The 125,745-nt window shown below is 44.4% G+C and overlaps 1 protein-coding gene and 1 non-coding gene across 2 annotated transcripts; both read right to left on the reverse strand.

Annotated features, from left to right (window-relative positions):
- Positions 1–14,754: 14,754 nt before the first annotated feature.
- Positions 14,755–90,188, reverse strand: Gpr156 (G protein-coupled receptor 156). The gene is made up of 10 exons (XM_005071500.4): positions 89,997–90,188; positions 63,164–63,584; positions 62,689–62,825; positions 36,671–36,800; positions 36,347–36,457; positions 31,091–31,216; positions 30,145–30,240; positions 27,155–27,391; positions 21,864–22,022; positions 14,755–17,471 (listed from the first exon to the last, which is right to left on the reverse strand). The coding sequence occupies exons 2-10, from the start codon at positions 63,257–63,259 to the stop codon at positions 16,197–16,199; spliced, it is 2,367 nt and encodes a 788-aa protein (XP_005071557.1). The 5' UTR covers positions 63,260–63,584; positions 89,997–90,188; the 3' UTR covers positions 14,755–16,196.
- LOC121142088 lies at positions 35,155–35,318 on the reverse strand. Its single transcript, XR_005879101.1, has one exon. It is a non-coding gene; the product is annotated as a U1 spliceosomal RNA (small nuclear RNA).
- Positions 90,189–125,745: the final 35,557 nt, after the last annotated feature.

The raw sequence follows: 125,745 nt of genomic DNA on the forward strand, positions 1-125,745 counted from the left end.
AAATGGAAATGGAAACAGTTGTTTGGAAGATCTAAAAGAGCTAAGGAATTTGGAGGAGGTACAGGGTGTAAGGCAGAATCTGGCATTGGCTCGAGCCACTTCAGGGCCAGCCTCCAAATCCTTTTTGGACATTCGGTTTCCTCCCTCCCTGCCTCAGTCTCCCTTGTTCTGAGGTGCTCCTCTGCTGGAGGCATGGCTTCTCATCTGTGGTGGCAGAAAACCACAGTGAAGATGTAGTAACAACCCTGAAGCTTCCGCGGGTAGAGAGATGCCTAACGTTTGTGCTTTCCCGGGGACGGCTCTCTTCCTTCCTTTAGCCCCTCACCTCTGGGATCACTTCCTTCCCCATAGCAGGGGGAGTGGACGGTTGTGGCTCAGAGTCCGGGAGAGAAGTGTGTTTCCCCGAAGTCAGTTCTCTGCTTCCCCTTCCCTAAGGGCTTCTTTTTACCTTAGGAGTTAAAACTTCACAGGTTCGAGTCTAGCCACAGGGGGAAGTGCTCTGGGCTGTCAGCTGTTCTCTCTCTCTCTCTCTCTCTCTCTCTCTCTCTCTCTCTCTCTCTCTCTCTCTCTCTCTCTCTCTCTCTCTCTCTCTCTCTCTCTCTCTCTCTCTCTCTCTCTCTCTTCTCTGTGGTTTTTCGAGACAGGGTGTCTTCTCTGTATTGTTTTGGAGGCTGTCCTGGAACTCGCTCTGTAGACCAGGCTGCCCTTGAACTTACAGAGATCCACCTACCTCTGCTTCCTGAGTGCTGAGATCTAAGGAGTGCACCACCACTGCCCGGTGAGATTTTCTTGTGGAGGAATATTTTAAAGGAAGAAGTTATGTTACTGACTAGCTATACTGAGTTTCCTGATGTCTCCTCTCTCGCTCTCTCTCTCACATACACACAAGCAAACACACACATATAAAAACCTGAGCTCACAGCTCTAGTCACAGCTTATACAATTATAAAAACAATTTATCACACTAACCCAGACCCCCCTCAAAATCTCATACAATTTAATGTGAGAGATGAAGCATTGCTAAACTCAACCTCAATGTTGTTTAATAACAGAAATAGCCTTAGTTCTGGGTCTATATTTAATCTGTGTTTGCATTTTCACTTCACTTGTGTTAATGCAGAGAGTGCATGTGTGTGTTACAGAAGGTGTCACTAGCAGCATCGACTCACAGTTGTGTCTGATAGTGCAGAATAATCAGTCGTCTCACTTAACTATAACCCCGCTGGCAAACAGTTATGGTGGGGAGGCCAGAGTTAGTGAGGTGTTACTAGCTAATAGCATGAAATTATCTTTTTTTTTGGCAATAAAACTAATGCAATAACTAACGGCGTTGTGGAAGAACTGGGAACATTTAAGCCAATTCCCCTTGGGACTGAGAGCAGAAAACACCTGAGTTGTGAATGCCTACTGTATTTGCTGCTAATTAATTTCTGCATGTTGATATTTACAGAGACAAGCCCAGAGCAACAGAATTTCAGCACAGAATTACCAGCGAGGGTAAGGTTCTCCTGAGTTTAGCCTAGCCGAAAAAGAATTCTGATTTGTTACTATGAAATAAGCATCTCAAAACTTAGTAGCTTGAAGCAATATTTGGCTCACAAATCTAAGACAGAGACTGGTAGGGACAGCTTCCCTTTGCTCCACTAGACCTTAGTTGGGTGGCTCACAGAGCAGGGGCTGGAATAATCTAAGACAGGTGTGCTATCATTTTTGCCACTGTCCTTCAAAGGCAGCTATAAAATTTATTTATTTAAAATAGGCAATAGGCTAAATTTGCACCACAAATTAAAATCTGCAGTTCTGCAGGATGGTGATGGCACATGCCTTTAATCCCAGCACTCGGGAAGCAGAGGCAGGTGGATCTCTGTGAGTTCAAGGCCAGCCTGGTCTGCATAGTGAGTTTCAGGCCACACAGAGACATATAGTGAGATCCTGACTCAAAATAAATAAATAGTAATACTAAAGGTAAATAAAAAAATCTACAGCCCTGATCTAAAAGTTTGCTTACTAACACATCTGAACATTGATGGCTGGAACTTGGCTTGAGCCTCTCTATGGGATTTCTCTGTTGAGAAACATAGAGCTGTGTTCCAAGGTCAAGTGTTCAGAAAGAGCCAGGCAGACAGACATTCCATTATTTTTAAAATAACCTTGCCTGAAAAGTCAGCAAGTATCACTTATACTGTATTCCTTTTTTGTTTATGTATTTGTTTGTTTTGTTTTTCTAGATAGCATCTCACTATGTAGCTCTGGCTGTGCTGGAACTCACTATGTAGACCAGGTGGCCTAGAACTCACAGAGATCTGCCTAACTCTGCCTCCTGAATGTTGGGATTAAAGGCATGCAACACTGCCACCTGGCTAATTTTTTATTTTATTTCTTTCTTTATTACGCATTTGGTGTGTGTGTGTGTGTGTGTACTTGCTGAAACTGGAAGACAACTTTCTGAAGTTGGTTCTCTCCTTCCACCACATAGGACCCAGGGATTGATCTTTATTCACTGTGTATCATCTTGGAAGCCATCACACCCTTTGTTGAGGCCTTCAGAAAGGCCCACTGATGCTGAGGGGAGGAGATGGGGCATCTCTTTCTGATAGGACAGTGGCAAAGTTCTTGGAATATAGTTGAGATCATTTACGAAAAAGACAACTGTCTTGTGATATTTTGTTTGTGTTCTGACAAATAAAGCTTGCTTAGAGTCAGAGGGCGGAGCTAGCCACAAGTTAAACTAGAGATCTGGAGATCTGTACAGAGGAGACAGGAAGTGATATGGTGGAGCAGAGAGAGGATCTAGGCACTTTTGGTCAGAGGAACCGTAGAGATAGCAAGTCACTGATGGCTGCCCTTTCCTTCTCTGATCTCTCAGGTTTTCACCCTGATTTCTGATCCCTGAATTTATTGATAAGATTAATTAGATTTGTGCTTCATACAGTCTTCCTCACTAACCCTGTGCTGTGGGGGGTGATTCAGTTTCATAAACTCTGGTCTCAGATTCAGGACACACATGCACACCACATCTTTTTAGCTCTTTGTATAAAACCTGTTCCTAGAGCAAAAGATCAAAGTCCCATTACCACAGGCTGCCCTGGCTGCAAGAGTCTCTCCCTGGAACTTCCCCGGGAAGCTGTAGCGTGAGGATTCAATTGAAGCCTTTCCCGGGAGACTCCACTAAAAGCCGAGGGTTTTTCTGAGCCCAAGGGTTTTTCTGAGCCATTTTCAGCGGCACGGCAGTGGTCAGCAGCCTTTTCATAGCAGTGTGAGAGAAAAGTTCTCTGCTTGCTATGTGTGGTTCTGGGTGATATGCCTCAGGTTTGTGGAGCATCTTCTAAAAGTTGTTCTTGGGCTGTTGATCGGTACCCAGTTTGATACTGGGCCAGGCTGAGGTGGGTAGGAAAGGAGTGTGAGAACCTTGCCCTTACTGCAAGGGCTCTTCACTCTGATTATCCGAACCACTGGCTCTCACGACTGCTGCTTCCTGTGACCAAGCCCCTGTGGGGATCTTTATGTGTGTAAGTTTGTGTGTGTGTGTACATGCCACAGCACACTTGTGGAGATCTGAGAATGACTGGGGGTCGGGGGAATTGACTCTTTCCTTTCACCAAGTGGCTCCCAGAAATCAAATAAAGGTCTCCAGTCTTGGTGGCAAAGGCCTTTACCCAGTGAGTCGCCTCTACCTGTGTCTGTGGAGACCCAGGTTAGTCATGGAAGACAACAAAGCAAGCATGTTCAAGGGTCTTTGAATGCCCCATTTAGAGACTGCTGGCTAGATGAAGCAGTCCTGTCTATGTCTCTAGGGGATCATCTAAGCACACAGTAGAACCGCAACATGTGAATGAAGGTGAAACCACATTGTGCTACCTGCCTGCCCCCTTACCTCTCATACCCATGGGAGACCTCCCTTTGGGCTGTCGGGTCCTGAGTTTTTATTGTTGGTTTAGTCAGGAGAAGTAATGTTTCCAGTTGGTGTAGGACTTTGGGTGCCTTTGCTGAAGGGGAATAGGTATCTTGAATGTGGAGATACTTGCTTATTCCTACTTCATTTGGCAGCTGAGAGGCTGAGCTGCACCCTGATGTGGGGTCTCAAGCTAAAGATACATTCCCTGCTTCCTCCGTTCATCCACCTCCTGAGAGCCAAACCCTCTTTCTATGACTCATGTGGTTGCTGTAGAGATAATTCATAGGTCAGAAGCAGTGGGCCATTGATTTGGGAGGAGTAGAGCAATGACTATTCAGAAACAAGTCTCCTCTCATCATGCAAATACCCCTAATTAAGAGATCCAGAGTCAGACTCTGTGTCATGGAAACATAATTTCCTTTGACTCAGAGAGTTCCAGGAACTGCTGCAGGCTGTGAACCTTTGGTAGCTTCCTGGGTTAAACAGTGTCACCTTCTGTGTTGCATTTTCTTGGATAAACGTGAATTCAGCCTAACATTTGCGAAACCTCTCCAAGTGTCATACATGGCCCCCATGATTCATTCTTGATAGGAAAGGTGTGTGAAGAGGTGTAGGGAAAAGATGGCTATCTATCACCCAAGGAGACAGGTCTCCTCACAGCCCCGATTTCTAATCATTTGGAACCCTGAGAAAATAAATTTTGCTTGTTGAATCCACCTAGTCCGTCATATTATATTGTAATACCATAACAAACTAATAGAACATTTATTGGCTCCTATTAGTTTGCTATGTACAATCTAGTGGAGAAAATCCTAGGTGTACATAAGTTAAGCTTTATTTGTGTGGCTTTCATTTGATAAAAATTTGATACACTTATTTATCTATCTGCTCATCTACTCTCTAGCTCTTTAACTTGCTTTATTATTATTTTATATTGTTCTTGTCACTCTTGGAATTAATATTTCTCTTTTGTTCACTTCTTCATTGTTACTCTGCTAGCTTCATGATAGATGTGTAGGAAGTAATTGTCCACTACGCATTCAACCTTCCTTGTTTATCTCCCTCTCTAGCCAGTGTTTTAAGCACCTGTCGACTGAGTACACAGCTTCCCACACTTGGTTCTGTCATGGCAGAAGGTACGGGGAAAGACTGTTAGAAACCATTCTCTCACTGTATCATACACCTGAGATAGTCAGTTCAGAAAGCCAGACATGCTGGAACACGCACACTGAAATTCCACACATCTGTAATTCCAATACTTGGGAAGTGCAGACAAGAAGGTCAGGAGTAAAAAGTCATCTTTGACTATACAGCGAATCTGAGGCCAGCATTGGCTACATAAGCCCCAACCCAACCCAAGCCACAAACAAAGCGAAAAGAAGAGCTAGAGAGATGGTTCAGGAGTTAACAGCACTTGGTGCTTTTTCAGAGAACCCAAGTTCAGTTCCCAGCACCCATGTCAGGGGTCTCACAGTTGTCTGTAACTCCAGCTCCAGGAGATCCAATGGCCTCTTGTGTATTTTGCAGGTACCAGCAATCACACACACACACACACACACACACACACACACAAATAAAAATAATGAAAAATAAACATCATAGCACAAAGTTTACTTTGGCTCATGTTTTGGATGTTCTGGTTCATGACTGATTGGTTCCACTGCTACTTGGCATTTGGTGGGGGTGCCACGTGGTAATAGTGGGGATCACAAAACAAAGCAAAACCTATTGCCGCAGTCAAGAAGCAAGGAAAGAAAGTTGAAGAGGTAGTGACAAGAGTCCCATTGTTGCTTTCAATGACATGTCACCAAGGCCTAACTTCCTTCTGGCGTTACCTCCTAAAGGTACCCCCAGCTTCCATACATCTCTAGCAAGCTGCATTCTACTACCAGGCAGCTGGTGAGTGCTTCCTGGCCAGGAACTTGGCTGGGGATGAGCCGAGATGCAAGATGAGCTCATATGGAGGGAGCTGGAGGTGGATTTGAGGTGCAGAATGGAACTAGGACATGGAGATATGTCTGCATAACCCATTGCCTTCCCCACCACTTGGAAGCTATGCAAAGACAAGAGTAGGATGGCCTCAAGCCAAGATTTGGCAAAGTCTAGAGCTGAAGATGACAGACAGAGCCCCAGAGATCTGAGCCAAGACTCAGGATCTCATTACCTCTGCCTTTAAAACTTGAAGTATATGATGCCAGGACTCAGGGCATCCCAGCAACTACAACTGTGACTGGAAGGAAGAAATCATTTTAGTGCATGATTGACAGCATTAGCTTGTGATTGGAATCAGGCCATGATAGTTAAGCTCCAGGTAACAACATAATCACAAGAAATAAAACATCTGGCTGCATTCTACTGGTATGAGCGCCCTTTCCTTAGTAAAAGTGTCTGCTTGTGACATCACAGATGGCGCCAATGGACATGTATCCTGTTTTTAGTTTTTACTATATCTACCGCAGGAGAAGCCTCAGAATTGACCATGATATTCACCAGCAGTCAGGTTCCTCACCTCTGCACTATCTCTCCAGTCTCTTATATAGTTTTTTAAATCTTCAGCTTCCTGGAGCTGATCATATATAGAAGCCCATCTGGGCAGGTGTTTAGTTGTTATTTGAGTATGTTTTAAGAAATTGGGTCTAGGATTTTAGGGACTGCTATGGCTTAAATGTGTCCCCTCCCAAACTGGGATAATGGGAGTGTGACAATATAAGAGGTGATTAACTATGAGGGCTTCTCAGAAGCACCATTAAAACTTGAATCAAAGTGGCTTCGCGTCGGTCAAGATGGCTGCTCTTATAATTCCAACACTTGGGAGGCAGGAGAATTGCTGTAAGTTCAAGGTTATTCTCAGATACATAGGATGTGTGAGTTCAGCCTGGGGTGCACAGAGCTGGAGAGACGGCTGAGTAGTTTAAGAGTACTTGCTGTTCTTGCAGAGAACCCAGATTCAGTTTCCAGCACCCACATGGTGGCTCATACCCATTTGTAACTCTAGCTATAGGTGATCTGACACCTTCTTGACACCCTCTTCTGACCTCTGTGGGCACCAAGCATGCATGTAGTACACATACATTCACGCAGGCAAAACTTTCATATACATTAAAAAAAAAAAAGACCCTGCTGTGGAATATTATTTTAAGATGTGGTACATTTGCTAATGTTGTGGAACATTTGTTTAATGATGTGTTGCATTCTTTTATGTTGCATTTGTTTAACTCTGTGATGCTGTGTTGTATAAAAGACCCAGAGACAGATATTGGGTTCAAACTGAAGATCAGCAAAGCAAAGCAGCCAGTCACTAGCTTTCACTTCTAGCTCAGGCTGAAAGGGCTGATCCCAGCATGAGCTCTTCACCAAATCTCAAACTGCTGCCTCTCCTCAGTGTGGCTGGAGAATGAATAACTCATACTGTCCTGATAATGACTTATATACCTCTCATGATTCCTGGGATTAAAGGTGTGAGCTATAATTCTCTTTTAGACTGATTCACTCTTGTGTAGATCTGGGTGGCCTTGGACTCACAGAGATCTGTCTACCTCGTAATCCTGAGTCCTAGGGTTAAAGGTGTATACCACTACCTCCTGGCTTCTGGCTGCTGGGATTAAAGGTGTGTGCCTGGCTTCTATAGCTTGTGGCTAGCTTTGCTTTCTGAATCCTTAGGCAAGTTTTAATAAATCATAAATGATATATCAACACACTGCATTATTTTGCCTGTCTAAAACACCTGATTGGTCTAATAAAGAACTGATTGGCCAATAGCTATGCAGGAGAAATGATAGGCAGAAGAATAAATAGAAGGAGAAATCTGGGAGGAGAAGATTGAGGAGTAAGGAAAGGAGGAGAGGAGGACATTAGGGGTCAGCTACGCAACTACAACACAGCCAGCATCTGAGTAAGAAAGAAAGAAAGGTCTATAGAATAGAGAAAGATAAAAGCCCAGAGATAAAAGGTAGATGGGATAATTTATGTTAAAAAAAAAAACAAAACTAGCTAGAAACAAGCCAAGCTAAGGCCAGGTATTCATAAGAAAGAATAAGACTTCATGTGATTTATTTGGGAGCTGGGTGGCAGCACTTCAGAAAGTAAAAAGCAAGACAACAACAAGACTCTGTGTCAAAAAAGGAAAAAAGTAAGGGGGTGGGGAGGGAAGGAGAAGGAGGAAGAAGATGAGGAGAGGAAGGCGGAAGAGAAGTATAAAACTAAAACCAAAATCCCAGAAGGGGGCTAGAGAGATGGTGCTGTGGTTGGCGAAGATCACTAGGGTTCCAGAGGAACCACACTGGGCAGCTCACACCAGCCTTTAATCAGAGATATTAAATGCCCTCTTCTAGCCTCGATGGCACCTGTACTCACCTTGACATACTCACACAGGCATAGATAATTACACATAACGTTAAAAAGCAGACCTCACGGCTGTTTGGCTTCCTTGCCCTGCTGCCTTTGGCCATCTCAGGACCAACATTCCTTCTGTGCAGAAACTACATCTCTCACCACCATGCTGGTATTTTGACTTCTGATTCCTCAGCCTCTAGAAACATATACTATACCATAATATAACCAAAATATAGAAATATATTTTGTGAGCCCCAGTTGATATACAGTAACTTCCAGCAAGTGTGTATTCCTCTCCAGTTCGAGAAGACAGCCAGTCAAGATTGTCTGAAATGCTAAATTTCAGATACGGTTTGAGAGAAAAAAAGCCAATGAATTCCTTGTCTGCTCGGGATATTCTCCTTATAGACAGGTAGTAGCAGAGAGTTGGTCCATCTGCAGAATAAACCTTGAAGTTTTGATCAATGTCTACTGGGCATCCAGCACTGGGAACGATACTTTGGGAATGCAATGAGAAGTTAAACAGTTTGCTGTGGAGCCTCTGATAACATTTGAAGAGACAAGCTATGAGCAGCCGAAAAGTTAACAATGAAGGATTTATAAAATAGCCCAACATCAACAATAAAGCTGCTTTCGGGATTGTATCAGGGGTGTAAGATTTTATTACCTAATAAATCAGACCAGCTGGTACTAGTCGGAAGGCTCTTCAGGCTAGGGTATTTCCACGAAGGAGAGAGGAGCAAAAGGCCTCAGCCAGGTGGGATATGCTGTGGAAATAGCAAAGCCATTTCATAAGAGCAAGGAGAATTTTAGTAAGCCGAGATTTGTGGTGCTCAATCAGGAGCGCCACAGACTCCAGGTTAGTGAGACTTTGTCCTATTGGAAATGGAGAGCAAGGAGGCTTCTCTGCCTGCTAGAGGTGTGCGCTGGCAATGATCTGAGGGGCACATTGCATCTCCATGCCGTGGGGTCTTTTTGTTTGTTTCAGACAGGGTTTCTCTATGAAGCCTTGGCTGCCCTGGAACTCGCTCTGCAGACCAGATTGGACTCAAACTAAGAGATCCTCCTGTCTCTGCATCCTGAATGCTGGAATTAAAGGCTTGCGCCACCACCCGTGGGGCTGTGCTGTGAGGTTCTATTTTGTGCTAATGGACTAATGCTCAAGGGGATTGGGGGTGGGAACCAGTTTGAGGTGGCTCATTTGCTTTCAGTATAACCTGTGTTCAGAATTTAACTTCCTGAAAGGGCTGGAGTGACCCGGCAGGGAGCTTCAGAAAGCAGCAGCCTTCCAGCCTCAGGGACTGCTCAATGACTCAGCATGAAAGATTTTGCAACAGACTGACAGAACCAGACTGGCTGGCCTTTTCTCGGGATACCTCAGGCGTGGCCCTGGCCTGCTGCGCTGAAATTCCACTCAGTTCTGGAAGCATACTTGTAGCGTGTGCTCTAGAAGCAGCGTTGGGGGAGTCCAAGAATTACTTAGGAATTTCCAGTTCGACACCAGAGCACACCGGGGTTCTGTCTCTAATCGGTCACAGGGCTTTCTCTTACCTAACCTCTCCCAGGGAGAGTTTCTTCATCGCCACCAAGATACCTGCTTTGTGGATAGTAATAAGTATTAAAGGAGAAAGGGATTAAATGGCGCGAAGTAACTATATATGGGAGTATACGCATTGACGTGCCTATTTCTGTTGCAAAGTATATGTTTCTTCTACAAAGGAAATTACTCATATGTCTTGGTTACCCTTAGACAAATCCCATGTCCTGGCTTTCCCACATCTTTTCCTTTGGCCCCAGCCTGGTATCTATTCTTCCCATGGGAAGTATCTTGGCCCAAAAAAGCCCCCAAAGCGGGCTGAACCAAAGGCCAGGAGCAGCTGAAGACAATGACAGGTAGGTGTTACTATTCCAGCTTATAGTTGGGGAAACTGAGCCACAAAGAGGTTGTGCATCTTGCTGAAAGTCACAGACACTATTCTAGGCACTGCAGCAAGGACTTTTTTTTTGTCTGAAACTTAATGGAGAAGAAGGCCATTTAAAATGCCATCTCTTTTTCCTTTTTATTTATTTTTATTTTTATTTATTTATTTTTTTGGTTTTTCGAGACAGGGTTTCTCTGTGGCTTTGGAGGCTGTCCTGGAACTCACTTTGTAGACCAGGCTGGCCTCGAACTCACAGAGATCCGCCTGCCTCTGTCCCCCGAGTGCTGGGATTGAAGGCGTGCGCCACCAACGTCTGGCTTCTTTTTATTTTTTTGGAATATTTTACTTAATTTTTTTAAATGTACATTGGCGTGAGGGCATCAGATCACCTAGAACTAGAGTTACAGATAGTTACAAACTGCCATGTGGAGACTGGGAATTGAACCTGGGCCCTCTGGAAGATCAGCCAGTTATTTTAACCCCTGAACCATCTTTCTAGCGCCTTCTTTGTTTTTTAACATAGCACTCAGTTCTGGAAGCATACTTGTATTTTTAAAAAATTGTATTTTGGTTTTTCAAGACAGGGTTTCTCTGTATTGTTTTAGAGCCTGTCCTGGAACTTTTTCTGTAGACCAGGCTGGCTTCGAATTCACAGAGATCTGCCTGCCTCTGCTTCCCGGGTGCTGGGATTAAAGGTGTGTGCCACCAACGCCCAACAGTATTTGAATTCTTGTGTGGTCCAGGCAGATGACTGGATATAAAATTAAGAAACAAACAAGGCATGGCTATTCATATCCTAACTTTGTTGGAATTCCAACTAAAAAGGATCTTTTTTTTTTTTCCCGGACATCCCCTACTGCAATGTTACAAATTGCAGAGCAGATTACATTATGATAGTCTGGAAGGAGATGTGTCCACTTTAAATTGTTTTTACTATTTGCTTGTGTATATGTTTATGTTTGTATATGTGTATATTTGTGTATGTATATCTTTGTGTGTGTGTTTGTATATGTATGTGTGCATGTTTGTGTGCGTTTGTGTGTGTGCCTGTGTGTGTGTTTGTATGTGTGTGTGTGCCTGTGTGTGTGTGTGTGTATGTGTGTGTGTGTGTGTGTGTGTATGCCTGCCACAGCACTTGTGTGGGGTCACAGGAGAAAACCTGAGTCCGTTGCTTCTCTTCCTCACCAGGTAGACTTTAAGGACTGAACTCAGGTCACACTTGGTTGCAGTGTCTTTTCCTATTGAGCCATCTCACCAGCACAATTACCTTCTTTTAATAAAGCACGTGGTCAGATACTACGGGAGATAAGACTGAGTTCAGTGACACTGTGTCCCTTCCATGAACAGGCGGGGCGTCTGAGTCCTATCTCCCAGGTGACCTCTCTGAGCTGCCTTGCTGGTGTCACAGTTCTGTGTCAAGTTCCTTCCTTGATCCATTTCTTTTGGCAAATCTTTGCAGAGCAGCAACCCTGTGGAAGAAACGGTGCTGAGCCTGGGAGCCACAGAGACAACTGCGCCATGCTCCAGCCTTAAGATGCTCATAGTCTGGAGGCGGAAATGGAGAAGTAAACAGATGATTACATACTCCCTGGCTGAAGAAAGGACAGAACAAGGGCACTTCAGCCTTGCTTCCCAAAGATCAGCCTCCTGCGTCTCCGCTGGGAGCTGGAGCCAGCATACTTGTTTAGAGATGGAGTGATTGCCAGGAGCTATCTACCAAGCAAGCCAAGCCCAGAGCCTCCCTCCTTTGCTCTTTTCCCCCTTTACCGTGTCTCCCTCTCGCCTCTCTCTGTTCTTTGGACTTCTTTTCTTTTTTATCTGCTGCTTCCCTACAGTCCTCCACAGGGTCTTCCCCAAGCACTCCCTCCAAGCCACATACATGCCTCAGGAAACCCTGGCCCAGATTTGAGAAACAGTTATTGTCTTATGACGTTGGTATTTCCTGTTCTCTGCCACTTCAGTAGTGACGTGGTCATATCTCAGGATTTTTCCCTCTTCAAGTGCACTTGTCTGAGGAGGATGCTGAGATCAGGGACATCCAGAGAAATCAGAGTAAGTGCAGTGCCAGAGGCTAGGGAAAGCAGGCCTGTGGCAAGGGAGTGCTGTCTGGAGGAGCTCCACATAGGTGCCCATAACCTCCTCAGGTCAACAGATGTCGTGCAAACACTGCCTGGTTCCACGAACAACTCTAGGAAGCAAGACTCTCCAAGAGATTTTGCTCAAAAGAGCTTTCTTGCTTCTTTCCCAGTAACTCCATTATCCTCTCCCACCCCTCCCTAAGAGCCTTAAAGTCTATCATTTTCAGAATTGAGTTACTTCTGTGCCTGGGAGTGATGTTATTTTATGCTCTTAATGTGTTGGGAGGCAGCAAAGCCAGATGGCTGTCTCCCGTTCTGACTCTGCTCTTTGGCTCAGAGCAAGATCTTTATTCACCTTTGCTACCTTGCTGCCCCTTGTTTTCTCCATCTGCCCCCTCACAAAGCTGCTCCTCAGCCATTTTTTGGGTTCTCCCCTGGGCAAAGCTCTCTGAGGTCTACTGTCAAGATGGGACAAACAGGAGAAAGATATGCTCAGTGCTTTGGGGGCGCTTGTAATCCATGGAGGGAACACATGTACATGGATGGGGCTTTGTGCCACTTAGAAAGAGATGCAGTTCTTTTAAAAACCATTCCTTGGGTCTGGAGAGATGGCTCAGTGGTTAACAGCTCTTGTAGGGAACTAGGGTTCAATACTTAGCACCCCACCTCATGGATCACAACTGTCTGTAACTCCAGTTACAGGGGTTCTAATGCCCTCTTCTGGCCTCTGTGTGCACTGCATGTATGTAGTACATAAACACACCTGCAGGCCAAAAACTCATACACATAAACAATTCTTCAAAAAAGTTTTTTTTTAAGTTCTAAAAAGCCATGCCTCCTACATGGGATAGCTTCCCTTGAGCTCAGAGGAGTCCAAGTTGATCCTTTGAGGAATGGGGAGGCTTGGGAGATAAGGGCAGATTTTTGTTGTGAAGAAAGACACCTTCTGTCTCAAAATTTTCAATCAGCAGAAACCATATTGTGGGGGCAGAGTTGGGCCTGGCACTACGCCTGGCCTTAGGAACAGCATTATACATAGTGTAATGATATCAGCAGGGCGATAGTGGTGTCTAAAGGATTCCTCTGCACAATTACTGCCTCTTCTTCAAGCAAGTGACCAAGAGCTTGCCAAGAGCAGCAACAGCACATGCAGCCCTCTACAGATCCCATTACCAATTGGCTACTCTAGGATAGAAACTTCAGGGACTCTGTGGGTGAGGAAAAGAGTTTGTGGTACACAGGGTGAATGGCGGATCTGGAGGCAGTATTTTTAAATAGACTGTCATGGTGCTTTGCATATAGTATTTGAACCGAATTATAAACAGGGAACATTTAGCATTGACATTTCACCTTTTCAGTCAGATCTAGTATAGTTTACAAAGTTATTCTAGGCAAAATGCTTAATTGAAGCCTCTGTAACTAAGACCAAAACACAGACTGGAAAACTCTCTTACTGTTCAAGCAGAGAACCAGTCAGTTCCCTTTGGGCATGCTCAGGAAAAGCCAAAGAAAGAATGCATTTCACCTAAGCCTTGAAAGGCAAACTATTCACACAGCACGTATAGTGGGATGTGGGGAGGTCTTTAGGAAAGGATGGGACTGTGGAAGGGCTGAAATAGCAGGATTCAGGCTCTAGAAGCAGAGTGAGAAGGCCGGGGAGCTTGGCTATGGATCCTCAGGTCCAACATAAGGAACAGAAGGCTGCTAGTGGTTGCATATTGGGAGGAGAGGAGCTAAGGAGAAGCTCAGCCAGAGATCCCACCATTGGGAGGAGTCTCTGAGCGTCTTCACTGTTTCCTCCACCCACTCAAGGGGGTGTTTTTGGGATAAGGACCTGTACAGGGCGATCATCAGAGAGTCTATTACAAATAGAAGTTTGCAAGAAGTTGTGCATGGAACCTGTCAGAACCCAACAGCAGTTCTGTATTTTACCTTCTTCCAGTGGCTTGGTCTTCCCCAGGCTCATCTGCCCCAATGCAAGACTACAACTTTAGAAAAGAATTATTTTGAGGGTCATTTCTCTTTTATTAAAGTACGCTTGGTCATCATACAAACAACACACACAGAAACTACAATCCCCTACTCAGAATAAATTATGAAATTGTTATTGAACAGTAGATGGCAGAAAATGCTGTCCTGCCAGCAGGGCCTCCATGGCTAAGCGCCTGGAGGTTCACAAGGTGTCAGCAGACCCTGAGAGACTGTGGTAAATCTGTGAGATGTTTGGTGTCAAATGCCCCCTCTGAAACCCAAACTAACTCCTTCACAAAACCTACATGCAGTGTAGATGCAGTATGGCAGCACAGACAGGAGATGACCCGTTAAGCAACGCTCAAAGTCAGCTCACTTGCCTTCCCTGCAGCTTTAGTGGCAGGTGGGTTTCTGGAGCTCACTCTTTTTTTCCCCCTCAATATATGTTTTTATTTAAATTAGAAACATGAATGCTTCACATGTCAATACCAGCTCCTTCTCCCACCCCTCCTCCCTTGTCCCTCCACCAGTCCCTCTCCAGTCCCCCACCCAATCCCCATATCATTCCCCAGGGAGGGTGAGGCCCTCCTTGCAGCGATTGGGGCTCATTCTTTACCAACTCCATGGCTCCCCTGGAACTGCAGGTGTGCCCCAGCAGTGGGAAGAGGGGAGTGAAGACCTTGGTTTGTCCTCTGGGACTGTAGGGTGAGCAGATCTTCGAAGCTCACTCTGCCTTTGTTTAGCTTTCTCCTAGGTCTTGTCTGCTACTTCTAGAAGAATGGACAGTGATTCATCCCCGGGAAACCCATCAACCTGGAGTTTCAGCAGGGTATGCAAACTCTCCACTAGTCACTTACCAGCACTATGCTGCTGGTCTAGTCATCTCAGTTCTCCGTGCCCCATGGCCCCTGGCTGCAGGAATAAGAGCGTCTATTTTAAAGGGTTATCATTAGGAACTACTAAAATTTGGTATTGTCAAGTACCAAACCAGACTTGGGCGAAATGTTCACAGTCTGTTTGCTTCCTTTCTTTCCTTTCCCTTTTTATTTTTAGACAGGGTCTCTCTACATATTCCCGGTTGTCTTGGAACTCACTCTGTAGACCAAGTTGGCTTCAAACTCACAGAGATCCACCTGCCTCTTCCTCCTGAGTGCTGGGATTAAACACCATGCTTGGCCCTTCATTTCTTCTTTTCCATTTCCCCATTTTGTTTCTAGTTTTATGTATCTTTAGTGGTCATGTCATCTCAATAGCACTAAAACTATCTTTGACCGGTAAATCTCCCAATACAGACTGCTGCTATGTGTTCAAGCAGAACACTGTGCCGCTGGGAGAGAGCAAGAGACAGGTACTGTTGAGCCTGGGAAAGCAGTCTGAGAAGCCTGTGGGTGCATGTTTACAAACTGTTGGGGGTCACGATGAATGAGATGCCAGGTTAGTGGGTGGACAAGAGGAAGTGGAGTAGGAAATGCTGAACTGACTTGAACTGGAAGATGGAAGCCTGAAATAGTGATACTTATGGGCTTCAGCAGGCAGCAAGTCACCCTCCCTGTGAGTTGGAGGGATAATGGTGTAGGCTTATCTACCTGTCTGTTCACCGGAAGTCTAGTTTGGTAGGTCACAGTGGTTCTGCAGAAATCTCCCAACCTACTCCCATCTTACTGTCCAGCTAGCCAGCTAGCCACTTGGTATACACCCACAGTCTCATAGAATCCAGGCTGAGCTGAATGGACAGCTTTATGTGATCATTTAGCACCTACAGTTTAAGGACTTCTACAGTCCCTCCCCAAAGTTCCTCACAGTAATGCTGAGGTAGTAGCCGGTCGGGCAGTGCCCTTCTGCTCAGAGATCAAAGTAAGAATGAACACAGCAGAAACAGAGCCGAGGCTGGTCAAGGCACGGTGCTGGTCAAAGACAGCTATCTGGCTCTCCCCCCATGATCCCTGTTTCTGTGTACGCCAGACTGGACCTCTCTGGCCAGCCCCACATTGCTGCTTCTCACACTAGTGTGGGCTTCAAGTCATCTTTGAAGTTCACAACAGGCTTGGAGCGGGCCCACAGCCTTTCCCAGGAAGCTAGTTCTGAAGTTTGCTCAAGGTCACTGTCTGATGTGTCACTGTCACTGGAGTCCAAAGAACTCTGGAAGCAGATTTCACAGTAGGGCCGATGGCAGCGGCAGAAAAATTCATCTGAACTGCTAGACCCACTGTCAAGGTTGTAGCACCCAGAAGACAAGGAAGGACAGTCAGGGGACACGAAGGGTTGAGGCTGACGCTGCTTGGGCAGACCTGGTGAAGACGGTAGGCATGGGGCAGTGAGACTTTGTGCCAGGGCAGAAGCAGAAGGTTGGCAAGGACCGCTTACATCGCATCCTCCGGCCCCCTGAGGTTCTGTCTGGCATCGTTTGTTGCCCTCTAGTGTACTCGGTCTCCGGTGAGGATCTGAGAGTGCTAATGGTTTTACAGAAGACGACCTTGGTACCTTGGACCTTGCATTTTGGTGGTCCAGCTTGGGGCTGTTCCGGCTCTGCACAGCCAGCCCGCTTTGCGCACCAGAAACAGTCCTATTTGCCTGATGCCGGGTATTGAGGGCCACAGAGGCAGGGAAGTGGGAGCGAGCCCGCTGGGCTGCCCGTCTTCTCACCACAAATGGGCTGAAACCCAGTTTAGATGGGGACAGCTTCTGGGGACTGCGGAAAGTGGCGCTCTTCCAAAGCTGTGGGGAACAAGGTAGTGGGGAAAGGGGAGCCTCGGGGCCCAGGTTCAGCTCTTGTAGGACTTCCTGAAGCTTCTCTCTGACCACTGAAGTGACCCGAGGTGGCCTCTCTGGAAGTTCATCTGAGATCTTCTTGGGCCTATGCGGTTCACAGCCTACTCCATCTGGCATGAAACTCTGGTTGGTGGCCATGGGTCCCTGGTCTCCTCTTTCTGAACCCTCACTTTGTTCAACCCATGGCTTCCGGCTGCAACCCATGTCCAAATGGTCACAAAACTGTTTCCTTTTGTTGTCCTTTTGGTCTGGGGAGGGACTAGTGTCCCTTTTAGATGCCCCAGGGTTTTGCATGTGTTGGGAGGCTACTGAGGCATGTAGGGAGTCCTGGGCAGCTGCATCAATAGAATTTTCAGAAGCAGCAGGGTGTTCCGAAGGTCCCTGAGCTGCCAGCCCATGCGCAGAGGCTGCAGCTGGGACAGCCCACTCGGAAGACATCAGCTTCACTAGCTTCTCCTTGGCGTTGTTGACTTGTTCCTGCAGGCTTTCAATTACTGCATTTTTCTGTGGAATAAAAACAAGACCATCAATGAAAGATGCTTCTAAAGGTCTTCCGTGGTGGAAAATGTGACACTGGTGACCCTGCACAAATCCCAATTTTTCCAGCATACTGGCAGGTGGCCTTAAGCTTGGAGGTGGGACTTACACTGGGTGAAATAATGCATGCCAAGCGTTTAGCACAGTAATGGATATGTGGTGCCCAGGAAAGACTGTAAGAGGTATTGTCACTATGGGCTCCCTTCCCAGCCATAGGCTGCGGACTGCTGTCTGTGAGGATGAAGAGGGCCTAGCCTCAAGGCTTGCTGGTAGCTGCACCATTATCTCATTTTCTCCAGCCCCTAGAGGGTCAGGTTGCTCTGTAGACACCAGACAGAGTAGTGTTTGGGGTCGTGTTAAGTAAAATAAGCCAGACCCAGTCAAATATTTCATGTTTTTTCCTAATGACCTAAAAGCAGAAAATGGGCTATTAGGACTGAGAAGGAAATGGGATAGAATGGGAAGAGAAGTGAGGTGAAGGAGAGGGTATGGACGGCCATGAACAATGCATCCTATATGCATGCCCAGAAATGTCACAGTGACATTAATTTCCAGGTTAATATGTGATAATATAAGAAAAGGATTATTATGCTTGGAGGTGGCACTTACTTGATTAAGTAGCTCTAGAGTGCAGCCCAGAAGATGGAGGAGGGTAGGGCAGCTCTGCCATCAAGACCATGAAGATACTGTCCTCCTGTGCAGATGTTAGTGAATAAACAGGCTGTGCCCCAGAGGGCAGACAGGTGACAGCTGCAGAAGTGTGCCCATCCTAACTGCAACTGTGAGGCAGGAAGTAGATGTGGGTGTGTGCTGGTGTGGGTGTCTGGGAATGCCTGCACTCTCGCCTTTGTGGAGTGTCAGTGAGCCGTCTAGTTCAGGCTGTATGTTCTCCTTTGGAGCGTTCTATGCTCAAGGCAGAGGGGCAGTGAAGGAATGGATGGTCTGGGGTGGATGAAGTGTGGGGAAGACAGTACAGCAAGTATTGGGTTCCAGCAAGATCTGTCTGGGTAACACAGTGTTGCCCTTGTGGCTGCCTTCCTTTTCAGGAGCCAAGGACAAGTGTTGGGACATCCCTTTATCATGCCCTAGAAACAAAAGAATGGACTGTCTTACAAAAATAGACAACCCAACCTGCCCATGGACTGAGCCTAGGCTTGCCTATCAAATTACATGGAAAAGTTGTCCAGAAATGATTCTTTTGGCTGGCCTAAAACTCACTATGTAGCCCAAACTGACGTCAGATTCATGGTAATCCCTCTGCTTTGATATCCCAAGCATGAAGATTAGGGGCATATGACACCACACTTGGCCAGCATTGACCACTTAAGGGAACAGTGCATTGAGTAAACCCTTCCAATAAGCTCACAGTGGCCCTATAAGGCCCCTGTCCCTGGCTCTCCTGGTTTCCTGATGGTTTGGTCAGATTTCTCAGTAACTGAAGAGGCACCAAGCCCAGTGAGAGACTGGGGAGCATCACCTGCCAGGACTCCCTCCCCCTTCTGAAGAGTGGTAGGGCCGGCTGTGGTTGGTGAGTAGAGACCACCTAGAACAGAGCCCATGAGTGACAGGGCTCCTTGTGCTATACGGGAGGTGTCAGATGACTCTAAGAACCTCCCAAGGTAATATGGTGGCTGCTCCGTAGGGGCTTGATCCCCTTCTTCCTCCCCTAGCACCTCATTCCCGAAACCCACCCCACAAGTTCTCATGCCAGCCTCAGCAGGCAGGAAGAAGCCATAGCTGATGACCACACTCGAGGGATAAAACACGACTTCTGTTTCCTTGTGCCTTATCTACAAATGACTTTGAGTATTGGAAACTCCTATGAGCCTCCAGATGGGAAGAGAGGGCCCTCCTCCAAGCTAACCAAATGACTGAAGCTGGCTGACTACAGATTTAGAAACATCAGTGTAAACAGTCAATTTCCCTTCTTCCACAAAAGGAAGCAAATCTCCGTTTTCACCATGGCTCTGTGTTAATTAGAGGCATGGTGTGAGGTCCTGCCACATCGAGTCCAAAATCTGACCTCCTGTGGCAGCGACTTTTAAATTCATTTTTGAGTCATTATTTTGGTCCATGGCAGGAAGCAAAATGTCAAAGGTATATGGAAGAGGGCACAGGCCCTAGGAGCCCACATTTCACCTCTCTCGGACCAGGAAGAAAAGGGAGGGTCACCAGAATATGGGGACAGTCTGTCCGCTGCTGTCGTGCACACTGGTACAAGAGAAGTGAGATGTGGCGACAGGTCAAGATTGAGGTGAGCTGGTTGTGATGTACATGCCTGGAATCCCAGTACTTGGGGAGCTGAGGCAGGAGGATCACAGTTTGATGGCCACCTGGGTTACATAGACACTATCTCAAAAGCGAAAACAATTAAAGACACAAGGCACAAATGAGAAGCTGGGCTGTCAGATCACGGGAACTGCAAAGCGGGTCCAGTGAGCTCAGCCCAAACCCTGGTGTGGTCCGATGTAAAGAAGGGGCAGGGCTGGCACCCAGGATGCAGAGCAAACCATCCTGGCTTCCAGGTCTCCAGGACTGGCTGTTGGCTCTCCGGCCTGTTCTACAGAAGATGCTTACGCATAGCCACTACAGCAGAGGCAGCTTTTTTTGCTACTTATGTACTTGAGCTTGCTAAGGGCTCTTGCCCTGCAGGCTCAAGGTTTCTTTTGGAAAGAGCACATTCAGCCACTTCGTGGGAAACAGGATAGCATGGCAGAAGTACAATAAGCTGCTCGAGAAATTACCATAAGGCTAAAGAGTCCGTTCCAGTCCACTTGGTTGTTTCCGTGTTGGTTGATTGTAAAAGGAAACCATCCTACTGGTAGCCAAGTTTCAGACCCTCCATTTATCAGGGGAAAACGTTTCTTTAAAGACTTTACAGAGCACCAGGGGCAGGGCTCCTGCTTTGCCAGGTGGAAAGAAATCTGGCTGTGAAATAATGTCCAGAATGTTTAATAAATAGTAAAGAAAGGGAGTGGTTTCTCTGAGGGATAAAGAAGAACCAGAGAGGAGGGTATATTGCAGGAGGCCAGAGAAGCAGGGCCAAGAGGTGCCAGCCAGGCTTGGCCCTTCATCTGGTGTGTCTAAGGTCCTTCTCACACTGTCTTCTCATAAGATCATAGGGTTGTTCATGTTCAGGACACAGTCCCTCTACCAAAAAACAAGTTTGGTTTCCCTAATACCACAAACTCAGGAATGGGGTGTGTGTGTGTGTGTGTGTGTGTGTGTGTGTGTGTGTGTGTGTGTGAAAATACTTACTAATTCATTCACCTGGGCCCTGTGCTGTCTTCTTATGGAGCACAGCCCTCGGGCTTTTCAAGCCCACGTTATGCTTGCCTGAGAGAGGGGCCAATTCTGGTTCAAGTACATAATAAAGAAAGGCTGGGGCACCCAAGCTGCCTTGATGCTTTGGTGACATCCAGAGACCCTCATTCACGTGTAGACACACTTGAGAATGCTGGGCACTGAAAGGCTGAGGTATTGCAGAGAGACCTTATCAGGTCCTGGACACAACGGCAAGGCTCTATGTAAAGAATGTTCACAGGAGTCCTAATGTCTCCTAGAGCTCAGGGTCTTTCCAATGCTGTTCCCTCTGCATGGTTTTTTTTTTTTTACTCTATCCCTGGCCACTTGTTCTCCATCATTAGTCTTTATTCAGAGTCTTTTCTGACTATTCTGCTACGTTCTTTTTTCTCCTTCCACAACCCATTATTCTCATTTATCATCCTGATTGCTTCTTTCAGGATTATCATCACAATTTCAAACTTTTCCTTTTTGGTTCTGGAGCTCAACTGGCTTTGAGCTCCCTAAATAAAATGAGGATGACCTTGAACTTCTGATTCTCTTGCCTTCACCCCCAGAGTGCTGAAACTCTAGGCAGATGCCAACACACCCCGTTCAGTAGACATGGGATGAAAGCCAGGCCTTTATGTGTGCTAGATAAGCATTCTATCAGTTGTACTTCATCTCCAGTCTTTCCTATCACAGTTTATGATTAAATGTTTACTTAACCAATATCCATTTGTTCCGCTTGACTGTGAACTCCATAAGAACCAAGTTTGTCCTGTTCGTCAACATGTAGCACAATGACTCAGTCTACACCTATCTGAGAGAGATACATGAGAGACATGGATGAGGGTCATTGGGGTGACGGTGAGGTTTTGCTTGGTGTTGGGGAGAGTAGAAGAACGTCCGAGACAGAGAATGTTGGCGATGAGAACATGGGGGGCCATGAAAATATGCATGGGTCATGAGAACATGAGGGGCCCTGAGGGCATGCGGGACCATGAGGGCATGCCGGGTTGCTCCCACATGGCTGGAGTTTCTCACAGGGAACCTGCAGGGCAAGGTGGGGCTTACTTCTGTGAGGAGCCTCTCCATGCAGCTCTTCTCGTTCCTCAAGTGGCAGCTCTGGTCCTCATCAAACTGGCTGTGGAAGCTTTTGCTAGGGGTGCTGAAATATTTGGCCATGCGTCTGACTGTTTGGTTTTCTCCTTCAAATGCCTTCCATTGCTTCAGCTGTTAGTCAAAAGAACACATGTTATTTATTTAATTACACACCCAGAAATACTTCCCTTGCTCTTTCTCATAAATACCAAGGAACGAGAGACACTGTTACCAGTACACATATGCACAAGCTATTTACTCCTCACACTGCCTTTTGCTCTGCAGTATTCATAGACAGTAATGACAGAAAACATGGAGGATGCTAAGGTTTTGTGCTTTAAAAATGCCTGAGAATAAGACAGAACATGGTACAGAACAGCCTCTCTGTTGTCAAAGCATCACAGGAAATTAGTGCAGAGACATGTCTCGAGCAGTGTTCTAAAGCTCTTGGTTGGGAGCAGTCTAAACAAGAATGTGTCTATGAAGCTATTTCTGTTTGTATATAGTTATTCCTTGCCATCTTTCAGTTACTAAGGAGCAATGTGTTTCCAGCTGTTGAGAGCCCAGTCCCTTGTTGGAGGCTTTCTAACCCAAATTAATGACCAAAGAGCAAATAAAAACCAACAGATCTCAATAAAAACCACAGAATGTCAGGTCTGACACATGGTCATATTTTCCGACAGGGAAAGTGGTTAGGAGTGTAACTTTTCCAAGGTGGCACATCACTTTTGACAGCTATAATCAGAACCATCATACCTTGGATTCTAATGAAGAAACAGAATGTTGGGGGTCCCAAAACTGTCCTCTGGGAGCAATCGGTAGAGGCATGAGCTGGCCAACATTTTGTTTGTTTGTTTGTTTTGTTTTTCGAGACAGAGTTTCTCTATTGTTTTGGAGGCTGTCCTGGAACTCACTCTGTAGACCAGGAAGGCCTTGAATTCACAGAGATCCACCTGATTCTGCCTCCTGGGTCCTGGGATTAAAGGTGTCGCCACCACCACCAGTAGGCAAATGAAAATTTGTGATGATGATGTTAAGGTTTGGGCATGGAAGGGTTATTCTGGATTATTCAGGTAGGTCCGTTGTCATTACAAGAGTCCATATCAGAGAGGAGGCGAGCCAGAGAAGAGGACAGAGTAAAGAGAGAGGGGAGGGATGGCCATTGAGGTGCCCCTCTGCTGGATCAGAAAGGGGAGGGAGAAGCATGAGCTAAAGAAGGCAAGGGGGCTTGTAGAAGCAGGAAAATCCAAGAAATGGATTCTTTCCTTATCTGCAGAAGAATAAATGCAGATCTAAGGATATTTGGTTGCAGTCAAATAAGACCCATTTCAGATATCTACTCTACAGAACGGCAAGACTATGGTGGTTTGAAAGAAAATGGCCCTAAAGGGAGTGGCCTTGTGCGGCGGGGGAGAGGGGCAGGCTTTGAGGTCTCTTTTCTCAAGCTTTACTCAGTATGACAGTCAGTCAACTTCCTATTGCCTCTGAGTTAAGATGTAAAACTCTCAGCTCCAGCACCGCTTCTGCCTGCACACTGCCATACGTCCTATCATGATGATAATGGACTGAACCTCTGAAACTGTAAAGGAGCCACCCCAATTAAATACTTTCTTTATAAGAGTTGCTGTGGTCATGGTGTCTTTTCACAGCTATAAAAACCCCAACTAAGACAAAGACAATACATTTGTTTGGTTCAAAGCCATTGACACGTATTTCAGCAGTCACAGGAAACTAGTACCAGTGGGAATCTATGTGGCATCAGGTCACACGGTGCTTCTAGAAGCCACAGAGTTGCCTCTCTAGCCTCTGACTTCTCACCTTATTTCTATTTCAAGAATAGCAGAGAGGCTGGAGATATGGCTCACCAGTCTAGAGGAACCCGGTTTGGTTCTCAGCACCCGCAAGCTGGCTTACAACTGTCTGTAACTCCAGTTCCAGGGGACCTGGTACCTTCTTTTGGCCTCTGTGGGCACCAAGAATGCACATGGTGCAATGGCATTCATGCAGGAAAACATTCGTACACATCAAAAAATAATAAAAATAAAATTAATTTAAAAACAAGATGGCATCGTGGGTAAGGGTGCTTGCCACTAAGCCTGGTGACCTGAATTCAATCCCAGGAACCTCTATAGTGAAAGGAGAGAACCATTTCCTCCTTCAAGTTGTCATCTGACCTCTATCTGTGCACCATGGTATACACATATGCACACGCAGACACAAATAAAAGTATTCTTAAATGTAGTAAGTGAAAAGAGTAAAATCTGGCTATTCCTTCTTTGGAATTCTTCCCAGTCTTGGGAGTTCATTCTCATTTTCTGTCTTATTTCTCTCTGTTTCCTTGCTGTATTTGTCTCAAGACTGACCTCCAACGCCCATTTGTTGTGAAGGTGCTCCAAGCTCTAGGAAAGTCTGGGGCAGCTTCCAAAGCACACACATTTTAATTCCTCTTATGTCGGCTTCCCTCAGACTTAAAGAAGGGAAGGACCCTGTGCGTCCCTGCCAGCTAAGATGTGACCAGAGGACACCTGAATAAATGAAGGATGCTTTTCTTTACAGTTCTCCAGTCTGTGGGCATGAGGTAAAGGGGGCAAGTCCTAAGTGTGTCATGGACACGGGGCTGAAAGAGAAAATGTCCTCGGAATTTTGCCTTTCAGAATGGAATAGAAGGGTGGGGGGATGGGTCACACTCAGGTCACAAAAGCTGGAGGGCTGGCTGGAGGCTGGCGATGACCTCAGCGCTTGGCATCAGATACACCCATGCATTTCCTGATGTGTACAAGTTTCTTGGTTCCCTTGCCTACAGTCGCTTCACCATGCTCTCCAGCGCCGCCTAGAGACCCTTCCGGGTCACAGCAGCCTGAAGGCTCTGGCTAGCCCAGGACTCACCTCTCTGCAGCCACCATCCACCCGATCCTCCCCCCTAAGCTCCCCTAAGACTCCTTCTGTAACGTGCTCAGCCGTCTGGCCCTGGCGACACAGCGCGAGTCTCACAGGGAAAGCCGTGCTTCTACCAAATACCTCTGAGCCCAGAGGAGAAATAAATTTTAGGAACAGACTTCAGTTATTTCTCTCTGATGAAAAACAACTTAGCCCCTAAAACTAAAATACTGTAAAATGCAGTTTAGTCTCATATCACGGTCAGTTCAAGAGAAAAAAGCTCGAGAGAGAAGAGAGAAACAGAAGATGAGAGGTAAAGAGAAAGGAAGGCCAAGAAAACCAGGAGGCAAAGGGATGAGGCAGGGGAGGGACGGGTCGCCCACCCACCACATTCCGGAACTCAATAGCAGTCTCCTCCCAACTCGCACTCCAGCACAGTTGGTAACTGTAGGTAAATTCTGGGAGACAGAAGTGAATCTGTTCATCACAGCTGCAGAGGATCCAAACACCAGAGGAAGCAGGAATCCTGCGGCTGAGGCTGAGAGCACAAGAGTAAGAGTGCGGAGCAGAAACACAAACTAGAACCATCCAGGGAGCCTGTGGATCCCTCCATTTTCAGAGGGGCGTGGCGCAAATCGTAAAGCCTTTCCTTAGGGAATTCCTTTGTGGTTAGCGTCCTTCCTTCCTCCCTTCCTCCCTCCCTCCCTCCCTTCCTCCCTCTCTTCCTCTCCTTCCCCCTCTCCCTTTCTCCCTCTTTCCTCTATTCACTATGAACTCTGCCCCTAGACCTATTCTTTTTATTTTTTTTAGTTTCTTATATTTAATCTGTCTTTTGCTTCCTTAGTTTGTTAGCTCACTATTTTACAGTGTCTAAGTTGCCTATTCAATGCTTCATTTCAACTTAGCGTCATTTTCATCCTCATTCAACATTTCATTATCTAAGACTAGATTCCTGATTTTGTGGTTTGCTTTTGTTGAAAAGAGGCAATGTCCTTGGAATCTTATTGACCAAGCGAAATAAATATCTTGGGCCATTTTCTGCTGTAGAAGAATGCATCGCCACCAAGCCTTCGGGTATGTGTTCTCCTTTGCACCCCTGGGTTTTCCTTAAGAATCATTTTGCCAGGTGGTGGTGGCACAAGCCTTTAATCCCAGCACTCAGGAGGCAGAGTCAGGTGGCTCTCTGTGGGATCGAGGTCAGTCTGGTCTACAGAGAGAGTTCCAGGACAGCAGGGATACACAGAGAAACCCTGTCTCTAAAACAGCTCTTACAATGTTTATATACTACAAAGTCCCTCCAGCTTGTGGCACAAAAGCTGCACCCAGCCTTAGGCACTCACCTCCCCCCCATGAATGTTTTGTTGAAAATTATTGAGCAGGAAGGAGACTGAAGTTACACCATGGAGGCTGAAAGGTGACTGTAACCTTGAGTTTCACCCCAGGAAGGGATTCAGAAGGGGGAAGACGGGAGAGCAGGAGGAAAAAGAAAGCATTCAGTGGCTGGACCGGTAACATGATGGATGAGGCCCTGCAGCCCATCAGCTCAGGAAACAATCACCAGAGCTTTCCTCCTGGGCTTGAGGATTTTCTCCACCTCTCCTCTCCTTGCCAGGATGTTCTTTCTGCTCCTACCATCCCCCTTTATTTGATTACATTTTAATCTCTCTCTCTCTCTCTCTCTCTCTCTCTCTCTCTCTCTCTCTCTCTCTCTCTGTGTGTGTGTGTGTGTGTGTGTGTGTGTGTGTGTGTGTTTCAAGACAGAGTTTCTCTGGGTAGCACTGATTGTCCTGCAACTTACTTGCTCTGTAGACCAGGCTAGCCCCAAACTCATAAAGGTCCTCCTGCCTCTGCCTCCTGAGCACTGGGATCAAACACATGTGACACCACTGCCAGGCTAATCTCTCCAGATTATAAGAAGACTCTGGGTTTCCCCCCATAAAGAAAGAAAAGCCCACGGTGTAGTTAAGGATGGCCCGACTCCCCTGCCTCCATCTCCCAGGTGCTAAGATTACAGGGGTACACCACCATACCTGGCTAGGGAAACCATTCCACTTCTAGAAGTTCTAGGCAGAAATTTCTCTATGAACTTGCAATCCCAAATCCCAAATTAGAAAGAAAAAGACTTTTCTCTTTGAGGTTAGCCTGGGCCACACAGTAAGTTGCAGAGCAGATTGGGAGCTGTGGGAAGCAGGAGTGAGGTCACCTCAAGGAACAGCCCCGCCACTGGTAACCCTCTTTGGCTTGACTGGGGAGCAGAGCTGTCTTCTTGTGAGCCCTGAGGAGGTACAAAGGGGCCCCTAGCCCTTCTTCTGACCATCATATTTGCAGGGAAAGTAGAATGACCCATCATGCCCTGTGAAGAACCCCACAGAGCACTCCCAGCATACCTGGGGAAGGAACACGCAGCAGTTTACCGTGGTTGTGCAAACGAAGATCCCTCCAGATGTGACTCCAAAGACTAGATTGGACCAGGAGTGCAAGTATTTGGTGAGCAGGAAAATTAACCCAGCGCTGAGCAGCAGGAGGTTGACTCCGACCATGATGGTCAAGGACTGATTCACCGGAGGAGAGCTGACATGGTTGGTCAGGCCAGCCAGGTAAGCACCATACAGCAGCAGCAGCCCCTGCAGGAGGAGCAGGGACCAGAGGCACAGAGAAGGGGACTACAGGTCAGAGCAGCAGGGTTGGAGACAGAGTCTTCATCGGTAATGCCGGGCTAATAACATCTGCCTAAAGATTTGCAGTGAGCTTCCACTAATATGGGACACAAGAAACCAGGGGATAAGTCCTTATAGCTATGGGCTCTGATTGTCACTTCCTGTCCTTCACTGAGAATGAGTCTATCAGAGGCTGGCAAACAAGTTATCGGATAATGCAACATTCTCTGGGAAAAGGCACAGAGCCACATGCAGGTGGACAGGAGTTCCACAGATGGGGCAGTGGGCACTAGGAAGCCAGGCGAGCCAGCTCCTGCTGGTGTGTGTGTGCAGGGGGCGTGCTACACATCCATTGTGGCTTGGCAATGAACGAGGCTGAGTGGCACATGGGAACCGAGAGGGACCTATGGTCCGCTTGTCCAGTCTTGTGCTACAGCAGCAGGGCAGTGCCAGAGGGAGGGGGTTATTATTTGTTTTCCCAGGGAGCTCAAAGGCACCATCTGCTTGCCAGGCTCTGCACCTGCAAGACGGCATCTGCCTGGAAGAAGGCTGTTTTCTATTCCACACAAAGGAACTCCATAGGCTGCCGGTGGCTCTGTGCAGTGGGGGTTCTTGGGAGATGAAAGATGGAAAAAGAGGAGAACAAAGGCAGCCCAGGACCCTGGCAAGAATGAAGGGAGGCATAGGCAGCAGGCGCTATATCTGAACTGCTTTGTGACATTCCCCGCCTCTATCACAAGGAACTGGGGCCCAGTTCTTTCCCTCTCTTCATAAACATAAACCTGTCCTCCCGGTTCTCACTTGTACCAGGGAGAAAATGGCATGGTCCCTGACAGTGCTACTGTCCCCAGAGGCAGCCACACATATCCAGACAGCAAAGATTTCATAGAAAATACTCAGTGTACATTTTCTACACACACTAGTCTTTTCTGACCTGCTCAGAGTACTATGCTACAAACCATTGCTACCAAGGATATTCACAACCAGGAATCATAGGTGACCAGGCATCCCAGCACTGGTGAGGCTGAGACAGGAGGATTGCCATGAGGCCAGTTTGGGCCACACGGTGAGACCATGGACTGTGACTCAAAACAATAACAGCATGAGGGCAACAATAGCAGAGTCGAGGGTTTGCCTGGAAAGGAGAGGAGAACAAACCATGCTCTGTTCGTAATTGGAATGTATAGCACAAAGTCAAGGACTTGTCTGGCGGGGACAGGAGAGGAGAGCCAGTCATGCGCTGTTCGTAACTGGATTGTGGGTATGAGGTGAGGCCGAGAGCCAAGAGGACTCGGGAGAATAAGGAGAGTCAGGCCAGGTGTCTTGTTGACTCTGAGATCACATGACCTGGCCAACTCCACCTGCCGGCATGTCTCGAGGGGTGGCTTTGGAAGCTTTGGCTATACTAGAAGGGAAGGAATCGGCTTGGCAGAGGTGCTGCTGATACCCAGTGTCCCAAATGGGGGTGCAGGGTCAAGCCCAATCTCCGTTGGATCTTCACTGAGTAGATGGGCACAAGTAAGGGACCAGTGGGGCCTGACCAGTGGTCCTGGGTAACCAATACCATTGAGTTGCACTCAACAGCTTATCGTTGTTAGTTTGACCAAAGGTGAATAAAAGTAACTCTGTGATTCTGAACTGTTAAATGTGATTTTAATAAAACAGTATAATTCCACTAAAATTCTTGCTAAAAAGGATAATAGGTGTGAGTATAAGACACTGTACCCACGGCTACTATTAGAGGGTGTCACACTTGATCCTTGATTGTCATCTACCTTTTGTCAGCAACTGTGGGGGTGGGACTCAACCATACTCTGGAGCTCCTTGCTGGCAGGGTCCCACAGGGGGTTGACTCAGGCAGTTTTCTGATGTTCTCCATATCCTATAGAACACTTCTATAGTGAAAAGAAGTGCGGTGAGAATGCCCAGAAAGTAATGGGGGAAATGTACGAAGGTGGGGTGCCTCGTGGAGAGGTGAGGGGCGGATAAGCTCCGAGATCCCAGAGCTGAGAAGACCCAAGTGCTTCAGAACTGTCCAGCGCCAGAGGAAGAACAAGAATAGTAAGATGGAACAATCTGGAGCCCTCACTAAGGGCAGGGGTGGCTGGAAACTCTTGTGTGTGAATTCTAAGCAGCTATAAAGGGGCTGTCATTGTCCCTACTCAAGGAGGTTATGGCTCCTGGAGGCTGGATGAGGTTGGGGTTCAGCTAGGAAGGGGCCAGGGCAGAGTTCAGTGCATTCCTAACCATTTCCGGGATACAAGTCAGAGACGGCTGTTCGCTTTCTGGATTCTTCCTTTAAAAAATACTCCCAAGCCAGTTACAATGGCTCACATTATGAGTTCAAGGCCAGCCCGCCTTACACAGCCAATGAGGGCTAAATAGGAAGACCCTCAACAAACAAACAAACAAATAAAATCCCTTCCCCAGAACCGCCCCCCCCAGAGAAAAACAAACCATAACACCGGAGAAACTAAATTCCTAATAATTTGTCAGTAGACTGACACATGAGGAGTTGTAAAGGTACCCCCTCCAAATGTAAACAATGGAGAAATAAAAGGTTCACAGCTTTGGAACTTCCATGCATAAGCCCAGGTTGGCTCTGAGCTCACCATTCCCTGACATTGCTACCCATGAATAAATCTCATGAATCCCCAAATTCTCTTTCCAAATCTACTTTGTTGGAGACAGACTGTAACCTGTGGAAATGTGGTACCAACCTTGCATCCCCAAACCAGAGCAATCCAGACATCAGAGTACCTCGAAGCACAGAAGTGTGTGTTGGTCAAAGAGCAGGACACATCTCTCCCTGTCACCTGTGAGGGACATGAGGGTCACAACCAAGAGCATTCAAATTCCTGGGACCACACAGCAGAGCTCTGTGAACTTGCTGGAGTGTGAATTCTTCCTTATCATAGAGTGTCCCCTCTCAGTATGGAAAAATGTAGAAAAATTTAGGTTCTGCTAGAACCTGAACCAGGGTGCCTAAGCAGGAGGGAAGGGAGAGAGAGGTGGGTGACTAGAGATGTTGGGCCACTTTGGGGCTTACTCAAGGGCATGTGCTTTGTTACGACCATGGCCCCAAACATCACCTCAGCAGAATTAAAAGAGTATTTCACATCACAGTCATTATTCACAAACAACCAACTCGTTATTCAATGACCTTAGCAACACTGATCCATTGTATTCCTCAGCCCCTTTAACCTGAATTATTTCTCCTAATCTTCAGAGCCCAGTGGAAAAGGTGGCATCGTTACCCCCTCCTTACCCTCTCTATCTGGAAGGGACACTTGGGTTATGCAGCCTTCCCCCAGGGGCACGGCTGATGCAGGTTGTGATTTGAACTGAAGCCCAATGATGACAATGACAACCTCAAAACTTCACCTTTATCTCCCAACAGGGAGGGGAAAGCAGCTCCCTAGAGCTAGAAGTTCTCATCAGTGTCTCTGTGCAAGCAGAGAGAGCTGCCAGGCTGATTCCCCCATGCACTGACATCTGGGAGGACGCTCATGAGAGACTGGGGTCACAAGGAGCATTGTAGGTGGCAGAATAGCCTGCAGACAAAGGACAAGGTACACAGGGCAGACACCGCCCCTGCTGAGGAGATAAAGAGGTCACAGAAGACAGTTCAAGCAGGAATTAGATTGCCCAGGGAGAGGCCCTCACCTTCATGCTGACACCAAGGATCTGGAGACACTGGATGGGATCCGTCAACACCCACGTCACAAGCAGGATTACATCAGCTACCACCAGGGCTGCCACCAGCCCCAGCAACTGCAGGTCTTTGATAATCTGCAAAGAGTCAAGGTCAAGATGTCTCCTCTCTTGTTGGCTGTATTTAACACCTGTGCTAGAGTGCACCCTGCGCTCTGAGCTATGGGCTATAGCGACAGCACTCTGTGGGAGCATCAAAGGCAACCATCAATGATACCACCAATGAGGACTGCAAGACTGAATGCCTTCCCTGAAAGTCTATTCAGTTATTGTTATTGTTACCATTAAACCTTTCCATTCGTTTAATGTTTTGTTTTAGTTTTTGAAGATAGGGTTCTCTGTGTGGCCTTAGCCCATCCTGGAACTCACTCTGTAGACCAGTCTGGCCTTAAACTCACAGAGATCTGCCTGCCTCTGTCTCCCAAGTGCTGGGATTAAAGGCATGTGCTACCACCACCCAGCTTGTTCAATGTTTTGAAGTCCTAACTTTTCTGGCAAAGGTTTCCAGGGGTCTTGTAAAGGAAGCTCACTTTTACCTCTGTGAGCACATGAGAAATGTGGAGAGCTACTACCAGACTTTGCCATAACTCAGAGATGGGATTGAAAGATGGAGGAATTACTAATATTTTCTCTATAATTTGACTAGTATGAAGAGAGTGTTGTTTTTTGACAATAAATCTTAAATTGATTATGACAATTTAATAAAAGATGTATTAGACTGTTTTGATACCCAGTTTTTTTAGTTCTATATATTTTCTAGATTACTGCCTAATTATTAAAGAGTTTTGCATTCTGTAGTCTTCTGCTTTGTCCAAATAACGGTGTCCTTTCTATACAGAAGGTTTTAGCTTCATGAAGTCCCCTTTATTAATTGTTGGTCCTAATGCCTATGGTATCAGTGTCCTGTTGAGAAAGCGTTTCCTGTGCCAATGAGTTCAAACCTAGTCCCACTTCTTTTCTATCAGGTTCAGGGTATTTGGTCTTATGTTGAAGTCCTTGATCCCTTTGGGGTTGAGTTTTGTACAGGGTGACAGATGTGGTAGATCCAAGTTCTCGACAACCACCCGTGGAAAGAAGTAAGTCAGTTATAATATTTGCAAGAGCAAGATAAACTTTGCATAATCAAATTGCTCACAAGAGAAACCACTGCTAGTAATCAGGGGAAAGACATGCTCCCTACTAAGAAGCAAAGATCAAGGCAGTGTCAGACCTCACCGTATAAGGCCAAGTGAGAAGACAGTGGAAGAGGGCCATCTTCATCTAAGTACAGAAACAGAAAGGAAACATTCAAAGATTGGGATCATCTAGTGGTAGGTTCACTGACAAGCGTGAGCAAGGCTCTGAACTCCATCCCCAATACCACACAACAAGCAAATGGCAACATATCTTTTGGAAACATGCTCAAAATAAAGATGTTTTCATCCACATGAAGCTGAAAGAGCTCAGCACTGTACACTCACAGTAGAACAGCCTTAATCCTTCAGATCAAAGTGGAATGATACCAAATGAAAATGGGAATATAAGCTGAGTGTAGTTTCACACTTCTTTAGTTCCAGAACTTGGGAGCCAGAGGCAGGTGGATCTCTGTGAGTGAAAGGCCAATCAGGGTTATGTAGCGAAACCGTGTATCAAAAAACAAACAAACAAAATTGCATACAGGAAATTAAGAGCACTGGAAATGTTAACTGCATAGGAAAAGATGTTATTTATTTTTACTAAATACCTTTATAAGATAGTTGTTTAACAACAATTATGACAATTGAGTGGGGCTTTTAGCACATGTAAAAATGAAACACAAAGATTGGGATAGGAAGAAATGAAAGTAGACTCTGTTGCATAGTGGTTATCCTAGAACAGTGAATAGTACATAATAATTTTACTATCGTATACAAAACACTCTAGAAACTGAAGAGGAAGAAATAGTTCCCAACTCATTCTACAAGATCAGGATTACCCTGATACCCAAACTAGACTAATAAGAAAAAGAAAACTACAAGGCATACTCTAGAACACTATAATTCTGGAATTTTTGGAAGCTGAGACAGGAGGATCACCACAAATCTGAGGCCAACCTAGACTACATAGGTAAACCTGGGCTATATTGTAAGACCATCTTAAAAAACAAAGCTGCTAGAACTATTAAGTAAGTTAGCAAGGTTGAAACATACACACAAGACCAGCACCAAAAGCCACCTATGTGTCTGTATACGAGAAAAAATCAATGTAAAAGTGTAGCTTACAAACAATAAAACATACAAAGTATAACAACTTAAAAAGTAATGAATATGGTAAAATATTTGAAAGATCTATGCTGAGATAAATTAAAAAAAAAACTAAGTAAGTGGAGAAATGCATAGTAGTCATGGGCTAAAAACCAACATTGAGCCTGGTCTACAAGAGCTAGTTCCAGGACAGTCTCCAAAGCCACAGAGAAACCCTGTCTCAAAAAAACAAAACAAAACAAAACAAAAAACAACAACAAAAATAAAATAAAATAAATAAAAATAAAAGCCAACATTGTTAAGGAATCAATTCTCAAGTTTGATCTTAGATTCAATACATCTCCAGTCATAATGCTAACATGATTTTTTATGCAGATTGGCAAACCAGTTAAAAAACTTGTTTGAGAGCTGGTGAGATGGCTCAGCAGGTAAAACTGCTTGCCAATGAGCCTCACGACCTGAACTGACCCCAAGGTCCCAAATGGTGAAAGGAGAGAACCATACATATGCTGTGGTAAGTATCCCCATTCTGCCACACATGTGTGCCTGCACACATGCACGCACATGCGTTTGCACACACACACACACACACACACACACACAAACTCTAAAATTTCTAGAAGTAAACCTAGGAGAAAAAAGCATTGACACCATTAATTAAGCAAGTATTTCTTATACTTGATATCCAAAACATGATTCACAAAGACTAAGTTAGAACTGGATGTAGGGGATACCAATGTAATTCGAGTACTCAGGAAGCAGAGGCAGGCAGATTCCTTGAATTCAAGGCCAACCTGATAATGATAGTGAGTCCCAGGCAAGCCAGAGCTACCCAGTGAGATCTTGCCTCAAAAACAAAAAACAAAATTAAGTTAAAATACACACTTAACCATATGAGCCAAACCAAACTCTCAGGTTTTTAGCAAAGAGAAATGGAAGCATGTATCTATACAGAGATGTGTACACGAATGTTCACACCATCTTTATCAGTATTAGTCCCAAACTGGAAACAACCCAAACTCCATCAACGGGTGAACAGATAAACTATTGATTTACACAGCAGCATGGCACACAGCAGGCGTTCTTCCCACTGAACTATGTCACCAGCAGCAAAATTTTATTTTCACCTATCTATCTATCTATCTATCTATCTATCTATCTATCTATCTATCTATCTATCTATTTTGAGATAGAGTCTCATGTGTCCTCACTATGTGGCTAAGGGTGACCTTTTTTTAAAAATTGCTTTTAGGAACCGGAGAGATGGCTCAGTGGTTAAGAGCACTGCCTGCTTTTGCAGAGGATCCGATTTGCTCCCCGACACACACATGGTGCTTCACAGCCATCTGTAACTCCAGTCCTGGGGGCCCTGATGCCCTCTTCTTACCTTCTTGGTCACAGTCACACATATGGTACACACACATACGTGTAGGCAAAACACTCATACACATGAAATAAAATGAATATGTCTAGCATTTGTTTTCTTACAGATTTATTTTTAGTTTGAAATTATGTGCATGTGTGCACCCGTGTGCAGGTATGTGCACATGCCAAACCTGGGTGCTGGGAACCCTACTCCATTAACTACTGAGTTATCTCTCCAGTCCATGATTCCATTTATGTGAAACTCTGGAAAGTGAAAGCTAATCTTTAATGCCAGAAAGCAAAACAGAGGTGTCTCGGAGTAGGCAGGGATAATGTAACAATGGACCATGGATGTTGAGCATCTGGGGACCGTGGAGTTGGGTAGGTCACATGTTCCATGGGTTAAGACGTAATATCACACTTTTTATTCAGGAGAGAGAGCTAATACAGTCCCCCACTACCACAAATCATTCAGTTGAGTTACCTGTGTATGCAGAAATCTCAGGGACCAGCACACTCCAAGAACAATGGGTGAGCCTCTCTCTGGGAAAACCATCTGCCTGATCATGGTGTCTCCCCTGCCAGGTAAATGTCATGTCACACTTTTTTTGTTGTTGTTGTTTTGGTTTTTCGAGACAGGGTTTCTCTGTATTGTTTTGGAGGCTGTTGGTCCAGCCTGGCCTCAAACACACAGAGATCCGCCTGCCTCTGCCTCCCGAGTGCTGGGATTAAAGGCGTGAGCCACCAACGCCCGGCTTCTTTTTTTTTTCATGTCACACTTTAATATTATATTTCTTGTGTGTCAATTATGCCTCAAAAAAGCTATTTTTGGAATGGTATCAAGAGCGATGAATTCTGTCCTTTTAGGCAACTTTCTGTATCTGTGTGATTACTCACAGCTGAACTTTTGCTAAGTATCCACTATGATTCGATAATGTTTGGGTTTAAAATTCCATAATTGCAGAGAAGTAGTCTGACAGAATTATATATGAGGTCTGGGGAATCTCTAGCTGAAGAGGCCCTGATCTGGCTGTGAGGTCTGGACCGCTGTATCAGGGACTCTGATAAAATGGAGGAGTATGGTTACAATAAGTGCTGGGAGCCAGGGCCATGCAGGTGACCTGATTGCTGTGTGGTTGCACAGTCAATTCTACTCTCTGAGTCCCTTCTCTTGCTCACAGCTTTAGCTACACCCCTCACAGTGCAGAGAATTGCCTGCATGGAAGAGACCCGAGCTCTAGGGAGAGGAGTAATTCAGATTCTTGTTATAACCTCTCTACACTCACTCTTTTGATGGCAGCTCCTGTCTGTGCCAAGAGCCAGTCTCTCTGGGCATCTTGTTTTCACTCCCACTGTGCAGGTATTGGCCAGCTCACGGGTTCCCATGGAGCCTGGGGTGGGTGTACTTAAAGGAGCCACCGTTCAAAGGTCTAGTTCTAACTCTCAGTCCTAGAAGTCTGGGGCTTTGTGGAGCCAAGTGACTCTAAGGATTGAAACGAGGAGCAAGAATTCCAGCCATCCTACGGCCATCCCAGAGATGTGTACTAACTCCCAAAGCTCTGAGCCACCATGGAGCTCCTGCTGCAGCTAGCCCAGCATTGTATACTGGCTGCCAACTCACCACTCTCTTGTCCGGGACCCTCTGGGTAAACACCTTGTAGAGTCGCCAGCTCTTCCCCAGGATAGGGCCGAACACAAGGGATGTCCCAATGCACAGCATGGACAGTCTTATCTGGGGGGGGGGGCAACAGAAGCAAGAGTCACAAGTGGAACCCTCATCCATCTTCAATGTCTCAGGCCCACGGAGGATATGGGGTAGAAAGTGGGCCTTGCTGAATGCCCATAACACGGAGACATAACTACCACTCATAGAAGGAGCCATGAGCGTGAAACATTTTCGAAGTTCAACATGGTGTCCGAAACAAAAGTTTCAAATGTCACCTACCTGAATGAGCACTTCCATGGAACTCCCCACAAAAGCATCTTGAATCCCAAAAAGGTAAGCGCTGCTGTAAGTCAGACAACTGCCCAGTAAGGTCACAATGTTCAGATTGGGGCTGGACATCTTCACAATCCTAGGTGGAAATAGGAAGAGGGACATAGCTATGACCCATTGCACCAGTGTTGAAGACATGCCAGAAGACATGGGGTTCTTCACATACACCAGTTATTAGACGCACACATTGCCTTTCTTTCCTTATTTGATGGAAAAGAGAGGAAACGGAGGACAAAAGCAGAGAATTGAGGCAGCGTCTTTTTTAGGAGAGGGAAGAAATGAAGTCAGTGGGTAGCAGAAGACTACAGGGGAATGTGGGTAACTGGGGTTCCAGACAAACTCTAGACACCAGCAGAGGTCCAGGATGTGAATCAGTTGATGGGAGGTGGAAATCCAGGGTGTGAATCAGTTGATGGAAGGGGGAAATCCTGGGTGTGAATCAGTTGATGGGAGGTGGAAATCCAGGGTATGAATCAGTTGATGGAAGGGGGAAATCCTGGGTGTGAATCAGTTGATGGAAGGTGGAAATCCTGGGTGTGAATCAGTTGATGGAAGGTGGAAATCCTGGGTGTGAATCAGTTGATGGGAGGTGGAAATCCAGGGAATGAATCAGTTGATGGGAGGTGGAAATCCAGGGTGTGAATCAGTTGATGGAGGGTAGAAATCCTGGGTATGAACTGGTTGGTGTAAGGTGGAAATCCTGGGTGTGAATCAGTTGATGGAAGGTGGAAATCCCGGGTGTGAATTGGTTGATGGAAGGGGAGATCCAGCTTATTCTATGGATCACTGATGTCTGACCTTCTGTAAAAACCATTTCCCATTTGCCTCTCACAACTCCTACACATAAGCCGTGAGCATGATCGTGACCTCCTTATGGCATGCCTGCCAGGATCTCAAAGCCAAACATCTCATCACCGATGGGCAGCTTTGCACCCCTGCTCTTGTATGCATCTACTTTATTTGAACACCCTAATTTGGTCTCATTTGCATGATCCAGTATTGCATGACCCCTGATTTGTAATTCTCCCCCTTTCTGATTTAGTGAAGAGGAACCCAGTCTAGTTGTTTTTGATGAAACAGGCATTCTCTAGTGTTCATGTCTCAAGCACTGGTGTGAACCCATTGTTCAAATAAATATGCCATAGACCTAGATGGGTAGTTTTTGGTATTTTTCTTGAGAAGTTTTACTGGCGATACCTCATAAAAGAAGAAAATTGAAGCAGAGAATTGAGGCAGCGTCTCATAGGAGATGATTAACCTGTTTTGTTTGTCTGAGTGAACACCTGTGAAGCCACTAAAATGTCAATCAGCTCCAATTCAGTAGGTGAATGACTTGTCTGGGGGACCATCTTAGCCACATTAGGAGTCATTCAACCACCATGTCATGTTATTTTTCTATTGCACTAAATGGTGAAGTCTACAAAGATGAACATTTTCACTCATCTACAACATGCAGGAGATTTCACAAAGCCAGGAGATTGAAATATTATATACTTCATTATAATGACATGACTTGTGCTCCACATAAGAAGAGTTAAGAGTCTAGACTAGGTGGCTAGCAGTCTGCAACAAGGTGCGGGGTGGGTGGAGTTAAGTTTATATAACAATCTCTCCCCCCCCCATTTTCTTATTCATTTATTGACTGGAAATGTGAGGCAAGGGTTTTCTCAATTTTTCTATTCTCCAGTAGTCTCAGGACATGCAAATAGGCATCTACAGAACTAATTTAATCCTGGATTGTCACTCTTGTAGGCTAATGAACTCAGATGCTTGTGGCATTCACCAGCTCAACCTCTGCAGTGAAATAAAAAGGATTTCAATTCTGAGGATTTGTTGAGTTTCTCATTCAGTCCACTGTTTTTGATCTGTACTACAAGAGGATTCTAGACCTATGTCACCAAAACTCCAGATTTATTACGTGATCTGGTGTGGTGGCACAGATCTCATCTGCTTGCTGTTTTGCCCATTTCTAGGGTTTGAGTTAATCAGTTAAAATTCTGCACACCTCACACTATTACTACTGTGACCTCTAACCACTTGTGCCTCACATCTGTGTCACCCTGCCGCTGCATGCCACCTAGTCCTCTTTAGAGGACCCCCAGAGAGAGCAATGTAACCTTTCCACTGCCTAAGCTCCACATCCTTTAACATAACGATTCCACTTTAGTTTGTTTCAGGGTCTCTGAATCCTTTGTCTCATCATTTGAATTAGCTCTACTTTCAGGAATTTGAAACATAAATATACTCTTTTGCCCTCATTGAGATAGGGTCTCACTGTGTATTCCTGACTGTTCTGGAACTTGCTATGTGTTCCAGGCTGGCATTGAACTCACAGAGATCCACCTGCCTCTGCCTGGGATCAAAGGTGTGTACCACCACACCTGACTCTCTTTTTTAATTTTTGAAAAATATTTATTGATTTACTTAATGTACGTTGAGGTTTTGCCTGCATATATGTCTGTATGTCATATTCCCTGGAACTGGAGTTACAAACAGTTGTGAACTGCTATGTGGGTGTTGAGAATTCAACCCGGGTCCTTTGGAAGAGCAGCCAGTGCTCTTAACCACTGAGTCATCTCTCCAGCCCTATTTTTTAATTTTTAAATCACAGTCCATTCAGAATTTAACTCCTTGTCTTCTCCCACAAGTTGTTTCTCCACCATCCTTCTGCTTTTCAGCACAAGAACTCCATCTTTCTGTTTGCTTGGATCTAAAACCTTGGAGTCACCACTGACTCTTGCTTACCTCCCACATCCAATCTGTCTTGAAATCTCATTGGTTCCATTCTTGAAATACAACCAGAACCCAGCTACTTCTCACCACCTCTACTGCCACCAACTGATGGAAGTCTTCCTTGCACTTACTAGCCTCCTAACTGCTCTCCCTGTTTCTTTCCGGGAACTTCCTTCTGTAAGGGGACTACAAGCCCCTGCAGCTGAGAGCCAATGTGTTAGCAATCACTGAAGTCAGAGGGGATCACGAGCTGGCTTAGCGTCCATGTGCTAGACAAGGAGGGCACATGATGGGTAATAGAAGTGGACTTCCACGGAATGGCTGAGACTTCCCTGGTGTTACTGCTCACGAAAAGACCAGCATTATTTTGGGATTCCGAGTGCTGAGGTTTTTGCAGTATGGGTTTTGGCCACGCTAAGTCCTCAGTGACAAGCCTTTTGTGTTGTGTGGGTGAGCCTCTTCTGGGCTTCCCTCCCAGCACGGTGATGAGAGAAGCCTGAAAATAAATAAGAGATCCTAGCAGGATGTTTGTGAAGCTCCGTGCTCTCCCACCCTCAGTTTCTAGGATACCGCACCATCTGTGGGAGCATTCGTCCACATGTGAATGTGCACACACATGTTCGTTTGTCTCCAATGAGGTCAGGCTCCTCCAAAAGTTCCTTTCCATTGGCCAAACTCTTCCTGGAGAATTCTCTTAGAAAATGCTTTTGTCTAACACATCTCCCAGGTCAGGTGGCCAGGAGGGCCCCGAGGGCCCAGCGATGTGACAGCAGATCTCATCTTTATGACCACACAGGTTCCCAACTCTCCGCTGATGTTAGTGACAGAAGTGAGCTGCACACATTGCTCTCCCAGATTTCGGGAAACCTGCTGATCTTGGACCACCTTGCTGCTGTCGGCTGGGTGTGGAAGCTTGTCTTCTTTTTTATCTAGGTGGGCCTGCCCTTCCTATGCTTGCTTGCTTTTCAAAGCAAGCTCAGGGCTTGTACAGCTTCATTTTAACCTGGAGAGGATAAATTTTCCACTCACCAACCTGTCATTTTGGACCTGCAGCTACTGATGCCGTAAAGGACCCGGAAGCCCAAGGGCTATAGATTAGTCACATGGTTAGCATGATGAGGTCCTTTCAGCTCTTCCCTGTAGCCGTAGCATCTTCCCCCTGCTGCTGGTTTATCGGCAAGCCAGTCACGTGCATTTCTGCCTCACTTCCTTAGCAGTAAGATCAGACTGACCTCGTTTCCAGAGATGTGAATTTTACAGCCTGATCAACTGATCATCCAAATAAAAGCTTTGCTTATTAACTTTGAAAGAAAACTTGCTGAATATCCTGGCCCCAGGTTCTCCTTTAGCTGACGAACTCAGTGTCCTTTGCTTTGCTTATGCTTTCACTAATAGTCAATCTGTGTCAATTAATTCCTGAATATGAACCTATCACTGTATTAAGAAAATGGAGATGGCAAAGCAAATTAGAATCTCTGCCCTCAGCTCTCGAGGCTACTTCTTTGAGTTTCTGTCTTTTTCACTACAAGATACGTTCCTTATTTCTCTCTCTCTCTCTCTCTCTCTCTCTCTCTCTCTCTCTCTCTCTCTCTCTCTGTCTCTCTCTCTAGACAGGGCTTCTCTGTGTAGAGCTGGCTGCTGGTCCCAAACTCACAGAGATCCACCTGCCTCTGCCTCCCGAGTGCTGGGATTAAAGGTGTGTGCCACCACCGCCCAGCATCTTATTTCTCTTTAAAAAATACAATAAAAATTTCATTTAACACTAACAGTTCTTTCCTCAGTACCCAGGGTTATTAAACACACACATGTGAGAACATATAGATTAAAAATCCAAATTACATTTATTTATGTGTGTGTTGGCACCTGTATACCACGGCATGCACATATAATTCAGAGGGCAGCTCACAGTAGTTGGTTTTCTCCTTCAGTTGTGTGGGTCTTGGGGACCAAACTCAGAGAGTCTAGCTTGGTGGCACGTGCCTTTACCTGCTGAGCCATCTGCACAGCCCACAAAGTAGATATAGGCTGTATACATTTTATTTATTTATTTATTTATTTTGGTTTTTTGAGACAGGGTTTCTCTGTGGCTTCGGAGGCTGTCCTGGAATTCGCTCTGTAGACCAGGCTGGCCTCGAACTCACAGAGATCCGCCTGCCTCTGCCTCCCAAGTGCTGGGATTAAAGGCGAGCGTCACCACCGCCTGGCGGCTGTATACATTTAATATATGAAAATGCACATAGATTTACAGCACACATATTTCAGAATTCATAGTTCTTCTGGGCTACCAACATAACCGAGTACCAATTCAAAATTGCATCCTTGCATCCATTTTAAAAGCTGAAATATGGAAATTTAGATTTCCATTTCACAGCAAATGCCCATCGCCTCATTGTATGGGCTCCAGTGTCGGACAGCAGTGAGAGGCACGCTGAAGACGCATTGCCAGTGAGGAGAAAGCAAAAGCCACAAGTGCGCCTTGTGAAAGAAGCCCACTTTAATCTAGAAGTAGTGTGCTAACATTAGCTACCGGTTTTTACACACTCCCAAATGTGTATTTCCACATCTCACACAACTGTAAAGCATTTTAAATGTGCTTTTAAACAGCAAAAGTGGGCAATAGACGCACAGAAGAAAATTCCCTTTTCCCCAGGCTCTCTGACCCAAGGGTTCCAATTCCATGCTGGTTGTGATCAGGCTGCGATTTCAACTTCCGTTCTCCCTCCCACGGCAACTGTAGGAAAGGCCACCAGCGATTTCTAGCAAGACTCTTGTAGCATTTCCAATAAAAGCTAGAGCAGACACCCTGATTCTAAATAGGACAAAAAGCACCAGCACAATTGGCCGTCCGAAGCATCCAATCGCAGCGCGCCAGCCCCAGGTGGCTGCAAATCCATCTTTGCTCCCTTGTTCCTCTCTTTTCAGTCTCCGGGTTTATTATGTCAGGGGAATGTTGGGCCATGGTGTGTCTGGGAATCCGTGAGGAATGCTGAATACATGAATACAAGCAAACATGGGTCTCTGTCGGGGCAGATTCTGGGAATTCATGATCCTGGGGCTGTGTTTGGCCTAGCTATGAGTATCTTCTACGAGGCTCTCTTAGGAGTACCTTATTAAATGTCTGGTAAATTAATTCTTTTTTAAGACAGGGTTTCTCTGTGTAGCCCTGGCTGTCTTGGAACTCGTTCTGTAAATCAGGGTGGCCTTGAACTCGGAGATCCTCCTGCTTCTGCCTCCATAGTGCTGAGACTGAAGGCATGCACCCTCCCCCCAGTCTGTTAAATTAATTCTAGTCATTAGATCTAGGTGAGTGTTAGGGGTTCAGGCCTTAGGAAAATAGGAAATAAGAAAACCATGAAGGGAGACCTGTTTGCTCTCTGTTGCCTTGTCCCCTACCAGTTGTGCAGGGCCCTAGGACTCACTCTGCCCTGACTCTCATTTTAAGATGAAAGGATTGGTATGTGGATTTCTACTGGGGACAGTGTGGGCACAACTGACCCTTACTCTCTGACTCTGGTTTCCTCTAGCATTCTTTCCCTTCCCTGAATTGGTCATGGCTGCCCGCGACCCTGTTGACACCTCCTTGGTTAATGAATCTTTTCCAGAGGCCTTTCTGACCCTGGTTACTGGCATCCTGTAATAGTGTCAGTGGGCCGCTAGTTTGCACCTGCCTCCCCAGAGGCCCGGTTTAGCTGGCAGTGTCAGCAAAAGCAAACACAGAGGACTACTCAGCTCTCTGAAGCAGCACAGCCTTTGGCACACTTTGCAGAGACTCGACTGTATCTCAGAGCCCATTGCTGGCTCAGAGTTAGGGCCTTGGCTGATTTCCCATCGTGCCTCCTGATTTTAGCCACTGGCCAGAATCCAGTCTGAATTCCTCCTGCAGCTGGCTTCGGGTCCTTGGGTTTCTGCCATTGTCTAGTGTGTCTAAGCCTTTGGCCCCAGTGATGGCTTGGCAGTGTTGGCTGTGCACTATGACAGACAGGAATTGTACATTCTTTCCTATAATCTGATGAAAAAGAAACAGCTAATTGTGTGTGTGTGTGTGTGTGTGTGTGTGTGTGTGTGATGTGTGTATGTCTGTGCATGTGCATGTTCATGTCTGCAGGTGTGGGTACACCAACGCCCAGCCTCCCAGTTTTCTTAAGACATCTTCTTGTCTTTCCCCTCCCCCTTTCCTATAGATCCATATGTGTCTCTCTTGGGGTGTTCTTTTTTCCTAGGTTCTCTAGGATTAACCTCCTTCTTAGTGCTGGGCATTATGGTCGGTGCTGAGTACAAAAATAAAGTATTTGACTCAAACCTCAGCAAAGGAAATGAGTAAGTGAATAAGCAGATCTAATTCTGAAATAAAAATAAGTATTGTTCAAAGAGTATGGAGACTGATAAAGGAACTGTATTTTACAACAGCTGTATTAAATCCCAGAGTGACCAGAATCATGGGGAGAGCTTGTCAAACCACGGACTGCTGGTCTTTATCACCCTCAAACGTTTTGGATTAAGTAGAATCTAGGGTTGGGTCTGAGGTTATCTCTGAGTGATTCTGCTAATTCTGGCCCAGGATCCTCCTTTTAAGAGAAAGGAGCTTGTTTTAAAGGACAGATGAGTGTTTTCCTGGTAACAAACCAAGTGTCATGAGACAAGCAACGAACCGATACAGGCATGTAACCAGTGTGCACAGTACACTGTTAGAGCATGGCTTAAAGGGAAATGTGGGAACTGTATCTTACAAACAAACACAGAGATTGAAATGCAAGTCAGGCTTGGTAGTGCATTCCTTTAGTTCCAGCACTCAGGAGACAGAGGAACTCTCTGTGAGTTTCAGGCCAGCCTGGTCTACACAGTGAGACCCTATCCCCAAAACAAAAACAGAACTCCCATAAACCTTAAATACTAACCTAAGGGGTGTTAGGTGAGCCCAAGTCTGCATTAGGAACCCGTGTTGTGTTTCTTAAGTTATTTTGACAAAAGAGCGAAGTTTACAAAATGAGAAAGACCTACTAAGGGGCCATGGCAACTGTTCCAATAAAAACAAATTAAGGGGGCTAGAGAGATGGCTGTTCTTCCAGAGGACCCAGGTTCAATTCCCAGAACCCACATGACAGCTCACAAATGTCTGTAACTCCAGTTCTAGGGGACCTGACACCCTCACACAGACATACGTGCAGGCAGACAAAACACCTATGCACATAAAATAAATACATCAAAAAAAAAAACAAGTTGAGATTACACTTGGTTAATGGATCTGTATAATAAGAGACTGATTTGAGAGACATTCCAGAGGTTAAATAGCTGAGACTTGGTGACTACCCATATGTGTGGGAGATGATGGAAGCAGAAGTAGATATGAATGAATGGCACTATTAGTGAACAAGATGGAAATCACATAATCAAGGGGAAGGCAAGACTAGTGATTAGAGTCTAGTTTTAGCCAATGAATCTAAACTAACTATGGAAAAATCTTTACAGCAACTACAGACCAGGGGAAGTCAGGACCAAGGATACTGAAGTGGAGACATTAAAACCCGACAAAAGGTGCAGTGTACGAAGACAAGACTGCAATCCAGGGTGACATCAAAATTAAGTGGGTGGATGGAATTTTAGAACTGCTGGAAGTAAGAGACAAGAAGCACAGAGGTGGCTAGGTGTTGGTGGTGCACGCCTTTAATCCCAGCACTCGGGAGGCAGAGGCAGGCGGATCTCTGTGAGTTTGAGGCCAGCCTGGTCTACAAAGCTACACAGAGAAACCCTGTCTACAAACAAAAATCAAAAGAAAAGAAGGGGAGGAAGAAAGGGAAGATGGTTAATAGTGTTAGTACATCATGAAAAGCTGAAAAAGGGTGAAGGCTAAGAAGCATCCGTTGATTTAGTGACCTTGGCAAGGAATCCAATGTTGTTAATGTTTCTATGTTAGTATCACAAGTTTGGTCAGCTGGTCTGTAGCAATGGTTCTCAAAACTTCAATCACGGGGATAGTTTTTCTAATGTCTGCCTGGTACTCTGAGGTAACTTACGGAACAAAGCCTAAGCATCATTTTTTTACAGGATGCACTTATTTTATGTATGTAAGTGTTCTGCCTGAATGTATATTTGTGCACCATGTGCATGCAGTGCCATCGGAGGCCAGAAGAGAGCGCTGGATCCTCTGGAACTGGAGTTACCAATGGTTGGGAGTCACCATGTCAGTGCTGGGAACTGAATCTGGTCCTCTACAAGAGCAACAAGTGCTCTTACCCTCGGGATCATCTCTCTAGCCTCCGGCTTGAAGCTTTTTAAAACTTCTTGGGGGTTTTTAATGCAGAACAACTTTGACATTCACTAATTTAAGTATATTATTAAAGTAATAAGAATTTTTAGAATTATAAAAAGATTTGGATGGCATTCCTCCAGTGAAGATATAGAACTGACCAAGTATATGAGAAAACTCTCAGCATTATTGGTCATCCAGGTGATGGGAATGAAAGCCACAATGAGACACCATTTTATATCCATTGGGATGGCTGGAATTGAACAGGCAATGCACACGGCATTGGTGAGGATGTGGAGAAGTAGAAGACCCCATAGATTGCTGGTACGACTGTAAAATGGTGCAGCCATTTTGATAAACAGTTTTAAACGTAGGTTAAACAGTTACCATATGACCAGGAAACTCCGTTTCATGGCAAGCAAAATGTATGCTCACACAAAAACTTGTGTGTGGGTTTTCAGAGCAGCATTTCATCTAAGCACAGTCCCAAAGCAAGAAAAACCAAGTATCTGATGATGGATAACTGATGAATGGATAAACAAGATGTGTGGTACCCATATAATGGGACGTTGCTCAGCCACAAAAAGGAATGAAATACTGATTGATATTACCACGTGGATGTACTTAATAAACATGCTAACATTATGCTGAATAAAAGAAACGAGACATTAATGTATGAATCCATTTACATAATGGGTCTGGATTAGATAAACCTATAATTATAGAAAAATAATTGATTTCCAGGTAGATAATCTCACAGATATAGAAAGAATAATTAGTTTCTAGGGGGTTGAGGAAGGAGAAATGGAAAGAAACTGCAAACCACCACAGAGTACCTTTGGGGGCAATGAAATGTTCTGAGATTAGTGATTCTTAAACAACAAACTTGATAGATGGTGTATGAACCCCATCTCCAAAGACACCAAGAGGGCCTCTGAATTCCTCCTGTCATCTTGCAGCCCCAAGGGGCTTCTACTCAGGGTTCATTGAGGACAATGCCCTCTGCTAAGCACATTTCTGTTTTACTGTTTTCCCCACCTTAGCCTGGGTGTCGGGACAGAAAGGAAAGGAGTCATCCAGTTTTGTCTGATGCCTGGTTTAAGTTCTCAGAGTATATTAATGTTGAATGTCTGACATTAGCCACTTTCAGGACAGGAGGGAAAACACAAATGACAGGGAACCTAATAAATGAGAACAGACCATTCCGCAGGCAAGAAAGGAAGAGACCAGAGAGGTGTAAGGAGATCTTGAATGAGTAGAGCAGCATAAAATTCTAGAACACTTTAAAGATAAACTACTATTTAAAAGTCAGATATGAGACCAGGGAGACAGCTCCATGGGTAAAGGTGATTGTTACAAAGCCCTTATAACCTGAATTTGATCCCTGGGACATTCATGGTGGAAGGAAAGAACCAACTCCTGAAAGCTGTCTTCTGACCGCCACATGCACACAGGAGCATGTACATGGCCATGCACACCACACACACTTAGATAAATAGATAATGCAATAAAAAGAAAAGGCCCAGATATGCAAGTTTAGAACAGTATAGATAAAATGCTTTATTTATATTTTCTATTCATAATTTTATAACATACTTTATTTCTACCTGTAATTATTTTAACCTGTGAAATGTACTAAATTTTAGAACGGTCATTATCAACTAAGAGACAATACAGGCAACAAAAAGTATAATTTTAAAGCAATATTTCCATAATAGACTCTGTCCAAAATGAGCTACCACTAGTAGGTGTTTTACGTCTCTTGCTTTAGGTGATGCTCTGACCATGAAGCTCATGCTTATCTGCATTCTCACACAAAGATGCTTGTTGTCACTTCCAGAGGTAGAAACATTGTCAGCACTGACAAACAATATCCAAAGAATTTAAACGAGAAAAGTTTAAATTCAGGAATCTGGGCAAACCCACAGGCAGCTGCCAAAAACTTGAAAACATAGGCGTGGTGAGCAAGGAACTGAACACATTAGGTGTGTACAGCCAGGAGACACTCTGGGGAAGGAAAGGACAGACTGAATGTGACTCCCTCTATCAGGCAGAAACCTTCACAGTGCCCAACAAGGGTAGGGTGGGACCAGACCTGCCCAGGCTGGCTGGGATAGCTTCCCCAGATCTAAGACTCAGGCAAGTAAGGAGGGGCCATCAAAAAGGAATGAACAGATTTTGACAGGTGTGGTCTGCTCTCTTTAGCCCTTACCCTGGGACATGCTGACCTGATTTGGTGTCTGTTGGCACAATAGAATGAAACCAGACAAAAGCCCAGTCCCACCAAGCTACAACATGCAAAAAGTCATAGCTGCTTAATGTCTATCCAGGTCTGTTTCAGGATCACCAGGGGCTGATCTGCAGGAGCTGTGGGAACATTTGCATAATAGGAGTGTCTAGGACCCAGGAGATGAGGCTATAGTCTGAAGGTTGTAGATGGTCTTGCTATAAAATAAAATATAGTGTTAAGTAAACTCAGACCATTAATTTTCATGGGCCCAGATGCAAGGTATTCCCAGGTCTCAGGGAGGAGTGGAGGGGAACTTGATTCTTTGCAATCCCAGGTTGGAGGCCATGCCACATCCAAAGTGGAAGTTCAGAAGGGAAAGAATCACCCTGGTTCCCCAGAAACACTGTGGTCGGTCTGCATTGCCTTCTCTTTCTTTTCCTCTTCCTATTTCTTTTAAAGGTTCAGGGTGTGTATTTCAAAATACATAGGCAAAAACATGTTTCTAGAAATCCATACTTACAGATAAGTGACTCCAATTTGCTATTCTTTTGTGCTCAGATATGTTTTCCAACAAACAAAACACACTAATAAATCTACCAGGGGCGAGAGAGGCAGTGGGGACAGCTGCAGCCGCGCCATCCAGGAGTGACAATGATTAATTCCTACATCTGTTCAGTCAGATAGAAACAAAGGTCATTGTGCATAGATTAGTACAGCAATCACCACCCCTCCCACACACACACACACACACACACACACACACACACACACAGAGAGAGAGAGAGAGAGAGAGAGAGAGAGAGAGAGACAGAGTTACTTGCTATTGTCATTGAGAGTAGCAACATTCAAAATGCTTGAAAATGTGCTGTCTGAATTACAAAGGTAAAAGCAAGCTCCTGCCCTCATGGAAGTGAAGACAGCACAGAGAGGGACCAGGTGTTAACTAATGTTAGATAATCTTCAAATCTAGTTAGTTCCCCAATCAAGTAAAATTTGGATATTCAATTGCATCTACTGAAAACAGGAGAGAACAGGAAATTTAGGAATAAATATCAATACTGTATTTGCTCAGAGGAAGGGCAGTGGACTACCTGGGAATGTCTACTGTACCATTCTGCACAGACTGCCATGAAAAACACCATAGACATGATGAATTAAACAGCAGGATTCTATTTTCTCATATCCAGGAGGCAGCATCCAGATTTTGGAGTGCAGCACCCCTTCCAGCCTGCAGATAGCTGCCTGCTGAGTCTCCACAGGCTTTTTCTCACCAGCAGGTCTCCTGCAATGTGCACTCTCAGGACACCAGCCCTGAAGGATTAGTGCTCTCACCTATCTTAACAAAGTCATTCAACTTTCAAGACTCTGCCTCCAAATACAGTCACAATGGGACTTAGGGTTTCCACGCATGAATCTGGGGGAGCATGGTGCTCGTGACAGCTAGAATTATGTAAAGAGGGTGCTTGGAAGTTAACTCTTGGTTCCCATGCTTCACAGTTTCCTGAAGGGGTAGCTACTTCCTGTCCGTGACTTCTCTAACTACTCAGTTCTGACAGTTTGCCTTTAAAACGTAATGACAAGGATTATAAATGTATAGTTCAATGAACTACCACGAAGAGAACATCCACGTGACCACAACCCAAGTCCAAAACAAGAGCATTACAGCCACGTCATAATTGTTACCTTACCCTTTTTCTAGAGGCAAAACGCTGCATTAACTTTTAGCACTGTAATTTAGTTAGTTCTGACTTTGAACTATTTTATGAAGGGGACTCATACAGTGCATGACACTTTGTGACTGGCTTTTAAAACTGACACCTGGGTTAGTTATTTCCACTTTGGAGCTATTATAAATAATACCATGGACAGCCATTTATAAGTTTTGATGTTGGCATATGTTTTCCTTTCTTTAGATATAGACCTAGGAATTTAACTGTTGCCCATTTAACATTTGGGGGGATTTGCAAGCGACATCCATAGCAGCTCAACTATTTTACATTTCTACCTATAGTATGTGAATGCTATAATTCCTCCATAGCCTCAAAAACACTTGTTAACTTTTTAGCTACAGCCACCCTAGTGGGTGGAAAGTGGTATGTGATTGGGTTTGGTCTGCCTTTCTCCTCTGCTTAAGGAAGTGCCAGCTGAGTTTTAATATATCTTTTCAGAAACACATTTATTCAGATTCCCAGTCCACCTTATACTGTTTTCCAACATGGTTCTATCAATTTTTGCTTTTCATCATGGGAGTAAGATTATGTCCTACATTGGGTCTGCTGACATGAAACACAATAGTTATGATATTCATTTTATTTTGGTTTTCTTTTATTATTGGGTTGTAAGCATTCTTTCAAATATCTAGATATAAATCCTTTAACTGATATATACTTTTAAAACACTTTCTCTTTTATGATTTTTTTTATCTTATGTGCATTGGTATTTTGCCTGCATGTATGTCTGTGTGAGGGTGCAGATCTCCTGAAGCTGAGCAATAGGCAATTTGTGAACCATCTGATATGGGTGCTGAGAACTAAACCCTGGTCCTTTGCAAGAACCATATATGATCTTTTTAAAAAGAGATTTATTATTATTTATGCCGTGTTCTGTCTGCATGTATGTCAACTAGATCTATCATAGTTGGTTATGAGCCACCATTTTTGCTGGGGATTGAACTCAGAACCTCTAGAAAACCAGCCAGTGCTTGTAACCTTTGAGTCATCTCTTTAGTATATGCTCTTAAACTGAGCTATCTCTCCATCCCCTGGGGCACAGAAGTTTTAAATTTGGTGACCTTGGACTTGTTTTATATATTTTTAAAAGATGTATTCATTTATTTTATGAATGAGTGCTGTATCTGCATGTACACCTTTATGCCAGAAGAGGGCATCAGATCCCACTAGAGATGGTTGTGAGTCACCGTGTGGTTGCTGGGAATTCAGCTCAGGACCTCTGGAAGAGCAGCCAGTGCTCTTAACCAATGAGCCTTCTCTCCAGCCCCTGTGTTTCTTTTATTGTGTGTACTTTTGTTGCCATTTAATTGAGTCTTTTGATAAACAAACTTATTTTTTACACATATTTGGTGTGTGTGTGTGTGTGTGTGTGTGTGTGTGTGTGTATTCATGTAAGAAAAAAACCATACCACATGTTGGTGGTCAAAGAACAACTGGTGGGAACTGACTCTTTCCTCCCATCCTGTGGGTTCTGGGGATCAAATTCAAGCTGTCAGCCTTGCCAGCAAGTACCTTTATCTATTGAGCCTAGATAAAGTCTTGCTGGCCCAAGTCTCCTCTTCCTCCTTTTTATAAAATCAGTGATATAGAAATAAGTCTTACATAGTTCACTTCACATTTACAGCATAACTAATCATTATGTCCTTCAATATACATAATATAGACATAAGTGAGATTATTTTCCCAGAAAAAAACGATATTTAAGAGTTTTTGTTTCTTATAACAGACATGTATTGTTTTTGGAGGTTTTCATCTTGTGAAAAAAAAAACAAACCAATGACACTTTTGAAAACACATTGAAGAAAATATACATAGTCAAGAGTGAAGGTGGTGCATGCCTACAATCCCAGCACTCTAGAGGCTGGAGCAGGAAGGTTGCCATGAATTGGAGGTCAGATTGGGCTACACAGTAAGTACCAGGCTAGCCAGGGCTATGCAGCAAGATTCTTTCTCAAAATCCAAACAAAAATCAAACACAAATCCAAACCAAAACAGAAACAATAAAGATAAATTCATATGTTTAGATATACAATTCAGAGATTCACACCAAACATGCCTCTGCATCCGGCACTCAGCTAAAGATAGGGAGTCTACCTATACTTGAGAAGCCTGCGTCCTGCTCCGGCACCATGTCACCTCCCCTTTCTCTCTCTCCTGACCTGGGGTAAATACTCCCCTGACTTTTGACAGACTAGCTTGTCTGTCTTTGTGCTTCTCGTGTAAGAGGAATCATGCTAGGCATAATCTTTGTGTTTGGCTTCTTTTGATCAACAGCTATTTTCTGAGAGCCATCAGTATTGTGGCAGGTAATTGGATCATTGTCACTGTGGTGTAGCATCGATTTTTGGGATGCATCTTAAGGTAGTGCGACGTAAAACTGTTGATGGACACTTGAGCTGCTCTCATCTCTTCATAGTTCTGCTATGGTGTAAAAATCATCTGTTCCCACCCAAGCTGATGTTGCAGTGTGGTTCCCAGTGCAACACTGTGTCGAGGTGATGGGACATCAAAGGGTGATTTGGGTCACTGTAAACACTGGAAGGGATTAATGCCCACATCATGGGGATAGGTTTGTTCTTGTGAGACTAGGATGGCTAACAAGAAAGCCAGCTGTTAAAAATCAAGACAACCCCCACATACTTGGCCTCTTTTGTATATTTTTAGTTCTCTGTCCTGTCATGTTGTGATACAGCTAAGGTCTCTTATCCAATAGTAGCACCATTCTGTTTGGACTTTCCAGCTACCAGAATCATGAACCAAATAAATGTTCTTTTCTTTATACATAACTCAGACTTAGATATTCTGTTAAAACAACACAAAATGGTCTGAAATAGGTTTGTTATAAATAGTACAGCTAAGAATATTTTAGTAAATGTATTTTGGTAGCTATATGTGCATTTCTTCTGGGATTTCAGACACACAGGGTATGGATATGTTCAAGGTTTATAGATCGTGCTAAACAGTTTTGCTAAGTGAATGCATCTATATATATACTCAGACACCACATGCTTACAGTCTGCATATACAGCAATGGTTTCTATAGTCTAGGTCTACAGTAAGCTATGCTATCTAGATGTGTGTAAAGTGTCTATGACATTCACACAATGCCTCACATCATGAGGAATTTCTCAGATGGACATCTCTCTAGCTAAGCAACTATTATTTCCATAACAATGCATCACAATTCCTATTGCTCTTCATCTTCTCCAAAATTAACTTTGCCCATCTTTTGCATGTAGTCTATCCACTGTGAGTTCAACTTGCACGTCCCTGACTGACCATCATTCATTTATTGGCTAGCTGGATTGTTTGCGAAGTGTTACTTCCTATCTTTTCTCCACTAAAAAAAATTCCTTTTCTTAATTATGTTTTCTTTTCTCTCTTTCTTTCTTTTGTTTGTTTATTTTTTTGAGACAGGGTTTCTCTGTGTAGCTTTGGAGGCTGTCCTGGAACTCGCTCTGTAGACCAGGCTGGCCTCGAACTCACAGAGATCCGCCTGCCTCTGCCTCCTGAGTGCTAGGATTAAAGGCATGCGCCACCAATGCCCGGCTTACATTTTATTTTATTTTTTTTATGTTTGGTCATTATCTCTTAGAAGCCTGTTCTTTTCTAGTGGAAGACAGAAAGGGAGTGGATCTGGAGGGCAGGAGAGGTAGAGAGCAATAAGGAGGAATAAAAGGGAGAACTATAATCAGGATATCTTGTTTGTGAAAATAATCTATCTTCAATAAAATGAAAAAAGGGTTTTCTTATTGATTTATAGTTCTTCATTCTGGATAAAAATCCTTTAGTGATACATGCTTTGTGAGTATATTCTCTCACTCTATAGCATGGCTGCCTTTTCTTTTAGTAGGATCTTTAATAGAGAAATTCAGTATCTGTCCATCCATCCATCCATCCATCCATCCATCCATCCATCCATCCATCTATTTATCTAGAGACAAAATCTCTCTATGCATCCCTGGATTCTCTGGAGCTCACTATTTGCACAGACTGACCTCAAACTCACAGAAATCCTCTTGCCTCTGCTTCCCAAGTGCTGGTAATAAAGATATGCATCACTATACACGGCTTTTTAGTTTTAATATAGAGGAATTTGACAATCCTTTCCTTCACGAATAATAGTTTTTATATTGTTTGAATATAAACACACCCATCTTTTTCTGTCTTTATTGAGTAATATTGAAATCTGCTTTCGTTTGTCCCTTCAGTTTTTATCCTGTGACCCATATAGAATAGTTCCATTTGAGGGGCTAGAGAGATGGTTTAGTGGCTAGGAGCACGTACTGCTTTTACGGAGGACATGAGTTCAATTCCTGGTGCTCACATCAGGTGTCTCACAGTCTGTCACTCCAGCTCCAGAGGTATTTGACACCCACTTATAGCCACTTCAGTTACCTGCACTCATGAACACACATGCCTGAACACTAACAGTGTGTGTGTGTGTGTGTGTTTATTTTTAAACATAGAGTCTCTGTCTAGTCCCAGCTGACCCAGAACTCCGTATGCAGACCAATCTGGCCTTGAACTCGCAGATCTGTAAATAACAATTGCCTGCTGTGTCAGAACCCGACTGCAGGAAGTACAGCCCATTGTGACCAATAGTGTACCAAGGACAGATCCAATTCAGTGGGATGATGGATTAAGAAGTTAGTTTGGGGGACCCACAGTCAGAAGGGCTGGGGATCTGGGAGTTTGTCTGCCATGCCTGGGGCTTAGGGAGGCAGTGAGCACTAGGAGAAAGGCTATGGTGACAGGCAGCTGCTTTGCTGTGCACAGTCTGTGTAGATTGGAAACTGTGGTAAAAACAAAAAAGGTGAAATAACTTGTCTGCCTTCCAAGAGCTTCTCCTTATCCTTGCACTTGGTTTGATTCCAGGCCAGCTAAAGTGTTCTCTTGGGAAACAGCACTATCTGGGTACAATGGCGAGCAAAGGTGAGAGCTGGGGTGTGGTCAGTGGTAGACTAATTGTCTAGCATGAGCAAGGCCCTGGGTTCCACCCTCAGGGCCACTAATAAATAAATATCCAAATTCCAAGCAGAGGGGCTGGAGAGACGGCCCAGGGGTTAAGAGTACCGGGCCAGGGTCCTACTCCCAGCGTCCACATGGCAACTCACATCTACCTGTAACTCCAGTTTTAGGGGACCTGATGTCATTTTCTGGCCTCTGAGGGCACTGCATGCCCTCATGGTGCACAGATATATCTACAGGCAAAACATCAATGAGCATAAAAGCAAGTCTTTAAAATTTTTCTTAAAATGTTCAAGGATCTCATTATTTGATAAGGGAGTAAAAACTCCCTTCTCCCAGGCCAGTAAATGCCATCCACCATCAAGAGTACTAGGGTAATGGCAGCTGTGTTGAGCTGTCTGTCTAGTGTGTTTGTGTGTATGTGTGCATGGGTATGCATGGCATGGCATGCATGTGGAGGCCAGAGGACCACTTGTGGGGGACAGGTCTCTCCTTCCACCTTATGGGATTGGATTTAGGTGGTCAGGCTTGGTGGCAGGTGCCTTTACCACATAATTATCTTGACAGCCCATGTGTCTCTCTACTTTTATTTTAGTTACTCATTTATTCTTGGTTTTCTCAGGCAGGAATTTTACTATGTTGCCCAGGCTGGTCTTGAAATGGTGAACCTCTAGCCTCTGACTCCTAAGGCTTGTGCCACTGTGCTTGGCTAGTTATGTAAATCCACACACACAGATGTAGGAAGGAAGGTGTGAGCAGTTCATCTAGGCTTAATATCCATCCGACTGCCAGATGGCTAAAGAGCATCGAAGCTCCGTGCTGAGACTGTTCTTAGGTATTAACCCCGTTGCCTCACTAACCTCCACACACTCCATCTCCATCCCAAGGCATGCCCCAAGAGAGACCTTTCCCACCCTCCACCTCACGTATGCATTGCATCTCTTTTCCTGCCCTGTTCCCACACGCCAGTGGCATCTGACCTCATGCCACTACATCTACTCTTAGCTTGATGCCCAATCCCTTGGAAACGAAGACCTGAATGATATTTTCCTTCTACGAATCTTAGCTTCTTATGATGGCAGAGCCTTGTAGGATCTGTTCCTGGCCCCCTCTGCTTCATCAGACCCTGCAACATCATCCTCACTTGAGCTACATGGTAGGTGTCTGTTCTAGGATGGACCACTTCCTCTTCTTCTGTCCTGGTTAGCAATCACAATGTCAGAGATGACAATGACCGAAGAACTCCTTGTGCAAGCTTTATCTCAGCCCATAAGCGATTGGCATTGCTTGCCTGTCCTTCCCATCACCTTGCTTTCAGCTCCAACGAGTCAAACCACAAAAGATGACAGGCCTGGAACAATCAATATGAAAACAACACAGATCCTACCCAGCAGCAAGGCATTAGGTTTCAAGACCAGATTTTAAAACTAATTTCTTCAAAATCAGTATATGAGGCAGTGGATTTCATTGTGGCATTTTCAAGCATTCTTCGTTTTGTTGGTCCTTCCTCAGTCTCCAACCCTTCCTGCTGGTCCTCTCTCTCCCCCATTAGCCCTACTTCTGCCTGAAAGCTATTTTTATTTTCAAAAACAGAATGTACCTCTACTTGCTCATGTTTCTCTACCCAGGGGACAGAAAAATTTCAAGGTCTCAGAAACCAATAAATCAGATTTTGCACAGTATCCTGAGTACATAAGTAGTCAGCCTACTAAACATTTCCTATTGACTGTAATCAGTTGACTCAGATGATACTGTAACGCTCTCAGAAATGGGAAGAATGAAGGAAAGGTGAGTGGAAGCCTTCTTAGGAAAGCATGGGGATCTTAAGGACTTTTGTAATGAGGACCAGTGACTTGAGACCAGGGAGGCAGAGTCCGAGACGGGTCCAGGGTTGTGCTGGGGAGTCACAGCATGGATCTCCTGAAGGCAGAGAAGGCAAACCCAGCAATGCACACTAGAGTATGAAACAGTCAGAGGACCGTGTGAGGATCCTACCCAGGGAGGAAGATGTACAGGAGTGAGGAGGGCTCAGGGCAGGGCACTTTCAGTCTGGGTATGATATGGAAGGCGCCTTTATGTGGAGCTCTGGGTTGGATGCAAAGTTTCCGTAGGCCCAGGAACTGCTCTGTATGTTCTTGCTGGATACTCCAAGACACAGTGCTCACCTGTTCTTTATCCAGACCTTTCTTAAGAGTGCTTGTCTAAGACATAAGCAACCTTGAAAGATGACGTAGATCTCAATTTCCCTCACTCCCTTTCTCCCTCCCACACACCAAGCTTATGACTCACTGTAGAGGCAGGGAATCCTCTAGACAAAGTGCCCCTCTCCTTGAAGGTAACTCACTGGCTATTCCAGCATCCAGCGTGGGCCCTTCATTGTCCTCTTGGGATTTATTGACTGGGGAGTCAACAAGTTTAACTTGACAACGCTTATTGTTTCAGTCATGAGTGTTGACTACTTTGGCTCTGAACCAGGGGACTTCAGTTTTTTGCTTACATTCATGAAATAGTAACCGGTTAAGTGGTTAGTTGGCACATAAAATAAAAATCCACCTTCTACAAAATAATTATGACTCATATTTCTCAGACAGCAACAGCATTTTTCTGAAATTATGATGGGAATTCCAGAATTGATTCTGAGATACAACAAGATATCAATCTATCACCTAGATCCATCATCTCAAGTAATAGTGAAATAAGGTCACAAAATTAAAGGGCTTATTGGACAAGGTTAGCTTAATGTAGAATGTACAACAGGAGCCCTATTTTGTGCATGTCAGAGTAGATAGATACCAGGAAAGTTTCCTGTTGGGCCTGAAGTAGTCAACAATTTCAACAGCTAAGTTGTACAATTTAATAAGAATATTATTAAAGGAATATTCTTATTAATAAGTTCATGAATAACCTAAGGAAAATATTTTTCTATATCAATTATTAACATCTAGTAAAGTTATCAGATGGTTTTAAGATATTTAGCAAGCCATTTAGAAAAACATACTGTGGGTAGTGGTGGCACACACCTTTAATCCCAGCACTTGGGAGGCAGAGGCAGGTGGATCTCTGTGAGTTTGAGGTCAGCCTGGTCTACAGAGTGAGTCCCAGGACAGCCAGGGATACACAGAGAAACATTGTCTTGAGAAACCAAAAACCACCACCAACAAAAAAGACATACCTGCTATCATATACTTTAGTCCCCATGAGAGCTTTCTCAGAAACTAAAGAATGTTTGTATAACCTTTATTTTTATTTTATGTGTGTGAGTGTTTGCCTAAACACATGTCTGTGCACCATGTGTGTGCGCTGCCTATGGAAGCCAGAAGAAGGCATCATCAGATTCCCTGACCCTACTGCACAGCTGGGGTCTGTGATACTACTAAAGGCCATAGGGAAGCCTGTGGTCTGGGCTGCCACCTGGGGCCATATTGATGTCCAAGGGCTGAACTGAGTGACCTGCAAGGCCACCAGAGGTCATGGTGATGTGTCTGAGCTGCAGCCAGAGGTCCATGTCTGGGTCTGTGGCCCAAAGGCAGCCAGAGCTCATGATGATGTCTGTGGCCCATGTTACACCTGGCCCTGGTGGCCTGGGCACCAGAGAGCTAGCCCTGCTCCTTGCTGGGTGCCTCAGTGAGAGAGCTGCACCCCTCTCCTGGGAGAACTGGCCCTAGTGGCATGGGCATGGGAGAGCTGGCCCCAACCCTCAAGGGTTCTGGGAGAACTGCCCTCCTCACACCAGCTTCAGCAACAGAACTGGTCCTGCATGTCAGAGAGCTGGTCCCAGCTCTCACCACGAGCATGGAGAGATGACCCTGATGGCATGGGTGTGGGAGAGCTGGCCCTGACCTTTGCCTGAGTGGGGCAGTCCCTGGAGAAGCCCATACTGACCAAGTCAACTACCTCCCGGGCCCATATCCATAGTTGGTACAAACATTGGTTGTAAGTCTTTCTATAGACATAGATTCATTTCTCTTAACAAGAGTGTGGTTTCTGGGTAAGACTGAATTTTGAGAGAAACTTGTGGACTAGTTTTTCACAATAGCTTTGCCAGAATGCATTCTTACTAACAGTGTATGCCAACACAAACAAAAGTATTTTTATTAGATTTATAAATATTTCAATTCATGGCCTTTTCTTTTCATACTTTCAAGTCTGTCTTTGGAAGATAGGTTATTTCATTTTTATGAACCCAATTTTTTTAACATTTTCTTTTATGGCTATACTTTTGATATTTTATTCAAGGAATATTTTTCTAAGATCGCAATTTTTCTATTATTCTTAAGTAAACATTACAGTTTGGGGTTTTATTTTTGAACATGGTACATGGTATAGGTCAAAGGTAATTCTTGCACGTGGGTATCTAGTTTTTCCAGTGCCATTTGTTGAAAAGACTGAACTTGCCTTGCCAGGAAATTGCCTTTGCTCTTGGTTGGTATCCACAGTCCACAGAAATGTAGGTTTATGTGTGTTCTTTGTGTCAGTGTATGTGTCCATCTTTGCCAGTACCTAGCTTTTTTCCTGCAGCTGTGTGGTCAGCCCTGAAATCGGGTGCTTCTTAATGACTATGTTTTTTGAAATCTGTGTTGGGTATTCTAGGTTCTTCATATGGATTTTGGGATCAACAAGAAAGAGAGAGAGAGAGAGAGAGAGAGACAGACAGACAGACAGACAGAGAGAGAGAGAGAGAGAGACAGAGACAGAGAGACAGAGAGACAGAGAGACAGAGAGAGACAGAGACAGAGAGACAGAGACAGAGACAGAGATAGAGACAGAGACAGAGAGAAACAGAGACACAGAGACAGAGACAGAGGAGGGGGATGTAACTGTGATTGGGTTATTCTTCCATCCCTCATTTGGCTGTGTCTTTGGCCCCCATCAGTTTGACCAGAACTTGGTCAATGTTACTGGTATTTATAAAGAAGTAGCTTTGGGTTTTATTTATTTTTTTCTTATTACTTTGTGTTTTTTATTTTATCGATTTCTACTGATCTTTATCATTTCCTTTCCATGATTTGTTTTAGGCTCATTTGTTCTTTACTTTTTTTTTGTATGGGTGAGGATGAGATTTCAATTGGGACCTTTCTTCATATCAAATAAAGAGATGAATACCCAAGGTACTACCCTGATGAGACTAAACAACGTTGGTACATATTTGTTTTCATTCAGTCCAAGTTACTTTCTACTTTTCTTTTTGATTCCTTTTTAGAGGATGGTTTTATTAGAGTGCTCTAAGTAGATTCTGTGTATTTTAGAATTTCCTGAGTTCAATTTCATTCCAATTTATTCAGTGAACATACTCTGTATGACTCGATTTCTTTTAAATTGTCTTTCGTTCATTCGTTCCTTCCTTCCCTCCTTTCCTTTCTTTTTCATCTGTTTCCGTCTTTTAGACAGGGTCTAAGCTGTTCCAGAATTTACTGTATGGACTGGGTGTCTGACTTGCTCTACTGGCTCTACTTCCTGAGTGCTGAGGTTGCAAGTATGAACCACCATGCCCCAGTTAAAGATTCTAGGGCCTAGAATCTTTCCAGGTCTGGTAAATGTTCTGTGGGTCCTTATAAACAATGTGACTGAGTCTGCTATTGTGCTATTGTTGGGTGGAGGGTTATACAAGTTATACAAGTATCAGTTAGGTCAAGTTTCCTAGGTCTTTACTGATTTTCTGTTGTTGGCCACGTTAACTTTATTGTAAAATTAAAAAATGCAATGTCTACAACTAAAATACTTTTCTGACATTCATGTGTAATCACTTGCACACACACATGCAGGACACACACACACACACACACACACACACACACACAGGACCTCAACTGAAATAATGCTGCTCAAATTTTACTGTTCAGTAAGGCACTCTTTTTCTTTCTTTCTCTCCTTCTTTCCTTCTTTCTTTCCTTCCTTCCTTCCTTTCTTCCTTCCTTCCTTCCTTCCTTCTTTCTTTTTGTTTTTTGAGACAGGGTTTCTCTGTATAAGCCTATTGTCCTGGAACTCACTCTGTAGACCAGATTGGCCTTGAACTAATGGGGTTTCTGTTTTAATAGTGTAAATGTCTGATAATGCTTTTAAGTCTGGGTGGTGGTGGCACCCACCTATAATCCCAGCACTTGGGAGGCAGAGGCAGGCAGATCACAGTTCCAGGCAAGTTTCAGGACAGCCATGGCTGTTACATAGGGAAACCCCATGTAAAAACATTGAATTTTCTGTGTATGGGTATTTTGTCTGCATGCATGTCTGTATACCACATGTGTGATTGGTGCCCTGAGAGACCAGAAGAGGGTGTTGGGTGCTCTGGAACTGGTGTTACAGCAGGATGTGAGCTGTCATTTAGGTGCTGGGAGTCAAACTTGGGTCACCTGGAAGAGCAGCCAGAGCTCTTAACCTTTGAAGCACCTCACCCCAATGTTTTATCAACCCTGCCTGGTGAAAAATTACATATAAAAATTATGGGTCTCGGTCAGAAGGAAAACACTAGGTTGTTCTTGAAAGCATAACACTCAAACTGCATTTAACTTTGTAGCAAATCCTAACAAAATACTAATTCTCCCAATTAAGGCACTGACCCTCAGTAAATATTCATAATGCTCTGTATCCAGAATCACAGCTTACTTTTGTAGCCTTAAGTCTCAAGATATAGGTCCTATGGCATTTATCCTCCATAGACAATGTTGTCACTAAAATTTTAAATGGACTCTCCAACAATCAAGGAATTTTGCTTGTCTGTTTTTAACATAGGAAAATGCCTCCTCTGTGTCCTCTTCTAGTCCTTCAGTTTTGTAGACAGGGAAGTCATGGCTCCTTAAGCCATTGAACTGGCCACTACTTGGCTAAGGGAGTGCACTGCATGGTATTCTCAGGTTAAGGCTCTCTTTCCTTTTGGAGGGTGGGAGGTTGAAAGTGTGTGTGTGTGTGTGTGTGTGTGTGTGTGTGTTGGTGTGTGTGTAGGTCAGAGAAAAACGTGTAACAGCTAGTTCACTCCCTCTCCCATGTGGGGATCTCAGGAATCAAACTCAGGTCATCAGCAAGCTTGGCAGCAAGCTCCTTTACCCACTGGCCCTCTCAATGGCTTGGAAGGAAGACTCTATCTCAAACTTGCTATAATCAAGGACGATTGTGGTAGTTCGAATAGGAGACTCATGTGTTTGAATGCTTGGCTCATTGGAAGTGGCACTATTAGGAGGTGTGACCTTGTTGGAGTAGGTGTGACCTTGTTGGAAGAAGTGTGTCACTGTTGGGGCAGGCTTAGAGATTTTATATGCTCAAGCTATGCCATCTGGTACCCAGTCTCCTTCTGTTGACTATAGATCAAGATGTGGAACTCTCAGCTCCTTCTCCAGCACCATGTCTGCCTGTGTGCCACTATGTGACTCTCCATATAATAGACTAAATATCTGAAACTATAAGCCAGCCCCAATGAAATGCTTTCCTTTATAAGAGGTGTTGTAGTCATGATATCTCTTCACACCAATAGAACCCTAAGACAATGACTTTGAATTCCTAATCTTCTTGCCTCTCCCCTGCCCCATGAGTTCTGGATTACAGGCAAGTGTTACCACACCTAGTTACATGTGGTGCTGGAGACTGAACCTGGGCTTTGCAGATGCTGGGCAGGCATTCTACCAACCCAGTCACCTCTCCATCCCAAAGTTTCTTTTGTTTCAGCTGTCAGAGCTTGCTCCTGAATGCTTCCAACTACTGGTTTACTGGGAGCAAATCACATGTGAGACAATGCTGTCCTTGTATAACTAGCTGATGGGGCACTCACTTACATTATAGAACCGTTGTAGTTCTCTAACCCCGATACACATGCGTTCCCCAGTAATTTTCTTGGCGGCATTTACCGCTTGGATTGGTCTTCCCTCCAAGACCACCAAAAACATTTCCTGAGTGCCCATCTGTTCTAAATGCTAGAGGCACACGGGGAGCATGAAAGACAAGGTCTCCCCATCACAGGCTTCGTGCTGATGGATGCTGGCTAGCTGCTCATGGAACCAAGATGATGTTAGCACTCTGGGTTTGCCCAGCTCTGGCTATAGGAGGTGAGAATATGGGCAGGAGGCTTGCTTACCTGTTCTTCCTACAGCGAATTGTGAAAGCAAGAAAGAAAAGCACCAGAAGTAGTCCACAGCTGAGAAAAGTCCAAACAACGCCCAAGAGGGCGGGAGACAGTGGAGAGGCGTCTGTACCGCTGTGTTGTGAATCAGTCTGGAGGTAGGAAAAAAAAGATGTTAAGAATGAAGGAACTGGTGGGTGTTGTGGTGCATGCCTTTAATCCCAGCACTCGGGAGGCAAAGGCAGGAGGATCTCTGTAAGTCCCAGGTCAGCCTGGTCTACGGAACAAGTTCCAGGACAGCCAGGGCTACACAGAGAAACCCTATCTCAAAACAAACGAGAATGAAGACTCTATAGACGGCACCAAAGCTGGGCGATGCTTGTCCTACACGGGCAGCTCCTCTCCCTCCACCCCTATCTCTAACGGCAACCACCACCATCCCCACCACTGTATCTATGAGGAGCCCCGATGCCCGTGACCGCTCACTTACAATGGTCGTCTTGCAAAGATCATGAAGAGGTCTCCGATCCAGCTCCTGGTCAGGAAAACTATCACAAAATTCAGAGCAGTTGATTTCCGGCTCCATGTCACCGCATGCTCCCTCTACAGGCACCTATTAAGTCTTGGCTACTTGGCAAGGATGCAGGAAGAACTGAAGTCGTCCTTCAGGGGCCCCATCTCAGAGCTGCCTCCAGACTCCAAATCCAGGGTAAAGGGGTATTCAAGTAGAAGTGAAGGGCTGTTTCATTAGACTTCTTCATCAGTCATATGTTAACACCAGTCTTCTGCTGGCCCCTTGCGGCCAATGGGGTACCACGTGATCAAGAGTGGGCATCTCAGGTCATACAATGTGTTGACACCGGTTCACCACCAGAGGGCAGTCAGAGCTCCAAGCACTCCCACGCCGGGCCCTGGGGGAAATATAGCACAACAGTAAGACCAGCAAACAAATATGCACACACATGTTTAAAACATTTTTACTCTCTTTATACACAGTTACATTCTATCATGTGTAGTTATATGCTTATAGATATCACAACATTTTAAAATAGAAAATATTTTAATAAATATGTTTAAAACTCGTTGTAATGAATACTTTAGAACCAGAGATAAAGCACATTTAATAATTTCTAGGTTAAAAAAATCTCTGCACTCTCCAGAGCCTTTTAATGGCCAAGCTCTTTAAAAACTGTACTTTTTGCAGTCACCATGTAGGACGTGAGAAGAGTAACAGGTCTGGGCCCTTTCTTTGGGGATCCTGGACTGTCTACATGTCAAAAGTAAGTTGAGAACTTTCAGGCATATGTTCATTCTCTGTGTGTTCTTGGCTTTGGGTGCAATCAGCTGCCTCAAGTTCCTGCTTTGATTTCGCTGCAGTGATGGACTGTAGCCTGGAACGGCAGGCCAAAACACCCCCCCCCATGTGCTTTGTTGGAGTATTCTACTATGACAACAGATGTGAGACCAGGATACCTAGTAAGCCCATTTAAATAAATAGAAAGGGGGAAAATGTCCATATGACTTTCAGGAATTCCAGAAAGTTTTTACCTGTTATACTCCATACATTCTGTAAGCCTGTACTGGGCAGAGAGGTGAGAAGACTTGAGAAAGACCCGATCCTTTCTTCAAGGAGAAACAAATTAGAAGCACAATAACTAATCACTTATGTCAGAGTCACTCAAAGTACAAGTGAAGGAAACACAGTAAGAAAGGCATGAACTCTCTGGGGAGGGAAGGACATCCACTAGCCTCATGTGATGCTGAGAGACCATGCATTTGATATGGAAGGAGAGATATTGAGAGATCGTGCATTTGATATGGAAAGAGATGCAATTTGTAGCTTCAAAATGTGTTTGTTTAGAAGAGGGGGTTGTAAGAGCTATAGCATTAGAAATCTAAATGGACCCAGGATATGCCTTAGTGAGGGTTTTCTCTCATAAGAAAACTGTAAAATTGTTAAAAACCTTTCAATAATGTGTCTGAATTTGAGGAAGTTTTTGTTGTTGTTGTGTTGTTGTTGTTTTGTTTTTAAATGTATTCTCCAAAATCCTTGTCAGTCTGTTTTGGAGACCTTGCCTACCTGTCTGGGGAGCCAGCACCTGCTGATGGGTCCTGTGTCCTCTTATCTCCAACCCTAGTGAAAGAGGCATATTGCATTTGCTCTGTGTAGGGGAGGATGTAGGTCTTCCAAATTCAAGAGGGAATGTTATCCTGTAATCTTCAATCAGTTCAAAGACCTAAACACTACCTTTGTCCTGTTGACCTCTGCCCTGGGCACACTGACCTCTGCCCTGGGCACATGGACTTCTGCCCTGGGGGTTGAGCTGAACTATACCCTAGCCTAGATAGGAAAGCTGGGGGAATTCCCCTGAGCCCTAGAGGCCTCTCTGAAGTCCCCTGTGACTAAGGGAACTTCCCTAAAGTGTAAAATAGTTCCAAGTTCCAAGAGTACAGTGAATAACCTGGAAGTTCAAGGTGAATCTCATCCAGTTTCTCTCTCCAGTCACCTCAAAGTAGCTAAAGTAGAACAAACAATAAAACATTCTCCCTTCCATACTATGCAGGTTGCCAAGGAAAAAGCCATTGGTAGTCTTACCCAGCTGTTAAGCCTATGAACCACAGCAATGTTTAGACCAGCAAGATACCCCCAACAGTAAAGCAATAACACTTCTATTACAAGAGTAAGAACATCTGTTTGATTGGACTTAAACTCCACTCAATATGAGGAAATTTGTTCCTAGTACTGTAAACTCAGTCAACTGCCCATGACCAGAGAGGTCAAAGACCGGGAAGGAAAAGCTTCTACTGCCATTTTCCTAAATGACAAATTCTAGCTGAATTGTAAACACTGAAGTTTCTGTTCCTAGCTGTAGCTGGCACCTCCCATAAAGAAGCTTCTTCTCACAATAGATGGATACAACTACAGACACCCACCGACAACTACAGACAACTACAGAGATAACCACAAACACCCACAGACAACTACGGAGTCTACTACAGACAACTACAGAGACAACCAAAGACAACTACAGATAACCACAGACAACTACAGAGACAACCACAGACAACTACAGAGATAACCACAGACAACTACAGATAACCACAGACAACTACAGATAACCACAGACAACTACAGAGATAACCACAGACAACTACAGAGATAACCACAGACAACTACAGAGACAACCAAAGACAACTACAGATAACCACATACAACTACAGAGACAACCACAGACAACTACAGGGACAACCACAGACAACTACAGAGATAACCACAGACAACTACAGATAACCACAGACAACTACAGAGACAACCAAAGACAACTACAGAGATAACTACAGACAACTACAGAGACAACCAAAGACAACTACAGAGACAACCACAGACAACTACAGAGACAACTACAGACAACTACAGAGACAACCACAGACAACTACAGAGACAAGTACAGCAGAGACAACTACAGGCAACACAGAGACAACTACAGGGACAACCACAGACAACTACAGAGACAAGTACAGCAGAGACAACTACAGACAACTACAGAGACAACCACAGACAACTACAGAGACAACCAAAAACAACTACAGATAACCACAGACAACTACAGTCAACTACAGACAACTACAGAGACAACCACAGACAACCACAGAGACAACTACAGACAATTACAGAGATAACCACAGACAACTACAATCAGCCAAAGTGCAGAGAGTGAGTGACTATGAAGTGCTAACCCCAACAGATACATCTGCAATGCTGCACCCTATACCTAAGGCTAAGGGGAAAATCCAGGAGGAGGGTATAGAAAAACCATAAGTCAGAAGATCAGAATGTCTGCTGTGAGATATGACAAGGAAGCTGAACCCATGAACTCTCAACAATATGGTTGCCTGAAGAAGGGCAGCATGGTGACAGCGCTAGTTGACATGCTAACATGGACAGGGGCAATTCCATGTACATGAGTAAAGCTAAATGGACTCAGTATGATATATATACATGTTTACATGACATATATTTACATGTGTATAAATATATACATGTGCACATGAACATAAATAAAATAATGATTGTTATGTAGATGTAAAAAACTGTACTTTTGATTTCCGAGGCAGATCTTCCCCATCACCTCCTAAGATCTTTCCTTGTAGCTCCTGGCTTAAGCTCTGTTTGATTCTAGTTGATTCTGGGCTCAGTTCCCCACATTGTCTTGTAGCTATTTGCTCTCATCTCTCAGGGTGTGGAAGAGCCTTCCATGTCTAGACAGCTGCATTGCCTAGAGCTTGTCTTAGTTTTTAAACTGTCAGAATTGCCCAGGTGCAATGGGCTAATCAGGCTCTAGGGAGAGGGGCTGAGGAGATGTAATTTCTCTCAGAAGATATTTGTAATACGAATAGTGTGATATTCACAATATTCACTGGAAAGAAATCAAGCCAGACGTCTGGAATCTCAGGGCTTGGGGTGCCAAGCTGGGTGAGCAGGAGTTGGAAACCAGCCTGGCTACACAGATAGATGAGGGAGAGGGGTGGGGATGCGAGAGAGAGAGAAGGGGGTGGCACGGGATTGAATGTTCCTGAGTCTTACCCCTACTTTTTAAAACGAACCCATCCTTTAAGAGAGAGAATAGATATGGGGTGTGGGGGGAACCTAAGAGGGTGCTGTTTCTGATTTGTGCTTTTGAAAGTGTCCAGCCCAAGACGTCCAGCAATAAAGGAGAGGGTGCCTGAACTGGCCTTCTCCCGTAATCAGATTGATGACTACCCTAGTTGTCATCATAGAGCCTTCATCCAGTAACTGATGGAAGCAGATGCAGAGATCCACAGCTAAGCACTGGGCGGAGCTCCATGAGTCCCATTGAAGAGAGGAAGCAGGGATTATATGAGCAAAGGGGTCAAGACCAGGATGGGGATAACCACAGAGACATCTGACCCAAGCTCGTGGGAGCTCACTGGCTGGACTGACAGCTGGGGAACCTGCATAAGACCAAACTAGGCCCTCTGAATGTGGCTTGGGCCATCTGTAAGGTGACTGGCAGTGGGGCCAGGATTTACCCCTAGAGCATGAACTGGCTTTTTGGAGCCCATTCCTATGGACGGATGTAGCAGGGAGAGGCTTGATCCTTGATATGCCAGACTTTGTTGACTCCCCATGGGGGGCCTCACCCTTACTGAGGAGTGGATGGAAGGTGGAGGAGGAGCAGGAGGAGGGGAGGAAGGGGAAACTGTAGTTTGTATGTAAAAATGAAAAACAAAAATCTTTTAAATAAATAAAAACTTTAAAAAAAAGAGAAAGAAAGTGCCCAGTGCAGGATTCTTTGTGGAGGAAGCTTGGGACAAATATTAATTGCTACTAATCCATAGTCACTGAACACTAGACCCATGATTAAGGCAGAACAATGGTGACAGGTGCAGAGTGTCATCTTTGGAGTCTGTGTACTTAGACATGGACAATATAGCACCAGGTGTCACTTGGTCACTGGCCTCTACTATGCTCCTGAATTATTTACCAGCTTCACGACAGAGCAATCATGAGAAAATGAAAATCCACTGTCTCCCACCAGCATTTGAATTCTTGTGTGGTCCAGGCAGATGACTGGATATAAAATTAACAAACAAACAAGACATGGCTATTCGTATCCTAATTTTGTTGGAATTCCAACTAAAAAGGATCTTTCTTTTTTTTTTTTCTTCAGACATCCCCTACTGAGCAATGTTACAAATTGCAGAGCAGATTACATTATTATAGTCTGGAAGGAGACGTGTTTTTGTATTGTCTTTTCCATCATATTGGTAAGCCAAAGACATGTTTCTGGCTTGATAATTCTCTGTTGTCTGGACCATTCTATAACTATAGGATATTTAGCTGCATGCCTGGTACTCTTCTTCCAATTTCAACAACCACAAATGTCTCCAGTCATTGCCAAATGTCCCCAGGTTGTGCCAAATTGAGACTCCCTGGTAAAGACACACACATCACATACGAGGGGACCCAGGGAAGTAAAGATTCTAAGGGGAACTAAGTTTTGAGAAACCCTTCCTTTAGTCCACGAATACCCAGTTCAGGAACCTAATGTAGGACAATGTTATATTGCCATCTGGGGCTGGCATACAATCCCAAAGATGGTGCTCAGTCACAGAAATTCACAGATGAACCAGTCACAAGTGCATCTCTCAGGGCTGACAACTCCTGGATCCAAGTTCTGAAGCAGTGGAGGGCTTGGCCATTGAAAAGAGAACTACTGGAAGGTTGTAGTGTCGACCGACTGGGGAGAGGCATCAGACCACAAAAGTTGAGTCAGAACCCAAGGCTCAAGGGATAAAGTCTGCCACACCCTCTCTAAAACAAATTCACCCCTACATCTCTTATACATAAGGTCCCCATGAGGAAGCCTTGTTAATGTTATACACAGCAGCAGACCCAAGGCCATGTGCTTGCAGTACATTTATGAGTCACACAGAATTCTTTTCCAAAATAGTGTTTTATGGTGCTTTCAATGGTCTTATATCCCATTTATTAACCTATTTATTTATTTCTTACATAAGCAATCCTATTTATTTCTGGTCATTGAAAAGTTAGTCACATGACCACCATCTATTTGCAAGTTATTTCACAGAACTTCTGCTACTGCCCAGGAAGAATTAACCACTGTGAGACTTGCTTTACTCCTGTAAACAACTTAAAAACAAGACAAAACATATGAAGCACTTTTTTTCTTCAGACATTGGGCAACAGACCATAGGGCTTTGGCTCTTCAGAGACACTCTGCCTGAAGGTAGATTCTGGATTGGGGCATCAAGAGGGAGAACCAATTCAAACAGAAACTAGATGCCCTGCTGAGATAAGAAAGGAAAGATGGAAGGAAGGAAGGAAGGAAGGAAGGAAGGAAGGAAGGAAGGAAGGAAGGAAGGAAGGAAAAGGGGGTGTTGAGGTGTCTGGAATTTGTCAGATAGAGTAACGGAGAAGAGAAAGCACAGAGGGAAGAAAGAGAGAGAAAGTGCTCAGGGAATCTGCAGGGAGTCTGAGGCTTTCACGGATCTCTGCACAAGTAAGAGAACACTACTGAAAGCTGAAGAAGTAACTATTGTCACAAGTGAGAGAGAACACTACTGAAAGCTGAAGAAGTAACTATTGTCACAAGTGAGAGAGAACACTACTGAAAGCTGAAGAAGTAACTATTGACAGGAGGCAACCGTGCAGTCCCTGGAGCTGCAGCTACACAATGTTCCCAGCAGCTGGAGAAGAGAGACTCATAACATGAAGAACATTGACTAGAATCTTCAGGAAAGTCACACTGTGGCAGCTGAACTAAACTAACCCAAGTCCAAAGGGTGTTCTGGGCCTGCTCTAACAGTGCTTAAAAAAGAAAAGAAAAGGAAAGAAACGGAAGGGAAGAAAGGAAGGAAGGAAGAAAGGAAGGAAGAAAGGACCAGAACAACTCATATTCAGTCATTTCAAGAACACAACCCAATTCCTTTTCAGTAACACAACAGGATCTAACAGTTAACAACATAAATTAAAAATGTTTATCATCTAGGAGCTGGAGACATGGCTCTGCTGTAAGATGCTTGCTGACAAGCATAAGGACATGGGTTCAATCTCCAGCATTCATGTTTTTTAAAAAAAAACAATCATGGCAATGTACACTTGTAATCACAGCACTGGGGAGGTGGAGACAGGAAGACCTAGCCATGTAGCTGGATACGTGAGCATACAGTCAAGGAGAGACCCTGTCTCAAAAAGTAAAGTGGATGGTTGGGCGGGCGTTGGTGGCGCATGCCTTTAATCCCAGCACTCGGGAGGCAGAGGCAGGTGGATTTCTGTGAGTTCAAGGCCAGCCTGGTCTACAAGAGTGAGTTCCAGGACAGCCTCCAAAGCCACAGAGAAACCCTGTCTTGAAAGAAAATAAAAGTAAAGTGGATGACAATTGAAGGAGACAAGCTACTTTGACCTCTGGCCTCTCCATGTGCATGCACACATGTATCTATATATACATGTGCACTCCACGTGCACATATACATGATCCTGTAGATACACATACACACACAAGCAACATCCAATAAGCATGCTAAGCATTTAAAGAATCAAAATAAATATGACTCACAAATATAAAAAAATTAAAATGTATTTAGATGGAAACATAACAGAAATGATACAGCTAGCACATACAGACCTTAAAACAACTGTTCTACATAGCTACTAGAACAGAAAGCAAACCATAAGAAGGCCCGGGAAACAAAGATACGAAGAAGAGCTGACTAGAATGCCCTCAGACAAAAATAGAATCTCTGGAACAAGATACCCCAGGTTAAATGCTTTAGAAAGAAATAATAGTTAACTTAAAGGCTTAGCAAGAGAAATTATCAAAGATGAAGCATAGAAGAAAAAAATGGTTAATTGAAAACAAGCACAGTGGTATATGAAATGACAGTGAGTATTCCAACACACATGTAACTGGTATTCTAAGTGGAGCGGGCAGAAAGCAGCTTGAAAGGAATAACAATCTTCTTTAAAATTTTCAGGACAAGAAAATATGAGAACTAGGTAGTATAAACAATTGATGGCTTTGGAGGACAGTTTTTTTTTTAATGTGTGGCCCCTAGTAGATGAACCGTGCTGCAGTAGATTGCCCCATGCCCATGTATGGCAACACAAATTGGGTTCAGGGGGATATATCTGTATGTATCTCTGTCTGTCTGTCTATTTATCTGTCTGTCTATCTCTCATACATTTATGTGTATGTGTATGTACATAAAGTGTCATAAAAGTTGGGGTGGATCTGGGAGAAGGAATGAAGGTGAATGTTATCAAGATACTTTGCATGCATATATGAAACTCTAAGAATTAATAAAATATATTTAAACAAAAAGAAATGCCAGAGGAAGGTCTTTGCGTCAAAGTAAAATGATACCACATATAAATGTGGATCTAAGCAAAGAAATCCAGAGAGGTAACAAGGTAAATTTAATTGTGCGGCCATTTCTTCCACATTAAAACATGCAGGGAGAGGGAGACTCACAGGCTCTTGAAACTCACAAGAAATCTAGAAGAATCAGGAAGCTCAAGAAACTTACAAGACTCGCTCGAGGGAAAAAGACTCAGTAGGCCTGCCCCTCGGGTTGTATAAGCAGCAAACATTTAGTCACCTGCAGCTTGGGCAGGGAACTCCAGGATGCGGGTTTCAAGACTTGCCATCCATGCTGTGTTGGGCTTTGCTTTAGCTGCACAAGTCACCATGCTCAAGGTAACTAACTCTTCACTCAAGTTCTGTAAGATCTGATAGGCTCATTGGTTTACCACACTGGACTTAGATGGAAGGATTAACTTGGTCGGTCAATGCCCTCCCTTTCTGGGGTGAACAGAAATAGTCTCCCCAGTAAAAACATCACAACCATGGGGGGAAGTTTCTATTATTTTTAAAGTTATGCCTATAAGCATACATGAAGTGTTGAATCATCCTCTACATTCAAATCACATATATTATTATTTCTCAAAAGCAATCACCTTGGATCATAGTCTCCTAACACTAAAATGGAATCATGACAGACCTGGGAACTTAACTCAGATAAGTATGTTCTGGTCTCTCAGTTTGATACCCAGCATCATACAATAAAGCATAACAGACAAACTTGATTCAAAATGGAGCTCCAGTGCTAGGAAACGAGAGTGTGGGTATTCATAGTTCTCTCTAAGATATCTCTCTAAGATGCTGCTGCTACCAGTATGTAGAGTGGATGCTGGCTTGGATTCCCAAAAGTTTCAGTAAACATGTTATAAGCAAGGAATCTTTTTCAATTTTTTAGGTCTGTTTATTTTTATTTTATGTATTTTATTTTACTTTGTCTGGATAGATGTATGTGCACCACATGTATGCAGTACCCACAGAGGCCAGAAGAGAGCATTAGATGGCCATGTCCTAAGGTTACAGATCGTGGGGAACTGCCATGTGAATGCTAGGAACTGAACCCTGGTCCTTTGCAAGAGCATCAAGTGTTTGTAACTTCTGGGTTATCTCTCTAGTCCTATAATCAGTAGGGTTTTTACATACAGTGTGTCATTTCAATGAAGAGAATACTGTAGTGTCCCTGGGCCAACTTATCACTCCATCCAGTATGTGGAGTTTGACTTCCCTTCTTCTATGCTGAGATATAATAAGTGGCACTGTAATAGACACAGCTTCATCTCAATTGAGCTCCAGCTTCATAATACTCTAATAGTAGTGTCTCAGGCTGGGACTTCTACAGTTCTTAGTTGCCTGCTCAATGAAACAGGAATATGTGTTTCATGGGATTGTTGGTGATTAAATCACATATGGTACATATGCAAAGGCAACTGATACCTGCTGTATCTTCAATAAATGTCAACTTCTTTCATTTCTACCATCTAGAAAGGGTCATCTATACAGAACACGAGGGTACCCATAATCAAGATTATCCACATATCCATATTGTTTCTCTAAATTTCTATATTTCAAATTTGTGGGACTGGAAAGATAGCTCAGCAGTTAAGAGCACTGGCTGTTCTTCCAAAGGACCTGGGTTCAATTCCCAGCACCCACATGGGAGCTCACAAATGTCTATAACTCCAGTTCCAGGGGATCTGACATCCTCCTATCAATGCACATAAAGTACAATTAAATAATTTTTTAAAAATCAGCTTTTGTAAAATTATTGAATGAGACTTGGTTGCCCTCTTCCAATAAAAATTGCTGGTGTACCTACTGCCATATCTCACCACCTGAACAGTCAGGTGTTAAGGCAAAACAAGTTTCTGGCAGCATGAGGACCAGAGAGAAGGGTTAGTAAGCTCAGGGTTTACCTGCTGCAGGGGGACCCTTGTCCCTCCCAGTACAGACTGAGCAGGTTCATCAAGTTCCTGCACTAACAGAGCACAGTGACCCTGAGCCCTGAGCTAAAGGACATTCGTGAGGATGCCACACAGCTGGGTAAGGGCCACTCTGTTCAAGGACTGGATGTTCTGCACAAAGGAGTGTGAGTGCCAAAGCCTCTGGGATCCAGGGACTCAACATATCCTTCATTCATATCCTTCGGGTATGAATCTTTGTAAGTGAGCTCCCACACTGTCTGGGAGTTACAGTTTGAACAGGACATTAGAGTTTCCTAAGCTATAGTTCAGCATTGCTGTGCAGTCCACATCACTTGGGTGGGAGCAATTAGGGCTCTTTTAGGAGAAAGATGAAAAATATAAACCATCAACACTCCAGTCACTCTGTAGTCACTTCCTTAACAAACTATACTAAATCTAGCTAGAATTCAGTGATTTTTTTCCTCCTCCTCTTCCTTTCGCTCCCTCTCCTCCACCCCTCCTCTTCCCCTTTACTTCTTGCTACGATGCCCTGCCTGCCCTTGTATTCTAACAAGCTCTAAGTGGTGATGACTGCTATAGCCTGGGAAATCATTCGATGAGCGCCCTAGTATGGCATAGGAAATACAGGATCCCATGAGAGTCTGAGTGACACACACCTGCAGGCTACTCAAATAAAGCTCATGCATACATACATGTGACAACCCACTGGTGTTGTTCTCCAAAATCAATTTCAAGGAAGTCTGGTTGTGGAATTAGACAATTAAAAAATTGTAAGAGCCAGAGGGGATGGAGGTCACCAAAGAAACAAAGCATACAGTACAACCGACACACGTATGAACTCACAGAGCCTGTGACAGCATGAACAGGACTCACACAGGTCTGCACCCGATGGAGTCCTAGAGCTGAGAGAAGTGGGAACACCCCCACCTCTGACCCGGAAGCTATCTCTAACTGATGTCTATTTGCTCATAAAAAAATTAGTTTTCTCCAAGGGAGACTCATTGAGGAAGCAAACCACTCTTAGGGGCAGGCCCCCATGTCCAGGTTGCCAACACAAAATGAACCAAACGGCATCTTTGGAGGTTCTTTGTCTCATAATGTTGTGTGGGGATTGTTTACTTTTTCACCTTACAGATCCTTTGTGTGTATACTAAGGCTTCTGGTTTTGTATTTTAATGAGATTTCCATGTGGGCAAATGTGTGTGTCTCTGCATCTATATGTGTTTCTTGTGTGCATTTTCTTTGGCTCTTTTTCTTCTGTTTTCTTTGTTTTGTCCTATTCTGACTTGCTTTTCTTTTCTTATTATTCTTTAGACACCTGATTATTTTCTAATGATAGAAGGTGTGTGGATCTGGATAGGAGGGGAGATGGGAAATAATTTGTAGGAGTTTGGGGAAGGGAAATCATAATCAGAATACATTGTATGAAAAATCTATTTTCAATTAAAAAAATCACCTAATCATTTTGTCACTTGAGTCATGAAATTTTTTTTTTTGGTTTTGGTTTTTTCAAGACAGGGTTTCTCAGTATTGTTTTGGAGGCTGTCCTGGGATTCTCTCTGTATACTAGGATGGCCTCAAACTCAGAGATCTGCCTGCCTCTGCTTCCCTAGTGATGGGATTAAAGGTGTATGTTTTAATTTAAAAAACCACCTCTGGGCACTTTTCTCCGTTTTAATGTAAGTAGACTGCACCTGCTCTTTTTCTCCCTGAGCAGTCTAATGGCTTGTCAGTGTTACTGATCTTCTCAAGGACTTGGCTTCCACTGATGTCTTCTAAGCCCATTCTATCAATTGCTGCCTTGACATTTATTGTTCCTTTTCTTTTGATTACTCTGAATTCCATTTCCTTTTAGTTGATTAAGATGAAGGCTGAAGGTATTGATTCCAGCCTTTCTTTTTGTTATTGTCTATTTATTTACTTTTTAGACTGAGTCTTCCTCTGTGGTTCCTCTGTAGCCCAGGCTGTATTAAAACTCACAGCAGTCTTCCTACCTCATCATTCTAAGTTCTGAGACTACTGGCTCATGCCTTGCCTGGTGGGACTCTCTCACCACAGCATTTCCTGCTATACATTTCCACCCAGACACTGGTTTGATGTGTGATTTTCCTCATCCTTTCAGTGGAAATAGCTTCTCTTTTGATTATTTTATTTTTCACTTTTAGTTACATTTTTCTTTCTTTGTTTTTTGTTTGTTTGTTTGTTTGAGACAGGGTCTCACTGTGTAGACCTGTCTGTCCTGGAACTCATGATGTAGACTAGACTGTCCTTGAACACACAGAGACCTGCCTCCTTCTGCCTCATTAAAGTTGTATGCCGTCATTCCCAGCTAGTTTGTGGTCGTGCAACTTTTGTGTGTGTGTGTGTGTGTGTGTGTGTGTGTGTGTGTGTGTAGGTTTGTGTACTGCATGGGCATATGTGTCCCAGTGCATGTGGAGGGTGAAGGCAGGAGCTAGTATCTCCCTCTTGTTAGTCTTTACTTTCTTTTTTTGAAACACAGTGAACCCAGAACTAATTGGCTTGCTAGACTGCTTGGCTAGCAAGCTCCTGGGCTCTTCCAGCACACCCTACCCCAGTGCCAGAGCTTCAGATGCACACCATCATGCCCACCTCTCCTGTGGGTCTGAAGCCAGGTTTTTGTGTTTGTGTGGTAGAAGCTGTACCCACCTAGCAAATCTTCCCAGGCCTTGATTAATTCTTTGACTCATAAGTTATTTGGAAGCATGTCATTTTGTTACCGAATTCTTGTAGATTTCTGAGCTCTACCATGTTCAAGAACATGTTCTGAATAACTTCAGTCTCTTTATAAATGTATTGAGTCTTTGTGGTACGATATAATGCAACATATGGTCTGTGTTGATATATGCTCCATTTGTACTTCAAAAGCGGTTGACTTAAATGAGTATGGTCCCTGTAGGCTCACAGATTTGAACACTTGGTTTTTGAAAGGGGTAAACTAAACTCAAGGGCTTCACTTCTAATAATTTAGAAATAAAGGGACCAGACCCTCACTCAGCCCCCTGCTTTAGCAGCCATGACAGGCTACAGAAAAGATACGTAGGCCTCTGACACAAGGAAACTCCAGATCCTCTGGCCTCCTGGAGTCTAGGGCCAAAACTGAAAACAAAGAAATTCCAGACTACTTGCCCAGACTCCTGGGAACTGTTTGACCACAAAAGAAACTCTAGGGGGACCAAAACCTCCCCTGTAGTCTCCAGGATATAGTTCTGAAAACTATTGGTATCTATGTACAAAAGGCCACCTGCAAGTAACAAGACAATACCATAGAAACCACAGAATGTTCCCTCTCAGCAGTGTCCAATAAAAATAATTGATACACAGGTATTTCATGCTACAATATGACTTTGAGAAATGCTCCTGATTGTTCCCAAATGTCAACCAATTAGAAACCAACTCGTGCCTACTCATGTAATCCTGTAACTTTTGTTTATAAAACCTAGAAGTAGACAGGGAACTTCACTCCCTCTGGAGGCTGCTGTGACAGCTAGCCAGACGGGTTCCTGTCATGGGTAGATGAACAATCATTAAACCTTGCTTTTGCAGTTTGGTGGGTCTGTCTTCCTGGTGGTCTCTGGGGACTTTGCAACTTAGGCACAGCAGTTTTCAGTGTGGAACTTCATGGGAAGGATAATGAGGTGTGGCCTTTTTGGAGGAGATGTGTCACAGGAGTGGGCTTTGAGGTTTCAAAAGCCCACTCTCCTCCCAGTTAGCTCTCTCTCTGCCTTGTGCTTATGATCAGATGCAAACTCTCAGCCACTGTTCCATGCAGCACCATGCCTGCCTACCTGCTGCCATAAAGATTGTAGATCCCAGCCTTCTGGAACCATGAGCCTCAAATTAAATCCTTCCTTTCATAAGTAGCCTTAGCCATTTTTCTTGTCTTGTTCATCACACTGTTAGGTGTGAGGTGTGTCGAGAAATCTCAGATGTCTTCTCCAGGGTTCTTTCCTGTGAACTCTAGTTGCCCGTCTCCCCAGACTCGAAAGCAGAGTTTGGGCTACCCTTTTTGTACTGTATTCTGGAAACTCTGTCTTGGTGTGCCTGTTTTTTTCTTTCGCTGACTTTCATAAATCATTATTAAGCACATAGATGCACTAGCATGGAAATGGCTTCTGCCAGGGGCTAAACTAAGAACAGTTTCCTCTGGCCCAGTCAGTGACTGGTTGATTATGGGGTTCATTCTGTACATGACTTCTTCTATCTCCCCAGCTGTGCAGTCACAGGCCTTCCGGAACCCCAGAAAATAGGGTGCTTTTCAGGCTTTTCCATCTGGGGAGGATCTGAACCCCGACTTTTGTCTTCAAGTAGGAGGGCTGGAGAGATGGCTCAGCAATTAAGAGCACTGGCTGCTCTTCCAGAAGAAACTGGGTTCAGTTCCCAGGACCCACAAGCTGGCTAACAAATGGCTATTGATTTCAGTTCCAAGGAATCTGACTCCCTCTTCTGGCCTCAGTGGGCACTGCATCGATGTGGTGCACAGACACACATGGAGGCAAAACACCCACATGCTTAAAATTTTTCTTAACTAGCCAGGCGGTGGTGGTGCACGCCTTTAATCTCAGCACTTGGGAGGCAGAGGCAGGCAGATCTCTGTGAGTTCGAGGCCGGGCTGGACCGACAGCCTCCAAACAGAGAAACTCTGTCTCGTAAAACCGAAAAAATTTTTTAAATCATTTAAAATAAATAAAACACACACACACACACACACACACACACACACACACCCCAAAACGAATAGTTCTGGTTAGCTTTTCAGCTTTTTACTTTTTTAAGATTTATTTTTATTATGTGCTCGTATGTGTTTGCGTGTGCGTATGTGCACATTAGCTCATCTGGTCCCTCTAGAGCAGGAGCTATGGGTGCTTGTGAGGCCCCTGACACGGGTGTTAGGAACTGGATTCTCGTTCCTGGGAAAAGCAATCCTCTTGACCACTGAATAGTTGCTCCAGTCCCCTCGGCGACTGCTTGGCTTTTTTAAAAACTCTTTTTGTCTGTGCTACTTCCAAGTCTGTAAAGGACTGAAGGGAGCTGTTGGTAGACTTCTAGGCTGACTCTACTGTGTCTCTCTGCTTCCGTGACTGTGGTCTCCTGTGCCCAGTTCATGAACCCTTCCTCTCTCCTCAGTCCTAGAAGGCTGCACAGTATTCTCTCGAGACTCCTAGTGGCTACTTTATTGTTTCTTGCTGAGCAAGGGGCTCAAGTGAAAGGAAGTTTGGAGTGTGAGGTATTAATGGGTTTCTCTCCTTTTGGGGGTTATTAGCTCGTCAATTCTTGGCTGCCTTAGTATATCTTCTATGACTTTGAATGGTGTTTTTTTTTTTAATATAGCTTTTCTAGATTTTTCTTCAAAGAAGCAGTGTCCTACCAGTTAGCCTGTCACTGCCAGATGCAGATACCGAATGCTGGAAAGATCTATAACCTTACTTTTGTTGTTGTTGTTATTGTTATTGACAAGGCCAGTTTAATGAACATTTACAGGTTGGTGAGATGACTCAGCGGGTAAGGGTCCCTGTTGCTAAGTCTGATGACCTAAGTTTGATTTCTGGGTCTGACACTATAGAAGGCGATAACCAAGTCCCTCAAGTTGTCCTTGGCCTTCACATGCACACTGTGGCATGTATGTGAGCACACACAAATAAAGAAATGTGACTTAAAAATAAAAGTAACATTTTCCCATGAGTACAAATAATATACAAGATGACTTTCTTAGTATTAACTACAACATCAACTGAGATACTTAATAGAGATGGGTGGTGGTAGCACACACCTTTAACCCCAGCACTTAGGAGGCAGAGGCAGGTGGATCTCTCTGTAAATTTGAGGCCAGCCCAGTCTACAGAGTGAGTTCCAAGACAACCAAGGCTACATAAAGAAACCTTTCTATAAAGAAAAACCAAAAAAAAAAAAAAACAAAGATGCATAATAGAATCCTTAAGTTATAAAAGGCATACTTATATGTATTAATTTTATTAACATTATTATCGAGTACATATTTGATATTTGAAAATTAAAGGTTTGTATAAAATACATATTAACATAAAAGCTAATGTTCATTTGCAGGCACATATATATGCATAAATACGAACATATATATGCCAACTAACCTTAAACATTTCTCCTTAGAAATTAGTTGCAATAAGCCGGACACTTGCCTGTAATCCTAGCACTTGGGAAGCAGAGGCAGGTGGATCTCTGTGAGTTCAAGGCCAGTCTGGTCTACAAAGCAAGTTCCAGAACAGCCAGAGCTGTAACACAGAGAAACCCTGTCTCGAACAAACAAACAAACAAAAAAAGAAAAAAGAAAAAGAAAAAGAAAAAGAAAAAAAAGAAAAAAGAAATTAGTTGTGACAATTTCTATTCTGTTTCTTTTATTTTAGTGTTAGATCTGGAATTCAAAATCCATTCTGAAAGTGCTAAGCCACAACTGCAGCCTACAGAGGCAGTTTTTGTTTGTTTGTTTGTTTTTGTAGCAGCCTACAGAAGTTTTCCCGGTAAACTGCCTAGGAAAGGACTTAATTGGCTACCGTTGGTGTTTTACATGCAGAATCCCATCGGATAAGGGTTAGGATCACAAATTGCCACAAGGTATCTGCCAACTCACAGGCCCAAGTTCCCACTGCCGCCTTCACTGAGGATTTAAAAATCTTGTTATTTTGCTAGTTAGCTGGCTTTCCCTTACTTGCATTCACCAGCCTCCCTCAATGGCCCTCTGTTGTTTTGTCCCACTCTGGTGTGGTGGGGAATCCTGCCTTTCCCTAGCTCAACAGACTAAATTTCAAAGCCCAACAAGAGCAGAACTAAAAATGATAGCCAAGGACTATTGAAAATCTCATTCCTAACTCCAGGGTTCACAAAAATCGTTTGTTTAAAAGTGCTCGCATCAGTTGCTTGGCACTGATCCTTAAGCTCCAAGACCCCTACTTTCGCATGTAATTATCCTCATGTCAGATAATCAGTTACAGTTGATTGACTATATGCTTACAAAGCTCCCCCAAATCCTTAAAATGGAAGAAGACTGAGACAGGAATGGAAGGACCTTTCTCAATGAAACCATTAGAGAAAGGGCCCGACAAACAGCAGATATAGCTCAGTGGGAGAGCCTGGAACCTGGCTATCGAAAGCCCCGCCCTCTCCAGCACACTGCACCTCACACGCCCTCACCCCAGATGAAGGTCATGTATAATTCTACTCCACAGCATGGAATAAATGAGCAAGAGGAATTATAAACAGCCTGGCCAACCAACATCAAGAGAAATACAATGAAACCAAGACCCCGCAGACTCCCTACCCGCTGAGCTGGAATAATCCAGGCTTGGCAGAGAGTCTCCCTGTAGGCTCTCCTGGAGAATCGTGCACTGGCCCTCCTGCAGGAAGGTAGGGGAAAAGACAAAAGGAGGAAGGGGATCATCTCATCCACCCTGAGAATTACGATTGTGTGTATTGCCTTTGGCCCAGAAATACCAGTCTGTGGAATCTCTCCAGCAAAAATGGAAATCAAGTGTATGGGGACTAGGGACATAACTCAGTGGTAGAGCATTGTCTCACATGCATAAGGCCATAGGGTTAACTTATAGCCCTGCTAAGAAACAAATAAACGAACATAAACAACCCCTCAAAGTGTATGGATAAATATAGTATACTCACTATAGCATAGTTGGTTGTGTAAAAACAAAGAAACTGGAGGTAAACATGAATAGCTATCAATGGAGAGATTATGAAAATTTTCTATTACTAAATTGGGTTGTTTGTATGAGTTAATCTAGAGTAATGCATATAATATGGTAAGTAAAATGAAACAGCATAGTAACGTGTACGTTATTCTCCTGTTTACATACATATAAGATCAAAAATAATTCCATAATGTCTGCTTTGGGATGGACTGGAATGCAAGTATTCACACTGAACCTCTGACACAGCCCCCAAAATGAGAATACAGAAAGCTTAGGTTCAATAGTGTTTTCTCATATACCACTTTCTTACTAGACTTGTTATGTAGTGTGAGGATTGATTTTGTAATTTAAAAAAATACAACGTGGTTAAACATTTTAAAGGGCCTGATATTTTATAAGAGCAAGTTAGACTAGCCCCCAGAGCTCAGTGGGGCACGTAGTTCTCTGACATTTGCTTTTCACTGATCCTAGTGGACAAAGGCAGATAGGACTTCTCCTGGAGAGAGGACTCGCCTCGTGTCACTCAACAGAAGCCAATTAAAGCACAGGACTGATGGTGCTACCCAACAGTCTGAGTGACTATGAAATGATAATCGTATCTACTGCAATGTCTCAGCTACAGAGCCTCCCAGGGAGCTGCCGGAGCCCATGTACAGCCAGCAGAGGCATGCATGAGAATAGCCGGGGCTTTTGTCTGTGAAAGCCCCACCACTCCAATCACTGACTGACTGCCTTTGCTGGCTCGGCTTGCATCCTCCAGAGATGAGACACACGGAACTATGCTAACCTCTGCAGGAATTCACATGAAGTTGTGGAGAGATGTGGCTGCTCAGGCTTAAGTGGTCTGTGACTGTTTTTGTGGAGGATACTTGGAGCAGTGCTGGCAAACACCTGAGGGCTTCTAATTGTCACCCCCAGAAGAGCCCTGGCCAAGGCAATGTGGTCCTGCAGACATGATACCTGGCTACTGGCTTTGGAACTTGGTTTCATTCTAATGGGCATTTTCAGCATCTTCAGCTTGTGTGTGTGTGTGTGGGGTGATTAAAAAACATTTAAGCTGAAAATCTGAAGAATTAACTTTTTAACTACTCACTCGTCTTCCAACACCCATTTTTCTTCTACAGTCCCACCCAGCACAACCCATACTTCTTCTGTCCTCCTATTTCTCTTTTTAAATTTTTTATTTATTTATAATCCATGTGAATGTGTGTTTTGTCTGCAGGTATGTATATGTCCCATATGTCTGTGGAGGTCAGAAGAGGGTGTTGGGGCCCTGAAAGAGCCACCATGTGGGTGCTGGAAACCAAGTTGTGGTCCTCTGGAAGAGCTTCTTCTTCCTCTTCCTCCTCCTCTTCCTCCTCCTCCTCCTCCTCCTCCTCCTCTTCTTCTTCTTCTTCTTCTTCTTCTTCTTCTTCTTCTTCTTCTTCTTCTTCTTCTTCTTCTTCTTCTTCTTCTTCTTCTTCTTCTTCTTCTCCTTCTCCTTCTCCTTCTCCTTCTCCTTCTCCTTCTCCTTCTCCTTCTCCTCCTTCTCCTTCTTCTGAGATTGGCCTGCCTCCCCAGGGCAAGGATTAAAAGTATGTGCCATGGGGCTGGAGAGATGACCCAGAGCTTTATAGCACTGGCTGCTCTTCCAGAGGTCCTGAGTTCAATTACCAGCAACCACATGGTGACTCACAACCATTTGTAATGGAATCTGGTGTCCTCTTCTGGAATGTAGGCATACATGCCTGAAGAATATAATAAATAAATAAATCTTTAAAAAAAATAACATGTGCCACCATGCCTAACCTCCAAGAAAAGCTTTGTTGATCCAGAATCTTGCTAGACTGACATTTTCAAGTCCTTACCATACCTTCAGTCCAGGTCACACTTTCAGGCTGTCAGTGTTTCCTAGTTAACATGTCCACTTTTGCTCTTTCTCTCAAGATCCTTTCAGTTACCTTTAGAAATCCATGATGGAGTGTGGGCAGTGCCCATGGACAAGCCTGATGTTCCAGCAGAGGCGGTGGCCATGGGAAGCCTAGTGCACATTTGGTCAGATGTTCCCAGTGTCACTCTGGAACCCTGTCATCCCATCATAGCAAGGGAGGAATTCCAACCATCCAGAATGGAAATTTCTGCATGAGACTTTCCCATGCTATTGCTGTCCTCACTCCAAAAATGCTCTCCATGACTGCAGAGCTTCTGGCTAATCCATACAGCCAGCCTTCTCTATCTGCAGCTCTGCATCTGTGGACTCTGTTGAGCACACACTGAAAATGCTGGGGAAAGGAACATTGTGTCTGTGGGCAGACTTTCTTGTCATCATTCCCTAAACAATAGAATACAGAATTGTTTATATTGTAATAGGTTTCATAAATAATCTAGACGTATGCAAGAGAATGCATATAGGCTACATGCAGATATAATACTGTTTCATATGAGAGATGTGAGCATCTGGAGATTTTGTTGTCTGCAGCAGCTTCTGAACCAACCTGTCTCAGATACCAAAGGATGGCTATGTGTCCCAAGATTGACTTTCCAGAATCAGCACGTCCACTATTACATATCTCATTATAACATCACTCATGGGAAGCTATCACATCATCATTCCCCCTGCCAATTTTCATTCCAGGTTAAAAAACATCCCAGTCTGATAAGAAGTGTGGCCAGTGCTGGACGGAAACCTGCAGCCTGAAGGAAAAACACACATGGAAGGTGGCTGGCAGCCCTGCCCATGGGTCATCATGCACATGACTTCAGTTCCACACTACTGTTTCTACAGTCCCAGTCTGGAGGGCTGGGATGATGGTTTGGCAGCCCTATTGCTTAGCCTTTTGTTGCCTTTGTCTTAGGATTTTATTGCTGTGAAGAGATGCCATGACTATAGCAGCTCTTATAAAGGTAAGTGTTTAATTGGAGCTGACTTACAGTTCAGAGGGTTAGCTCATTGTCACCATGGTAGGAGGCATGACAGAACAGGCAGACATGGTACTGGAGAAGGAGCCAAGAGTTCTGTATCCAGACTGGCAGGCAGCAGGAAGAAAGAGACAACACTAGTCCTGGCTTGAGCATCTGAGATCTCAAAGCCCAACCCTAGTGACACACTTCCTCTAACAAGGTCACACCTACTTCAACAAGGCGACACCTCCTAACAGTGCCATTCCCTATGAGCCTTTGGGGACATTTTCACTCAGACCACCACACTTAACTACTCCCAGCTGAAGTATGCTGGATGAAGGGTACTTAGACCTCTGCTGCCCCCACTGAAGAAAGGAGTTGTGATAGACTAGAGAATCAGCACACAACCTCTACACAATGTTTGATTTGGAGCATTTGCATTTTGTTAGGGGCAGTAAGGTGGGCACTGAGACCTGGTTTGGTCACATCTGGGAATATGTTAAGTGAACCTAACCTCATGTTATCACCTCTTTTAGAGTAGACTGCACCCAGCCTCTCTCTAGACTGTACAGGACATGGTAGAATAGTCTGGAAGTACTTTCTCTGACCATATCTCAAGAGTTTGCCTATATTGGATACACATCCTAAGAATGGCTCAAAATCTGACCCAATCAGAGCTGGGCATTGGTGGCTCATGCCTTTAATCCCAGCACTCGGGAGGCAGAGGCAGGTGGATCTCTGTGAGTTCGAGGCCAGGTTGGACCGACAGCCTCCAAAACAGAGAAACCCTGTCTCGTAAAACCAAAAAAAAAAATCTGACCCAATCTCTGGCCAAAAGTTGCATGGATACATATGACAGGCAGACTAAAGTCCTTGGTCTCTATTGATCTCTGTCTATCATCTATCTGTCTGTCTATCTATCTATCTATCTATCTATCTATCTATCTATCTATCTATCTATCTTTCATCTCAGACAGTTTCACTGTGTAGTCTGACTGTCTTGGAACTCTATGTAGTCCAGGCTGGTCTTGAACTCACAGAAATCCTCCTGCCTCTATTCCTTGTTCAGCATTATCTGTTACTGAAGCTTGGCTACTCATCCCCTCACCCTCTTTGTACCTTCCTCCTATCATACTCTTTGGTCCTGATTATAATACCTGATCTTATTATAATTCAAATTATAAATTTGCCTGTGGAAACACTGTCTACACTGCAGCTGCATGTCAGAGAGGCATTGGCCCTTCAGACCCCTTCCCCAGAGCCATTTATTCTTGTGACTTATTTCTTCCATGGAAACCCTGCAGAGAGTCACCCTTGCCCCAGACTCTCACGGCAGGCGGTCATAATTTAATAGTAGCACTGGGCATAGTTAGCTTGTGTAGATTTGGTCCATGACTGAATCAGAGGAACTAAGCCTTTTAAAAGGCTGATTCCTTCGTTCTCCCATTTGAAATGTAAGCACCCACTTTAATGAATCCTTCCTTCTAGCATGTCCTTTTCACTGACCCCTTTAGATCACATCTGTGAGTGTTCCACATTAACAAGCCCTTCTCCTGTCCAGCCATTTCAACAGCACATGCTTTATGAGGACATAATGGAGGCTCATAGTTTTCTGTGTGCTTATTATCTCCGTCTCCAGAGAACACAGTACTCTAATGTTGGCCTCAGCAACAGGGGATCATCTGAGACTGTGTCATCTGTGTGTATGTCTCTTGAGTATGACAAATAGCTCAGAAAAACGCCTTGAGAAATCTAGATGGAAACCAATGCCCCATGGAAACACATAAATGTTTCATCAGGTTCTGAACAAGACTCTTTCTCATGAATGTTTTAACACCTCAGTAGCTGATTAGAGTCAACTTGTCCTGGGACTGGGAAGCTGAGGGAGGAGGAGGGGACTATAACAGTGAGAGTAGGGGGCATGCTACACTGTCTCTTTTAAGGGCCTAAAATACATTTAAAGAATACCCAAGGGCTCCCCTAATTTACAAGGGTCCTCATTTTCCAAGTGCCATCCCCTCCAGAATAGAGGTAGATCAGCTCCTAGCAGTAATGCCTACTGATGGACACCATACTGCCTGTCACGGAGCCCCTGTCACTTTTCCATACCTCTCTCCGCATGGGGACACAGGAGGATTTTCTATTTCAAGTGAACTACTTGGGACTAAAATGAGGCAGAATCTATAAGCATAATCATAGCAGCTTTATTCAAAATAGCCCTAAACCAGAAACAACCTCAGTGTCCATCATTATGAGCATGAATAAACATAACAGTAATATTCATACAATGGATACCACCTTGAAATAAAAGGTAATGGCCTATTGATACACTCAGCAACAGCGATGAATCTCACAGAGGTAACAGAGCAAAAAGGCTATGCTATGCAAATGCATTTACACGACCTGTGGGAGCCATTAACATCCAAGTAAGAATTGATGGCTTTCTAGATGGTGGGGGTGGCTAGAAAGAGGCATGAGGGAAATTTTGGGGGAGTGAAATTATGTGTATTTTGCTTGGGCCATGTGGTCAAAACTGACCCAACTTTGAGTAGTTGAAGCTCAGAAACACCGTGAAGATAAGGTTCACTAATCTCCAGATCATCATTTACCTATAAATTATTGATTGCCTGGCTTCTAGTATTTTACTTTTTTTTAACTTCCTTTCACACACCAAGAGAGAGAGAAGGCTTTGTGTGTGTCATTAATAACTTAGTTAATTGCTTATCATTTGCTAACTAGGAACATAGCCATAAAACAACAACAATCTCTTGCCCTTATGGGGTTCCCAGTGGAGGATCTGTCCAATTGACAGAGACAAAGATACAGCATCAAAAAGTGACAAATGCCAGGGATGGTCTCACTAAGGTCACAAGGATCAGAGGGAGGTGAGCTCAGAGTGAAAACCACAGAGGATGGTAGGCAACAGATGTGACCTAGTGAGGCCAAGCACATCTGATCACACAGGGCTGTGGTCACCTCTGATGGAGGACTGGGTTTTATGTAAGTGTGAGTTGAAGCTATTGGAGGGTTTTACACGGGGAAATGAATAATCCAACCGATGTCTCTGAGGCAGGAGGATTGGCATTTGGAGGCCAGCCTGGACTATGTAGCAAGACTCTGTTACAATGAATGGATGGATGAATGAATGAATGAATAAAAGAACAGCATCAGTCTGTCTTTCTCCCTATTGTCTTATTTCTTTACCCCATGTGCTATCTTAAATTTGGGGAGAGAAAGAGAAAGAGAAAGAGAAAGAAGAGGAAGAGAAAGAGAAAGAGAGGGAGACAGAGAGCTCCAAAATCAAGAGATCAGTTGTCTGTTATGAAAGATTTACAAGAACAAAATTCATACAACAACTAAAATTTTTTCTCAAAAAATATCTTTCTAATATTTCTTCTTAATCAGGTTCTGATTTAACCTCTGTCCAGGCGTGGATCGCATACACCTGGGTCCCAAATTCAGTGGTTAAGAGCACTGGCTGCTCTTCTACTTACCCGTGTTCCACTTCCAGCACCCACATGGTGGCTGGCAACCACCTGTAACTCCAGTTCCAGGGGGATCTGATGCCCCCTTCTGTTCTCCATGGGCACTGCATGCATGTGGTACACAGACATACATGCAGGCAAAACCACTCACATGCATAAAGTGAAAATAAATAAATTGTTGAAAACAAGATCGTCAAAAGTTTATGAAGAGAAAGACAGATGACTTCTTGGCATATTTTAAATTTCTCATAATAGAATGTTTGTAGAAAAAAGTGAGGGATTTGCATTCATTATCAGCATCCTTTAGCAAATTCATTAGAACCTAAACAGTAATTCTCACTCCTTTCTGTAAAATAAGGGCTCTGTCTGCTTTCTGTTCAACTATCAACTCCAGTTTCTCTGCTCCAGTCAGAATGCATGTCCCTATTTCCTGGCCATTCTTTTCTCTTGCCTCTGCCCCAAATTACTCCCTGAAAACATTCAAGGTCTGAAATAAAACATGCACTCAGTGGGTAAACTGCTTGCTGTGCAAGTGTTTGGATCCACAGAATACATAGAAAGGCAGATGTTGTAGTACAGTCAGGTCTGTGATCCCAGCCCTCTTACCAGGAGGTGAGGTAAGAGGCAGATGGCAGAATTCTTAGATTCTGTCCAACTAGCCTGGTGCAGACAGCTAACAAACTAATACAAGACACCCTGTTTCAAACGAAGTGGAAGCAAGAACCCACACCCGAGGCATCCTCTGACATCATGTGCCTTCACACACACACACACACACACACACACACACACACAGATACACAGGCATACTTACACACACATAGATACACAGTCACACATACACACACACAGACATACACAGACACACAGGCACATACACCCAGACACAGACACACAGAGAAACAGACAGACAGACACACAGGCACATACATACAGACACACAGATTTTTTAAAGGTAAATCTGAGGAGAGGGGGCACTTTTCAGAGGCCTCATTTTCCTCCAATACAACTTTCAAATACCTTTCTGGATAAATAGGGAGCAAGTGGACTATAGGAGCCCTCAAGGAACAATGTGTCCAAGGCCTTTCTAGGCGACTCTGTTCCTTGATCATCCTTCTGCTCTTTAGGCTGGAAGCAGCCTCCTTCTGTTTACCCTCCTTGTCTCTGCTGGGGGACCTTTCTGTGTCCCCCTAGACTTGGGCTGCCATTACTCTGCCTCTGACTAAGCCAACTCTAGACTAGGGAACAGAGAGAAGCTAAAAGTTGGAGATGAGAGACAGAGAAAAGGGATATGGCAGATACAGAGGTGGCCCCAAAGGGGAATTAGACAGGCACAGTGGGACCAGAGAGCCCCTCCACTCTTTCCGAGAGTCCCAATTCAAGCTAAGTTTGCCAAGGCACTTTATACCTCAGGCTTCAATGGTCTGAAGCCCCCAGACAAGAGGATTCTCCTTCACTCATCCGTATACACCCATTAGTTCCTTTGGCAACAGTTAAAAAACCAAACCAAAACAATCTACAAACTTGGAAGCCTGGCTGATGTTCCAACTGCTGGGGGAATCCAGTTATTGGTGGAGAAAAGCTGTTTTTTCTTCACCGGCCTGGCTGCCTAATTAACACACCAACAAATAAGGTGGGTTTAAGCTCCCACCAGAAACCCTTTTCTTTTCACCTAAGGATGCACACACTTAGCATCACCCTCTGAATCTTGTGTAAAGAATACAACGGAAAAGTCTATTATAGGGTCAGGACACAATGTACATATTCCTCAAGCATGCACCCAGAAAAACAGCAAATGGGTAAGAGCAGTCACGCCATTCTCCCCTTCCGATTTTTACTCTTGAAATGTTAACAGTTTACAGGACCGCCAAGAAAGTAGCACGTGGTGCTTAGCTTTCTAAGTGCTGCCCAGATCCAAGGATGCTCAGGCGCCTGGGGCACTCCTCTGGTGCCCAGGAACAAAGCCATCGCACAGACCTGACTCGGTGTGGTAAAACTTTCTTCTCAGACTTCAGAGCCAGGGTGGGAAACATCAGCTCACCACCCTGCCCTCGGGGTGAGCTTACACCTGCAGGGTAGATTTGGAGTCACGCTTGGAAATCTCCAGACTGTGGGAATTCGTTTTGAGATCGCTTTTTTTCAGCAGTTTGCCGCTTATTCAACAAAACAGAGAAGTCACACTCTGTTCACACCCAGTTACAGCACTCTTTCCTCTCTTTTCCCCTCCCAAACTGCAAGGTCGCATGTTCTCCCCTACTTTTTTTTTTTTCTCCTTAAATCATTCCTGAATACCCTGCCCAGGTTTTGAAGAGACAGGAGTGCCCCTGCCCTCTCCACTTCTTACTGTAGATTTCGGGTGTCCCGTGTTTTGTGGACACACGGCATCCACAGGGAACTCCTAGAAAATCTCGCGTGTGGGGTCCTCAAGGGCGCACTGCTCACCTCGCGGGGTCCCCGGCCACTGAGAAGCGCCGAGTCCTCGGCTGTGGCTGGAACGCGCGTGGTCTCCAGGTCTCTGGTGAGCTCTCGGGGCTGGAAGGCGGCGGGAGGGACGCGGGCCGCGCCCATCGCCACGCAGACAGCAGGAGCGGCAGCTGTGCGGTGTGCGCGGTGCCCTGCGGGTCGCCTCCTCCCCTGCCGGCCAGCCAGCCCTCCTCTGGCGCCACCCCGCGCCGGGACCCGACCCTGCGTTCTGCTGCAGGCCCGCTCCACTCCCGCGTCCCCTACTCCCGCATTCTCCACTCCTCGGACCTCCACTCCCATCTGCGCGGCTCGAGAGTCCCCTGAGCAGCTCCTCGAAGTGCACTCAAAGAGCTCCGAGGAGAGTTGGCCTGGGGAGTCCTGAGGGGGGAGGATGCTCAGGCCTCCAGGTCCTGTGCTTGCCTCCTGGACTCGTAGGGTCCCCAACTGGTTCCTGTTTGAGACAGAGTTCTCCATTAGTTTTTTCCCTGGCCTGTTGAGTCTCCCCTCCTTCCCCTCTCCTGTCCTCACTCCCCTCTTTTTTCCCCCTCCTCTCTTCTTTGCTTTCATTCTCCCTTTTCATTTCATTTCTGTATTTTTGATTCTTTACATAGAATTTGTTTATTTTAGAATCAGAAAGACAAGAACGTTGCTTATAATAGGAAGGTGCATGTGTAGGACTTCGCTTAAGGAAAGTCCTGAGCATGGGCTCAGGTGGGGAGCGACGTGAGCTGGGCCCTGGGACTCTATTTCGAATTTCATATCATCGTTTCTTTTATTCTAAAATCACAAACCCAAGTGTCCATGCAGAGGACGCAGTGATGGCGCTGAGTGGAGGACTCCCTCAGTCAGGGAGCCACTTCTCAGCTCCCAAACGCCAGTCTTACCACATGCTTTAGGGACAGGAGAGGAGGGGAACCGAGTAGGACTGTAGGGTTCAGATCACATGGTAGGGACGGTTGGGATTGATTTTTTTACACCTTCACCCACCAACCCAAAGGTCCCCCCCCCCAACAGGAAAAAAAAAAGGTGCTGTGTCTGAATCCCAAGGCTGGAGGCAGGGGAAGGGGGACAAAGGCAGGGGACTCTCTGGGGTCTGCTGAACAGCCGGTTCAGTGGGAGTGCCTGCCTCAAAACTAGGGTGGAGGACACCCAAGGAAGACAGCCATCAACTTCTGACCTCCATGTGACGCTCGCCTGCACACACACACACACACACACACACACACACACACACACACACATTTCCGGGACTACCTTTCTCTGCCAATGCTCACTTCAGAGTCCAAAGCTGGATCTTGAGTCTGTGGTCCCACATTAAGAATTCCCCTCTGACCTCCGTGGCCTTTTGCCTTACCTCAGAATCCCCCTAGGTAGCCATCTGCTCTCACTGACCTCCATATTGGACTCCTTCCAGCTTGGTCCCCCTTTCCCAGCCCTCTGTCCCTTTTCCATTAAACCGCCCTACAGCTCCTCAGATACTGGCCGCCTGTTTTCATCTCCCACTGGATCTACCACATTTACTTCAAAAGTGTTTCTGGAGACTCCCTTCTTCTCCGCATTCCCACACTGCTGCCCCTGTGAAGTTTTAATTACCCTGGGCTGAATCATTTTAATAGTTTCCTAACAAGGTTTCTTGCCTCCGGGTCTCCTCACCATCAACACAGACTTAAGAATGTCACTTTCATGACAAAACAAGCAAACCGCCCGCCTGCCCTGTGCCTCCCCTGCAGGGGAACAGTCTAATCCAAATCTTGTCCACTTGATCAGCTGCACGTCTCTGGGTACACCCTGGGCTGTCAATCCATCAGTTTCTTTCCCTCCCTTCCCTCACTCACATCTTTCTTTACCTGTTGAATTGCCCCCAACCCTTCAACATCTGAATCAAATGTCCTTCTACACTTCCAGATCTTAGCATTCTGTCTGTCATAGCCCTAAGTCGGGTTGTACATCACAAATGACTGTGTCTTTCTGACACCCTAGTAACTACCAGCGTGTACAAGGCAAAGGGCGCCTCATCTTCATTTCCCCAAGGTGTTGGCTACATATGTTTTTATTTTATTTTATTCAAAAAGGCTTGCCTTTCAGCCTGGTGATGGTGGTGCAGACTTTTAATCAGGTGGAGAGAGACTGAAGAAGCCACTCAGCATCAAGCCCTGGTCTCCATGTGTGTGCAAGGTTACACACATAGGTGTGCCTACACACACAGGTGTCCCTATACATGCGGATGTGCATCTAAACATGGATATGCACCAAACACACAAATGGGGGGAGGGGAAGAGGGGGGAAGAGGAAGTATCTGGGTGGGGGTATGGCGGGTCCTTAAAATTCCCAAAACAGATCTGTCTTATGATCCATTTTTTTTACTTTTTTATTTATTTGTCTTACATACCAACCAAAGTTTCTCCTGTTTCCCCACACCTCTCCCAACTGCACAATTTTTGCAGATATCCAAAGAAATCCAATTCAGCATGCAGAAGCAACGACTGCACACCCATATCAATTGTGGCACTATTGGTAAAAGCCACATTGTAGTATTAGCCTGGATACTCAGTAATGAATGGCTGGCTAGAGAAAGTGGTGTGTGTATGTGTGGTAGTGTAATGGTCAGTCATAAAGAATAATGAAGGGTGGGAGAGATGGTCCAGTGGTTACGAGCATACTGCTCTTGCAAGGGCCCAGAGTTCAGTTCTCACACCCTCATCAGGCAGTTCATATCCACTCTAGCTCCAGGAGAGGGTCTCTCATTGAACCCATGTTGGCTGATTTGCCTGTTTAACTAGTCAGCTGGCCCTGGGGTAGGGATCCCACCCAAACTGCAGTCCTCATGTGCAAGCTGCAAGTATCTTATCCACTGACCTATCTAGTGTGTTTTCTTGATGGTAGCCATTCTGAATACGGTGAGATGGAATCTGTGTCATATTTGAAAATGTCCCTCCCCTTTCTGTTATATGGGGACAATGTGAGTATCCATGTGATTCTTCAAAGGTCTGGTAGAATTCAGCAGTGAATCTACCAGGTCTTAGACTTTTCTTTGATATAAGAATCTTCTTTACTGCTTAATTCTCTTTGCTTGTTAATGATCTGTTTAGTTTTTTCTTACATTTTCCATTTAATGGAAGATGTGTTCCCAAAATATTCTCTAGCGATCCTCTGGTTCAGTGGTGTCTGCTGTAACTATGCCTCTTTTCACTGCCTATTTTATTAACTCAGGTCTTCTATCATTTTCTTTTGGTTACTTTGGCTAAGGATTTGCCAGTTTTTTTTCAAAGAATCAACCCTTTGTGTCATAGTTCTTTGTATTATTCTTTTAGCTTGCATTTCATTAATTTCTACCCTGATTTTATTACTTCTTTTTATCTACTAATGTCAGGGTTAATTTGTTCTTCATTGTTTAAAGACTTTGAAATGATTATTAGGAAATCTGTTTGAGACTTCTCTGGCTTTTCAATATAGGCCATCATAGACCTAACCTTCCCTCTTGAGCTTCCTTGATTGTATTCCAAAATATCTGGTAATTTGTGTTTTCGTTTTCATTCAACTCTAGGTCTTAAAAAATTTCTGATCACTGGGTGATGGTGGCACACACCTTTAATCCCAGCACTTGATAGGCAGAGGCAGGTGGATCTCTGTGAGTTCAGCACAACCTCCAAAGCTACAGAGAAACCCTGTCTCGAAAAAACAAAAAAAATTTTGATCATGCCAAAATATACTGTTCAGTTTCCATTGATCTATATAGTTTTATTTACTCTCTAGGGGCTGATCTATGTTTTTAATTGTGTTTGATCTAGCAAGATGTGAGATATTTTTATTTTGTTTTTGTTAAGAAATGTTTTGTGGACTACTATTTTGGAGAAAGTCCTGTGGTTTTCTGAGAAGAATATGCATCCCATGGTTGTTAAATAGAATACATTGTAGAAGTCTGTTAAGTCCATTTGATCTGCAGGACACTTTGAATCTTAACTTTTTTGTTGATTTTTGAAGGTAAGATTTTATATCTACTGATGAGATCAGAGTATTGACATTATGCCCTATTATTGTATCTCTAGCTATATGTCCCTTGGTGTTCGAAGTTGAGTAGACTGATAGCTTCTTGAAGGGTTGTTACCTTTATCAATATGTAGTGATCATTTTTATCCCTTTTGACTAACTTTGGCTTGAAGCCTGCTTTGTCTGATATGACTAAAACTATACCTGATTGGTTTTATCAATTATCGAGTTGCCAAGATAAGTAGATTTAGAGTCACCTAGGAGATTAAGGAGGCACACCATTGGGCTTATCCAGGAAGACATTTCCAGAGAGGGTTATCTGAGGGGGGAAGACCACGCATAGTTGCTCCTCTCCCTCCATGAACTGGAAGGCCAGATGGAGTAAAAAAGAAGAGCAGGAGAATGCCAGCATAGTCCCTCCTTTCTACTTCCTGTCTGTCATGATGTGAACTCTGCCATATCCTCCTGGCCATGATGGGTTGAATTTTCTGAGATTGTGGAGTGAAATAAATCCTTCCTCCGCTGTTATTTCTTCACATATTATGGTCAGAGCCATGGAAAAATAACTAACATAAGACTGATCTTTTTCTTGTATTCTCATTTATTTATCTATTTTCCTAGTGAGAGTCATTCTTTCCCAAGCTCTTCTGATATATGTCTTCATTTTCTGTGTGTATTCTTTTATAGATTTCATAATTTGGTCTGGTGATTGATTGATTTGGTTTACGTGTATTATAGAAAGTCTTTAATTCTACCATTTAAAAGGATATTTTTCCAGGATATTGAGGGCTAATCTCAGTTGGTAATTAAATACTTTTAGGCCTAAACACACCAGTCCATCACTCCAGCTTCTAGGGTTTCTGCTAAGAAATATGCTGTGGTTCTCTAGGCTAGCCCTTGTTAGTAACAGGTTTTTTTCTCTTCAAGTTTCCATATTCCATATTCCTGACACTAACTATAATATTTATTTGGGTCCTAAGTGACTACTGTACTTAGATGTTCATATCTTTCTCCAGATTGGGGGATAATTCTGCTACAATTTCATTGGATAGTGTTTCTAGGCCTGTAATCTGTTACACCCTCAGCCCCAAGACTGAGATTATTTTTTTCCTTTTTAAATTTAAATTAGAAACAAGTTTGCTTCACATGTCAATCCCAGCTCCCTCTCCCTCCCCTCCTCCCCGTCCCCACCAAACCCCCCCATCCCTCTACCCAATCCCCACTCCACTCTCCAGGGAGGGTGAGGCCCTTCATGGGGGATCTCCAAGTCTGTCATATCATCCCATGTGTCCAGGCTGAGAGAGCGTACCTCCATGTGAAATGGGTTCCCAAAGTCCATTCGGATGCCAGGGATAAATACTGATCTAGTACCCGAGTCCCCAAAGATTGCCTAGGCCTCCTCTCTGACACCCACGTTGAGGGTGTCTGGATCAGTCCCATGCTGGCCTCTCAGCCATCAGTCTGGGGTCCATGAGCTCCTCCTTGTTCAGGTCAGCTGTTTCTGTGGGTTTCACCAGCCTGATCTTGACCTCTTTACTCATCACTCCTCCCTCTCTGCAACTGGGTTCTAGGAGTTCAGTTCAGTGTTTGGCTGTGGGTGTCTGCCTCTGCTTCCATCAGCCACTGGATGAAGTCTCTAGGATGACATACAAGGTAGTCGTCAATCTCATTATAGGGGAAGGGCATTTAAGGTAGCCTCTCCACTATTGCTTAGATTGCCAGTTGGTGTCATCCTTGTAGATCTATGGAAATCTCATTAGTGCCAGATCTCCTCAAACCTATAATGATCCCCTCTATTATGGTATCTCTCATCCTGCTCTCCTCTATTCTTTTCTCGATTCAACCTTCCTGCTCCCCATGTCTTCCTCTCCCCCTCACTTTTCCTCAGCTTCCTCTTCCCTCCTGACTGAGATTCTTTTAAATGAAAATTTTAAGGCTAATTATCTAATATCCAGAGACATAACTAAGCTGCAAAGCCACAGAAATACAGAAAGAAATAGAGAAACATGCAGCTGGCAAATGAATACTAATTAAAAAAGATTTGGGCTGCAATTTTGTGTCAGACAAAGTAATGTTAAATGTTGTATTTAACCATGCATGTCTCAGTTAACACACACACACACACTCTCTCCAATCAGCTGAATGAAAAAAAAAACCCGAAGTTATAAAATAGACGAGCATCAGTATATTAGCCCCAGACTACATACTTGGAGGGAAATTGTCTGTTAATGTATCTCTATTGGCCACTAGATGCTAAGCTCCCGGGAGGAAGCAAGCTGGCTCTTATTAAGAGTCACTTAGCTCAGGTCTAACTTGGAGTTTTCTGAATAAATGTTTATTGAGTAAACCAGAGGTTCCTGAGCCTGGCTGAACATCAGAATTTTCTGGGAGTTTTAAAAAATACCCAGGCTTAGGCCCCATCCCAGATCAATTGAAAAAGACTCCCCAGAGATGGGACCTCACTGTAGTGTAGATTTTAAGGACTCCCCAGGTAATTCTGATGTTTGGCCAGGTCTGAGAACTTCTGGAATAGATAAATTACCAGACGAACAAAGAAATGAGCATCTCTTTGATTTACCAATGAATTCATAACAGGATTCTTTTAAAAGCACATTCCCACAGTGCATTTTTCACGTAATTCGATTTTTAAGAAATTTGATTTACACCCAATATTGCTGAGACCATCTAATTTTTAAAAAGCAAAGAACATCTGCATTATCTATCAATTCTGTTTTATGGATTGGGAGTATTCTGTTTCTGCATTTAGAATGGAGCTGGAGACTGGAGAAAAGGTTGTATCATTTCCTGTATGTTGAAAAATGCTCTCTCCCACTCTGGCATTCTGAGACCATTTCCTGACAATATGAAGCACCCGATTACATAATGAGACACTTAAAGCAGTTTTGAGAAGGATAAAAACAGCATTGTCTGAGCTTCCTACCCCTGATATGACCTAACTGATAGATGGAGGACACTCAGGCCAGCCCTAGTGTGCAAGCTGGGGACAAAGAAGCAGATAAAAGCCTGGGGTCAACAATAGGAACACAGGGGAGGGACAGAGACCATCCAGGTGTAAGGTGAGGTCACCGGAGTGCTTTTCCAAAGAAGTGTCAATCCAGCTGGAAGGCTAGGATGGATGGACAGAGGCATTCAGGTTAAGTCTTGGCTGACTAGAGGGAGACAACCCCACCCTACACCCTCGGCCTTGGGGCCATGTATAGGAGGTACGGAGGATGGATTTCCACTGCAAAGAGAAACCTGGTGCAAAGGGAAGAGGAGAGAGTTTGGGGTATTACAGCAGGGAGGGGAGATACTGATGAGGTACTTTCTAGGCCTTCTTCTAGGACTGACAACTCCCTCAAGGTCAGGTCATCTTACTCCCAGGATCTGACCTGCCTTACCTGGATGGCTATGCTAGACTTCCATCACTATCCCACGCCCCAATCAACTTCCCAAACATTCCCGTTCACTTCCTGTAACTACTGCAACAAAACACCCTGCACTGAGAGGGTTAAAAGTGAGAGGTTATATTTTTGTATTCTGGAAGCTGGAAATGCCCCGTCAAGGTGTGGGCAGGTCCATGCTTCCTCCAAAGCTGCAGGGGAGCCCCTCCACAGCCCCTCCTAGCTTATAGGCAATCTTGGTTCTCCTTGGGGGTACACACATCCAATCAATCTTAGAAATTCACACTTGTCTTCTCAATGAGAGGCTTCTCTTTGAGCTTGCAGGTTTAAATAGCCACCTCTTGTAAGAACACCAATATATTGGGTTGGGGATCCTGCTAATGACTCCATTTTAACTTAATTTCCTCTATAAAGACCCTAGTTCTAAGCCAGGCATGGCGAAACAAAGTTGCAATCCCAGCACTTGGTAGAGCAGCGTGGCGGGGGAGGGTTGTAGGGGCAGGTAGACCATGAGTTCAAGGCTACCCTGGACTACCTAGAGACCTGTCTTAAAAACAAAATTAAAATTTATGTTCCCAAAGGTCGTAGTCTGGGGTGACAGCTCCAGTATATCCCATCAGGGGCCATGCCACTTAACTCGTGAGAGTGGTAAAGTTTGCAAGGCGGCCTGTGCTTCATTCCTTTTGACGCCCTTACTTCCCCCATGTGTCCTTTGAGCTCTTATGACCTCAAAGCAACTATGATTTCTCCTTTGCCTTCAGAATTCTGCATCTTCTTCCTCACCCTCTCTTCTCCCCACCCACAGGACCTCCTGCCATCATCTGAGATCCCCTCGGGTGTAGCCTGTCTTTTCTCCATCCCTTGTCTCCACAGCTCAGGGGGCAAAGCTTCTGGTTCCTCCCCAGCTGCACTCCAGTCTGTCCCCCAAATCTTGAGTCTTCTATTCCTTGCAGCTCCAAGCCATCTGCTACAGATGCAGCAGCTTCCACCTCAGGAACAATTTCGCCTCAAATCCTCTATTTCCCCTGTCATAGCAGCATTGCAGAAGCAATCAGGTGCTCCCCCACGAACCCCTGTCCTCCTCTTTTCTCTCCCAGCTAATCCGAGTAAAGTCCAGTCTTAATCTTGTCGGCCCCCATCCTTCCCCAGGCTCTCGACAACCCCTTCATCTTTCCCCAGGTACATTCTTGAAGGTCTGCAGTTAAAACTGTGCCTCTCCTCTCTCTTCCCTCCGAGCTCCCTGGTCCACATAAAGTTCCCATCAATGCCCTTCAACTGTGGAGACTCATTATTGAGCTCAGAGGCTAGCACACTTTTCCGACATGCCTTATGCCAGTCAAGTTAGCTCAGTCACTTGACAACCTATGAGGACATCTCAAGAAGAAGATAGCAACTTTGAAATAGTTCAGTGCTAGCTAGGCTTACTTATACACAAAGGGCACAGCCAGTTGAAACTACCCAGACCCTAAGAAATGGGAGAGTCAAGAGGGAGTTACTGAAGCCCTAATGAAGGGAGCCCTACAATGACATAGTGTGTGGAAATCAGCGAGCCAGCTGCCCCAGACTCTGGAGTCAGGTAAAGGGAGGGTCTGCAGGACAGAAGGGGTTCTGTAAATCACGGGAGATAAGACATGAAAAGCCCTGTGTGCTTGGATGAATGAGCTATGAGTCCAGCGAAGGTCGAGGGAGGTGGCATACACCTGCAATGTCAGGAGTCTGGAGACTGAAGAAAGGAGGGTGGTGTGAGTTTGCTAGCCTGGCCTAAATGTGAGTTCAAGGACAGCCTGAGCCATGGCACAGGCATCTCAAAATAGCCACAAAAAATAAACAGGAAGAGTCCAATAACATCCTCACCCTACCACACACACACACACACACACACACACACACACACACACACACACACTGGTGCCTGCTCTGAGAAAGGTGAAGAAATGGCCAGAAGCAACTTCCTTTCTAAAGGACTGAGAAAGGTGTATCTGCCATTGCCCAGGACACTTCAGAGGACATCCAGTGTCCACCTTGGCCTTGACTGATGGGTCCAGGCTCCTGTGTCCTACCTCCAGTGAATCCCTCCTGCCTTGATTGATTGGTCCAGGTTCAGGCACCTCTGAGGCAGGGAATCAACCATCACAGCCACTGGACCAGAGACAGCTCTCTGTGAGGCTATTTGCTAGCAAACGGCCAGTCCATCAGAGTGGCTATCTCTTAGTAGGTGCAGCATCAGACGAGGAGTAGAAAAAGCTAACCCAGTCTCAGGAGCCCAGTTGCCTGGGAGACCATCATCTGCTCTATCTTATCCCATGCTGAGGCCTGAGGATGGTACCCATGTTTTCCTCGTCCTCTTCCTGGAGCTAGCTTCTTCTGGTCCAGTAACTTCAAAGCGCAGAGCAAACATGGGGTTTAGACAAAAATTTCTAAACTCTTTTCAGACACACTGTCAAGGGCAGTTTGCAGAGCAGGTAGGCAGGGGACCGGGGTGCGTGAGAAAAGTGCAGAGAAGTTTACCATGAGAGACATGAACTGCTAGGGCTTGTCAAAGCACCAGGGGATAGAGACAAGCCCCTTTCAATCTTTAAGGACCTCTCTTGATTATGAAGTTACTTGGTTTATTATTTTTACAGTCAAGGGGACCATTAATATGTTAAAGGAATCCATTCAAAATAATAGTGAGCAAATATTTAAGCTACGCTGGACTGTGGGGGAGGACCTGGCTCATTCGCCCTCTCCAGGCAGTTTTCCATCCCTTTCTGTAATTGCTCACAATTGCAGTGTCTTTCTCTGACGAGAGAGTCCATAAGACCTAGGAGTTGTGTTGCTCAAGGGCTCAGAGGAGAAGCAAAAGGAGAAGCCCAGGCTCACCCTCTCAGTCAGTGCCCCTCTTTGTCTCCTACAGTGTCCCCAATGGGGTCTTGGACAAGCTGGGACTATGAGTCAGAGAAGAGGGACAGCTCCTCCTGGACACAGGCACGGGTGTGAAGCCCTCTTAAATGCTACCGAGCACAGTCAAACGCCATTGAGATGCCAGCTGTGTCTCATCTTGCAAGCCCGCTTCGGTGCTTTTCCGTGGATGGATAGAGCTGTCTGGAGTGTCTGCTCTATAGACATCCTTGTGCCTGACAGCCTTAGGCAGGGGACCATCCAGAGCTCTGTATCCCAGCTGCAGAGCACATGTTGCTGTAGCTGTGACTTCTGCTCTAAGAGTCCAGTCACATCCTACGCCAGCATGGGAAGCTGTCACTCCAGGCAGGACAATACCTGGAGGTCTTAGTGACCTCACCCTCAGTTGCCCCAGACCTTGCCAAGGCTGTCCTCAATTGGGTCGGAAGGGGGAAGAACAATCTCCCAGTGACTCAGAGAGAAGCTTGTGATGCGCAGATGACAGGGCTGCACCAATGCCTGGCTGTGATTGGTGCTTGGTACAAGATACAGTCGCCATATTTGCATGCCACAACCTGCCACTCCATCCATTCTTCAGATCAGCTCAAGGCTCTCTTCTGTGTGGCCTCCTCAGTATTCCAACATTAGTCCCTTGTACAAACTTCTTTCTGCATCATCCTTTGCCTGTTTGAGGCCCTTATCACAGCGGGAGCACGCTGAGCTAGCATGCTAATGGCGATGAGGTGGCTGTGTTGATATCGGCAGCAGGGCCAGCAGCAGCAATAGTAGAAGGGACACCAGCAAGAAAGCAACTGAAGAGTTCCAGAAACGGGCGAGGGAAAGTGATGGAGGGGAGTAGAAATGGTGGGAAAAGTCTAGAGAAGGTTAAGGAATGTGGGGGTTGCGAGGAGCCTGATGAGAAGGGCTGTCAGCCCCAATATTGTAAACGGCACAGGGAGCTGCAAACTTCTAAAGGCTAAGGGCTGAGACCCAGGAGAATAACACTACCTGCTATTAGGAACCTAGAGCCCCAACCCCTAGGTCTTGAGCTGGTGCTGATGTAGGAGAGTTTGGGGCAAGTGACAGGCAAGGCCCAGAGAAGCCTGTGACCTAAGACTGTTGTTTGTAGAGGTTGGCCTAATCCCTAGAGAGCTAACTAGGCCTCTCATTCTTGGGACCTAGAGCCACAGGTTTCCAGATCTTTTATCCAGCCATTGGCACCGTGGCATTCAGGGGCCTGGATCTAGTAATACCAAGAGGCTGCTCCTTCACTGTCATGATTGCCACCTGAACAGGGCAAATGAATCTCAGCCGCCTCACTGGTAATGTCTGTGTGGGCTTCTGGAAAGGACTGGAAAGTTACTACCTCGTTGGAGGCATACCTGTTAGCCTCTTGCTTCATATGTGGGCTGGCATGATGCTTGCTACCCTCTCTGCTAATGGTCCTTCCTTTTAGCAAAGTTGAATGCCTTCATGTCTTACCATGTGTTCAGATCCCCAAGGACCTATGTGCTGAAGGCTTGCTTCCGGGAAGAGGGGGACATTTTAGGTGTTTGAACCTTCAGAGGTGCGGCCTAGTGAGGAGGCTTCAAATCATTTGGGGTTTGCCTTTGAAGAGGTTCACGAGACCCCAGTCTCTTCCTCTTTCTCTGGTTTGCTTCCTGGTGATGAGGTGAGATGTGCTTCCTTATTACAGACCCAGAAGGAAGACGAATGCTTTACTGGGGTGGGAATCTCTAAAACATGGCACATTCGCATTCAGCATGCTGACATGTACTGTATTAATCACACGGTATATTAACGTGTGGCCTGTTAACATGTGGTGTATTAGCACATAGTTTATTAGCAATTGGTATTAGAACATGCTATGTTGGCAAACAATACATCGGCACACAGTACATTCATTCGTTAGCACGTGACTCGCTGGCACGTGGTAACATGTGGTATGTTAGCACACGGCAAGCACTTGGTAAATACTTCCCACTCACTGGTTAGTATTGTTGGAAGGTGGAAGTTATCACTCACTTCATAACTCTTATTAGTCCTAACTCCTTTTTCCCTCTGTCCAATTTAAGGTGTCATGCATCTTCAGGCTCAAATTCATGCTCTTTTTTCTTCTCCTCCTCAGCAATGTAAGCAGCAAATGAGCACTGGGTCTCAGCTTTGGGGCCTCAGCACACTGGTCAGATAGAGAGGGTTGGGGTGAGGGTCCTGGCTTAGACACAGAACTAAAGTGGCCTCCAGGAACCTGAATAACCAAGAGAGTTCCCAAGAGCACACGGGTGTACTCATGTGAATAGTGTCTGTCTGATAAAGCTGTCAGTTCAGCCATTTTTAACCTACAGTCGATGGCATCAGATCACGGGTGTGAGGCCATCATTACAAACTAATTCCACAGCCTTTTCATCTCCCAAGTGGAAATCCTGGACCCATGGTGCAGCAACTCTCAACATCAGAATTTAAACATGTTACTGAAAAGTCAAAATCAACACACAGTTGTTTGTGAATGAAGCGTTCGAACTTTAAAGAGGGCTCGTGAGATGGCTCAGTCAGTGAAGATGCCTTGTAGCATCTATTATCTGTTCAGCCCTCTAGACTCACATAGCCACCTCCCACAGGTTATCCTCTGACCTGCACGCCAAGCTGTGGCACACGCGCCCACACACATTCACGCACACAGAAACCCAGGTCATTTTAAAACTTTACAGAAAGATGAAATCAATCACTGAATTATGAATTCTTCAAGATTGTTTCATAGTTGGGAGAAATAGTCAAACTTGGCGATTCTCTCGATTGCAAGCAGAATTAGTCAAAGAGTTCACATTTCTGCAAAAAAAATTGATGAATTTGCTTCCATTAAGGCCAAGAAATTAAACTGATATCAAGCTAGGTTTGAGACATCAATGAAATAGTCAAACTTATATTATGGGTTTTAATGCACCTACTTTAAAATTCTTTTCTGTAAGGTTTTCAGTCCCTTTAGTGTTTGGGGAGCAAAGCGCCCCTCAAAAGCTCTGGGAACCATGCCCAGATAAGCACAGTTCTCTCCTGCCTCTGTGCCCATACAGCTCGTCACATCTCTGCTATTGACCTTGTAAATACAAATATTTTATATTAGAGTTTTGGCATTCATTCTGATTTTAAAATAATGCAGGGAAATATGATTTGTGTTGATTACTGTATTTTGAGCAATTCTTTCATGTTTATTTGTGAAACAGGGACCTCATCCAATACCCTCACCCAGGCTCTCCCAGAGTAAAGAACTTTGAATGTGGTACTTCCTCCCAAGAGCACCACATCCTCTAGGGAAAACTGACTTTGTGCACACATGCCTCTAAAGACGTATGTGTGTGTGTCAGAAGTACCAGCAAAGTGCCTCTCTCCCTTCCAGCAACTCTGTGCAAAATAAGAACACCAGTCCTCCTTCAGAAATGAATTTTGAGCCAACAGCAGCAGCAGACAATCAGTCCAAGTGCTGGGTTCTTCTGGCCATGGTGAGGCCCTGTGCCCCTGCCCAGGTCATGGCCTGTGATATAGGCTCTGCCTAGATTGCTGCCTCCTGTCCACCTCAGTGCTTGGGGGAGCTGCCCAAAGCTGTTCTTCCAGAAGCCACCCCTTGGTTGCCTCTTCTTGAGCATAGAATTTGTATCTCTCTCTGCAGATGAAAACTGTATCAGAGGTGGGCTTGTTTGTCTCTATGGCCATTCATTCATTCATTCATTCATTCATCTGTTTCTTCACTGATGGATGGAGCGTGCACTGAGTAGGCCAGACACTGAGCTAACCAGGAAAGAATGGCGCCTGTCCTGACCCGCGGGACATTCAACATGGGTCTGGGGGACACCTAAGAGAGAGATGAAGGACAAGAGATACAAGAAAGAACGACAAGACAGGATTCTGATCAAGTCGGCAAACTTTATTCATCCCAAAGGGATTTGTTTAGGGGAAGTGATGAGAAGAAATGGGGGATGTGCTGCAGCTGCAAGGAACCTGGCAGGGCAAGAGGTCGGTGGGAGGGGTAGAGCATCCTGTGTTGCCGGGTAACCTGACAGCAGGGTCTGATCCTATCTATTACAATTTATTGTCTTTGTTTAGGCCTACCTTCTGACGGACTAGGGAGTCTCCATTAAGCAAATCTCTAACTGACAGATAAACTAGGCCTGTTTCTTGGAATTTGTTTTATGTCAGAAGAGGCAGCAGGGTGGTCTGGAGTCACATCCTCTCTATGAGGACATGATGCTGCTAACACTGGATTATGGCGGAAGTCCCTGACAGGCGCTTCTAGGCTGCATGCTATCTTTGAGGACTTTGGGTGAGGACAGAGAAGACCATGAGGCAGGTGTCTTCCAAGGACTCCAGAGAGGAGCAGATGTGTGCACTCTGGAACAGAGGTTGCATGCAATGTCACCTTTCCCTTTCCCCCACAACACCTGCCTCATGTCCTGTGGTTTGTCAGGGGGAAGGTGGCCTGGTCCTCCCCAACAAAGAAAGGGCACAGACACCCACCCCTAGAGCGAGGTGTGGAGCTCCTCTGCCTGTCAGTGCAGAGACCTTGCATGCCGATCCTTCCAGGCCTCAGTTTCCTCACTTGCAAAGTGGAAAGCCATCTTCTCGCCTGCCAGGCACCCAGGAAGGAGATCGGCAGATGTATGTGATGCTCTTCCTACTGGGGGTGGGGTCTTGGTCCTAGGTATACGAAGGGCCTTTTCATGGAGTGTCTGGTTATTTAACAGTCATTCAGCAAGCATTTTCATGCAGCACCAAGCCCCGGGACATGTTAAGGGACATTAATCATTCATTAAACATACTATTATTTCCTTTTTCCAGGAGGAGGTTGTAGCAAGCCTTTCTGATTGGACTTCCTTTAGACCACCAGCCCCCAAATAATGGCATGAGAGACTTGTTATTTATTATGAAACCTTGACCTTAGCTTAGACTTGTCCCACTAGCTCTTATAACAAATTAATCTGCTTCTATTTACCTACATTCTGCCACATGGTTCCTTACCTCTTTTGCATTCTGTACATCTGACTCCCTCTGTGCCAAGCTGGAAAATCTGGGCACCTAGTTCCATCCTCTGAGTTCCTCTCTCTGCCCAGAGTCCTGCCTAACCTCTCCTGCCTATCTATTGGTCATTTAGCTTTTTATTAAACTGATCACAGTGACACATCTTCACGCAGTTTACAAATGTCCTGCAACAGGAGATAGTTGATATTAATCCCAATTTTACAAACAGGGAAACTGAGGCTCAGTTTGAATCCAGAGTCACTTGGTCTTTTGGGACACTAAGGTTTGCATATCTCTCTGTCTGTTACTTTGCTGTGGGGTCTACCACTCCCCACCACCACCCCACTGCACCATGGCCCAGTTGTAGGAAGGGATTTCCAGGTTGGTCCCTTTGTCCTACCCATGGAATTCTAGATGCTCTTGTAATATCCCCATCACTCTGGCAGCACAGACACATTTGGCTGGAGGGGTTTGAGGGATGGTCTGGTTCCTAAGCCTTGCATATATTTGATTGAGCCTTAGTTTCAGTCTACTCACAAGGGAGTAGATCCCTGACCTGAAGTTGCAGTGAGGACTCCTGGGGAGGAGTGTGCAGAGGTCCTGTTCATGGTGGTACACACCTTTAATCCCAGCACTCAGGAGGCAGAAGCAGGTGGATGAATCTCTCTGAGTTCAGGGCCAACCTGGTCTACATAGTGACTTCCAGGACAGGTTCCAAAGCTACAGAAAAACCCTGTCTTGAAAAATAAAAAAACAAGACAAAACAAAGTTTCTTTGTGTTCAGACCAGAGGCCTTCACCGGAGCCTAGTCATTCACAGGGTCCCTGCTACACCACGATTCAACCCAGCAAACCTTCTGCAGCAGGTCCCATTCTACCTGGAAGCTCAGCTGGAGAAACACCAGTGCAATCTGCTTGAGTCACTGTTGTCACTCTGTCCCCTGTGCATTCTTGCTGAGCAGCTGGAGCTGTGCTGGGACCAGCAGCCTCTTCTAGGAACAGCTTAATCCTTACCCTGACCGAAGACCCTACTGCTCCTCTGTTCCTTAGGCACAGGGCTAGCAGATCTCTGAGGGACACTAACTCTGCCTTGCTTCCCCATCTCAGCCATGAAGCCCATGAACTTATGGCCAGCTTCCTGTATCCTCCTGAGTGTTACCTATTTCCAAGATGGGAAATGGGGTTTGGCTTCCCTTCCTCCTGACCCTTGAGGGACTACAGTCACTTTTGCTATTGTCTTTTACCCTGTCCCCAGACCAGTCTTTGTCCCCAAAGTTCAGCCCAGGGTTCTCTCCTCCAGGAAGCCTCCCTGGATGCTCATGAGCTAAGCTTGTCCTGTTGCCATCTGCTATGCAAATATTCATATTTTTTAAAAAAATATTTTGAGTCTCACTTTATAACCCTAACTGGCCTGAAACTTGTTATATTGACCAGGCTAGCCTTGAACTTACAGCGCTCCGCCTCTGTTGCTACTGAAGGCATGTATCACCACACCTGGCCATGGTCATGAATTTTTTCATTTGTACATGATCAGGTTTTCATTTATTTGGTGTCTATTTTGTGTTGACATCTTGGTGTCCATCCCCTCCCTTTATCCTTGTGGTCCAATGCTGGGGAAGCCTTTCCTAAGATCTCCGTTTCATTAACAAAGAAGTGGAGTGCTAGCCCACAGCACAAAGAAGCTGCTGACTCCAGACTTCCAAGATTGAAAATGTGGACCCAGCCTCCTGAGACACACATTCCCGTCCTCTGCACAGACCCCACATGTAGTGTATGTTCCGGACCTGCTCCCTACATTAAGCTGCTGCCAAATATCTTCTCCTCACATACTGACCAGTTGCTGAGCACAGGCTGCCAGCCACATGCTTGAGCATGCTGCAGATGCAACGCTAACTAAGACACCATCCATCCATGGAAAGACAGAGGCACTAGCAATACAGGGCTAGAGCAGGGCTGTTGAGCTTCTAGCATATGGTGGCTCCACCCCTGCTCCCGGGGAGTGGGGGAGAACATTCTTTGGATGGTGTGCACTCCTAGAAGAAAAGATTGCAAAGGGATGTGATCTTCTATCTGCTCTTGCAGATGATGAACCATTGAGGGTGATACCTCCACCCTGGCTTATCCTTGCATACGAATTTAGTTTGCCCTCTTCTGTGAAGTGTATATGGGGGGCAACAATACTGTGAATCTCATATGACCATTCAAAGGTAAGAAGGAAGGATGACCCTGGATTGCTTTGCAGACTGTGGAGTGGCAAGCATGTGTCTCTTGCTGTTCCCGGTGTGGCATGCATGTGTTTCTTGCAAGCCTAGCTTCAGGTGTCATAGCAGCCTTGCTGCTACTGCAGGGCCTCATGCTGCTCACTCCTGCAGAAATCCAGGACTCTGGCCTCATTGATGTTCTCTTCTGCTGCCTTAGCCTGAGTTCTGACCTGGTTCTGGGTCATCTCCTATGGCCCAGCTAAAAGCACTTTTATGAAAACTAGCATAGTGGTGTGTGCCCATACTTGAGAGTTTGAGGCTACATATTGAGATCTTGTCTTAAGAAGAAGAGAGGGGCTGGAGAAATGGCTCAGTGGGTAAGAGCACTTGCCAGAAAAGCATAAGGACCAGAGTTCAAATCTCAAGCACCCATGTAAAAGTGCTTAGAACTCCAGCATTGGGGAAGCAGAGACAGAAGGACCCCAAGAACTTTTTGGCAAGCCAGCCTAGCCACATTGGCCAGCTTCCATCTGAGTGAGAGACCTTGTCTCCAGAGGGAGTAAGGGGAGAAGCAATAGAGAAGATACCTGATACCCTCTGAATTCCAAACGTACACACATGAGCACATGTACCAACATACATGCTGTACATACATGCATACACTATGCACAAATCAAAATAGGAAAAAGAAAAGACAGGGTTAGGATGGGAGAGGGAAGAGAGGAAACAGAACAGGAGGGAGTTTTGATGAACTTCATTTTCTCAGGACGAATCTCTGTGTGTGTGTGTGTGTGTGTACATTCATTTTATTGGTAGTATGACATTTGTCTTCATGACTGTCTGTAAATGCAAAATTCAAGGATGTTGAGAATATCCTCATTCTAAGCTGTAAACCATTGTTCATAGGCCCAAGAGTGATATTGCTGGGTCTTGAGGTAGATTGATTCCCAATTTTATGAGAAACTGCCATACTGATTTCCAAAACAGCCGTACAAGTTTGCACTCCCACCAGCAATGGAGGAGTGTTCATCCTTTTCCATATCCTCTCCAGCATAAGCTGTCATGAGTGTTTTTGATCTTAGCCATTCTAACAGGTGTGAGATAGTATCTTAGAGTTGTTTTAATTTGCATTTCTTCTGTTGAGAATTCTCTGTTTGGGTCTGATTACCCCATTTTTAAATTGGATTCTTTGGTAATTTTGTGACTAGTTTCTTGATCTCTTCGTATATTTTGGTGATTAGCCTTCTGTCAGATGTGGGGTTGGTGAAGATCTTTGCCAATTCTGTGGGCTGCCATTTGGTCTTGTTGACTGTGTCCTTTGCCTTACACAAGCTTCTCAGTTTCAGGAGGTCCCATGTATTAATTGTCTATCTCAGTGTCTGTACTACTGGTGTTATATTTAGGAAATTGTCTCCTGTGCCAATACACCCAGGGCTACTTCCCACTTCTATGAGGTTCAGTGTGTTTGAATTTATGTTGAGGCCTTTGATCCATTTGTACTTGAGTTTTGTCTGATATACATGGATCTATTTGCATTCTTCTACATGTCAACCTCCAGTTATATCAGCACCATTTGCTGAAGATGCTTTCTTTTTTTCCATTGTATAATTTTAGCTTCTTTGTAAAAACAAACAAACAAACAAAAAGATGTTCATAGGTGTGTAAATTAATATCAGGGTCTTCTATTTGATTCCATTGGTCCACCTATCTGTTTAAGGAAAATGTAGTACATTTATATAAGAGTACTCCTCAGTGGTAAAAAACAATGATACCCTGAAATTTGCAGATAAATGGACACAAATAGAAAATAACATCCTGAGTGAGGTAACTCAGACCCAGAAATACAAATATGATTATGTACTCACTCATAAGTTTATATTAGGCATAAAGCAGCCTACAGTCCACAACCCCAGAGAAGCTAGGCAACAAAGAGGACCCTAAGAGAGACATACTTGGATTGGCCTAGGAAGGGGAAATAAACTAGATCTCCTGAGTAAATCGGGATCATGGGGGTGGGGGATGAAAGGGAGAAGGAAGGAAATGAGGGAAGTGGGGAGGTGAACACGAGGGAATGGGACAATTGAGTTGAGGGAAGGACAGAGAGAGAGCAAGGAAAGAATTATCTTGATAGAGGGAGCCAATATGGGATTAATAAGAAACCTGGAACTAGGGAAATTCTCAGGAATCCACAATTCCTGAGCTTAGTTTATGGCTAAGACCATAAGCACTAGTGGAGAGGGTGCCTGAACTGGCCTTCCTCTATAATCAGATTGATAATTACTATAATTGTCATCATAGAACCTTCATCCAGTAACTGGTAGAAGCAGATGCAGAGATCCACAGCTAAGTGCTGGGTTCCCAGAGTCCAGTTGAAGAGAGGGAGGAGCCATAACATGAGCAAAGGGGTCAAGACCAGCATGGGGAAAACCACAGAAACAGCTGACCTGAGCTAGCGGGAGCTCACTGAGTCTGGACTGACAGCTGAGGAACCTGTGTAAGATGGAACTAGAGCCCCCCCTCGCCCCGCCCCAGTGCAGGTGACGGTGGGACCAAGATCTATCCCTAATATACAAACTGGCTTTTGGGAGCCCATTTCCTATGGAGAGATACCTTGTTCAGTCTAGACACGAAGTGGGGGTTGGTCCTGCCTCAACATTGTAATAGGACAGACTTTATTGACTCCACATGGGAGGCCTTACTCTCTCTGAGTAGCAAAAGGGGTGCAGTGAGGGGAAGTTGTGGGGAGCAGGAGGAGGGGAGAAAGGGAGAGCTGGGATTATTATGTAAAAAAAATCTTGGACTGAACTAAACCACTAATAAACTGTTTTTGTGTGTACATATTGTACGTATGTACATGTGTGTGTGCAGGTATGCATGTATACACTTACATGTGGAGGTTAGAGACTGACACTGTCTTCTTCAATTGCTCTCTACCTTGTTTGAGACTGTCTTCCACTGAACTGAGTTCACCAGTTGGTTAGTCTAGTTGGCCGGTGAACTCCAAGGCACCTTGTCACCACCACCTGTGTTGGGGTTTGATGCAGTCTGCTGAACCTGGGCTTGTTTGTTTTTCACATAAGTTCCAGGGATCTGAACTCAGCTCCTCACACTTAGGGGGCAAACATGTCATCAACCAAGCCATTCTCTCAGCTTCCTAGACTTGCCATTTTGATGGTACTATTATTGATAAGTGATAGAAACATTCAGAGATCTGGGGAAGAAGTAGGGTGTTACATTCTTGGGGCTCTGTCTTCTTCCAGGCCCCTGTCTATGTCTGTTTGCCTGTCTCTCTTCTTTGGCCACCATGAAATGAAGAGTTTTGCTTTTCTAGGTCCTTCTGCTATTGCAGTAAGCACAGTTTATAATAAGCGTTGGAGAAACCCAGGAAGTCAATCACCGGGGCTTATCTGATGCCTGGTCACTCGGAATGCTGGAGTGATGTGGTAAAAAATGTGGTGATTCTGGGTTACTCTATTAGGAGCCAGCCTCTACCCAAATCCCTTGACTATCTTGAGCATTGCTTAGGCCTTGATCCTAATCCTACAATGAATAGGACATATCCGTGTGAAAGAGGCCCCATGTACTTTGAATCCTCCACCAATAGAATCTATGCTTACGCCTATCACAGATTCTTGGGGCTAGGTACTATCCCCAAGCTCTGTTTATTAACCAATAGAATCCATTCTTATAAAGGTCACAGGTCACAACTTCTATGTTTAAATGTATTAAAGTGAACTAGGAGATCAGTCTCTGGAAGGTTTTGAACTAGTGCCTGTGAAGATGGTACTGTCTTGAGTTTAATTCTTCACCTCTTCTTAGGTTAGCCCCTGTTGAGGACTAGGTCACAGTAAATCTCTGTTTCTTGCTCCAAGGCACTTCCCAAAACTCAAGGCCTACCAACAGATGGTGTGGCACCATAGAGACAACCCATTGCTTAACAATGCTGCATTAACACCTGCACTCCCTGATGAGATCTCCTGCTCATCGCATATCAAACATTTCCTGCTTCTGACAGCCCCCTGCCTCATTCCTCAGTGCCTCCTGTCTATAACCTCCTACATTCCTCTGCCACATACAATGCTGGTTCCCTAGATAAGCTTGAACGAAATTCTCAATAAACAGAGCTTGATTGGTCAGCCTGTCTTGCTCTCATTCTCTGCGTCTCCTGTACCCCATTTGTTGACTTGTCCCCATGGGTTGGGGCAAGTCCCCTGATGACTGTGAGGCTTATGTGTGTTGGGGGTGTGTGTGTATCCCCCCACATGCTATGACAGTCTGTCTTATCCCATCCCAGAAACCATAGGACCAGTCAAGCATGTACTATAACTTCTGAGATCATGAGCCCAAATAAAATTTCCCCCCATTATGTTGTGTTTCAAGTATACTGTGGTGGTCCAGGTGAAAACGACCCCCATAGACTCATAGGAAGTATTACAGAAGGTGTGGCCTTGGTGGAGGAAGTATGTCACTGGGGGTGGGCTTTGAGGTTTTAGAAGCTCAAGCCAGGCCTAGTGGATCACTGTCTTTTCCTGCTCCCTGTAGATCCAGATTTAGAATGGTTACCTCTCTAGCTTTCTTTTCTTTTATAAGGGTTGCTGTGGTCATGGTGGATCTTCTTCACAGCAATAGAAACCCTAATTAATACAGATACAAAGGTGATTGATACAATGATATTAATGGAAATAGTATTAGAGCTTCCATGTTTAGAATAACCTGTTTATTTTTTATTTTTGTCTTTTGTTATTTTGAGATAGGATATATTGTGCTATCACAGGTGGCCTTGAGCTTGCTACGTAGCTGAGAACGACTTGAATTTCTGACGTTCCTGTTTGTGTCTCCTGGGTGCTAGGGTTACAGAAGTGGGCCACCCCCCCCAGTTTATATGTCATGCTAGGCACTGAGCCCCACAACCTCATGCATGCCAGGCAAGCACTACATTAATTGGGCTACACCCCCAGCTTTCACTGTTGCTTTTGTAAAAAAATTTTTTTAATTTTTATTTTGTGTGTGTGTGTGCCTGTACATGTGTACACCTGCACACAATGTAGTGTGACCTCTGTGGGAGTCAGTTTTCTCCTTCCACCAGTGGGTTCCGGAGATCAAACTCAGATCATGTTTAGTGGCACAGGCTTTTACTCAGTGAGCCGTCTTGTTAATCTGTAAAATTAGTTTTTATTGAATACTCATGGTACCAATTCATTCCCTCCAACAATGTTGAATTGAATTCTTCATTTGTATCATCTGAGAGGTTTTTTAAATTTAGGTCTTGACACTTTGGGGCCATTTTTTGTAGATAACTAGCTTGGGAAGTGTTTCTGAAGTAGGAACAACTTGCACAGCAAGATGGATTACTAAGTGCAAGGTAGCTGACAGGAACTTGAGACAGGCTGACAGTATAAGTATGCACATTTCAGTGGATACGTTCTAAAGATAAAATAGTAGTGAGCCTTCTTAAGGAGAAACAGAAGGAAAGGAATCCTGTGTCCAACTGGTGGATGTGTTTCCATATAGGTCAATGCACTGTTATTACCTGAGCGTATTAATTAGCTGTTGCAGCCTGACTGAGTTAAGCCTTCTACCCATCCCAGCCCTTCTCATGAAACTATAATTTCTGTTTGGGATTCTCATCTTGATTCCCTTTTCATTTTGTTCCTCCTTAGAATTGAAAACAAAGTCATAGGAATTTCACCTTGAAATTGCCCCAAGGAAAAGGACTCCTGAGCATTGCAGAGAGGAGAAAGGGATGGATGCCCAAGGCAAGCTGCCTATTTTGATTGAACTGCAGAGATCTTGCTGGGGAGGAAAGGGAGATGACTGGTTGGGTGGAGCGGAACTAGAATGTGTAATTTCCTGACCACTAAGTAGAGACAGTGGAGACGAATGGTTAAATGCCAGCGATGCTGAGTAGAAATGCAAGCCAGAAGGTTTCCCAATTGGGTCTAAAACTGCTAGGGGAAGGAGACACATGAGAATGCCTTCCTGTCCAACTGACTCAACATGCAGTGTAGACCCTCAAAACTAGCACAGGTCAAATTTTTTGTTTTAAAAATGAAGAAGCTCAGAGAGATGAAAAACAACAACAACAAGAAAACAAACCATGTGCATTTGGGGTGGTACCTAAAAATGTAATTGGTGATGTTGATGGACAAGATCTATTCCCAAGAGAGAGCTGAGTGGTAGCAGTTTTAAGGAAGAGGGGCTATTGCCCTGCAGGATTCCAGTAACAGCGGATTAGAATTGTTTCAGGGCACAGATCAAACAATTTCCTACAAAGTGAATAGGGAGATTCTGCTCCTTATGTGTGTGGGTGCCTGCCTTGTGGGAACAAAGAGACAGCCATAGTAAGCAGGGTTTTGTTAGGTTGTCTTTTTCATGTTATAGTTGTGCACCTAAAGCAACACTTTGCCCCCAGTAGGTCTTTTAAAAGAGTCCTCTTTTGTCAGTGCAAAAGACATTGCTTGGTATGGAACACGACTATGACTCTCAACAGGGGCCTGTCTTACAGGCCTCACCCGTCAGACTGTGAGTTCCACTTGACAAGCAGTAACAAGATACACAGGAGAAGACTTTTGGGAGGCAGAAGAAAAAAATCGCCCGGTGGTGGTGGTGGTGGTGCAAACCTTTAATCCCAGAACTAGAGAGGCAGAGGCAAATGGATTTCTGGGTTTGAGGCCAGCCTGGTCTACATAGTGAGTTACAGGACAGCCAGGACCACACAGAGAAACCCTGTCTCAAAAAAGCAAAACATACAATAGGTGATCTCCCTTAGTTTTCAGTTTTTGTTTTTTAAATTTACTTATTTTTATTCTGTGTGTTGTGGGTGTTTTGCCTGCGTGTATGTATGTGCACTGTGTATATGCAATGTCAAAGAAGGCCAGAAGAGGGCGTTGGGTCTCCTGGGACTTGGAATTACAGGAGGTTGTGAGCCCCCGACCTTGGATCTTCTGCTGAGCCATCTCTCCAGCCCCTAAATTTCCTTTGTACGGCTGTGATAGAACCCTATGGCCAAAAGCAACTTATGGAGACAAGAGTTTATTTCACCTACAGTCTATAGTCCATCATAAAGAGAAGTCAGAGGGGGAACTCAGGGCAGGAACTCAGGGGGAACTCAGGGCAGGAGTTGCAGCAGAGGCCATGGAGTAATGCTGCTTTTACTGGCTTGCTTTCTTAGACAGTGTAGCACCACCTGCAGAGGGATGGCATTCCACACAGTGAGTCGGGCCCTCCAACTTCAATGGTGGGACAGGATGGACGGCTCAGCACTGGCTGTTCTTGGGTTAGATTCCTAGCACTTACACAGGGCCTCACAACTACCTGTAACTCCAGTTTCAGGGGCTCCATTGTCGTCTTCTGGCCTCTGTGCTAGGGTATGTATGTGGTGCACAGACAGACTATCACACAAACCGTCCATCCACGTAAAATAAAAGGAAAAGAAAACAAACGATCCTGCTCTCACAGACCTGCCTACAGGTCATTCTGATGGATACAATTTCTTAACTGAGTTCCTCTCTTTCTGGGTGTGTCTAGGTTTGTGTCAAGTTGACAAAGGCCAACCAACATCATCTCCAACCTGCTTTTGTTACCAAATATTCTACGCACCATGGCTCACTGCTTTTGTTAAATTAAGATTTATTTTGATTATTTTTAAGTGTGTGTGTACGCAGGTGCGTGTGCACATGGTCCTGTGATTGCAGATACATGTGGAGGTCAGAGGCATTGGATCCACTGTTACTTGAGTCATAGGTGGTTGCATCGCCTGACATGGGTTCTGGGAGCCAAACTTTGGTCGTCTCCAAGAGCAGTCTATGCTCTTAACTACTCTAGCCCTTTAGACTTGCATACAAAGTAATGAGTTTCATCATGGTGTCTTTATACATATGCATCATTATATTTTGTTCTCATTTGTTCCTCTCCCTCACTGCCCTCCCCTCTGCTCTTCAGCGGGTTCCTGTTCTTGCTCCAGTTAGTTCCCAATTCTTCTTTCTCAGTACATGATTTCCATTGCTTTCTATTTCCTACCTCCCTTAAATTTCTTCCTCCCCTCTCCTGATGGGGGTGGGGTTTAATAGGACTCCCACACTCCTCAAGCTAGATGTCCAGAGTCCACACCCATCCAGTCCTCTAAGGCTAGGAAGCTTCGTGGTTATCTTAGTACTTCTTAGGATAGAAGTTGAAAAGGAATTACTTATAACCCCCCTTATATGAGATCCTGAGTTCAATCCTACAACACACACCTACCTGTGTTGTATGTACATGCATACATTTCCACACATCATATATAAAATTACGTTTCTATGTATGACATATATACACATATAATTACATTTCTGTGTATGACATGCATACATATAGATATGCACAATTACATTTATATATATGACATTTTATACATACTTAAATCACACTTTCTATGTTTGTCCACAAAGACTTCATTCTTTTTAATGGTTGCTGGTACTCCATTATGTAAATATACCATTATTTATTTCACTATTTTCCATTGATAAAATTTGGGCAGCTTCTAATACTTTACTGACATGAATACAGTATTTACACTTGTTTTTCTGTGCTAGTATTTCTTAGAACTGGAATGACTAGGTCAAAGGGTATGCAAATACACTGTTATGTAACTCCACACTTTAAACCTATTACTTAATATATTATGAAAGTCTTTCCAGATCATTAACTATTCAGTTTAGCTGCTGGTATTAGAATCTATGCATATGCTAAGCTGTTTTTTCAGTGTCCTCAAACACTAGAAATTGTGCTGCATCGAAATATTCACTATCACAAACCATTTAGCAATATTGTAGCTTAGTCTTTGCGTGTATGCTTAAACTCAGAGATGACCTCCCAGAAACACAAGTGCTTGTTTAAAAAGTATGACTATTAGAAATGATAACTTCTACTGTCTATCACAGAAATAAATACGTCATTGTTCTTGACCAAGAAGCACAGATAGGCAAAATCCATCATGACTGGACCATCCTAAACCCCGGAGGTAACTTCTGCTATCTATTCTGTTTGTTGTACTTATTGAATGTAAAAAACAGAGTGTGTGCCACTTAGAACTGCTAATAATTCACAACCTTTAGCTTATATACATCATCTTAAATATCTGCATAGTTTTATTTTAGATGCACAAAATCTTATTTACATATACTCACTGCGAGACATTTAGGTCATTGATGAAACGTTTCTGGTGAGTGCAGTTTAAGTGGAAGCGCCCCTCTCAGTGTTGAGGGACCTTTAAGAAAGGCCCCTGCATATGCCACCAGGGACTAAGGACAGGAAAGGGGCTAGGGATGGAAGGGTGTTGGGTTGATCCAGAACATGCTCTAGCAAGGCTTTCAATAAGGAGGAAGTGCCAGGGACATGTATTAGCCAACTCCTAGGAGAGGTCTCTGAATGGAAGGTGCCAGAGCTTTGAAGATAAACACATACATGGGCGTGGCTCCCTGGTGAGAGGAGAGGGAGGTAACTCCTTGACTTCAGCTCAGATGGCAATTAACTGTCATCGCCTCAAGTGTGGTGTGTGACCACAGCTTCTCAACCAAGCAAAGCCCACAGTTAGCTTTCAAAGGTCACATACAGGGTTTTGGCCTGGAGCCAGACTCCACAACAAATAACATACTGCCAGGACTTGTCCTGAGTCCTTTCCTACCGAGCATAGGAGCATACGAGGGTGCCTGGAGTATATACAAGAGGAAGTTTGTCAGGGTTGGAACAGCAAGGGCCAGAACAATTCCCTTTGAGGTACGTGTCTGACATCTAAGGCAGGGACAAAATTGCCCAGCAAAGTTGGGCAACTGAGCCTCTGAGGTTCCTCCGCAGGCTGGGCCAGGTCTAGCGCGAGGTCAGACAGCAATCTCCATTCATCTCGGCAGAGGACGCTACTGGACTGAATCCTAGACACGTGCAGTGTGATTGATGGCTCCCCTGCACAACTTAAGACAGCTGCGAGAAATTCCGTTTCTAGTTTTCCTTTTAAAAAATCATTTTTTTGGTCTCTCTTGAGTTTCCTTTAACTTTTTTGCTATTTGCAGTTTGCCTTGTTCCGTTAACTAATGGGTCCTTAGTCAAGTATCCATTATACATATTACTTGTGTTCGATTTTTTTCAGCTCTAGGATTTAAATATTTTGAAATTTAATTTTGAGTCCCATGCTCTGATTGTCAAACCACACCCAGAGCATTCATGGTTACACAGACTTTCAACATATCTCGTTGGGTCTCCATTGCTAAAGCCTGCTGGCCCAGATATGATTGTTTTGTTGTTCTTTTCAACCACAAAATGAAAGACTCTCAAGGCCTACGGCCACCATATGTGAACATTCCTGAATCTGATTAAAACATTATTCTGACTCTGTCCATTACCGTCCTGGCTGTCCATCATAGGCCAGCACTGTTGGGCTCCTGGGGAGCAACACGGCGTTCAGTAAACTCTGCCCCTTAAAGATATCTTCATTTCTTCTTAGGCTATTGCAGTAGGTTCCGTGTTCCTCTAGCTCTTCCTTCAGTCGGTGCCTCTCTTTCTCTTTTCAGGATCTCTTTTATCCCAGGTTGCTCCCAGTCTTCCCAGAGCTGGGATAATATGCATGAACCACCATGCCGAGTTCACGAGATGCTGGGGGAGCGAACCCGGATCTCCGTGCAAGCCCCTGCTAGCTGAGTTTCATCCCTAGCCTTTGGCTGTTTATTAATTTAAAAGCTTTATTTATTTATTTTGCCAGTATGTGTGTGAGCCTGCAGTGAGTGTGGGAGTCTGCAGAGAATAAAAGAGATGTTGGAACTCCTTGAAACTAGAATTACAAGCACTTTGTGTGCAGCCCTGTGGGTTCTAGAAACCAAATCCGGGTCTTCTGAAAGAGCAGTAAGCACTCTTAAGCAGTAAGCCATCTTCCCAACCTCTGACTCATTGTTCTGTTTAATAAATGTAAAGTGTAAATAAGGGGGTTGCACAGCAATGTACTGTGGGTGGACTTAGTGCTACTGAACTATGTGATTAAGACTCCTTTAAATGAGCCAGGTGTAGTGGCAAATGCCTTTAATCCCAGGATTTGAGAGATAGAGGCAGATGTATCTCTCTTAGTCTCTACAGAGTGAGTTCCAGGACGGCCAAGGCTGTTACAGAGGGAACCCTTGTCTCAAAACAAACAAACAAACACAAAAACAAAAAAACAAAACCCCAAATTGTTACAATGTTAAATTTCTGTTGTGTCTACTTGTCTACAATCATAAAGTAAGTAAATAAGCAAATGTAAACTCACTTTAATAAAAACATTTGCAGGAAGACAGAATGGCTGGGTGTGAGCAGCTCCCAGGTGGCTCTTGGAACAAGCTTAATGTCTGTGACTCTCACACAAGGTAATTGAGGTTAACCTTGGCTTTTATGGGGCCCTCAGCAAGGAACCAGAACATTCACATTGCTGGAGAAGGTTGAGAAGGAGAACTTAGTCATTTTAAATTCCCACTTGAGCTGGAATTAGACTCTGCACTGTTGTGTGAAATTAAAGAGCAGGAAGATTTATTGGGCAGTGTGACCAGTTTTCTTCCAGAGTAACCAAGGGTTTGACTTGTACGGAACCTAGGTAAAACCTGGGCTGGATTCTTGTGGCTCAGCCGTAGTCCTAGAAGCACAGATTCCTAGAATAGGACCCAGGCATGCCCCACTTTCATGTGAAGACAAGGAGAACCAGGGAGGGGTTTGCATGTTCCAGGGCATGTGGATGGCAGGTGACTGAACCAAAACTACAACTTACAACACTGTTTTTCAATAATGATGATAAATTTTAAATGATCTCGATATTCATAGCTCGAACATCTCCCCCATCTCTCTCTTTGTTAATTGCTCAACTGGTGATCATAATTTTGGGTTTGGTGTTTGGTAATTCTTTCGATATATTGTATGATCCTGATTGCGCATATCTTTTCTGGAATATTCATGCCTATGCTTTATCAGTGAGATTGGCCTGCAGTATTCTCTTGGCATACTATTATGTTCACTGATTCTGCAACATACGTGTTTCTATGTTCTCATATCTTTGAAAACAGAATGCAGCGGAAAAACTGCCATTGACCCTGGCCTCATGGCCTCTTATGGATAAGAATGAAATATTTCACTGGCAAACTGTTGGCAAGAGCAAGAAAACCACTGCAAATCAAAACTTGCCCAGGGGAGGAAAACAGTCATTGGGAAAAGAGTCCCAGAAACAGACCTTTCTTTTGGAAAAAGTCATATTATCTGTGTTTTGGTAGAACAGGGGACGACACTGTAGAGAAAGGTATTGACAGCCGCTGAGGCCTGAAAAGTAATCGGGACAGAGTGACAATGAGGACAAAGACATCCCCCCCCCGTCTCTCGTCTGTTTCTCTCTCACACTCATCATTCTTTGAAACTCTAAAAATAGACCCAAGCATTTATTAAATTTAAAACAAAAGTCCTAAGTGCTTTTGTACTAGAACAAGATGAAGTGAGTTTTACAGCCCTTGGCATTTTCCATTAGATGAAATGAAACCACACTGTTTTGGTATTAAACCACAAAAGGGACTGGAGAATTTTATTTTAATTTTATTCTAGACTTTGACTATTTACAAAAACACCAGAATTAGCTATGGGCCACTGGAACTCAGCTATGAGCACATAGAACCCTGAAATTGTTACCACACAGTATTTGAAAGTGCCATTCCAAGCTTTCCTATAATTGATTGGCTTATCTTTCTTCTCTGATTTCACTTTAGATAATTTGCATTTTCACTGGGAAATTACCCACTGTCTTCAAAATTCCAGTTTGTCAGCAAAGAATCTTTACAGTTTGAATCACTTCTCTCTATGACTCATTGATCACTTTCTGTACGTCTCGTCCCAAACAGATCTGCACACTTCTTTGTACATGAGAGTCTTGTGTCCATCCCTGTTGCTTCTTTTCTGCTCTAATCACTTGCTTTATTTTCCATCCTTTGCTATTTTTTTTTATCTGTTTATGAAAAGACAAACTGTTTTATTCTCTCATATTTAACATCTAAAACACTTATGGCACATGTTATTATTTTCCAAGTACAGTTTTCATTGACTTTGGATTTTGGTAAAAAAGTATACTTTTTTGTTTTTTGAGACAGGGTTTCTCTGTATTGCTTTGGAGCCTGTCCTGAAACTCCCTCTAGATCAGGCTGGTCTCGAACTCACAGAGATCCGCCTGCCTCTGCCTCCTGAGTTCTGGGATCAAAGGTGTGTGCCGCCATCGCCTGGCTAAAAGTATGAATACTCTTGTTGATTATAAGTACTTTATACTTGATTCAAAAGAAAACTTCTTGACATGAGATTATCATTTAAAAATTGTGACTTTGTGTTTGTATGCATTTCTGTGTGTGGGTAGGTGCCTGTCAGTGCTGGTTCCCCCAGAGGCCGCTGGATTCTCTGACTTTGGAGTTACAGGTGTTTGTGAGCTGTCCAACCAGCATTTTGGGAACCTCTGTGAGAGAAGTACAGTATGAGTGCTCAATGACTGAGCCCCAGTTTTAATAATTTTTATATTATCTAATTTCAACTTTGAGTGATATCAGAAACTATGTCTAAGGACATATCTCACCAGTGCAGAGAAAGGCAAAAGATCTTGGGTGACAGACTATTCATAAACAAAAACCAGGACCAGTGAATGAATTCATGACCTTTCCTCCTCTGACTTCTTAATGCTGGGGCATAGCCTGCTCACTTCAAGGATTTATTCATTATTGAATATATTTGACTTTGGTAAGTTTTCTATGGATACCAAATATCTTTTCCTTTTTTTTTTCATTTGAGAGATGGTATATTGCACATAGGCACCCATCATGTCACATTATTCAATTCTTTTATGGTGCCGCACTATATACATATCGGGTGCTCAAGATTTGCTCCATTCTGAAGTACCCATTTTCATTGCTCATATCCTCCCTTCTTTACTTTCTTCCTTGCTGTTATGGTTTGTCTACTGGTTGGTTAAGTCCCCTCTTAAACATTTTCTTCAGGTGGGAAAACATAGGCATTAGTCTCCAGCTTCTGGCATATCTGCAAGTAGATTGCTTTCTCCCTGGTAACTGAATGGAGTTTTGACTGGTCAAGGATTTTGTGAGTTGGAGTTCTTTCCTATCAGAAGACTAGATATTATTGCACTAACTTCCAGAGATCAGATTCTGTTTGTTTCTTAATAAGATTTAATTTTTTTTTTTTTTGGTTTTTCGAGACAGGGTTTCTCTGTGGCTGTGGAGGCTGTCCTGGAACTAGCTCTTGTAGACCAGGCTGGCCTCGAACTCACAGAGATCCGCCTGCCTCTGCCTCTCAAGTGCTGGGATTAAAGGCGTGTGCCACCAACTTATTTTATTAATAATTAAATATTTTTATTTATTCATTTCAATTTTATTAATAAGATTTTAAAAAAAGATTGATTTATTATGCATAGTGTTCTGTCTGCATGTGCACCTGCAGGCCATAAGAGGGCACCACATCTCATTATAGATGGTTGTAAGCTACCATATGGTTGCTGGGAATTGAACTCAGGACCTCTAGGAAGAGCAGTCAGTGCTTTTAACATCTGAGCCATCTCACCAGTCCTATTTTTCTTAGGTGTATGAGCATCTTACCCTGCATATACATGTACCACCTGCATGCAGTACCTGAAGAAGCCAGAAGATGGCATCTTATCTTCTAGAGCTGGGGGATGCAGCTTGTATTTAAGAACCGAACTCTGGTTCTCTGAAAGTGATCAAGTGCTCTTAACTGAGGAGTCATCTTTCTATTCCCCAGGTCCTTTTGTGTATCTGCTTGGAACCCTCTACGCCACCCATACCCAGAGTTTCAGATTTTATCAGGAACTAGGGTTTGTGTTTTGAGTCATTCAGCAGTGTCTGGGATTTCTTGGTCTAAGAAATTTTCTCTATTGCAAATTTGTATCATTTCTTTTTGCCTGTCCAGATTCCCCAACATAATCCACTAAACCATTTAAGCTGCCTCCAGTCTAATCTTTGTGCTTTGAAAGATTTTCCCACGTGATCTTTTGGACCCATTAATTGGGATCTCAGTAGCGATTAAATCTCTCATTTAGGTATAAAATCAAATGTAAAAATACTTTTTAAAAAGTCACTTTTGCATCTACTTATTTGTGTGTGGGTACATGTACCACTGTGCACTTGCTGAGGTCAAAACTTGTGGGAGTGGGTTCTCTCCTTCCACCCTTTGGGTTCCCAGGGTCAGACTCAGGTCATCAGACATTGTAGCAAGTGTCTTTACCTTTTGAGCCAGCTGGCTTAGCCCTCTTTGGTTTTTGAAACAGAGTCGTATTAAAATAGTTCAGGCTCTTAAACTTGAAAACCCTCCAATTCTGTACTCTGAAGCCTGGGTTACAGGTAAACCTGGTCTTCTTGCTCCTTAGATCTAGTGTTATTTCCTTTGTAGGCTGAGTGCAGTTTGGGGGTTGCGGGTTTTGTGAAGTGCAAGTTCTGAGCTGCAGATATGGAGGGAGGGAATGTGGTAGCCTTTCTGTGGGAAGGCAAGCTGTGCACAGTGTTCTTAGAGGATGAAGAAGGGAATATGGAAGAGGGAGAGATTCAATCCTTCGTACCACTTTGGGATTCAGAAAAGCCATAACATGTGGGAGAAATCTACATATCTCTGAAATACCTTTGTCCCTTAACCTCAAGTTGTCATAGGGAGTTTTCACCAAAGCATTGCCTGTCTTCCTTGCTAGGCAACCAAGCCAGAAAGTGTATAATTTTAGGTACCCAAATCTACCACCATCAGAGACCAGGATTCAATTGTTCTAGGGATGAAGTCCTGTATCCTCCAATTTTTACACTCTCTCCTGAAGATTTTATTAAATAGCCTATTTAAGAACAGCTGTTGGGGGGGGGGGCTTTTCCTCCCTGAGGACGGAAAACTCACCTGCTTATCTGGACAATCTGGAAGTTACTGATTCATATTTTTTCATAGAGTAACACCTGGGGGTTTAAGGTTTGATCTCTTCTTTGTTGGCCGTCTGCTCAAAGCAATCTATTTTCATCTTCCCAGGACAAGGCCACTGTAGAGGAAGCCTGGGCTTTTGATCGATCACATTCAATTTAAGAATGTAGGCAACTGAATTCTCTTTTCATAAAGCTGGTGTTTAGATTCCTATTTTAACTACATGTCAATTTCTTTTTTTTTTTTTGAGACAGGGTTTCTATACATAGCTTTGTAGACCAGGTTGGCCTCGAACTCAGAGATCCCCCTGCCTCTGCTTCATGAGTACTGTGATTAAAGGTGTGGACTACCACTGCCCAGCTTAAATGTCAATTTCTAAAGTATCAGCTTAGTGTCAGGTGGACTGAATAAAGCAGGTTCCTAATGTTGTTGTAGTTGTCAACATTTCTTCTTCTCTAAGGCCCTCATTAGATTTCAAATTGTGATTACATTGAGATAATAGTGTAGACAGTAGCCCAATTAGGGTGCAGTTCCAATGCGTCTACCACGGCATGCAAAATGCAGCAGTACTCTGCAGTGGGAACTGTTTGCCTGGGAATCCAGAAGCTTAACATTAGCCACAGGGAGCCTTGAGATGAGGGGATGGGGAAGGGAAATCTAACAAAAACAAAGACTGTATCAAGAAGCCATATAGGTACTTATTATCTGGTAACTCAATTACACACTATAAAAGACTGAAGGAGATACCTTCAGCCTGACAAGGCACTGCCAGAAGCAGAGGGTTACTAAACACAGCTCCCAGTGCCAGGTGTGGGGTACTCTGTAGGAACTGGTCAGGAAGGTTCTCAAAACAATATAGTTAGTTCTCTTGATTGTTCAGTGGAATTAAGAGGATAAGGCCATTGCCTGTGGCTTTCAATGCCAGTCTGGTTTACATAACATAGCTCGTGTTCCAGACTAGCCAGGGTTATACAATGAGAACTTGTCTCAAAACAAAAACAATCCTATTGCTAAGACACACACTGGTTGCAAGATAGAGAAAACAAGCTGGGACTAAGCTGGAAACTTCTCCCTAGTGGCTGGCATTCAAAGAGTAGCAATGTGCAATGCCAGAAGCTGGGAGAAAGTCTCAAATCAGTTGTGATTCCTACCAGCTACAAAACCAATTTTTCAGGCAACACGTGCCACCTGTGCAATAGTGGCATGTCTGTTATGGGAACAATCAACCTCTCAGATTGGATTTAAGGCCCGTTTCACAGGAGTGAAACCCATGTGTAGTCAACAATTCATTCCTGGACTGGTCATAGGCCCAAGGTGTGTGGGGGCAGGGGAAGATGGGACTAGGACTACCTTCTATACCATAGATAAATGCTTTCAGCCTTAATCAGATAATCTTCCTTGCAGTGAACAGAGCTCAATGCAGACTAATGGCTGTCCAAAATGCTTACAAGTGATGACTGAGCATCTAACCCTAAACATTTATAACCTCCTAAGGCTCAGATTGCAGAGGAGGTGGCAGGAATAATGTAGGTGCAGGAAGATAGGAAGAAAAGCTATGACATGCCATACTGTAGACATGATACAACCACTGCAATCATAAAATCACAGTAGCTGCTACTACTGGCCCTGGGCCAAGGCTGCCCCATCAGTGTGCATGGGGCCCTATTTCTCACTGCTGAACTAGCTGTTACTGATAAGATTTGAGTTGCTTTCAGTTGTGTACCTACTGCTGAGCCCACCATGCTCCAACTGATAGCTCTAAATTCACAGCATGTTCATGTCAGACAGCCTTAAACTCATGAAACTGTCAAAAACAAACAGGGTCTTGTGTTTTGAATAGTTATGGCCCCCATACTCATGTGTTTGAATGCTTGGCTTATAGGGAGTGGCACTATAAGGAGACGTGGCCTTGTTGGAGAAAAGTGTGGCCTTGTTGGGGGAAGTGTGTCACTGTGGGAGTGAACTTCAAGATCTCATATTCTCAAGCTACACTCAGTGTGGTATCATCTCCTTCTGCTACCTGTAGATCACAAGATGTAGAACTCAGCTCCTTCTCCAGTACCATGTCTGCCTGCATGGCACCATGTCCTGCCATAATGGACTAAACCTCTGAAACTGTTACGTCAGCCCCAATTAAACATTTTCCTTTCTAAGAGCTGCCGTGGTCATGGCGTCTCTTCACAGCAATAGAAACCCTAAGACAGGTCTCTTGATTTTAAGCTCCCTGCCCCCTCAAGTAAATACACTTGACTTCTAGCTCCAACATGCTAAGTTAATCAATTGCTCCTGAAGTTGGAAGTGACTGTTGTGATGGCTGGGA

This window comes from Mesocricetus auratus, unplaced genomic scaffold (assembly GCF_017639785.1).
Source record: "Mesocricetus auratus isolate SY011 unplaced genomic scaffold, BCM_Maur_2.0 Super-Scaffold_100008, whole genome shotgun sequence".
Lineage (NCBI taxonomy): Eukaryota > Metazoa > Chordata > Mammalia > Rodentia > Cricetidae > Mesocricetus > Mesocricetus auratus.

Coding starts and splice junctions, on each gene's coding strand:
- Gpr156 (XM_005071500.4), bottom strand. CDS start 63,259: ATGGAGCCGGAAATCAACTGCTCTGAATTTTGTGATAGTTTTCCTGAC. Junction 62,826..63,163: donor ATCTTTGCAAGACGACCATT/GTAAGTGAGCGG, acceptor TCCTACCTCCAG/ACTGATTCACAACACAGCGG. Junction 17,472..21,863: donor TGGAGAGGCTCCTCACAGAA/GTAAGCCCCACC, acceptor TTTATTCCACAG/AAAAATGCAGTAATTGAAAG.